This window comes from Scatophagus argus, chromosome 7 (assembly GCF_020382885.2).
Source record: "Scatophagus argus isolate fScaArg1 chromosome 7, fScaArg1.pri, whole genome shotgun sequence".
Classification (NCBI taxonomy): Eukaryota; Metazoa; Chordata; class Actinopteri; family Scatophagidae; genus Scatophagus; species Scatophagus argus.
In genome coordinates, this window is record NC_058499.1 from 26,652,081 (window position 1) to 26,796,259 (window position 144,179).

Here is a 144,179-nt window from a genome sequence, read left to right on the forward strand (position 1 = left end):
CACTCGGACACGTCCAAGACATTTGATGCTCTGCAAAGTCTCTTCAATATGTGCTATCTCTGTGTTTTCAGGTACGATGGTTAGCAGGGCTTGACTCTCGTCAAGTGCCTCTCCACGACACCACTTCTTCAACTTGTCAACTAGTGTATTTGCCATGTTTGGTGCCAATCTTTAAATGTGCAATGAAGCTCTAAATGTGGTTAACTATGACTACTCAGACAAAAATAATACAGTAAGCAAATGAAATCTATCCCAGCCCACTTAAACCCAATGAAATAAGGTAAGGGCCCCCGAGTTCTTTCTAACTCATGAACTACAGTGAACTAAATTTATAGAAATCAAATACTCACTGGCTAAACTCCAAATATCACTCTTTACACTTTTTTTTTAAACACCAGTAAACATTTTATACACTCAAAATAATTGGAAATGATCAGACCTGTAAGAACAATAAATTTACCGTATTAATAAATTCAATTGAACAGTTCACAAATGCAATTGTCTATCATTTCAAATAATTGAAATAATAATCAACATTCAAGTGGCCACAGTCACCAACCACTCACACACGCAGACAACATAAGAGCTCTACCGTAAATATTAGTCTTATGTTGCAGGCCTGAGCAATGCTTGGGAGCGGTGAGGCCTAAAACCAAATGGCCGTTTCACTCTACGAGCCAAATACAAGAATATCAAAGTGTACCTTTTTTCCTGAAGGTCGAATATTTAGTAGTTACTCCACAGGGAAACACAAGAAGGCCCTGGCGTGCTCCAAGATAGCTGCCGGCGGCACGGTCCCGTCTCCTGATCCTCTCTGTTCACCAACATGTACATGTACATGTCCCTGTCCAGCGAAACATCCATAGCTCTCTTCCCACAGATGTACAGCTCCTCTCCTCGCAACCTCTCATGCTTCACACACGAGAAAGTCTTTTTTTTTTAATCAAGCTGGGTTAGCTTAATTAAAGTCCAAAGATACGCTTAGCCAGCGCATGCTAATGACTGAAGCTAACAGCAATACTTCGCATCAAAATACTTAGCTGCCAGTCGGTTTTCAGGCTGAAAACTGTCCGTGTACACTTCAAAAGGTATAAAACAAATCTCTAGATCGGACTCTCGAGTAAACAGTCCTGAAATTAGTTTCTACCATCTGCAACTAGACACGTTCTCTTCTCCTCTCATCTGCTCACTTCTCTAGGTCAAGCTCAACAGCAAGTCTCATCACATCATCCGGGTCAACATGAGTCAAGCTAATACAAAGACAGGCCAGAAACAGTAACACACACACACATTGCACTTCCGGTAGATTTCCAAAATAAAACAAAATAAAATACATCGACTGCAATATACATCGTACAGCTTTTAACTGTTTTCAAACACATTACTTACTAAATGAAATATATTTTAACTGTATTAATGTAACTTATAATTTATTTATGCTTTTAATCCTTTTTAACTGTACCTTATATTATGAACTTGTATCACTCTTTTCTTAGTATATGTACATTTCTATCCAGGTTACACAATGTTTAATTAAATTCTGAACACAATTAAATTTCCAGTACAAACATCTTTGAAATGTACCCAGACCCAATTAGGGCAACTAGGCAATTTTGTAAGTCAGTGTGTCATGGAGAAGGTTGGAGAAGGGCATCAAGTGAAGACAGACGGTGTTGTTGGGTAAGAGTTTCATGTTTCAGTGAACTGTCATTCACTGCAATGACAGTAATAAATCTATGCTGAAAATTGACAACACATCACCACACAGTAGCGGGTTTAGGCACGGGTGAACCGGCATTTTTTCATGGCACGAGGGGGGCAGCACGAGCGCTTGAAAAAAAAATTGCGCCGTAACATGGTTTTCTATTATCTATGATATCGCCGTGTGGAGAATCGGCAAATTGGTGCCCCCTGCAGCTGCAGGCGCACCTGCTTGCTGAGAACGTGCCGTGCACTGAAGCTGTGTGTGAGAAAGGGAAAGGGGACAGTTCACCTCTGGGTCTTTCCCAAATTGAACGGGCAGGGGGGAATCCACTGTATAAAATGGCTAAAGTCAGTCACACCTTGACTTTCTTCCATATAACGCACATTTCATTCATAATATTATAAATACAGGCCTATAATTCCTGCACGTTTTTGTTTTTCTGAATTGTGTGAAATGGTCAAATAAAACTAGGTAATACAAAACGATTATGTGGTCACCAAGGGTGGTGAATTGGTTTAGTCAACTCCTGGTCCTGAGTGACAGCGTTGGGAAATTTGTTGACTCGAGTGCCGAGTAAACGCGAAGATGGACAGAATAAGGTCAAAGCCAACAGGCGCCCAATTTAGGAAAAGAAGGAGAGGTGAAACAAGGAAAAGATGAAGGTTTGCTATGTTCTCTCTGCATGATTACAGTATTCATGTCATGAATGAAGGGCCAATGTTTATTGGTGGTATATGTTTGTTAGCCTTCTTGCTATGATGCTTGCTGTGCTTATACAACAGTAATTCATCTTAACAAACAGCAGATCTAATTTCACCATAAGGTTGTGCTTTGCAACCAAACTGTTACAGGTTCAGTTATTATTTATTTCCATCATGTTGGGTCCTGTAATTAGCCAACAGAATTTTCATATTTGTGGGTAGTTTCAAAGATGAACATTTGCCATTTGCTACAGCTCTATTTTGTGACAAAACATACTTTAATCAGTTACTAAAAGTAACTAAAGTAACTAAAAGTGTGCCAAGCATAGAATTGGAGGATTGGAGAATTGGATTTTGCATCAAGGAAGGCCAGAAAGGTCAGGTTTTAGTTTTAGTTTGTGTGTTCTGTTCTTAGTGCAATAGTGTAATGATTAGATTTTCTTTAGTGTGTTATTTGTGTTATGAAGGATTTGTGTTATTTAGAATATTTATTCTATATTTTATTTGTATATTATTTTTAATATTTTATATCATTGTTTTATAGCGATTGGCTCCAGCTCCCCCTCGACAAGCGGTATAGAAAATGGATGGATGGATGTTTGTTTTATATATCTGATTGTATATATTTTTGCCACATTTATGTATATAGGGTATTTTTTTTTAGTTCTGATAACTTATACTGTTTTGTGCAGAATAGTGTTAATTGTGTTTTTTTTCTTTTTTTCTGTAATTGCAGTAGTTTTTTGGGGGAGGGGCTCAGAGGGGGTCTTGCCCGGGGAGTAATTCGATCTAGAACCGCCACTGTCACCAATACCTTCTCTTCCTGTCTCACCTTCCTCACCATCTCTCTTTCTCTTTGCCTTACTCCCCTCAGCTTCTCCTGTGTCTCTTCTCTTACCAAAGCTGAGCTTAAGATGATATAGTCTTTTCTGTTTGTCTGTCAGATAAGGAAACACAGTTTTAACTGATGTACTTAATGTAAATATCATACTGACAGACAATGCTCAGCTAGCACATTAGGATAACAATAAGCAATAAGAAAATTGGGCTTCCTCATTTTACCATGTATTTTAACTCTTAAAACTACCTGACTGCAAGTTAAATATTTGTACTTTAGTTAGTAGTTACTTTAGTTTAGTTAATCAACCTAACATTAATAGATGGAATTATGTTGGCAAAAAAGCTAACTAGTTAATTAAAATGAAACTAACAAGCCAGTACACCGGCATCATGATTGAGGGGCATTATAAAAACACACCTCCACTTTTTCAACCCCACCCAGACTCTGAACTACAAGCAATCCAGCAATAAAGCCCCATCTGTAGGCGAACTGCAGACTGTCCAGGCCAACGGGGATGGGATACATCAAGGACGCCATCCCCGTTGGCCTGGACAGTCTGCAGTTCGCCTACAGGGAGAACCGTTCTACGGAGGATGCCGTCTCGCTAGCACTTCACACGGCCCTGACCCACCTGCAGCATCCTAACACCTATGTTAGGATGCTATTTGTGGACTTCAGCTCGGCTTTTAACACCGTCCCCTGGCCCTGAAACTCCACAACCTGGGTTTGTCAGACTCACTCTGCTCCTGGATCAGGGAATTCCTCACCAACAGGCCCCAGGTGGTGAGGATAGGGGAGTCAGCCCCACTGATCCTCAACACTGGCACGCCGCAGGGATGTGTACTCAGCCCAGCCTTATTCACACTCTACACACACGACTGCTCTGCTATCCACCCCACAAACATGGTCATTAAGTTTGCAGACAACACCACTGTGGTGGGTCTCATATCTAACAATGATGAGACCCACTACAGAGACGAGGTCCAGAACTTGACACAGTGGTGTACCAGGAACAACCTCATCCTGAACATCAGCAAAACCAAGGAGGTCATAGTGGACTACAGAAGGTACAGGAAGACCGATCACGCTCCCGTCTGTATACTTGGGGAGGCGGTTGAGCGGGTGGACAGCATTAAGTTCCTGGGCATCCACATCTCCTCTGACCTCTCCTGGTCAGTGAACACCTCACACCTGGTGAAAAAGGCCCAACAACGGCTTTTCTTTCTCAGGAAGTTGAAACGGAATGGACTGTCTACTCAGCTGCTCATGAACTTTTACAGAGCCACAATCGAAAGCATCCTGTGTCTCAGTGTGACTGTGTGGTATGGCAGTTGCACAGCACAGGACAGAAAGGACTTATCCCGGGTGGTGAGGACAGCACAGGGGATTGTGGGCTGCAGTCTACCAGATCTGGACTCAGTTTACACTGCCCGAGTCCAGAAGAAGGCAAGACGTATTGCCACAGACCCCACCCACCCGGGCAATGAACTGTTTGTACCGCTTCCATCAGGAAAGCGGTACAGGAACATTAAAACCAGCACCAACAGACTCAGGGACAGCTTCTTCCCCAGAGCTGTTAAAGCAATAACCCCCCTACAGTGAAACACTCACGTCCCACCCCCATACAGGACTTCACACATACACCCTCCCCCGTCTATCTGCATACACACACAGCATACACATAGTCCGGCACTTTGTTTTTATCTACCTCATTTTGTATTTTGTATTTTATATTTTTATATTTTTTTCTTAAGTGTGCAATTTTAATTTTCTATGACTATTTATAAGTGTGTTTTTAAGCTGAGAATCTGCACAAAATTTCGTTATGCTTGCATAATGACAATAAAGACTCTTGAATCTTGAATCTCTCTCAGCTGGCATGGCCCAAAAACTTCCGCGTTGATCAAAGATCTTATATTAATTTTAAGAGCTCTCACTCCTCTGCTCGTTCACTCTACTACACGCATACACAAACGAGCACTGATGCAAGCAATCAGGAGAAAGCGGGACATCGTCGTTATTCAAGATATTTACAGCACCAATGGAGGGTGCATGACTTTTATTATATACACCTCAGAAAGAATATCGTGGTCCGGACCTCGGGGACATCAATGGTATCTGCGGCCATGATGACAGCAACTGCAGAAACAACTGCACATCGGAAGAGCGAATGTTGAGAAAATGGAATTAGCCCAACATATACTGTTATTAATAGACACAAGTCACTGTAGACGCTATTCTAGGCAAACTGACATCTCAACAATCGCTGTTGGTGTATCTAACTGACAAAAATTAATGCAAAAAGAAAAATTACAAATGTTTCCAAAGTTTTGCTAAAAGATTATCAAATTGGTAAGGAAAAATGAATAGGTTGAATGTAAAGCACACTTTCAAAGTGTTGTAATGAAGTATATGATATGTTGTAAAGTGCATGGTGGAGTAAACAGTGTAGGCTACCAAACCAGTCAAATTTCCAAATTACAGAGGCAGGGTTTGCAAACTTGCTCTTTATACGACAGCCAATATGATTTGTTGTAAACATACAAATCCACTTACATGGTCCTTTAAAGGCTTGCTATAAAAATGCCCAGGGGGTATCAAACTGACCATTTTAATAAATTGTAGAAATTTTAGCACGTCGTTGCAGTGAGACGGTCTCTTTAATTTTGGACTGGTTCACCCCGGTGAAAGGACGGCAGCAGGCAGCGATTCGGCAGAGGCGGTGCTCTCCTCTCTTTTAATTACGTTACGGACCTGTCAACACACAGTGGAAGTGGCGTGACCACCTCGATAATTTCTTTGTCGTCCACTGGCATCGAAGCTAAGACTCAGTCCGTGAAGGAATCCATGACGGAAGAGAGAAGGGGTAGACGAAGGACAAACAGTCAGGTCGGCTGGACACTGGGGCGGCCGCACAGCTGCCCCTGTTGCCGCAAAACCCGCTTTTGCTGCAGACGCATTCACTCTTACAAATACTTAAGTTAACGAAGGTCGACCACTTTTTCCAGCTGGATCTTTGTCTTTCCTATAGACGTCAGCATGAAATAACGAAGGAGGACTGACACTTAGGGAGCTGTGACGAAAATCTCGTTCTGGAAAAGTAGCATCTGAAAACGTTTTAAAGGCAGGAGCCAGGGAGAGTGTGAACATCAGCAAAATGTCTGTCCCTGTAAGTATGTCAGCCCTGAGGCACACACAAGATTTGCTGTCCGTCATTGTTTTCCAGAAGCTGTTAGAGACAATTTCTAATGCATGATAGAGCAAGGCTTGATACGTTTAACAAAAGCAGACAGCACACACCCAGTTACACACCAAGCAGGACTGTGATGATAAAATCTCATTTTTCACAACTGTTTTTAATCTGTTTGTCACTAAAGTAGATAGGCTAGCGACTGTGACTCAAGTCTGAGCATATTATATATCTGTGCTGGTTAGTTTGTCATAAGTAAGCCGAATTAGCTTTTTGAATCACTTGACTGATAGGGTTCAGTGAAACACTAGCTAGCTGCTGTATAGCTTTGCTTATTAATGAAGGGGCACTGATGTGCTAGTGTTGTGATGGCTTTTGGTTCAAGGCCGCATAATAGGTCTGTGTGAGCTATTTTTTGGCAGGCCTGACCTGTCAGCACATTCAGACATGCAATTTTACAGGACTGTGTTCTAGGGATGGGTTTATACACACTCACAAATGTTTCAGTTTAGGCTGCTGTGTTGATCTTGATCGATCTTGTGGTGTTGTTCTTTATCACATTTACGAAGAATCTGTATCACAAACTGCCTCGAGGTTCTAGTGGTGAGCTGTGTGTGTATGTGTATGTGCATGCCATTCCTTGCCAGTCTGTGTACTCAGCTACATCAGTATTGGAGTACATTATTGTCCCTCAAATAATAACTGCTTATTGCCTTTCTCTGTGTGGTTGATAACAATTCTCAATACATATTATCAACAGACGTCATAAGTCTGGTTTACCTGCTGTAACTGTGATGCTATATGCACAATCAGATGTGCACTCCATGAAACGCTGCTTTATTGTGTACTGATTCATTGCAATTACTACAGTTTATCTAATGGGATTTCACAGTGAATTCACAAGTGTCTGCCCATGTTTGTTTTAGTAGCCTGTTATTAGCTATTATCATATTACTATTGCACATACTTGTAAATTACAAGTAAGTTATCCATGTATGAAGTATGTGCTATATTTTGATATCTAGTCACCATTCTGAAACAAATTTTAAGCATTTTTTGCCCTACACTGATAAGCTGATCAAAACATTGTCCAGTATTAATAATTAACCTAATATAATTGTACCATTCATGTAGTTGGCCTACTAAGCACCAGACTAAGCAGTGATGCCAGGATTCAAGTTGAGGTTTCTGGCCCTAAGAAAACAGCAAATGTACTGAAAACTTAAATTATTTAAGCAGAACATTTTTTCACCCTGCCTTTTCATTTCTTTCATGTTCATGTCTCACTCCCTAATTCCACTTCTTCTCATGTGTCTTGGTTATGATTTAGACAGGCTGAACAGGTTGAACTTTAAAAGTCCAAATCACAGTTACTGTTCTGTAAATTCAAAAAGATATGGTTTAAAATAACCATACTGTAATGTCTGTTATCATATTTGATTGTATTCTCCTTTATTATGGAACTTCCATCAAAAACAATAGAAAACACACACAAGACAACATTTGAGTTAAAAACCTGGGTGTGGACACTAAAATGATAGCAATATTTGTTACACACACTTCATCAATCAATACCAGTAAGATAGAGTAATAGCAGTAATAGCAATAAGTAGAGTAATAGCAATAAGTGATACTGACGAACATAATGCATGTGCCCTAGCTCATCAACAGCATCAGAATCAGAATCAGAATTCCTTTATTTATCCCCGAAGGGAAATTCTTTTTCGTACAGACATTGCACTTGCAGTTTTCCCGACCAAGAAAGAAAAGCATATCATATCTCCTTATCTGTGATCTAATTCAAAGGCTAATTAATCGAAATAATGAATGAATGATGTTGAATATTTTAAAATATTTGAACGTTTCTTGAAACGCTTGTGCTAGACTGAATTGGTGGCTTTAAAAGCTGTAACGTATCATGATGTTGAATGATGCTGAATGTTTTATGTACTGTATATTGTCAAGCTGAGGCTAACCTTTGTTTGTATGTGGGAGCACTTCAGTGCACTTTCAGTTTTCAGAGTTTCAGAGGGCACTAAACAGATGTCTTTGAGAGACAGACAAAAGACAGATTTAAGGAAGAGAGAAGACAGGTAGTGTCATAGTAGGAGAGAGAGGGGGAGAAAGAAAGAGAGAGAGACAGACAACAGACAGATTGACAGAGTGAGATGTAAAAAGATAGAAATTTGCATGGTTTTGGGACTTTGGAAGGAAGCCTGAGTGCTTGGGGAAAACCCACACAGGCATAGGGAGAACATGCAAACTCGGGGGCAGCCGTGGTCTAGAGGTTGGAGAAGCGCCTTGTGATCGGAGGACGGACCCCCACTGGACGGACGGGAAAAATTCGGGTGTGGTGGAGTGATTAATGGGGAAAAAAAATGCCCCCCCCCATTATCCGGCTGATGTGCCCTTGAGCAAGGTACTTAACCCCCCAATATGCTCCCTGGGCGCTTGACGCTGCCCACTGCTCCTGTGTGTGTTTCACTGCATGTAATTTGCCGGGTGTTGCATGTGTGTTCAACTAAGGGTGGGTCAAATGCAGAAGTCAAATTCAGTATGTGTATGTAAAAATATATATACTGCCAATAAAGTTGATTCTTCTTCTTCTGTGCAGAAAGACACAGGACTCAAACCTAGAATGCTATTTTTGTGAGGTGACAGCGCTCATTTCTTTAACACTCAACAACAATGATCATCATAATAATAACAGTAAGAATAATTATGAAGAATTCTGCACATAGAAAAATATATGCCTGTAAGTATGGAAAATAATAGACGGTGTTCTCATGTGTTTTGCACATTAACCACACAGAATAGAGACATAACAAATTTGGAAGTCCATACTTCAGTTTTTTTCTTGCTTCAGTTCAAGAATAAAAGTAGCCTTTTAATTAATTAGGTTCAATAATTATTTTTATTGACAAAAATAAACATTTTACAGTGATACATTTTTCACCTATATCGCCCAGTCATCAAGTGAGAATGTGGTAAGCAGTAAAATACCTTGTGAAGCAGCTTGATTTACAGGATTACAGCAGGATCTAGCCCTGATTTGGCTACACAGTCTGCCCTGAATATAGCAGACACATTAAGGGATAGTTCCTGCAGCAGAATTGCCGCATTTCTACTGTTACATGGTATATACTGGTATCACCCACACCTAGTTTGGTTGACTCTCAGCTGTCTCAGCCTGTGTTGCTTGCTGCTCTATCACCAAAACCTTTGTGAGAATTCCCACATAATTTGTCTGAACTGAAATGAACACACTATAGCAGAGTTGAATGGCCACATGATGGCACAAACCTTGTGCCTCCTAAACAGCCGTCTGACTTATTATGGGTGCTATTGCGGCTGACTGGCGTAACTTACAAGCAGTACCCACGGCAGGCTCAACAAGAGAGAAAGCTGGTGACGCGCTTTACATTTATTTTCACCACAAAGTTTTACAAGATTGCTTCTACTGGAACGATTATATAAAGAAAAATTCTGTGAATATGATCTTAGTCAAAATAAACAAATGAATATAACTTAATGAAACAAGGTACCGTGCAATGCAGTGCAGTCGCGTGGTCAAACAATTGAGTGTACATGAGCTTGCATGCAACAAAAAATTCCCCTTCCCCTGCTGAAATACAACCACCGCACAAGCCATACAGAACCACAAAAAAGTTGAGTTTGGCTCCTACTGGTGCACTGGAGATTCACATCTATGCATGTGTGTCAAGCATGTGTGTTCCTGCTGCAGAGGGGGGAATTGTGAAACACAAATTTAGTGTACATGTATGTGTGTCTCTGTGTGAAGATGTCAGTGAAACAGAGACAGACAATGGATTATTAAGTCAGTATCTCTGACAGACATTCTAACTTTGTTACAATAAGTTATGTCTATGCTGGTAAGCAGTCTGATGTCTTTTTTGGATGGAACACAGTTCAGCAAGTTTTTTTTATTTGATTGTTTTCTCTTTGTCTCAACAAATAATGAATAGATTTACATGAAATTTGGCCTAAACATTCATCTCCCCTGGAGGATAAAATAAAATGACTTTGGTGTTTATAGGAAGAAAATATTCACTGTAGTTAGATTTCAAGGTATTTATGTATAATTATTTATATTCTTTTATACAATCTGTGGAGGACCAAAATTACATAAGTATGAATAAATAAATACATTCAAGGATTCAAGGAACTTTATTGTCATTTCACACATGTAGAAACATGAGGTGGAACGAAATTAGTTTCCCCGGTCCCAGTATAAGCCCAAAACCTTACAAAATACCTAATGCTATAAATATAAAAGAACACTATATAAAATATAAAAAGCAATCAGAATAAAGATATAGATGATCTCATAGATAATGAGAAGATATGTAAACAGTGATACAGTGGAGCAACAGTATTTACAGCAGTGCTGCGGTATTGTGCAAATAGTGGAGTAGTGCAGTGACAGTAGTGCAAATGAGATGAGTAGTGCAGAGTTCTGTGCAAATGGCTGCATTGTGTAATTTTCCATGAATGGTTGTCGGGAAGGGGGGGGGGGGGGTTGATGTGTGTGTGGGGAGGGTGTAAGGTATGGGGTAGCAGCAGGGGCTACAGAGGACCTCCAGAGTTCAACAGTCTCACAGGCAATAATACCAGAAGTATTGGAACTGTAGATTAGGATAACGAAGTATACATAAAGTTACTGTGGGGATTATGATAACAATAGTAGTAACAATAATAATGGTAGTACCTGTACAGAGTAATAAGAGACTTCTAATAAATTATGACTAAGCAGTAGTAATCACAGTAGGTTTCAAGCAGGACCGCATAAGGAGGCCCAACCACAATCCATGTGAACCTGCGAGACGAGAAAGCACAAGGACTCCAGGGAAGAAGTTGAGTCAGTAACATGCATTAATTGGACATAAATGTGTGCAGAAGGAGCAGCATAACTAGAGGCTAGCCTAGGCCAGCCCTAACTATAAGCTTTATCAAAAAGGAAAGTTTTAAGTCTACTCTTAAACGTAGTGAGGGTATCCACCTCCCAGAACGAAACCGGAAAATGGTTCAACAGTAGACGAGCTTGATAACTGAAGACTCTGGTTCCCAATCTACATTTGAAAACTCTAGGACCAACAAGTAACCCTGCATCTTGGGAATGTAAAGCTCTAGTGGGATAATAGGGTACTATCAACTCTTTAAGATATGATGGTGCCTGGCCGTTCAGGGCTTTAAATGTGAGGAGAAGAATTTTAAACTCTGTCCTGGGTTTTACATGCAGCCAATGTAGAGAAGCCAGTACAGGATAAATATGTTCTCTACTGATGGTTCTTGTGAGTAATCGTGCAGCAGCGTTCTGGATTAGCTGGAGAGTCGTTAGAGACTTTTTGAGGCAACCTGATAAAAGGGAGTTACAATTATCCAGCCTAGAAGTAATAAATGCATAGACTAACTTTTCTGCATGTTTCTGACTCAGGATGTGCCTAGTTTTTGCAATACTGTGGAGGTGAAAGAATACAGTCTTTGAAATATGTGTTTTGTGTGAGTTAAAGGATCAAAAATAACAGGACAGTACTGCAAGCTCACTAAGGTTCATGATTATACGGCAGCGGTGGTGCAGCAACGTTGAGCGTACAGAGATGTGAAGCGTGCCCTGAAAGAGAACGGCATCCGCTTTCAGACACCATTCACAAAGTGCGTGAGTTACAGAGACAAGGCTATGAGGTGAACGCAAGGTGATCCCTGAGGCCGCCACAACGGTGCTAATGCAGCAGCTGGGGAATGTGTCAACATGGCAACGCGTCAGTCGGTCTGCATACAAGCTATGCCACGAGCAGGTACCCAAATGCACAATCAGACTGTTTTTTTGGGGGGGGGGGTTAGAAGTAAAACATGTGTCTATTGCATGTTAGTAAGTGATGCAACATCATGAGCTTAAATTGATGTCACTCAATGTGAATGGTTTGGGTAGCCCAATCAAAAGGGCTAAGGTAATGGCGAAATTGAAGAAAGAAAATGTACACGTTATCTTCTTACAGGAGACCCATCTATCCCCACAGGAAAATGAGAAATTGAGGAAGTTTGGGTACAGAAATCTCTATTACAGTTCTCATACTCAAAGCCACAAGAGGGGAGTAACAATATTAATAGCAAATTCAGTAAAATTTGAAATTTATAAGGAAGGTAGATATATATAAAGGGCAAAGCTGAAAATAATATTTTAACACTTGCAAATGTTTATGCACTTCCTAACCTTCTTCAAAACCTTGTTTATTTCAGTGGAAACTGAGGGGATATGTATCTGTGGAGGAGACTTCAATGTGATACTTAACTACAATTTAGACACAACTAGCCAAAACAGAAGAAACATATTTCAAAATTTTTAAACACAGCTTTTTGTCAAGACTGTCGGCGTCGCTGACACAGAAATGAGCTGAACCCCGATGCAGAGTCAGAAAGGGGCAGGCGTGGTGGAGGTCCAAAAACAATTGTCTTTTATTCAAACAAGCAGTCGTGGATCAGCGGTTAGGGTGTCGGACCCGTAACCGGTGGATCGCTGGTTCGATTCCCCGTCCCGGTGTCCATGGCTGAGGTACCCTTGAGCAAGGTACCTAACCCCCACTGCTCCCCGGGCGCTGCACGCGGTCGCCCACTGCCCCGGGTTTGCTGTGTGTGTGTGCACGTCACTTGGGTGGGTTAAATGCAGAGAACAAATTTCGTTGGAGTGAGTTCCCTCCAATGACAAAATATGTCACTTCACTTCACTTCAAAATCAAAAACACACACTTACTGTGGCATAGGATGAACAAAAAGACCGTGGCAAAAACTCCAGGCAAAAACAAGGCATGGCAAGGCAAAACTAAACAATGGTAGGTAATGCAAGGCAAGGCAGATAGCTCCTGACATGAAGTGGGGGGAAAAAAACACAGACGCACTGACAAAGGTGACTGGGAAGACAAGGACTAAATAGACATCACAACGAGACACAGGTGACACACTCCTGTACAACATCCATTGCACGTCTGCCCGTCCTGGGTGAGGGATCCCTCCTCTGTTGCTCACCCTGAAGTTTCTTCCATTTTTTCCTGTTAAAGGTTTTTCTGGGAGTTTTTCCTTAGTCGATGTGAGGGTCGAAGGGCAGAGGATGTTGCTGATGTTATGTCAAGCCCTTTGAGACAAACTGCTTGTAAAAATGGGCTATACAAATAAAGTTGACTTGACTTGACACATCAGGAGAGAGAAAGCAATCAGGAAAACCAAAGCAAAGCTACATGAAAACAGGGCACACAGGGGAAGAGACACTTTCAAAATAAAACAGGACATGACAAAAACCTTTAACATGCCTAAATAACATCATTTTATGTAAAGACAAAATGGGAGCATGAACTTAATATCACAATTACAGAGGAAGAATGGCACCAAACCTGTCACTCCCTTCAAACTTCTACAAACTCTCTGAACACACCACTCCCACATCTTTTGGAGTTGTCTTAAAATCCAGCCATTCTGGACAACAGTTAATACAATATTAAAGTTTTGGGCTACAACGTCGGAAAGAAATGTGTCATATTGTATTTGGGAAATACAGTTATTACAGTACATAAGGAAGATCAATATTTGACCAAAATCCTGTTAACAGCAGCCAGGAAGGCCATTACAAGACACTGGCTTAGGCCTGATCCGCCAGAATACTCAGATTGATCAGAAAAAATTTTTCTAACAGAGAAAATGACATATATTCTAAGACTGTAGGAGTCTGATTTTTATAGAAAATGGAATAAGTGGTCACGTTACCTAAGCCAAAATCCAAACTAACTATTCTCATTGAGAACCTGAAGTACACAACTCCAAAAATAAATAATAGCATGTACAACATCCATTGCACGTCTGCCCGTCCTGGGTGAGGGATCCCTCCTCTGTTGCTCACCCTGAGGTTTCTCCCATTTTTTTCCTGTTAAAGGTTTTTCTGGGAGTTTTTCTTTAGTCGATGTGTGAGTCGAAGGGCATAGGATGTCGCTATGATGTTATGTAAAGCCCTTTGCTTGTAAAAATGGTCTTGTCTTTTACATACTTAGATGTAGATTTGGAATAACACCACTCCAAGGCTGTTACAATTTCGTTGTATTCCTTGTACAGTGACAATAAAGGCTTCTGATTCTGATTCTATATTATATGTATTTGCTTTACACAGCTTTGTGATCTCCTACTCCCACTTAAGGTTCATAGTTTTATAGAAGAAGAATCTTTTTTTTGAAAGTATATATATTTTTTATTTTTATAGTTTCTACATGTAAGTTTTTATACATGTAATTTTCTTTTCCTTTTTTTGTTTTGTCTTTCCTTGAAAACAATAAAGATTTAAATATTAAAAAAAATGAAAAAGAAAAAAAAACGTGGCACTGAGCAGGAGAGTGAGAGGGAGACAGCAGACAACTAGCTAGCGGAGTTTAACAAACGCTAAACGATTATCAGATTAGTGTGGAAAATCGCTAAAGTGAGTAAATAAGTGTTTGAGACGTTCAAATTAACAATGTGAAATTACTAGCTGTAGTGAAGGGTAAAACAACTTAAGCATGGTTAAATTAAGGAGCAGCACGGAGCTGGTAGTAACGCCAGTAATGCACAACAACAGGAAGTGACATAGGACGCTTATCGTAGCACTTAATTTATTTCTACATTTATTTACTTATTTCTTTATTTCTACATTTCTTCATTTATTATTTTTTGTATTTCTGTCATCTGGGTGGCCAGTGGTAACTGCAGTCTAAAGCAGGAATGATTGAAGTGGTGGATTAAAGTGGTCATCTTTTATCAACTGCTTATGCCTTAGCTGGGACACTCTGGTGCTGTTCATTAGGCAGTTGCGCAACAGATTCTGTGTTATTGAGAGCAGTTTTTTTTTTGAAAACTATTGCTAATTACAAATTACAATTACAATCATTAGCAACGGAGATGGAGAATCACACACCCAAAGAATATCTTCTGTTCTGTCTGGAAAGATTAATGGATGGTTTAGTTCAGCATAGTGCTGATATGGAGGTGGACCTTGACGTAGCTGTCCTATTAAATGATTATCATGAAATATTTGTTACGTTTCTGTTTAACTATTTAAATTTTAATTGTAGTTCTTATTCAAAAATAGTATGGTCGTGATGTGTACAAAAATCCACTTTCTCAAATCTAACTAGACTGCAACAAAAAAACTGCTGCAGACTTACAAAGATATGAAATGTTACTTAATCTGACACATTCAAATGACAACTGTAGCCTTCTGACTGTTGTGCCTTATTTTTTATGTGCTCTTTTGCCCAAATACTGACGGTCCTGATTCAGAACCTTTGACATGATAAGCTTCAATAATTGATCTGTTGGTTTTGTTGATAGGTGTTGAATGACGTTGCAGAGTGATGCTCATTGGGTTGTGGTGATGTTTGTCACTTAAACTGTTGTCTTAATGGTAAGATTATCTGAATGTATCCTACACCCCACTAAATTAATAAAGTTCAGAGGGGAAATTTGAATGACTGAATTGAAGACATCTGTTCGCTTCTGAGTCTTCATCAGACTTTATATGATGGATGTGAGGGCCCGCTCAGTGCTCAGAGCTCCTTGCAGCTTTAATTTAATGATTGTTTTCCATTAATTCAGTGGCTGTCACACTTTTTCATGTAGAGGAGAACAAAACTTGCACAAATTAAGATGATTGTCCAGTGGTCCCCTGTCTGATAAGAATGTGCTTTTAGAAGTTATATGTGTATAAAACCCATGACCAAAATACACAGATCAGCCACAACTAGAGATGCACTAATCGACTGGCCAGGGACCAGAATCAGCCAGTTTTCAGTGTGCTCAGTCTGGACTGGAGACCAGCTGGTCAGTCTCTCGTATCTCTGATTCCAAGCTGGTTCGTTGGACCGTTTCTTGACTGTTAGTAAGGAGTCCAATAACTGTAGTGTCATCAGCAAATTTGAGGATGGTGTTGTTCTTGTTAGAGGTGATACAGTCGTGTAAACTGTGACGACCCCTCCACACCTCTAGTTGTGCTGTGGTCGCTCTTTATGTTCTGTTTTGCAGGGGACATCTTTAGCTGATGAGCTGCACCTGGGCCCAGTGCAGTGCCTTTAAAAGGCCTCTGGTCTTCAGTCTGGCGCGCTCCTCCCTCCTTGGTCCACACGCGCCATGTGATTGCTGCGGTGTTGCAGGCTTTTTGGTTTATCTTTTTGTTTATTTGGGTTTTTGCATCCATACATCTACCCATCACCATGCATGCCTACACTACTGATACTGATACTGATGACGGTTGTTATGATTTGGTGTTTTGTGATATTTTGTAATAAATTTAGCTTATTTGGAGTTATCCTCGTCTCTGCTCCCGTTTTTGGTTGCAGCCTTTGAGCCGGGTTGTAACAGGTGGGGGCTCGTCCTATGTAGGTAATTTTTGTGAATGGATCGCTAATAGTGACGTCATCACACAGCTGATGCTTGTAGCAGCTGATTGTGCAGCGTGTACAGCTGAGTGTCGGGAGTAGTGTAAACGAGGGTAAGTGCTCTTAGTGTGTGTTTTTCAGTATGTCCGCTGGTTGTTTGAGGAGCAGTGGTTATAGCTCGTGGTAGTCGACTCAGAGGTTCGATGCAGGCGCCGGAAGTTACCGTTGTGCCCGTCCCTGTTAGGCTTTAGTGCGGAGTCCATTTGGAGTTCGTATGGGGGGTTGTGGTGTGAAAGTGGTTGGAGCAATAAGCTCGGGAGCACGGCCGAGACTGCAGGTGGGGTCGCCGAGTGTCGGTTGCTTTGCCGGGTCTGTGGTATTTGGTGCATAAGTACCCGCCGCAATTAGCGCCTGAAGACTAGGGGGGAGTTTAGCTAGTCTTCTGGTTAGGCAGTTAGGGGGACGGGGCCTCGGTGACGTCAAGGCTGTGTGTGTGGAGGATCGTTTGCGCTGAGCGGATTAGACGCATCAGGTGAGTGAATGTGTTAGGGGATGCGTTGTAGTTATGGCAAGTGTGGAGGAGTTTTTGAGAGCGCCGTCAGAGGAGCTGTTGGAGAGCTGCTCGCGTGAACAGTTAGTTCGTATTGCCGACTATTTTAGTTTAGAGGTTGGTGATAAACGTATGAAGGATAATATTAAAAGCATTATAAAGGCTAATCTCGTTGATCGAGGTATGCTTGGATCTAAGAAACAGGCTGTTGATCCTGAGGTGAGTCAGGTGGATATGTCTGGCTGTGGCGAGGCAAGTTTCACTTTTGAGCAGAGGAGAGAGTTGTTGCTTTTGCAGACAGAGATGGAGAAGTTGGCACTTTTAAGGAAAGAGGCAGAAATTAAAAAAATGGAGATGGAGGAGCGCAGGTTAAGTTTTCCTGCTGGAACAGCTAGTGCAGTTTCAGGCTTGGGTAGATCAACCACTTCTTTTGATGTTGTTAGTAATTTGCGTCTACTTCCTCAGTTCAATGAGCGTGATCCAGATACATTTTTCTCGCTGTTTGAAAGAGTAGCGGAGAGTAAGGAGTGGTCGGATCCAGAGTGTACATTGTTGTTGCAATGTGTGCTGACGGGTAGAGCGCAGGAGGCCTACTCTGCTTTGACAGTGGCAGAAAGTAAGGCGTATTCAACAGTTAAAGCTGCTGTGTTAAAGGCTTATGAGTTAGTTCCAGAGGCCTACCGTAGGAAGTTTAGAGCTTGGGAGAAATCCACCAGTCAGAGTCATATGGAATTTGCCAGAGATTTAGTTACCTTTTTTAACCGGTGGTGCAATTCATTAAAAATAGATAGTTATGTTGCTCTGTGTGACCTGATTGTTTTGGAACAATTTAAAAATTCTGTCCCCAGCCACATCGCTGTATACATAAGTGAGCACAAGGTGAAGACTGCCACTGAGGCTGCTGCTTTGGCTGACGAGTATGTGCTGACACACAGGGGTGACCGAGTCTCCAGGATTTCAGAGGGGGGTGGTATGCGTCGTAATCCAGGTAGATGGGAGGAGAGGCCTCCACAACGCCCCGGTAAGTTTGAACATGCCCCACGAGGTCAGATGTGTTTTGATTCTTCAAAGATATGTAACTTCTGTAGGGGAAGAGGGCACTGGAAAGCTGATTGCCCAAAAGTTAATGCTAAAAGGGGAGTTGTTGGTCAGGCAAATTCAGCTGCTTGTGCAGTTTCTGTGGAACCTGTTTTTGCTTCACAGGCCAACCAGATGGATGTTGGAGAACCCAGTAATTTGGAAAAAACTGACTTTTCTGCCTTTGTGTCTGATGGCTGGGTCTCTCTGGGTAAAGGTAATGTCAGGGTCCCTGTTAAAATTTTGAGGGACACTGCAGCATGTGATTCATACATTTTGGACTCAGTGCTGCCATTTTCTGATAATTCCAATACTGGAGACTTTGTTTTAATGCGGGGGATGGGGATGAATGTTGTTCCTGTTCCTTTGCATTCTGTGGTTCTTAACTGTGGTTTGGTCCAGGGTGAGGTTGCTCTTGGTGTTCGACCTGCACTGCCTATTGAAGGAGTGGATGTTATCCTTGGTAACGGCCTGGCGGGTAGTCGAGTGTGGCCTGATAGGCCACCTCCTCCAATCGTGTCTTCGACACCTACTGTGTCTGTTGACCAGGATGAGAATGCTCAGTGTTTTCCGGAAGTGTTTGCAGCTTGTGCCGTGACACGAACTGGGAGTCGTGCCAAAGAAGAATTTAAGTTGAATGACGGAGAGGTGAGTGAGGCGGATATGGTTGTTGTCCCTGACTCACTGTTGTCTGTATCTCGCAGTGATCTGGTGGTGGAGCAGAGAGCTGATCCCTCCCTCAGACCATTGTTTGAGTTGGTCCTTGCCACTGAGGATGTGAACAGTGTTGCTGGTGGTTACCTGTTGCAGGGTGAACTATTGGTGAGGAAATGGTTGCCACATGGGGAAGACTTTGTAGGTAAGCCAGTGTTTCAGACTGTGGTGCCTGCAAAATTTCGTGACGACATTCTTAAGACGGCGCATAATCAATTGGGACATTTAGGGGTGCGTAAAACTTACAATTACATCTTGCACTACTTTTTTTGGCCTCGTTTGAAGAAAGATGTGTCTCGTTACATAAGATTGTGTCACACATGTCAAATGACAGGGAAGCCTAATCAAAACATTAAATCTGCTCCATTGTGCCCCATTCCTGCCATTGGGCAACCTTTTGAGCACTTGATCATTGATTGCGTAGGACCTTTACCTCGTTCCAAAGCAGGAAGTAATTATTTGCTCACTGTAATGTGCCAAAGTACGCGATACCCGGCTGCATATCCATTACGTTCCATTACAACAAAATCAATAGTCAAAGCTCTGACGCAGTTTATTTCTATTTTTGGGATTCCAAAGGTGATCCAGAGTGATCAAGGATCAAACTTTTCATCCAAACTTTTTGCTCAGGTGTTGAAGCAATTAAAAATCCAACATAATTGGGCGTCTGCCTATCATCCACAGAGTCAGGGAGCTTTAGAGAGGTTTCACCAAACTCTGAAGTCATTGTTGCGGAGTTTTTGTGTTGAGTTAAACCAAGATTGGGAGGAAGGGTTGCCATGGTTGCTACTAGCTGCTAGGGAAGTATCACAGGAAAGTACGGGCTTTAGCCCCAATGAGCTTGTTTTTGGTCACACAGTGCGTGGGCCACTTACATTGGCTCATGATGGCGTTGCATTGTCTGAGCCACCGAGTAATCTTATAGATTATGTAAATGGTTTCCGTCATCGTTTATATTCTGCTGGGGAGATGGCTAAGGAGAAGTTGTTGAACGCCCAAAAGAAAATGAAGCGGCTATATGATCGAAAAACTGAACAGCGTGAGTTTAGTCCAGGGGATCAGGTCCTGGCTTTGTTACCAGTGGTTCATTCTCCCTTCCAGGCTAGATTTACTGGTCCCTTTACTGTGTTGCGTCAGGTGTCTGAACAAAATTATCTGTTGTCTACACCAAAGAGCAGGAAATCCACCAGACTCTGTCATGTTAATTTGTTAAAGCCTTACTATTTTTCAGAGAACAAGTCTCCCTCCTCGATAGCAGCAGTGAGGAGCCAGTTTCCCACTGACGGTGATGACGGAGTGTTGGTGCCAGATGAAAGTTTGCTGCATGGCAAACTGAAAAATTCTGAGACACTAGGCAAACTTGAATCCCTACTGAGTCATCTATCTGGAGAGAGATGTGCTGAGTTGTGTGCTTTAATTCATAGCTATTCCTGTTTATTTGGGGATACGCCTACTCATTCACATGTTATAGAGCATGATATAGATGTTGGCGATGCACAGCCCATTCGCCAGCGTTTTTATCGCGTATCTGAAGAGAAGCACAAACTAATGGAAGCAGAAATTAAATACATGCTTGAAAATGGCATTGCCCAGCATTCATCCTCAAGTTGGGCTTCACCTTGCTTACTTGTTGAAAAGTCTGACAAGAGTCCTAGGTTTTGTACAGATTTTCGGAAAGTAAATGCAGTTACCAAACCAGATGCATATCCCTTGCCACGGGTAGAGGACTGTATTGACCAGGTTGGATCTGCGCAATTTGTCAGTAAATTTGATCTGTTGAAGGGCTATTGGCAAGTCCCCCTATCTGAAAGAGCGAAAGAAATTTCTGCATTTATTACTCCATCTGGTTTGTTTTCTTATACAGTTATGAGTTTTGGTCTTCGAAATGCTCCTGCGACATTCCAGCGCCTTATGAATATAGTGCTTTCAGGTTTGGAAGGATGTGCTGTGTATCTTGATGATGTTGTGATTTATAGCAACACCTGGGAGGAACACCTGGCCCGTATTAAGGAGTTATTTGACCGTCTGAGGGAGGCACGACTCACAGTGAACCTGGCTAAGTGTGAGTTTGCCAAGGCTACAGTCACCTACCTTGGCAAAGTTGTAGGGCAGGGAAAGGTGTGTGCAGTTCAAGCTAAAGTCAGGGCAATTGAGGACTTTCCAGTGCCCACCACTAAGAAAGAGCTACAACGTTTCCTTGGTTTAGTTGGGTACTATCGCAATTTTTGCAGAAATTTCTCAACTGTGATAGCTCCCCTGACTGATTTGTTAAAGGGTAAAGTCCGTTTCATCTGGTCTGAATCTTGTCAACTGGCTTTTGATAATGTAAAGGCTATTCTGTGCTCGCCTCCTGTTCTTGCAGCCCCTCGCATGGGACTACCTTTTACTTTACAGGTGGATGCCAGTGATGTGGGGGCTGGCGCAGTGTTGTTGCAGGCTGGGGATGATGGAATGGATCGTCCCGTGAGTTTTTATTCCAAAAAGTTCAATGCCTATCAGTTAAACTATTCTGTGATTGAGAAAGAGACTCTCGCTCTCATTTGGGCTTTGCAGCACTTTGATGTTTATGTTGGCTCCAGTATTCCTTTGACTGTTTACACGGATCATAACCCTATCACATTTCTGAATTCAGTACGCTGCCCAAATCGCAGGTTGATGCGGTGGATGTTGTACTTGCAAGCCTACTGCCTGGATATCTGTCACATCAGAGGCTCAGAGAATATTGTGGCTGATGCTTTGTCCAGAGCACCCCTTCCTTAGAGTGTTTGACTGTTTATCTCTTCGCTCTACTGTGTCTTGTTCTGTTCCTCTTGACTGCTTCAGGCGCCGGAGCTGCTGAGGGATCTGGACATGGCTAGTTGTTTGACTGGAGAACAACTTACCAGTGGTATGAAGTACTTCAGATATTCATGAAAGCAAATTATGAATGTAAAATTTGTAATTTTCTTTAGTTGATTTACATATAGAGCTGTAGGTGTTCCTACTGGAACCCCTTTCTTATGGGGGAGGGTGTGACGACCCTTCCACACCTCTAGTTGTGCTGTGGTCGCTCTTTATGTTCTGTTTTGCAGGGGACATCTTTAGCTGATGAGCTGCACCTGGGCCCAGTGCAGTGCCTTTAAAAGGCCTCTGGTCTTCAGTCTGGCGCGCTCCTCCCTCCTTGGTCCACACGCGCCATGTGATTGCTGCGGTGTTGCAGGCTTTTTGGTTTATCTTTTTGTTTATTTGGGTTTTTGCATCCATACATCTACCCATCACCATGCATGCCTACACTACTGATACTGATACTGATGACGGTTGTTATGATTTGGTGTTTTGTGATATTTTGTAATAAATTTAGCTTATTTGGAGTTATCCTCGTCTCTGCTCCCGTTTTTGGTTGCAGCCTTTGAGCCGGGTTGTAACAAAACAGTATGTAGAGAGGACGCATACCAGTGTTCATCAAGATGCCGCTGGATGTTATGTTTCAAATTCTGACAGACTGCGAGGAGGACTGAGGAAGTTCAGCAGCCAATCACAGACTGTGGGATTGAGTCTGAAGTTTTATTTGTGAAAATGTAGGGGCTGACTGTATTAAAAGCAAAGCTGTAGTCTGTGAAGCATCCTGATGTAGGCGTCTTTGTTTTCCAGATGGGAGGGGGCTTAAAGAGCTGCAGAGATGGTGTCTGAGGTAGATCTGTTGGGGCCAGCGTCTCTGGTATACTATTCTAAATTTGGGTCAGAACTAGGGCTGGGTATCAATAAAAAATTTCGATACCAGTCCCAATACAGATACCTTCACTTTGATACTGGTTCCTGAACGATACTTTTTTCGATATCAATTTTATAATATCAATTCTAACGAAAAGAAAATTACATTACACATTGCAGTACAAATCTTGAGTTTTATTTTTCAGCTTTGGTATTTTCCACTCCAAGCAGTTTTCTTACAGAAAAAATAAACAATGAATAATTTCCAACGCAAAAGCACAGTTGCAAACAAGTAACAGGTCAATGTCTAATAATCCCACACACCGCGCCATCCTCGATACTCTCAGATGAAGCGGAGTCCAGTGGTGGAGATTTTGAATCAGGCCGCTTGGGCTTTGTGACGTCCACAGGCGGACTTGAATACTGAGAGCAGGAAGGCTGCAGTCCGCTCTTCTTGCAGTCAAACATGGAGCAACTTTCTGCTCTGAAATTGATTCCGTGCACGGTCAGGTGCTTCATCAAATTAGTCGTGTTGCTGGCCTTAGCAAAGATGACTTAAATCGGTTCGACGACACACACACAACTACAGTTTTCAACACAGATACACATGAACCCTGTCTGCATGCCGCAATCACATGTAATGTTACAGCCAGTCGCCGGCAGCATAATCAGGTCTTGGTCACCGGTGCCATAAAAGTACCAAAGTTCAGTACCCAGCCCTAGTCAGAACCACTCGCTCATAACACTCCATTATGATTAAAGTGAGTGCAACCGACCTGAGGTCAGATGAAGCTTTTCACTTTTTTTATCAGTGCATCAGAACAGACACTGTTTAAGGCCATCTGTTACTTTTGAAGCCAATAGTGATATTTATTTTATTTTAAAGAATCTGATAATGACATATCAGCAGATTGTAACCAAGATATACTGAGCACACACTGAGCAAGACTTTTGACTGTGTAAAGAAATTAACTTGTCAGTGCTCTCTCATGGACAGACTATCCTGATGCTGCCTCCAAATGATCTCAAACTGTATTTAGCATTTCAGTACTGCAGTTTCCGACTCTGGCCCTATCTGTAAACAGTGTCCATGTTTTTGCACCAGTCAAGTCTGTGATCCAAGTACACCCTCAGGTATTTGTGATTTTCTACCACCTCCGCAGTGGCCTCTTTGATGTTGATAGGAGTCACTGGATCCTTAGTCCTCCTCAGGTCCACCACCAGTTCTTTGGTCTTTGCCACATGGAGCGGGAAAAACAAAGTTGTCCACTACATTCCTGTACTCTCTCTCGACCGCCCCCCAGGAATACACCCAACCACTGCAGAGTTATCAGAAAATTTCTGAAGATTGCAGGTCTCTGTGCAGTGCTTGAAGTCTGTGATGTAAATGGTGAAGAGGAAAGGAGTTCACCTGGTTTACCTGGTTGTCTCCCGCAAGCACGTAAAAAGCCTCCGGGTGCTAGTTCTGGAGTGAGCTGATGTTGTGTAGCCCCCGTAGCCCTTCGCTAGCATTAGCGCCCAGCGCGATGTAAACAGTCATAACAGACACTGCTGTAAACTCCTGAGGCAGATAGTGTGGCCGGTATTTCACAGTCATATACTCTATCGCCTCGGAGCAGTGGCTGTTAACCTTAATAAAATTTGTTCAGCCACCTTTATTAACGCAGACGCATAGTTCACCCCCACGGGCTTTCCCTGACAGCTGGTTACGGTCCGCTCAGAAGAGAAGCCGGCCGTCGATCTGGAAGGCTGGGTCCGGCATGTTCTCGTTCAGCCGTGTTTCCGTCAGATAAAGCACTGCACAGTTCCTCATCTTACGTGAAACCTCCAGCGTCAGTTGAAGTAGGTCCATCTTGTTGTCCAAAGAATGAACATTGGACAGGAACAGGGACGGGATCAGTGGTCTCCCGACGTTAGCCTTTAGTTTAGCTAAGAGACCGCCCCGTTTGCCCCTCTTCTGCTTCCACGCACACTGCTTCCTTTTGCCCTCTGTCCGGTGTGCCCTGCTATGCCAGTCCGGTGTTCTCAGGAGCTGCAGTCTGCCCAGCGAAGCTCTGAGCTGGAGTGAGGCCATTGTCGATATTATTGTTGTCGAACCGTCCCTTATTTTAAAAAGTTGGGCTCGACTGTAACTTATACGCTTGTTCACACAAATGAGACCAAAAGTACCAAAAAGGGGGCTTAAACCCGGGAGTGCGAGAAGCTGCTGCACTGCTGCGCGCCGCCATCTTGCTAAATCTGTACTTGGCCTCTTTGTAGCTGTCTCTATCCCCACTCCTGAATGCAGCCTCCTTCTCTAACCTTAGCTGCTCAGCTGAGTTTAGCTGTGAACCAGGATTTGTCATTGTTATATCTTACCCTGGTGCGTGTTGGCACCATGCTGTCTTCACAGTACTGAATATATGAGGTTACAGTATCTGTATACTCATCAAGACTATCCGTATCCCTAAACACATCCGAGTCCATTGAATCCAAACAGAAACGAAGCTCTTCCACAGCCTGGCTGGTCCAATTTTTAGATGTACTCACCACAAGTTTGGCGAGCTTCAGCCTCTGTTTGTATGTGGGAATCAGATGACCAAGAGCAGCGCGGGGCACTGCACAATATGCTCTGCTTATTGTGGTGTAACAGTGATCCAGTGTGTTCTGCTCTCTGGTCGGGTATTTGATTAGCTGATTATATTTGGGTAGATCTTGGCTCAGATTTCCTTTGTTAAAGTCGCCAAGGACAATAACTAAGGAGCCCGGATATGTTTGCTCCACACACAGTACCTGATCCACAAGTACGTGCTGAGCCTTGTGCACGTCCGTGCTCAGCAGGATGTAAACAGCAGCCAGAATGAATGAAGCAAACTCACGTGGAGAGTAAAAAGGCTTACAGTGTATGAATAAGTACTTCAGAGCAGGAGAACAGTGCTGGGAAATCACAGTCACATCGGAACACTGGCCACTGTTAATGTAGAAACAGACACCACCACCTAGTTTTGCAGGAAAGGTCCTTGTGAGGATCCGCTAGGAGAAGTTGGAATTCCTCCAGCTGTGGCACGCAGTCCGGTATCTGTCCACAAAGCCACGTCTCTGTGAAGCACAAATCACCAGATGAAGACAAGTCCCTATTATTTCTCATCAGCAGTGTCAACTCATCTATTTTGTTGTAGAGTGAGAGTGCGTTAGAGAGAAAGATCCCAGGTAACTGTGTGCATGTTCCGCATCTGTGGAGGCGCACAAGTGCACCAGTTCACTTTCCTCTACGTCAGCGCCTCACTTTTTTGACTAAAGTAAGGAGTAAATCCACAGCAGATGCTAAAAAAACTGGAGATAAGTCAACGGGTGTGGAATATCTGATGCTCATGATCTCTTCTCTGGTGTAAGAGCATGCAGACACACAATATTTACACAAAAACAGACAAAACAGAGCACACCAAAACACCAGGGCATCCGTCCTCGGCACCATCCTGGATTAATAGTTAGCATGAGACACTTCATTAGCACAGGAGTGTAGTTACTGAGATGTTGTACTGTAGTAAATGCAGATGATCACGTCCTTAAATTTTGCCACAGTCATATAAAAGGATTTTGTGGGTATGGTGGTATGGGGTGTGGAACAAGGTCAAGAGTGTGATTAAAATAATATATTTATATATTGTATAAAAGATAAATGCACTGTTTTCCAGGTTGGGTCTGAAAGGCTGGGAATAAGGCTCTCAAATGAATTATGATTGAGTTTAAGCTTTCAGTAGCAGATTTCAGTTCAATAAAACAAATCTATTTCATGATCTGAAATTAAGTAATTTACTAATACAGCTTTATATGACAGAGATTTAATGTTTAAAATTCCACATTTAATTCTCCTATTTGTATGAAGTGTGATTTTGTTGGTGTTAATCTTAATTAGGTTTTATGTAGAACTTTTTGTATTTGGTGTTATTAATTTAGGTGGTCAGAGTACAGACACAGATAATTATTGTCATGGAACTGCAGAGGTGTATCGGACAACGACTCTGCCTCCTGGTCTCAGAAACACCAGTGTTTATAAATTACTGTGTCCTCATGACAGGCAGAATGGAAAAAAAACATTAGGCAAACACCTGGCACAGGAGGCAGAGCTGAAATGAATAGACTGGCCACAATGACACCAGTTCCTGACCCAGCTATCTGAGTCAGCACTGAAAAGGTATATCCCTACTCTGAAATACATCTTGATCATTACTCCTACCAATAAAACAAGTAAGTGCAATAAATAGTGGAATGTTACTTTATTAGCCTTTAAAATTATCTTACATTATGCTGTGAAATAGGGTTGGCTGATTTGATAATGATTTTATATCAGATGACCTTCACTTGTGCTAGTTTATTGTTATTGTCAATGAGCAGCGCTGTTTCATTATTAATTTCTTTTTAATAAACAGTTGTTTTTTTATAAAAGATATGATACCATGATTTAGATCCATATTGTGGAATAAAGTGACATATACTATGCAAGATCATTTAATCCATATATACACAACTCAAGAAACAAGCTTCAATAAAACTCAGTCTTTAATTTGTGGGCAAAGGTTCAGTACACAGGTAGGCAAGCATTGAAGGCAAACAAGTCCAAAGGGTGAGGCGCAGGCAATGTCAATGAAGCAAGCTAAAGTCACTCAAACAACTGACATAGAGATCCCTAACAAACTGGTACAGGAATAACACAGAGCAGGGCTTATACACTAGAGAACAAGACAGGTGAAATTAATGAGGGCGGAGCAAACAACCAATACACTATGAGACTGAGCCCATCAGGTATAGTACAAACAGAACAGCATGAACCCATTTTTTGGACTATATCCAGTGCTCTTGATGACTGGTATTACATTCTGTATCTGGCTAGTATCCAGAGTTCCACAGCACATTTATTGTTTTTAACTTGATTGCAGTTAGTTGTGTTGCAGTGAGTGATTTTGATTTGATGTTTAGAATATGTTAAGGTTGGATGGGGGGTGCAGAACAATACAGAGCTTGTATTGCTCTGTCTCAATATTCAGTAGCCTGCACAGACGGAAATATGTTACTAGGCACCCACAAAGCATTGCTAACAAAGAGTTAAAGACCTGCCTGTCTTTTGCAGTGTGGTTCATTGAAACTCTCTTTCATCTGCTTTATTTGCTATTATGCTTACTAATAAAACCCAACCCCTTGCTATTTTTACAGCATTATATCCTCTCTCTGTTCTTTTAAGTACAAATGCAACTCCCATGAGACATATTTTATTTGTTGGAGATGTGAAAGAACTGGAATAAATAAAAATCTAACTATAAGGAAATAACAGTATGAATGACTTCCTTGACATTACAAACTCAGGCAAGCATTTACCTTGAAACAGCATTAAATATCTCCAAATTTTCACAGTTAATATTGCATATTGCACATAGGACAATTCAACCTAGAGCCCCATGTTCCGAAATGGCTGAAGAGTTGTCCTTTACTCCCGTTTTTTGCATGTCTGTTTTGTCACAATTCATCATGAGGTAAATCTCAGTGGTGTGGGTACAGTTATTATAACTATATATATATATTATATACTATAATACTATATAGTCATAATTATAACTTTAATTTAGCGGTGCAAAATAGTGTGTTAATATGTTACTAAAGCACTCAGTTACTGGACTTTCTGGAAAATGCTGAGAAATGCCTTATTGTGTAAACGTGAATTGAATGTAAATTTGAATGGGAAACGGTGTAGTGGCATCAGTAGCTGTTGTATCTACAACCAGATAAGGCCATTTCCTTGTCAAGGTACTGCTATCTGCAATCCCACTCAGAAGCAGTCAGTGTGCACTGATCACAACACACAGGAAACTGCATTCCTTTGGTCAGACAGGGAAGTGGGACATAAGCCAGTCTGTATTATGTGTGTATGAAGAAAAAGAAGTGAAGAGAATGGAATGAGACAGACTATATACAGTAGCATACTGGCTCTAAAAAAATTGCAACAGACAACCTAGCCGTGATAAGGCACACGCAAAGCATAAAACAGTGCTAACCAATGCAGACTTATTATTTTTTATACATACAAACTCAGTGTATTTAAAGCTACCACCATGGTGTACACTTAAAGCTCTATTATCAGTTTGTTACAAGGCATGCTAACAGTAAAAGTAGCTTCAGTATTGTTCTTGTGGTCTTGAAATGAAATATAATTATAATACAGAAGACAGTCTTTAGTCTTTATTTACAGTTAACTCAGAAGATAGGACTCCTAGCTGGTCCAAACATTTCTTCAAACAATCCAGGAGGAGGTAAAGAGATTTCAGGGGGGTTGTGTGTTGGTATGGCAGGTGAGAATGGTGTGGTTGACGGAAACCAGAGTCCAGGGGTTTGGGTGAAATCCAGACAACTTTTGATCCAGGAGTGAATCTATTCAGTTTTCAATTCAATTCAGTTTATTTATATAGCGCCAATTCACAACAAAAGTTATCTCATGACACTTTCCAATTTGAGCAGGTCTAGACCAAACTCTTTAATTAAATTGTAAATAAACAAGAACAATCTAGAAAGTAGGAGGTAGAGATAACCCACGGAAGCAGAGATGGGCAAGGCAGACTGAATCAAAGCTTAACCTGGAGCACAAGAGAAGGGAAATAGCAGTTGTTTCAAAAAGGGAAGCAAGAACAAAAAGAGTTGACTGGCCTTAAGCATATAGCAGTAGGATTACTGGATTACTGTATGATGTGACAAAGTGTAGATGAATGAGCCGGTCTTTTATACAGCGTGCTTGGTGTGGCGTTAATTGCTGGCAGGTGTGCAGGTGAGTTGAAGTTGAAGTAGGTCAACTCCACCCAGTTCTCCTCCAAGACACACACACACATCTCACAGACACACACATACGCACGCACGTATACACACACATAGAAATATACAGAGAAAACATATGGGGACATAACAAACACACAGGTGAAGGAGAAAACACCAGGGAACACAAGAAAATACAGGGAAAACACTGCCAAACACTGATACTGAATGTAACAATTGTTAACAAAAGCACACATTGACTGCAAATGTAGTTACAATTTTGAGATTGTGACAAATATTAACTGAAGTGGTAGGGGCACAGGGCAGCATTGTGGTGCAGTGGTTTTCACTGTCACCTCACAGCATGAAGGTACTTGGCTTGAGCCCCAGATATGTGTGGAGTTCTCCTTGCATTTGTGCAGCTTCCTCCAACACTCCAGAGACATTAGGTTAATTGGTGACACTGGGATAGATTCCCTCCCACACCCCTGCATGGAATAAGCGGTGAGACATAATGGATGGATAGATAATACTATTAATACTAATAAATACTATTTGCTTCAGCATTCATTTGATGGTTGGTTGTACTGAGCTACTCATTTTGCCACAGAGACTCAGATGAACTCTGGCACATAGTTTAACTTGAAGTGATTTTATTTCTGCCCTTACCAACAAAAATAAACTGTGCAAGACATTGGTACTGCATTAAGTGCTGAAGAATGAACACTGCAGACTAGACAATCATATTATGCCTGTAGACACTGTCTGCATATAAAGAACTAACATGCAATAGCAGTCAGGTCTAGTGGTCATCAAGCAAACTCTTTCAATTTAAATGAAATATATCTCAATCAAATCTAGCGGGATATCTCCTTTGTGTCTCTTTTTGAGGTTTCTGTCATTTTGTTCTCCGTTAAAAGAGGACGTTAAAAGTGTTAAACACTTTATACACTGTGATTTTGCACCATAAGGAAGGAAGAACAGTGCTTGAACAATGCTTGTCTTGAGGTTGATATTATATGTTTAGAATTCATATAAACAAATACTTTTCCATGATTATAGTGCATAATCAGAAATGATAAAAGATAACGCATCATTGTTTTCCATGGTGCGGATTTAAATGTAAAGAAATATAGGCTAAGAATTACCATGACTAAGCAAACCGTGCACATTGTCTCCAGAGCAACATTCTACATCCTGTTTAGATCATCCAAAGCGGGAACTAGGGCTGCATGATATATTGAAAATGTATCTACATCGCGATACTAACATGTGCGATAATGATATCGCAAAAGAGTCCCTGAACTTAAATGTGTTATCGCATAGCGCAGATTTCCTGATATCGTGCAGCCCTAATGGGAACCCTGCTGCACAATTTCAGAATATATCCATTAGAAAATGAAAAATAGTGCAAGTAACAAAATTAGACTTTCTTGGCGGGTTTTACATATCAGTCCATTTTTGATAGAACTAAGGCTAAGAATGTCCCATCAACATGTAATATTAATTTTTACCTCCATGTAGACATATACGAGTCCTGAGTCAGTTGCTTAATTCACTTGGCTCCTAAAAATAATTGAGATTCTGTTCAGTTTTAGTTCCTTGTTAAAAACTACTTAGAATGAATGGAGCAGGTTTCAAAGGACAATGAACGGCACAAGTTAAAGTTTGAATTTGAATATCTGAATCAAAGTGTTTGTCCGCTGTTTGTAGATAATGTGATAACAAAAATGAACACCTCAGAGAGAATATGTAGGAATCCTGATGGTGAAACTATAATTCTGTAATTCATGTTAGTCTTTTCTAACACCCATATTGTGTGCAGTGATCAGGCTCCTGTGGGGGCAAAATGCCATTGCTGAAGCTTGATGTTTCAAACCCCATTTGCTAGTTATCAGGTATAAAACTAAGAGGCAGTCAGCCTGAGGAGTCTAAACTGAGGCTGAAGTGCTTTTTTTTTTTTATATATCATTTTGTGAACATTTTTGGTATTCCAGCAACATGCAGAAGGCAGTGCAGACCCAACCTGAGTGTTCTGCTGGTCTATATCAAGGCTGAATGCTAATTAACCTACTTTACTTTGATGGCCTATAAAAAGATAGTAAAGTCTCTGGAGAACCTTGGGGACTCTGTCCGTCTGTTTTTGCACTCCTCTGCAATGTGAAGATTTAAATGGATCTGTCTATTTACTAGAGTTAGATTTCAAACACAGCACATAGGCCTGATGTTGGCTTCATGTTGCAGAAAATGCTGTGCAAATGCAAGCCATAAGTTTGTCTACATGTATAGGAACAAGTTATAGATGGAAAGATTTTCGAAAAAGTTGCTGTCAGCTTGTTTTTGTCACATACAATCATACACATGGTACAATGGAATGATTTTTGTTCTAGGAGGATCCTAAGGAGCAGTGGACTGACCCTGTGCAGTGTTAGGGGCCACTTCTAATTCCAAGTCTGTGTCTTGGTCAAGGGCACTGACAGGAGAATTAATACGCTTCTTTTTTCTTCTTTTTTTTTTCTTTTTGAAATTGGAGGAAACTGGATCCTCTTGAAGAAGCCCACACATGCACAGGACAAACATGCAAATTCAACATAAAAATTGTGCTTTAGGAATCCAAATGCTGTTTTGGAGATAACTGGCCACCATGAAAGCTTTGATTATCAGAATCAGAATCAGAATCAGAATTCCTTTATTAATCCCTGGAGGGAAATTCTTGTTTTTACAGACATTGCACATGCAGTATTCCCGACCAAGAAAGGAGAAAAGTGCAGAGTATAAAAATAGGATAAACAAAAAACTAAAATCTCAAGTACAAGTATTTACAAAAAACTGTATTCAAATTTTTTAAGAAAATTTAAAAATACAGGTATGTACATGTGTAAAAAAGCCAATATGTACATTGTATATACAAGTGAGTGTGTCCGTCACAGTGCTGAGTTTAACAGTTTGATGGCGACAGGCAGGAATGATTTCCTGTGTCGCTCTGTGGTGCATCGTGGCAGTATGAGTCTGTTGCTGAACGAGCTCCTGTAGCCGATCAGCACATCGTGGAGAGGGTGAGAGGGAAAGTCCAGTATAGTTCTTATTTTGGACAACATCCTCCTCTCAGACACCACTGTCAGAGAGTCCAGTTCCTCTCCCACAACATGGCTGGCCTTCTTGATGATTCTATTGAGTCTGTTAGTGTCCCTCACCCTCAGGCAGCTGCCCCAGCAGGCAACGGCATATGTGATGGCACTGGACACCACCGACTCGTAGAACATCCTCAGCATCGTCCTGCAGATGTTGAAGGACCTCAGCCGCCTCAGAAAGTAGAGGCGGCTCTGGCCCTTTCTGTAGACCATGTCCACGTTCTTGCACCAGTCCAGTTTGTGGTCTAAGTACACCCCCAGGTATTTGTACTCCTCCACCACCTCCACAGTGTCCCCTTTGATGTTGATAGGGGTCACTGGAGCCTTAGTCCTCCTCAGGTCCACCACCAGTTCCTTGGTCTTTGTCACATTGAGCTGTAGGTGGTTTTTCCCACTCCATGAGACAAAGTTGTCCACTACCGTCCTGTACTCTCTCTCATCCCCCCCAGTAATACACCCAACCACTGCAGAGTCATCAGAAAATTTCTGAAAATGGCAGGACTCTGTGCAGTGCGTAAAGTCTGTGGTGTAGATCGTGAAGAGGAAGGGAGAGAGGACAGTCCCCTGTGGAGCCCCGGTGTTGCTGATCACTTCATCTGACAGGCAGCACTTCAGGCGTACATACATCTGCCCGTCAGATAGTCTGCGATCCAGGACACCAGTGGGGCATCCACCTGCATCGTTGTCAGCTTCTCAGCCAGCAGAGTTGGCCTGATGGTGTCAAACGCACTCGAGAAATCGAAGAACGTGATTCTCACAGTGCTTGCCGGCTTGTCTAGGTGAGTGTAGATTCTGTTCAGCAGGTAGATGATGGCATCGTCCACTCCAAGGCGGGGCTGGTAGGCGAACTGAAGGGGATCCTGAAGTGGTTGGACCATGGGCCGGAGCTGTTCCAGGACGAGTCTTTCCAGGGTCTTCATGATGTGTGACGTCAGGGCCACAGACCTGTAGTCCTTGGGGTCACTGGGACGCGGCGTCTTCGGGACAGGAACGAGGCATGACGTCTTCCACACCACGGGGACCCTCTTAAGAGTCAGACTCAGGTTGAAGACATGATGGAGTACTCCGCTTAGCTGGGGGGCACAGGCTTTCAGGACCCTGGGGCTCACACCATCTGGGCCTGCAGCTTTGCCTGCACGGAGTCTCTGCAGCTGTCTTCTCACCTGGTCAGCTGTGAAGGTCATCGTTGGGGTGATGGGTGGGGGAGGAGTGCTTGTGGTACCCAGGTGAGAGTGGTCCACCCAGGCTTCTGGGGACGAGGTGTGAGCGAGGCCATTCAGATGGAATGTGGGTGGAGGGAGAGAGGCTGGAGTGGCTGGTTGCTGCAACCGTACTGCTGAGGAGTCGTTTGAAGTGTGAATTGGGATCCCTGTGTCGAATCTGTTAAAAAACTGATTCAACTCGTTCGCCCGTTCCACACTGCCATCAACTCCTCCGCTGTTTGGCCCGTAACCTGTGATGGTCCTCATGCCACTCCACACCTCTCTCGTGTTGTTCTGCTGGAGTTTCCACTCCAGCTTCCTCCGGTACCTCTCCTTTGCCTCCCTGATCTTTATTCTCAGGGTGCGCTGAATAGCTCTCACCTCCTCCCTATTGCCTGCTCTGAAAGCCCTCTTCTTGTTGTTGAGGATGGCTTTGATGTCCTTGGTTACCCACGGCTTGTTGTTGGGGTAACACTTTACCGTTGTGGTTGGGACAATGGTGTCCACACAGAAGTTTATGTAGGCAGTGATGCACTCAGTGAGCCCATCAATGTCCTGGTCGTGGGGCTCACAGAGTGCCTGCCAGTCTGTCACCTCAAAACAGCCCTGGAGTGTCTCATTGGCCTCGTCTGTCCATCTCCTCACAGTCCTTGAAGTTGCAGGCAGACGCTTTATGAGAGGCACATAGCAGGGGGAGAGGTGGATCAGGTTGTGATCTGACCTGCCTAGTGGGGGGAGGGGGGAAGAGCTGTAACAATCCTTTGCATTAGCATACAGCAGATCAATTGTTCTTCCCTCTGTGGTAGGACAGTTCACAAACTGAGTGAAAGTGGGGAGTGTTTTGTCCAGGTTAGTATGGTTGAAATCACCCAAGATTGCAATGAATGCACTCGGGTGCTGAGTCTGTATCCGGGCTATTGCAGAGTGAATAGTGTCACATGTCCTGCTGAGGTTTGCAGAGGGGGGAAACATAAACAGTTACCATGACAACATGTGAAAACTCCCTGGGCAAGTAATATGGACGTAGTCCAACGGCACACAGTTCCACATCTGGGCTGCAGATGCGCTCCTTCACCATGATGTGAGCTGGATTACACCACCAGTTGTTGACGAGCACGGCAAGCCCCCCCCCCTTTGTGCTTACCGCTGGTAGCGCAGTCTCTGTCCGCACGGACCGTATGGAAGCCCGTTACTGTCACATTGTCATTGGGTATGTCCTGGTGCAGCCATGTCTCTGTAAAGCACATCAAACTGCACTCCCGGTATTCCCTCTGACTCTGCGACAGTGCCGTCAGTTCGTCCATCTTATTCCCGAGTGACCTCACATTTCCCATGACGATAGAGGGGAGACACGGCTTAAACTTCCTAGTCATAAGCCTCCGCTGTTTCAAAGCTTCCCTCTTCCTCCGTAACTTTTTATTTCCCCTGCATCCCCTGTGAGTTTTAATCCAGCATTCAGCAGGGATTTCTCTCGGTGTTTTCCCTGGAGCGGTGGCCGGCTTCAGGTCCATCAGCTGATCCCGAGTGTAAACAATGCGGGCAGCGAGGAGCTGCATCGCCGCTCCTAAAAGTGTAGTTCAGCGACGAACAAAAACACCAAAAAGACCCACAACTTTCCTGGTGTGTGGTAGATAGAAGACAGTGTAGTCCAGAGTAAAAAAGAAAGTAAAGGAGTCGCGAATAGTAATAAAATAGTAGAAAAACAGTGAGAAAGACCGGGAGCGTCTGTAACAGGCTGCACACGTATCGACGCATGCGCACTAATGAAGAAACCTGTAACTAATTTGAAATTTCTTTCAAAAACACTGTTAAATGTTTAGTTATTGAGCATCCACATAATATTGGCTATCACTGCAAAAATGTCATAATGGTGCCCTCAGAATATATATGCCCTTCGTCTAATAATCTCTAGTCATAATTAATCCACTGAAACACTAGCCAGTAGCTAGCACTAGCATTAGTAGGCTTGCTAGAAATCTGTAGGAAACACACATATGGCACTTTGTGATGAATAAAATAATGTAAAAGGTAAAAGATTAAATCCCCACTAGTAACACTCAAGACTGTAGAGTTCATTAAAGCCCAGGAGTATGTGAAAGTGATGTTATGACCAACATACTTTTGCTATTCTTAAAGCTTTCAAAATGGGATGAAAAAATTTGTTCCTAGCATGGCACTACAGAACTCAGCTAATTTTATGGAAGTACACAATATTGCTTGCCATTTTTCAGCTGAGATTGATGACAGAAGAAAAATCTTCACATTCAGGATAGTAGCAGAATTACACACAAATTCCATAGCAATGTCAGAACCTAACATATCTGTGAAGATTCTCAGTCATCCAGGTCATATTCACTCAAAGAGTTAAAGCGTCTGGACTTGTGAAGATTTGGCTTGAAGACGTTTCGCTGCTAATCCAAGCAGCGAAACGTCTTCAAGCCTAATAATAATAATAATAATAATAATAATAACAACAATAAGGCCTAATAATGGCCATTAATGGCTTGCGAGTGTGTGCCTGTACATGTGTTACCAGCAAATCTAGATCAGTCTAGATGATTCACTGGGCATTCAGGCTTAGTTGCCTTACCAACTTGCTTATGCGTGTTAGAGAGGTATGTCCAAATTTCCAATCATATATGATGTAAAGGTAAGACTAAAATCGTAAATTGTAAAATCTGACAGTGTCACTGTCAAAAGATGTGTTTTCAAAAAATATTTTAGAATATTAAAAAAAAAAATTGTCTGCCACACACAGTTTAGATTTTTTGTGTTTTTTGTGTTCCATGTGCTGTATATTCTAGTCTCATCCAGTAATCTTCCTGCCCTCCAGGTTTTGTGTAAAATGTTTCTCTGAATACAATGTTGCTTAATATGAATTAAAATTATATATTAAAATAAATTACAATAATAATCTATAGAGATTAAAAATAAGGCCGTACAGTCATGTCACAAGTACAGGATATTAAAATTGGGGCAGCTGCTTAGTCACTAGTATTTGACACAGCTTTAGACTCATTTAAAGCCATGATTGATATAAATATCAAGTAATCAGTTGCTGCAGTTTTAGTCATATACTGACATAAAGCAACAGTGTAACATTTTTAAAAGTGCACTTGTTTTCACTTTTTAGCTAAAGCCAGATGATAGATGTCAATTTAATTTTTCTCTGTCCTGCATATGTGAAGCTGCATGGAGTAGAACTCAACTTTGCCTAACACACTCACGTGTGCAGTCTCGCATGTGATTTGAAATGTTGATGATGTGTAGTGGCTCTAAATCCAAAATATTTTCAGAAACAATAAAACATGTCATGTAAACATAATAAACAATAAGACTTTCAAACATTCATTATAATTAAACATAGTATATGCATGCATAATTATGATGTATGAATAAAAGTCACCATAATACAGTCTCTCAACCAAACACATGCTGGTGGAGACGCATGTTCCACCTTGAGACAGAAAGGGCACATAACAAATGGTTCTTTGGTGTGCCCCCTTGTGATTAAAATGTACTGCCTGCTGGAATAGACAATAGAGAGAATGGAGATGGTGTGTGTGACATGAAAATGAATAAGTCTATCTCAGGCTATGTATGTGTGATGTTATGTACAGTAGCCGTCATTTTACTTGACTGTCAAAGAGCTTATTGTCTGATACAATAGAACAGTGTTGCCTCTGTCATGACTCATTCTCCACAGTCTGTGAGAATGTAGAATATGTTTTTCTATTAAACATGTCTGTGGAAATTTTATACAATTGTAGAACATTCTGTACTGTAACTTCACAGTACTTGACTTGAAATTTTTAACAGCACAACAGCACAATCTCTGCAACACCCACATACAACTGAGTTGTAAAATCAAGCTCAAATCGCTAACCTAGATACTGAGATATTTAGCTTCAGTTTCACATCTGAATTACAAATATCTAGTTCTGTATCTAACAAACTGCATCCTATCAGAGTTGGGCTCTCTGAAACATCATGAAAACTGTGTTAATTCACTGCGTATCTCTCTCCAATAGGTGTTGTTGTGCACAGGTAGGAGCAGATTTGGTTATTAGCAGGTTATTAGTGATTATTACAGATAATCATGACTAGTAATAAATTTATTAACAAATACTGTTAAATACTGTGCACCATTCTGTTGCCGCGGACCAATAACCAAATTGGAAAGGCAGTCTCAATCTGGGTGTTCACTGAGAAGTGTTAATATCTGAGAGATATTAACACTAATCAAGTGAACAGTGAAGGGTTGAATTCGAACACTAGTCATCAGAAATCAGTAGTTATCACACCATTATGCAAATAATCACAAACAATGACCAACTTAACTATAACAGAATATTATATATACATATAATATTACAGTAATATTAATTTACAACTGACACTACTTTTCATCAATTAAAGCTGTTATAAGCTGTTAATAAAAAATAAGCATGATCTAACTATCTCTACAGCAAAGCAAAAGCACATGTGGTGTGTGTGTGTGTGTTTGTGTATGTAGAGAGGGCAAAGATGGATCAAATGATTTGAAATGTGAGAGCAAAAAAAAAAAAAAAAAAAACTCAGTCCTTTTTGCATTGGTTCGCTTTTTGGTACAATTTAAAAAGGGACTGACTTTGGTTCATTTAAAAAAATACTATATGTGCAAACACGCTCAGATGGTTGCTGATGTCTAAAGTGTGTGTAAATGGGTTAGTGCAGGAAAGGAGAGAGAGGAGAATAAGAAGCAGTTAGAGCAAGGAGGATCCTAATTCTATGGGATCCTAAAAAGGCACAATAAACCATGCTATTTTGCCGCATGATAACAAGGCTGGCAAGCTTATGTCCGACGCTGGCCCTTCAATTGGTAAAATATCGCTGGCAGCTCATATGCCAAAGCACAGACTGTAAATGAAACAATGATGAATCCAGGTAAACAGACTTGTTCCTCCACCAGCGCGTTAAAGTCTTGTGGCCTAGGTCTTAAAATGAAAGAAAGTGAAATAACCAAGTTTGGACTGGATGTTCTCTTTTAGCAACTGAGTCACAGGGGAAAGCCTGGAGTAGCTTCCGAGCACCTAAAGGTGACATGAAAACACTGCAGACCACTTGAGACAGTGAGAGAGACAGAGAGAGTGCTAACAACAGAGTGAATCTAAGAAGAACAGAACAGAGGAAAAAGTTAGCAGTGAATTGTAGCCATACATTTACAGTGTAAGTTATAAGTTGCTGCAGATTATATGAAGATATATAAAATAAGATGAACTTTATTGATCCCACAGTGGGGAAATTCACTTGTCGTGGTAGCTCACAAGAACAGAAAAAGAGTGCAAAAAAAGTGTGCAAAAACAGTTACAAAAAATATACAGATAATAAATTAACAAATTACAAGTAAACACAGTACAGTATACAGCTATGTACAAGTCCCCATAAGGGAGGAAAGGAGGACTAGACTGTTGAGTTGTATAGTCTAACAGCAGTGGGAATGAAGGACCTGCCGTAGCTCCTTCCTACACTGAGGGTGTAGCAGTCTGCTGCTGAAGGAGATGCTCAGAGCCTCCACTGTCTGATCCAGAGGAGTCCAGTGGGCAGCCCAGAACTGGCCCGCCTGACCAGCTTGTTTAGTCTCTTTCTGTCCCAGTCCGTCCTGCCCAGTCCCCAGCAGACCACAGTGTAGTGTCCATCATCTCAATGTCCAAGCCTTGGATGTTCACCGGTGGTAAGTGTCAGTCACCATCTCCCTAATTTTACTGGTGTTTAAGCACAGGTGGTTGCGCTCACACCAGTCCACAAAGTCCACAATGACTGACCTGTACTCCGTCTCATTCCCCTCAGACACATAGCCAACAATGGCTGAGACGTCAGAACTTCTGGAGGTGACATCTGCTGGTGTTGTAGGTGAAGTCCAAAGTGTAGAGGGTGAAGAGGAAATTTGACAGCATTGTTCCCTGCCCTCCCTGCAGACCACCACCTCAGACACACAGTTACGCAGACTCACATACTGTTGCCTGTTGGTGAGGTAGTCGATGATCCAAGCAACCAAATGTCTATCCACTCCTGCTCTCTCCAGTTTCCCCCTCAGCAGCACTGGTTGAATTGTATTGAATGCACTTGAAAAGTCAAAAAACATGATTCTCACAGCGCTCCCAGCACTCTCCAGGTGAGTCAGCACCCAGTGCAGCAGGTAGATTACAGCATCATCCACCCTGATCTTTGACCTGTAGGCAAACTGCAGCATGTCCATCGCAGTGCTCACCACAGAGCAAAGGTGGCTGAGGTGAGCCTCTCCATGGGTCTTCATCAGGTGGGAGGTCAAGGCGACAGGCCTGTAGTGGTTTGGCTCCTTGGCGTGTGCAGTCTTAAGAAACTGGAATCACACAGGAGGTTTTCCACAGGACAGGGACCCTCTCCAGACTAAGGCTCAGGTTGAAGGTGTACATGACCACCTCACAGGGCTGGTCAGCACAGTCCCTAAGCAGTCTGGGGCTGATCCCGTCTGGTCCTGCAGCTTTCCTGCTCTTCAGCTGTCTCAGTTCTCTCCTCACCTGGTCCGATGTTAAGGGTGGGGGGGGTGTGATAGTGGTGGAGGGGGCTGATGTGAAGTGGTGGAAGTGGTGTGAAGACAGGGGGATGATGGGAGGTGAAGGTGAAGTTAACAGGAATGTGAATGTGTCGCTTCGATGTACTTGACTGGCCAAGACAGGGTCTTGTCAGAGTTGAGTAAGGTTTCACTTTTTTGGCAGATGATTAGACCTTTTGATTCCTGAAGAACCGTTAACTGTTAATTCTTTCTGTTTCAGACTTCTAGACTACTCCTGAATACTACTACTAATAATAGAAATAATTTATATTTTCACAAGGTAACATTTAATTATCTGAGATAAGATTACATGGGTATTTTACGTATGGGGTATGGGGATTTGGGGCGGCACGGTGGTGTAGTGGTTAGCACTGTCGCCTCATAGCAAGAGGGTTCCAGGTTCAAATCCCGGTCTGGGCCCTTCTATGTGGAGTTTGCATGTTCTCCCTGCCTGCGTGGGTTTTCTCCGGGTACTCCGGCTTCCTCCCACAATACCAAAAACATGCACATTAGGTTAGTTGGCTACTCTAAATTGCCCCTAGGTGTGAGTGTGAGTGTGAGAGTGTGTGGTTGTCTGTCTTTGTGTATTGGCCCTGTGATTGACTGGCGACCAGTCCAGGGTGAACCCCGCCTCTCGCCCGTAGTCAGCTGGGATAGGCTCCAGCTCCCCCGCGACCCTGACGGATAAGCGGTATAGAAAATGGATGGATGGATGGGTATGGGTATTTTACGTTTGCATGCTAATATGTAAAAAAACACATCGAAACTTGCTTAAGTATATACATAACCAAGAAATTAGGAGGATGGGGAATTTAGCTGGACAAACCAGAAGCCAGGTTTGGTGATTACATTGTGATTTAAATCAGATTAATGCAGAAAACCAATACTGAGGAAACATTAAGTTTAACCAAAATTATTACTTCACAAAAACTATTTACACTATTTACAAAATGCAGGATATCCAAAGTAGGTTTCATAAAGAAAACTACTTTCCAGCAGGAGAGGACAGAGAAGCTTCAAGGGTAACTGGGCAGGTGAAACAAAGGCAGGATAGTGAACATGAAGACAAAAGCACACAAAGCCAAAAACAGAGATCAAGCCTGATGTGAACACCACTACGAGTGACTTACACACTTGCAAAGGTGGCAAGTGAAGATCAGTCTTAAATAGCTGCAGAAGGTAATTGAGTTGAGTTGGGGTAATGCAGAACAGGTGTGCAGGAATGAAGGCGGCTAGAAGATTGACAGGACCCGTCCAACTCTGCTCCGGATTGGCTCAGATTGGTAGACTACCAAAACTGCAGAAAGGGGTAGGGGAGAAGGAAGGAGAGGAGCAACACACAACCCCCCCCCCACAAACCAAGCTATACAGTCCTAACAAACACTGTGTAACTAACAGCTTCAACTTTAAAGCTGTGCTTATCTATGAGAAGGCCTGTCTCAGGTGTTATGCCTTTACACTGAAACCTTTGCTCTGATGATGACAATGGAATAATTCAGATTCCTCGCATTTTATGAGGCCACTACAAAGAGCCTAGTGCACAGGGCCAGTCCACCTTAAATGTATTTCACATGATGCTTCTTCAGTAATTCACCCAGTTTATTGTTGATTTTCCATCTTTGTTTTTGTCCGGAAAAAAAGACATCCAGATTTTTAGTTCACTGGGCAATACAAGAAGAGTTTTCAAGTATCATGGACTTCTCTTTAAAAACATAGGAAGTTTATTAAAAGATAGCAATGTTGAGCCAAAGCTCCAGCACAGATGACCTTAACCTAAAGTGTGTCAGAGTTAAGATAGTGTTCATGAAGGTCTTCCACAGCATTCAGCAAGACCATCATCATATTCACATTTACTCTACCTGACAACTTTTCTTGCTCAGTGACTGCTTTCTGTTCTGTCTCTCTCCTTCTCTGTGTGTATGTGTGTGTGTGTGTGTGTGTGAGATGCAATTACCATTTGTAGGTCAGTGTGACAGAGGCTGTTGTTGGGTGTGTAGCACTCAGTACCTAGGTCATAGAGATTGACGTGTATGTGTAGGTGTGTAGAATTTTGTGCTGGATCGTTGGCACTGGTGCTGATCAGCATCAGACACAATATATTATCTATCTATTTCCTATTGTTTGCTTATTAAACACATAATAACCTTTTTGCTGCTTTTTTTTAGTACAGTAGATTTTCATGGGAGCAGCATATTATCAATACATAAACTTAAATGTTCAAAAATGTTCATTTCTTTTTCTCCTAATTTAGTATCAGTGCAGTCATTTAAATTTAAGTTAGATTTAAATAAGGATTAATTATTATGATATATCAAATTTAACATGTTGTATGTAAAATATTGTGAAACTTGGGTATTCATCAATTAAAAAATCCATAAGCCACACGCCTGTTTGAAGAGGCCAGAACCAAGATGGCAGCATCAGAGACACATCTCATAATACGGATGTGACATTTATACTGTATATTTAGAAGGCATAAAGTTGAGCTTTTCTAATTTTTCCCCCCTGTGGTGTCAGTGAGTGCCATTAAAATCTCTGTGGCTGAGTGGCAGAACTTGTTACATCCAGTCATGTTTAGATTTTCTTTTTTTGGTTTATTTTGGTATTTCCTTAGCCTGTCTTGTTTTTTACTCCCACTTCCTCTTTTTGTTTATTTTCCAGTCACTTTTGACTTTTGACACTTTGTGTAACAATCAAAAGTGTACCTACAACATCCACTGAGGTTCTTTTCAAAGAGGAGTAGAGCAAACAGAGGATAGACAGTACTGAGCTGGACCACTATGTAAACTATGTAAACAAACTACTTGTATTGACTTTTTGTGTGGTGCTGTTTAGCATCTGGTCCCTGGAGGAACATTGTCTCATTTCACAGTGTACTGTACTAACTACATATAGCTGAAATGACAATCTCTCTAGCATTCCTGACTGCTACCTCAACCTTAAGGAGGTGTTTAATAAGGTTCAGGCTACCTCCCTGCCTCCTTATTGGACGCATGACTGTGGAATTTGCCTCCACCCTGGGGTCAACTTTAGTCCCTGTCTGCTCCTGAGAGGGAATCGATGCATGAATATACTGATGACTCTTGTGTCGCTGGTATCACTCACCTCTCCTCATCTCCAGCAGGTGCTGGGTTCTTCTTTGTTGCCAAGACTTCTTGCCTATGCATTGTTTACATGGGTTTGAATGATATCCCTATCAAGAACAGGTGCCTCTCCCTCCTATTTCGTGGGCTTTTAAACTTTTGAAAGATACTCTGATTTTTATGAAACAGGGTCTCAGAAATGCATGCCACTTGCAGAGCAGGTCAGGGAGGGGGTGAGTGGAAAACTGCATTAATAACACCAGTGGACACTATTGGAGTAAAGTTGATGCCATTTGGGCTTTGGGATATGTTCATTTTTGTCATGGGATAATAATTCTCATGGTCAGCAATGGAGAAGGAGTTGGGGAAATATGCAGTGGTCTGTGCACTGTGTGCTCACAACAAGGTGTCTTGTTGTCCTCCTCCGAACATCTCAACCAGGAATAGGACACTGGATTACACTGTCTGGTGGCCCAAGATGCTGCCAACTGAAGTAAGCACATCTGGGTTGAATATGTTCACAATACCTTGCCTTGCTCTGCTTCTGGTCTCTTCCCTTTCCAGTGCACCTATGGCTACCAACTGCTATTGTTTGATGTAGTGGAACAGGCCCTCATATGTTGCTATCATCAGGTTTGGAATAGAGCACAACAGCTACTCATAAATTACAAGAGGAAGGCAGATTGTTACTGGTCAGCTGCTCCCTCATATCAATTTGGACAGAGGGTCTTTTGGATTAGATAACATTGTCAGTTTTATCTGTTTGTGACAGAGGTGTATTTTAATTTTTTAATTTAATGCATGATCAGATTGAGGTTAACCTGCATGTCTGACATGGGTTTTAATTAGAATATTGTATAATACTCTTAATACAATTAAAATGACATTTAATTGTAATGTTAAAACTAAATATTTTCATTGATTCTCCATTTAAACTTGCCTATTCCTGTTGAAATTTGGGTTTCAACAGTATATAGTGGTATGACAGTTGACAGTTATCATACCATGCTCATTAGGTTATATATAGGATTGCACTGTAGCATATTGGTGTTATTAAAAAATATAGGATATAATATTTTGTGACATTTGTTCATTATAGTTTATTAGAACTTATTTTCATACTTTTATCTGTCCTCCCTATCAGTAATAATATAAGAGCTGTCTCATTAAACATAATGAGACAACATAATAATAACATAATAATGAAAATCTTAGACCTGTATAGAATCTTACAGGAAGTAAAGGTAAATGTGGACAGTAGCAAAAAGGAATGGGAAACAGAATAGGCAGTAACACATTTGGAAGAAGACTGGGAAACGTGAAAGAATTTTCAGGACAACACAATCAAAATATTGGAAGGAAATTGTTTAGAAAGTTATCAGTTCTTCTTCTTACACCAAAAATCTTAAAATGTGAAGACGTTACCAAGCAGTTACAACTGGCCAATATTAATTAACATGCCATTAGAAATAAAAGGAAACAGAGAAATATTTTTTCTTTTCTTTTCTCTTTTATTTCTTTGTCACTGTCCATAAATAATGTATTGTGGCAGGAGGAATGCAACTGCAAGTGAAAAATCTGACAACTTGCAATGTAAAAATCTGCAATAAAGTATTAAAAACAAATAGGAGCAGTCAAAGAGATTAGAAAGAAACATCCAGGTTTGTCAAACTAACTAGATTACTAGAGTACTTAGGTTAATTGGCTGCTCTACATTGCCCCTAGATGTAAATGTGAGTGTGTGGTTGTCTGTTCTTGTGTGTCAGCCCTGCGATTAACTGGCGACCAGTCCAGGGTGTACACCGCCTCTTGCCCGTAGTCAGCTGGGATAGACTCCAAATAAGACTCTCCAAAATAACCTATGTGGGATGGTTTTTACATTCTAAAAATCGATAATCAAATGAGTAGATTCTTGAAAGAAAATCTTGTTCTCATATGAAGTTTTGTGTGAGATATCCAAAAAGTAATTTCATGTCTTTCTGAGTAACACCCTCAAGAAGATCATGCGCTATATTGAATAAATAGCTACTGTATACATGAAAATATTTTAGTCTATTAAGTGTAGATTTTTTTTTTTACTTTATTTTATTATTTATTTACCATACTGTGACTTCAATTTTGGGTTTTCCTGGAGAGATTGACAATGCATTTCAAAGATTTATTTTCCACAAAGGATCACTTTAGCATCATCCTCACTGTATACTGTTTGAGAATCAATCCTTTCAATCCTGAATGATTCATTAAAACCAAGAATTGTTTGCAATTGAGGTTGTGTGAGATTCTCTGCAGTGACCTGTGCAGTGGCGGTCAAGTCTAAATGGCGCCCTGGGCTAAAACCTGACCCTTCTGGTGACAACATCTCTCATTCCGAGGAAAAAAGGAAATCTGATGCCACCTAACTTGGCCCTCTGCGTACCAACTCTGTCCTTATGCTCTCTGTCAGAGGTGATGGCCAGTCTGCAGGGTCTGTTGAAAGAGGCTCTTCCCCAGTGGCAGTTGAACTTTGTTGTTGTTGTGGGGCAGTCGTGGATCAGTGGTTAGGGTATCGGACCCGTAACGGGTGGGTCGCTGGTTCGATTCCCCGTACCGGTGTCCATGGCTGAGGTACCCTTGAGCAAGGTACCTAATCCCCACTGCTCCCCGGGCACTGCACGCGATCGCCCACTGCCCTGGGTTTGTTGTGTGTGTGTGCACGTCACTTGGGTGGGTTAAATGCAGAGCACGAATTTCATTGGAGTGAGTTCCCTCCAACAACAAACAAAATATGTCACTTTCTTTCTTTCCTTCTTTCTTGTTGGAGTTCAGGCATTTCTGTAGAACAGCACATTTGATTTGGCACATTATTCAAAGCACACAGCAGTGGAACAAAACATGGTTTTAAGAAATAGCAAAACTGGATTAATCACAACTAACAGGAAAAAACGTGTACAGGCACGTAAAATTCACAGATAAAACACACTGCTACTTCTGTCTTCACACACAAACACACACACAAATGAGAGCAAAATACCGCCCTCCTATAGGCTCCTGCTGGGAAGAAGCAGCAGCAAACTCCTCGTGGCCTTCCTGAGACATGGCAGGAGATGCCATAGAAGCCATAGCAGCCAGGTGGATGGGATCTCCTGATCCTCTGCTGCTGGAGACTCATCCTGGGCAGGAGGCGCTCCGAAATATTTTAGCGGTGCCCCTGGAAAAGTGCATCAATGTAAACATGCATGAACGGCACACTTAAAAACATTAGCTATCACTTAATGTTATTACGGCTATTACATGCTATTAACCTCCAGATTAACCAACGGGGAGAAATGCTTTATTGACTAAATACTATTAACGTTATACTGAGACAGAAAATAATGGGCGAAATGTGGGCAATGTCTGTCTGTCTAGCGACGGCCAAATACAGTACGCAGCGATAACCAAATGGTCACAAAGCAGTGACAGCAAAGGTGCTGATGGCTTAAGTGTAGACACAGTTATTGGTATGTATGTATGTATGTTAACTCAGATAATGTTCAGGTAAACTATAACTAGCACACAAAACAGCAAACAAGCTAATGACCGCTAAACGATTAACGTTAGCCCCTTTTCATAACGTAATTACAGTTGTACGCAACAGAGGGAACATTATCTACATACCCGTCTGTGGACCGTTTCTCCTCTTCTTCTTTCCTTTTCTTTCTGAAATAAGCAACTGATAGCTTTGACCTTTTTCTATCTAATATGTTTATTACCTGAATCGGAGTCGCCTCGCCTCAGGTTACGCTAATGCCAATGATCTCTGACGTGACGGACAGCAGGGGTCAAGACTAAACCAATACATTGGTGGTGTACAGATAGTCTCGTTTTTGAATAGTAAGGCTGTATTATTGGCCTTCGCACAACCCACAGACGAAAAACAAGAGTGTATGGAATTTGAAATAGATCTACAGTAGGCAACTATCTAGTGTTATGAATGAAATTTACTTTGAGTGCTTTTTGATTCCATAACTGTGGAACAATTAGGAGGATCCCCGTTCTCCCTCCTCCTTAATCCAGTGGTTTGACCTCGGTGTTGCAGTAGCTGCAGCGGCGCTCTCGCAGGGGCGTAATTACAACGCCAGGGGGCGCCAATTATTAATTAATTATTTATGGGGGTTTTTTTCGGTGGGTGGGGCGGAGGTCCTCACATGCCGCCCCTGGCAAGGTGCCGCCCTGGGCGGCCGCCCAATTCACCCATATGAGAAACCGCTACTGGACCTGTGCAATAGTGCCATATATCTGCTCATCACAAAATGGAAGACTTGTTGTCCTTAGCTTTTCAGGTTTTTTTTAAATATCATTTATTGATGAATCAGAATATTTTGTTGATCCCTGGGGAAAATTGGGTTTGTTATAGTCGCTACAATCAAGATTAGAAATCTACAGGCCAAAGAATTATAATAAAATATATAGAGAGTAAAAAAATAAACATAAATAAATATAAAAGTATGTTTGCAAAACAGTGCAGCAAATACAGTGAATAGAATAACCTCCTGTGGCACTCTGTGGACCAACATGGTGAAATCAGGTCTGTGACTGAAGGAGCTCCTGTTCTTAAGCAGGACACTGTGGAATGGGTGGGAGACATTGTCTAAGATAGCATGTAACTTAGATAGCGCACTCCTTTCTCCTTTCTTGAAACATCACTGAATCAGAAGAACTGGGTGTTTGTGAGCTGAGCTAACACCATTGTCATCAACTCTGTCAAATAACTACAACACTCAACATTTGACTCTGAATAAGTAAGAAGAAGTAAGTAGCTCTTTGGGAGTCAAAACTTTTTTTAAATTTCAAAACTTCAGTTTTTGTTGTGTAAGTTATAACAGCAATATTTGTTTAAGTGTACCAATTAAACATAGGTCACATTTTACTTTTCTTATGAGGTCATGTTGCTTCAGTGTGGTATGAGACTGTGTCAGCAGCACTCCAAAGCACTGACAGTTTCTGACAGCAAGGGGGAGTGAGAGGAGAGGGGGCAGGGTGGCCAGAATAGGAATATCAGGATCCAACAGGAAGTGACGTGTCAGGTTACAAAGGCCTCCCTCTTTTCCTGAGGCAACAGAGAGAGGGAGATGAAAAGGGAGTAAGGGGGGTAGAAGTAAATGGGCCAAGCAGCAGTCTCATTCTTGCTGTGTGAGATCACAAAGTGGCAGAATGTGTTGGGATCTGCTTGTGTACTGAAAACAAGACTGAACAAGACAGAAGGAAAGACAAGGGAGGAAGAACAGAAGAACACAAGACAGAAGGAAGAAAGGAGAGTGGAGGAGGAGCTCTGGAGGAGTTTTAGGATCTTTGGAATCTACTCTCCGCAAAGGATCTAGTTGGCAAAGTGTGTCACAGGGGCTGAGCTACAGCCCTGCCCTGGAATTAGCAAAGCCACCTCACCAAAGCAGGGACAAAATGAACTATCTGGTGAGTGCATGTGTGTGTCTGAGAGAGAGTGATTTGATTGTGTGCATGCAAAATCACTTACGTTTCTCTTTTTTAAAATTTTGTGCCTGTATTTTTGGTGTTTCTTTAATCGCTCACCCCCTTTGATTCTGTATGTGTTTTATCAGGACCTGCGACACTGTTTTGTTTTTTTGTTTTTTGGTGGGGGGGTAAAAAGGAAAAAACATGAAGGGGAGGAGAGGGAAACTGTAGTTAGCTCAGTTCACTGCAAATTCCTACCTTTTGTTGGTTCACAGCAGGGCCTATGTGTGTGAGTGTTTGGGTTTAAAATAAGTGTGTGTAAAGCACGCACTGGTTGATGAGACGCCGTACTGTAAAGGAATGTGCAATGACATAGTTGCCATTTTTCTTACAGTGTAAAAACATAAAAATACTGGTTATCTGTTGTCTTGTTTTGTATAGGAAAAGTTTGAAAGTGTGACAAGAACAGAATGGGATGGAATCTGGATGCTATAAGAAATAAGTACAATCAAAAATAAGTTGTAAGAAGACAAAATGAAGCAGATTTGTGACATTTCTAGGTTACATATCTAAACAGTTTAATGAGAATGTAGTCAGTTGATGCCTGTAATCCTCTTCAGAATTTTCTCGCTCAATCCGGGAGATACTGCACATTTTCTTGTTTGAATGCAGTGCTACACTGAATCAGAAATGCTTTACCCATTTTATCTCACAAAGAATGAAATAAGAATGAAGTAAAGACAGCTGTAGTGTGTGTTTGTGATGACAGAGAAGAAATTATGGAAAAATGGAAAGTTTATGGCCAGAAGAGAAAAAGGCCATCGATGAGCTGAAAGACAAGAATTCAGTTCAGTTCAATTCAACTACAGCCGAGCAAGAAGGAAAGCCAAGATTTTATGTGCACATTCTGAATATGACATTTATTTAGTAAACCAGAGAGAGACAGAGGGGCCTGGTTTACTGGGGAAGAGAATAATGGTTTTCTGAGAAGAGAAAAGTAGTTAGAAGGAAGAAATGGAATGAGGAAACAAGGAAAGATATAAACAGACAAACTGGCAGCAACAATCTTTCCTCTATTGTCTGAAATGTTTTCCTGTGCCAGTGTTGGCTCATGTGTGCGTGTGTTTTAAAAACACAGTCAGGAATCAGACAGACAGTAAAATACTTGTCATCATAAGTGTTACTATTTGTGTAACCAGTAGTTACACATCACTAATTAGAACTAATATGAAATAACATTCCACTGTTTTGAAACTCAGAGGCAGCCATGCTGTGTCTGCATGCTGTGTCAGGTTATTGTCAGTCTTTATTTCAATATAATATGCATTTATGACTTTTGGTGGATAATATGGTGTATATATATCATGATTATTACTATACAAGAAAGCAAACAAAAAATTATCTTTTTCAACACATGTATATGACTTCTCATTAATTAAGGAACCAGAAGGCCAGAAATCTGTTTACCTCTTTTTATTTATTACATTAAACAATCAACTGCAACACATTTTAAAACTAGAGATGGTGAATATGATTTGACTGGGTCTTTTTATGACAGATTGAACTGATGTTGCCAGCCAGCAAATAAAATCATATAGTTTGTGATATGTGACATGTCAAGACTGAAGTCTTCAGATCCACTCACTCCCAGTTGTTCTCAATGCATATTTATGAATGACATCTGTGACCTATCATGTCACTTGTGTGTCACCTTAAAGGAGACAGGCTGCGAAATATACAACTTTATTTGGAGCTTTCTTTGTTTTATAAAGATCAATCATTTCCAGTTCACCGTGTTGGCTCTACAGTCATACATGCTTCTCCATCCAGGGTCTTACCCAAAAATTTTTCCCTCTTTTTTTTCTCTTTTTCAACACAAATGTCACTATAAATAGTGCAAACTGCTTGTTGGTGTCTATGTTTGTTTTGGTACAAGTATATGGCATAACTGGTGTTCTCACTGAATTTGCTGAGTTGTCTCCTGCCACAACTCCTGTTGTTCCTGACCAGCGGGTCAGTGTGTTCTCTGTGCAGTTACTCAGTTGTCAGGTTTATGCTCCTTCCTGACTGTTAAATACTGACTGACTGTCAAAAATCTGAAGGTATGAAGGTAGGTGGAAACAGTGTTTATATATCCTATAACCTGAGCTATTTTGTTTAGTCTTTTTAGGCTCCAAGTATATCCCAAGCTTTGAAGAGGGCCAGGAAAGTTGATTTTAAATAGATGAAGCGGATTCCCTCTGGAGCATGGAGAAGTGTGTGTCAGAGAGAGAATATCAGGTTCACTCATTCATCAAAAGAATCAAAGAAATCAAATTTCCCTGGCTCTAACTTGATCCTAGCTAATTAAAATACATCACTGGTCTGTTTGATTAAATGTTACAAATAGAGCAGTCAAATGACTGCTAACACCTAACTGTGTTGTGAGATGCAACAGGACAATGATGTATCAGTGCAGTACACTCAGAAATACCAGCATACTAACTAAACATGTCTGATGAACCCTCAGTTTGGAAGTGTAAAGGTGGTGCTGTAGTAACGTATGATGATGCAAAGATGAGAAATCTTGCTCTGCGTATGTTACAGAACTACACATAGGGCTGAATATTAATTTGAAGTTTGTTTGAAGAAATACCAGTTCCAAACACTACATTTTCTCTCACACCCCACCCCCTCTGCCTCTCTCCCTTGCTCTCTCTCTCTCTCTCTCTCTCTCTCTCTCTCTCTCTCTCTCTCTCTCTCAACCCAACCGGTCAAGGCAGATGGCCGCCCATCTTGAGCCGGGGTCTGCTCCGAGGTTTCTGCCTTCTAAAAGGCAGTTTTTCCTCGCCACTGTCGCCAAGTGCTTGCTCAAGGGGGAATGTTGGGCTCTCTCTATTTCACAATTTAATTAAAGAGTTTGGTCTAGACCTGCTCTAATTGGAAAGTGTCATGAGATAACTTTTGTTGTGAATTGGCGCTATATAAATAAACTGAATTGAATTGAATTGAATACATTAATACCTTTTTTGAGGAATATACTTTAAAGTTTCTACAATTTTTTTCATTTCATTGTCAGTTGTCAGGATAAGCGGTATAGAAAATGGATGGATGGATGTCAGTTGTCACAGTCTGTCTCTTATCAAACAGAAGGAAGCAGTACATTTGTTGGGAACTATTTTCTGCCGCAGATTAATTCAAAGATTAATTCACATTTGGCACTCTAGTTAGTATTAGTGGCAGCAGGATGGTGTACATATGATAGTTAGTCATATGGTTAAGCATTTACAATCACATCACAAATCCCATATACCGAGCTGACCTTTTGCACCTGTGGTTTTTGTATTTACATACAGATTCTTGTCATATACAGCAGTGTAAAAATAAAGACATGAAGAATAATTTTAGTACTGGAGTAAGAACAGTCAGTGGTCCTCATTGTGTCAGTGCATACCAATGTATTTCTCCAGACTTACTGATTGAGTCATGAAGGCCTCGCTAACAGCAGGAAATCCCCTCTGTCTCCTGCACCAACAATCCCCCTCCACCACCACTTCCACAAAGTGTTCTGCTTCATTACTGTGTCCCGTCTTACAAAGCATATTAAAGGCTGATTGGCAGATGTCAATTTTTTCCTGTCTAGATTCAAATATGAGCTAATTTTTTCTAGTATATTTTTGAAAAGTTCTCACAAGTGTAAATGGTGGAGAAGCATCTGCTTTTTTAAAGAGTTGTTTTCCATTAATATGGACAAACAGGAAGAGCATTCATTTACACTTTTAATTAATTGGTTAATTGGTTTATTTTAAGTGTCCTGCCACCACATGATGCTCACTCCAATTAGCTCACAAGACACTAAGCAGGAACAACCAAAACTGTCACACAACAATTCATGATGTACTGTATACATCCACCCGCCCATCACCCACGCATATCTAGGGGCAAGGTAGAGTTGCCAGTTAATCTAATGTGCTCCAGAGTACATGGAGAAAACATATACAAAGTCGTGCAAATTCCAAACAAGAAGGGCCCAGACCCGGGCTTGAACATGCCACCATGCTGCCCCTTATACAAATTTATTTTATATAAAATATTGTAGCCATGTTTTACTTTATTAAATAGTATACACACTCGGTTCATTGCACCTTACATTCTACTGGCACCTTACATTCTGCTTTATTTTGCACAACATTACACTGTTTATTGTTGTATATACACTTTTTTATATTGCCTTGTATGTTGCATTTTTAACATTTTGTATAGCTTATTTTGTGTATTGCTGCTGCTGCACTGTAATTTCCTAGGCTGGGATCAATAAAGTATATCTATCTATCTATCTATACATTAAAAAATATTGATAGGAAAGCAGATTACAGACACAGAGCAGGGAAATATGCTACAGAGCTTGGTCAGCTCTTAAGTCTCTAGGCCACCAAGATGGCCAACATTTTTTGTTTTTCAGTTGTGAACAGACTCAGAACACTGGTCATTTGAGCTGCAAATCAACTTTCTCTTTAATCAGTAGTGATCCACAGAGCACGGATAAACTGGAGCAAATTAAATGTCTTCACTCATTAACAGGTGATGTTTGATTGTGCTGTCTGTCTGCAATTAGCATGAATACTGTGAGTACACCTTTCAGCTACTGATTTGTGTAAAGTTGGACAAGATTGTCTGGTCTTAGCAAGAGAGCTTCCTGGCTTGAATACGTGCTGGTGTCTTGTGCACATGGGTATATTTCTGCAGTCATAGTTTTTAATTCTTAGAAGTGGGAACATTTTTTTGGTGTGCAACAAAATGGTGTTTGCTGATCTGCGAACTGTTGAAATCTCAAAGGTTTAAGTAAATTATCAAATTAACTTTTTAATTATTTAACATATTCTGCACTAAAAAGTCAAAAACTTACTTCCATGCTAACCTTCTGTATTTTGACAGATTAATAAGGTTGATTTTACCAGAAAAACTTATGACTTAGGTAAGAAATACCAGGGTTTATGTTTTGATTTGTACTTTTTGAAAATTAGCAAAGTGAAATCACAAACGGCAGGTTCAGCAGAGTAATTTTGCTACTGTGTAGGATGAGTCTGGAGAGATATACATGCACTACATGAGAATCATTTCTCAGATACCATGAAACTACTTTCATTTTGTTCATGCAGACACAAATACATGTATATTCAAGGTTTCTTAAATTGTTCAGTTTATGGATGTATTTTCACATTTTTTTCCATGCTTTGGGAACAGACTGCATATCTTAAATTGTGTTTGAACTTGTAAAACATGAATGAAAGGTCAGACTGAAGAGTACACCACTTGTATTTATGTGAGTGATCACAATGTCACAGTTCACCTGTGTGGAGATTTATGGCCCTGTGGTTGTGAAACCATTCAAAATCAGACACCTTTGCTTTGCTTTTTTTTGCAACATTTCTGCACAGATGTAGAATTACAAAATATTGATGCATTTCTTCTTTTTGTGCCACAGTGGTTTTGTGTTTTGAACATTGTATTGCAGTGTAAGGATGAAGGCTTCAGCTCTTCATCATAAGTATGTTTTCATCAAAGAAATAAAGATTGTAATCTCAACTGCTCTCACACATAGTGATCAGAGGGTGTGACAGCAGGTTGTGTAAGTGCAGGTGAGTAAAGCCCTTAAACACAGGTGTGGGCAGCTCATGCATTCACATCATATGTATTGTATTTCACATACTAATGTCTCAAAATGTTGGGTCATCCTTGATTTTCAAAATTGCTAAACCTTTCTCTTGTGAATGGAGACTGATTGAATTGCTGGCTAGCTAAGCAGCAAGAAGCTGAGAAAACAACAATCTAACATTGTAAAAAGCACCCACTTCTTTACAACACTATGAACCAAAGCTAAACTGGTTGATTTTGTTACAGTGCTTATTAATTCTAATCTGGTTCCATACCTCAAATTATTGCACGTCTCAAATAGGTCTGCTGTTGTAGTTGAACACGTCAGTTTATTTATATAGTACCAAATCACAACAACAATTATCTCACGATAGTTTCCTAATAGGTCTAGACCATACTCTTTAGTTTAGTCTTTAATGCAGAGAGACCCAATATTCCCGTATGAACAGGCACTTGGTGACAGTGGCGAGGAAAAACAACCTTTTGGGAGACAGAAATGTCGGAGCAGACCTCAACTCTAAGTGGGCAGCCATCTATCTTGATCAGTTTGGGAATAGCAGGCCAAGGTAATGCCATCCAGGGTAGCTATATCATTATATAATATGTTTCCCAGAGGGCCCAGCACAAGCAGTTGACATCAGAGCTTTGTAGGCAGGCTCAAGATTGGGTAATTCACCTTTATACAAAGACACCTAGCTAGCTACCGAGCTATATCCTTGAAAAATAGTGCTACTAATAAAACAAGCTTCAATGAAATGGTGGCAGCTAGACTTGCTCTGGTCCACTGCTAACAAATGTTAAATCAACATATTTAATTGATAATTGTCAAAAACATTAAATGCATTTTGAAACTCCTACCCCATCTTTCATGTCAAATCAGAAAATGACATCAGCTAGATGGATACATCAGTCACTATTGATTGGTTAGGGAAAAACAACTCCAGCATTCTGTCTCACATTATCATGATTTCAGGCTAAATGAATGATCTGAAACAAACTGATAATTCAGTCAGTATTTAAGGGGCATGTGAATGTTTTTAAGAACTGTAAGCTTTCTTTCATTTTTAAACAAAATGGGGGGAAACAGATAGTATTTAAGTCACATTTACAATGAAGAGCTTTGGACATGGACACAAAAAGAAAGTTACTGGTGTCAGAGGAGTTTCAGTCAAGTCTCATCAGTTTTTTTTCTTTCACTCCTCATTTCTCACAGTTGTTTGCAAGGAGAAGCTGATTTGAACGAGCCAACTGTGTGTGTTGTATGTGTGTGTCTGTTGGCTGTTTATAAGAGCCTAGCAGGGTTGTCTGTCAACAGGTTAAGCAACGCTCAGACCACACCTCTGTGAGTCTATTCTGTGCTTCAGGCTACACAATCCCTGTTGTTGTTTCTTTTGTTAGTCATAACCTGAAGACAGCATTTCTTTAGCTTCGATCGTCACTTGTTAAAGCAGCAGCACTTAGCTGCCGCTGTTTGGAAAATCCACTTTTTTAATACCAACAATATTTAATTATAATTCACAGCACTCCAGTATTTTCCTTGAAATATGAGAATCTGAATTGGGTGCCTGATTGCTTGTGTGTGTGTGTGGGTAGGGTGGGTGCAAGAAGAGTTGTGTGTTTGTATGTAGAGCCTGTGGAATGCTGTAGTAAGTGTGTGTGTGTATAAAAGAGAGAAAGAGGCAGGCCTAGGCATGCTTTAGCAGAAACAGGCACACCTCACCTCTGCTATGATACAGCAGGTTATCCACGGGTCTTAGAGTCCTAGAAAATTCTGGAAAATCAATTACAACCAGTTAAGTTGCTTTATAGAGGATCCGCATCTTCACATGGCATGTCCTTGGAGTTAGTTGAGTTCTAAACATAGGGGGACTTGATGACCCTGACTCCTTTTTTCTTTAATTTTTCTAATGGCTTCCATAATCCAGCACTTTAGACAAATTACACTCTTATGGCTTTTTCCTGTTCCTCTTTAAAAGTGTCTTGAATGTATTAACAAGTACAGATAACCTGTGATGAAACATTTTACTGAAGAGAATAAGGTCAGATTGAAAATTATTTTTAGCTTTGGATTGAAAAATTTGATTAATAATTCTGAGTCCTCTTACGTCCTATCAGTAAGACAGAATTTAAAATGCGAAGAAACAAAACCAGAACATGCAATAAAGTCTGCACACACATGCCCATGCTCCTCTGATGTGGAGTCTTGTTTAGCGTGTCATGTCAAGTCCCACTAGAGGGATCTTGTGCACTTTGCTGTCCTCTGTCTTGTGTGTTTTTACCTTGTACTTTATTGCTAATATGTGTGATTGGTGTCATCTATTACAGTAACGACACAGGTTATGTTTTGCTCACATTGCATTTTACAAAGGAATATCAGAATAGGTTTTTTGCTGCATGAGAATTAATCTGTTGAGTTGCTCTTGATCACACATACAGTATACAAATGTGTTTACAGTGTGGTACAGTCGTGCTGAAAAGTCATTGAATGGCTAACATTTCGGTTACGACATGACTTCAGTATCTGAACATGAATGATTTGAGGCTGAGTGATGCTTTTAGCAGTTCTTGTTCTTGCTGGGGCAACAATGTCAAAGATGATCCACAACAAAAGATGACCCACTACCATCTATATCTGTACATACAACATGAAATGTTTTCCCCTCCCTGTTTCCTAAGTGGTCATGGCCAACTCTCACCCCATCCTTATTGAACATGTTTAACATCAACACATTATTATTACTTGTCCATGTAAAAACAGTACTACACTAGATACAGTAACAATGTATTCAACCAAGATTGCGGAGCTTCTGTAGCACGTAGCGGCCTCTCCGGATCTACTGTAGTGCTATTTCAAAAACCTTAGCTGGCCGGCTCTCCCATCTCATGAACAGACGAGCCCTGGAAAATAAACTGCACTACATCTGACTTCAAAGAGCCACCAGAATGCTGAGACTTTTGTGTTTTCATTTTCACCAAGACGTGGATCAGCGACAGAGTTCTGGATAGCCCTGGAGCTAGCCCTGTTCCATGCTGACAGAGACACAACTCTGAGCAGTAAGACTTATGGCGGTGGTGTGTGTATCTACATCAACACAGAAGGGTGCAGGAACTCTGTCTTAGTTTCCACACATTGTTCTTTGACAGTACAATTCTTAATTGTCAGATGTAGGCCATTTTATTTGCTACAGGAATTCACCACTGTGCTCATTGACACATTGTATATTCCTCCTGGCACTAATGCTAAAGAAGCACTAACTGGGTTGTTGTGGTAAAAAGGGTCATTTGAATGAGACTGGGCTGTGAATCTCCTGGGCAGAGATGCCAGGAGGGTCCTGTAAGTGGGGGACAGGTTGTGGCGGAGCCCATCTCCTCTGTTGGGTGAAGGCTCTTCCAGGTAAACAAAAATGGCTTCTTTTACTCCTCTTTCAAACCATCTGTCTTCCCTGGCTAAAGGTGCTTTGAGGTGGAGGAGTCCTATCCGGAAGTGTTGGCTCTCCTGTGTTGTGCCATACATCTGTGGAGTGGTTGTTTGGTTTCCCCAATGTATAAGTCAGTGCATTCCTCACTGCACTGAACTGCATATACCACATTATCTAGTTTTTGTCTGGGAGTTTTGTCCTTAGGGTGAACCAGTTTCTGTCTTAAAGTGTTGCTGGTTTTGTAATGTACCAGGATCTGGTGTTTATTAAAAATCCTCCTGAGTTTCTCTAATACTCCTGCATTGCAGGGCTGGTTCTAGACAGGCATATATGAGGGGGCAGTCCGAAATGTGAAGGGGGCATCATGCGTACACATCAAGCTCCAGCACTTGTTTTTCCTGTGCTGATAATAACAGTGTTTACTTCATTGAATTGGGTTAGGTAGCTGAGCAGGCTGCTTTGGGCCAGCACTTGTTGGGGAAGGTACAGGAGAAGCAGTGCTTGCTGATGCTAAAGTAGTAGTTATGCTAGCTGCTGTCTCTCATGTACTAGCAGCAGCATCATTGCTACTAATACAGGCAGGAGCAGCACTGCACTTATTAAAAGCTCTGCAAAACGGATGCATTACACAGCATAAACTTTCTCTTTGTGAGCTGCTGGAAGCTGGAGTGGAAAAAAAGTAAGCTGGCTTTGTAAAAACCGCTGTGATTATTTGAAACAAAACAAAACAAAACAATCTGGGTAGAAAATTCTGATGTCCGAGGTGAATGTGTTTCATTGCACAACCTGGGAAAACGTAAGTTGATGTTTGTTTGGATGTCTTTCAAGCATTTAAAAATACTTCTGGGGAAGTACATCAGCGATAGAGGAAAAGAGAAACGTCATATTCTGAGTGTAACTGAACACAGCAAGTTTGTCTGCTCATAATTTTGTCAACTTGTAATATATTAATTTTGTGAGTATATTAAAATGTGATTTTTTCATCTTCTAAAATTTTGATTTGAGGGGGCAAGACATTTATTTATCTCTTGCCCCTGCATAGGGCTGGCCTCGCTGCAATGTATGAAATAGTGATGTACTTCCTCCTTGTTCTCCTTCTGTGTGTCCTTCTCTGTTGTCCTCTTTCTGTGAAGGAAATGCCTTTCATGAAGGCCCAGTTCAGTTAGCCACATGTAAGTGCTTTCTTGATGTAGTTCTGTTCCTTCAGGATCCCAAGGATTACAGCCCTTTTGTTTAGGCATTCAGTTTCCACAGAGGTTAAATACTCTGCACTCCTCACTAAAATTTAGAACTGAAGAAGCTTCTTGGATGAGAGGCAAAATGTCTTCAAGAGCCCTAACAAGTCCAGATGCCCTAAGAATATACTAGACACAACAAGGAATCCAGGAATACAATAGGAAGATGCCCCCAGAGATGAACTGCTAAATACATACCTCAGGCAGCAAAAAACCCAGCAATGATCAGGAGTAAGAGAATGAACTATCGTGAAGGGACAAGCCTTTGCATGGCATGTACCACTGACAGATAGAAGAAGATAGATAGAAGACAGAAGACAAGACAGGACAACTTTATTTGTATAGCCCATTTTTACAAGCAGTTTGTCTGAAAGGGCTTTACATAACATCATAGCAACATCCTCTGCCCTTTGAGCCTCACACTAAGGAAAAACTCCCAGAAAAAACCTTTAAGGTTTTTTTAAGGAAAAAATGGGAGAAACCTCAGGGTGAGCAACAGAGGAGGGATCCCTCACCCAGGATGGGCAGACGCGCAATGGATGTTGTGCAGGCAAGAAAGCAGTTAACAACATGCAATATGGGAAAGATGGGAAATGTTCAGTTGTGAGAGTTGATGGAGGCAGGGAAGGAGGTGATGCAAGTGGAGGTTGGTGCTGGTGGATGAAGCTCTGGAGAAATCTGTAAAGACACAGAGAGAGTGAAAGACACCAAGGCCAGACTACACAGTATAACAGATAAAGACGGAACAGCAAATGTGTAGAAGGAGAGGTATCCTGATGAGTCCCTCAGCAGTCTAGGCCTATGGCAGCATAGCTATAAAATGGTTCAGTTACCTGAGCCAGCCCTACCTATAAGCTCTATCATGGAGGAATGTTTTTAGCCTAGGCTCAAAAGTGGAGTGCCTCTCTGACCTATGGAAAGAGTTGGTTCCACAGTTGTGGAGCACGGTAGCTGAAAATTCTACCTCTCAATCTGTTTTTAGATATAGTGGCTGATAACAAGAAATCCTACCAATGACTAGAGAAAGGCTGGATTGAAGGACAGCATTGACACACTAATCATGGCAGCACAAAAAACGTCAGACTTTATTTTGTCAGTATATATTTTTTACATACACTAAAATTCTTTCTCTGCATTTAACCCATCACTGATTGAAACACACACACATGCAACATGCAGTGAATCGCACACACAGGAGCAGTGTGCTGCCATGTAAGGCTCCTGGGGAGCAACTGGGGGGACAAGGGCCTAAGGGGACATCAGCTGACTAATAGAGGAGGGGAGTATTGATCAATCACTCCACCACATCCAAATTTTTCCTGCCAGTCCGGGGTGGAACTGAACCAGCAACCCTCCGGTCACAAGCCGCTTCTCAAATCTCCAGACCACGGCTGCCCCACAAGAACAGGTACTCAGCACAAGATCAATACAGGCTGGGGAACACGCCTCCCAAGGTGGGTGAAAATGACCAAGAAAAGATCCTGTGGAACTTCCAGATCCAGACTGACAAAATGGATATAGCAGACCGTGACCACCGTGGTGATCGACAAACAACAGAAGAAGGCAGTGGTGATAGATGTAGTGATCCCAAGCAACGGCAACATCAAGCTGGTTAAACTGAAGTCGACTTGCCCCAGGAGCTTAAGCTCTAGTCTAATTCTGTCCTCCCAGGGAGGAGTTGAAAAGCTGTATGGAATGAAAGAAGATGTGTAAAAAGATGTGTAAAGCTGAAAATAGAGAAATCAATTCAAGTTATCTGAGTATTATACAGGGCATTTCAAAACTGAGAAAATAGATTGCAATTTAGGTCTCGGACTGTGATTACAATTAAACAGACAGTGAAATTATTTTCTGGCCAGGTCACTCACTCCTAATCCAAACCCAGTTTTCATAAATTAAGAAAATCTTTGTGACAGTAAGTAAGTTACAAAGTAAATGCAGGATAATACTAAAACAAAAGTCAGTTTGTAAGTCACAGTAAAAGCCTAATTCAAATAAGAATTAATAAATAAAGATGAACCACAGTGCACTATAATTCTCCAAAAATGAAAACTGAATGACTTTGGATCACATATATTGCGTAGAATAAAAGTACAATTACCACCTCATGGTTTTATGCCTCCATGCACTAGTTTCAATTTTTCAATTCAATTCAGTTTATTTATATAGCGCCAATTCACAACAAAAGTTATCTCATGACACTTTCCAATTAGAGCAGGTCTAGACCAAACTCTTTAATTAAATTGTGAAATAGAGAGAGCCCAACATTCCCCCTTGAGCAAGCACTTGGCGACAGTGGCGTGGAAAAACTGCCTTTTAGAAGGCAGAAACCTCGGAGCAGACCCCGGCTCAAGATGGGCGGCCATCTGCCTTGACCGGTTGGGTTGAGAGAGAGAGAGAGAGAGAGCAAGGGAGAGAGGCAGAGGGGGTGGGGTGTTAGAGAAGGAGCACACAAGCAGAGATGCATAGCAGCAGTAATAATACCAGAAGTATCGAAATGTAGATAATGATAATGACAATGAAGTATACAGAAGGTATTATGGTGATTTTGATAACAATGGTTGTAACAATAATGGTAGTAGCTGTACTGAGTCTTAACAGATTTAAATCAGATTAGGACTAAACAGTAGTGAGGTTGTAGTTTGCATCGTTGTCTGTCCAGACTTTCCAGACACCAATTAACCATGACATTAAGACCACTGACAGAGGAAGTGGATAATATTGATTATCTTGTCATTGTGTCACCTGGCAATTGGAGGGATATTGGGTGATGTGTTAGAAGCAGAAAAAATGTGCAAGCTTAAGGATTTGAGCGACTTTGTCAAGGGCCAAAATGTGGTGCCTAAACGACTGGAACAGAGCATTTCCAAAACTGCGGCACTTGTGTTACCAGTCACTAGCACTGGTCAGGACCTACCAAAATTGAGCTAAGGAAGGAAAACCGCCGAACCAGTGTCAGGTTCATTTGTGACCAAGGCTCAGGAATGCACAAGAAAAAGTCAATGCTGGTTCCAACAGAAACAATTTTGTTATTATGCTTTAACAAAGTTCCTGTTGTTTAATTCATTATAGATTACCAGAGCATGCCTGGAGTTCAATTTATGATTTATTAGTAGTTGAAGTTGCAGTTAAAAAGTTAGACAAAAATCTATTTCCAGAAATCATTCAGCCCAATTCAGTACCTACTACTCGAAGATACTGCAAAAAATCAGTGAGAGAAAGAAAGATCATATGTGTTATTCTCATTTTTAAACTGAACAATATCAATCCAAAACTTTCAAAGTAGATTAGACAAGTGGGATTCACAAAGAGATCGAAACTGGGGGAGAGAAGTTAGTCAGGCGGATTCTAAGACATCAGGATTGCATTGACTCATAGTCCAAGCAGGAGGTTGTGTGAATCATCCTCATTCCACTTCCTGTTTATCTGGACACTGTTACTAACGAAGGGGATTTCTGTTTGAGTGTGTGTGTGTGAAAACAATATTATTTTTGAGCCAGACTGATTCATGCCCAGGTGTCCAGAATAGAATAGAATAGAATCTTTATTAGTCTGACGCCAAAAGGTAACTGATCACAGAGCACTCATACAGATGGGACAGTGGAATTTGTGGTGAACCAATTATTTTTCTAGCTTGATCTGTGATCCGTGAGAGTTTTGTTTTCTGTTTGCTGGTGAGGAAGTTGTACCAGGATGTGATATTAAAGGTGAAAATGGATTATATAAGTGATCGGTAGACCAAGATTCCTGACATTAAAATTCTTTAGCTTCCTGAAAAGATGGAGGCGCTGGAGTGCTTTATTGTAGATTGAGTCTGAGTGCATTTGGAAGGACAGGCGGTGTCCATCTGTGTCCCCAGATACTTAAGACACTCCACCTGTTCAACCTGCTCTCCCTGAATAGATAAGGGCTTAAAAAGCTGACATGTAGTTGCTGCCCTTTCTCTACCCACATAGCACAACTCCTTTGTCTTTGAAATATTCAGTTCAAGTGATTTCTCACTGAAAGTTAGGACCAGGTCATCCACCGCTAGTTGGTACTGGTTGAGAGCCTCCATACTGTCCATGTGGGCCACCAGGGCCATGTCATCAGCATATTTTAAAAGACTCATTCTTTTCCTGCTACAAGTGATGTTATTGGTGTAGACAGAGAACAGAAATGGGGATAAAAGACAGCCTTGTGGAAGCCCTGTGTTTAAAACCAGTTTACTGGACACCATTTAAAAACACCTGTTGTGGTCTGTCCGTTAAAAAGTCTCTTATCCATGAGATCAAAATTGGGTGGATCTGTAAGTTCAGGAGGAAGTGCAGCAGTGTCAGGGTTTACGGTGTTAAAAGCAGAGGAAAAATCCATAAATAAAATCCAAGTGTGTGGTCATGCAGAGCCCATGTTTGTTGCAACAGTGTTTAAAAGAGTCAAACTTGCATCCTCTACACCTCGTTTTGCCATATAGGCAAAGTGGAGAGGATCCAGTTTTTCAGATAGCATAGCACACCTCTGAGTGTGTCGGTTGCTTGATTATTCCAAACTGTAATCATTTTTGTTATTTTCTCCCCTGTTTATAGTTGTGATCTGTATTTTGGTAGCAGCAGGATGACATTTTGATCTGACCGGCTGAGAGCGGGGCGTGGCTTTGATACATATGCATTTGGGATACTTCCATAGCATAGGTCCAATATATTATTCATTCTGTTGGGAGTGGAACATACTGTTCCAGATTGGGCAGATGTGACGTGATGTCACAGCAGTTGAAATCCCCCAGGTCCTAGGGGTGTCAAACTCAATTGCACAGGGAGCCAAAACTCAAAGCACACTTTACATTGTGGGCCGAACAAGATAAACATTTATTGAACACAATTTTTTGAACACTTTGAACACATTTTTAAACATGCGGGATAAAAACAGACAGGAATATCATTCCAACATAAAAAAATATATTAACATTAATGAAACAATTACATTTTCTTTGCTCTTATGCCATTCTATATGGTGCGCATGCGTCGATACGTGTGCAGCCTGTTACAGACGCTCCCGACTTTCTTCACTATTTTCTACTGTTTTTTAGTATATTACGCTTCTCTTACTCTCTGTTACTTTGGCCTACACTCTTTTTCTACCTACCGCACACCAGGAAAGTTGCGGGTCTTTTCGGTGTTTCTGTTCAACACTGAACTACTCTTTTCGGTGCGACGATGCAACTCCTCGCTGCCCGCATTGTTTACACTAGGGATCAGCTGATGGACCTGAAGCTGGCCACCACTCCAGGGAAAACACAGAGTAATCCCTGCTGAATGTTGGATCAAGACTGACAGAGGAAGCAGGGGAAATAAAAAGCTACGGAGGAGGAGAGAGGCTTTGAAACAACAGAGGCTTATGACTAGGAAGTTTAAGCCATGTCTCCCCTCTATTGTCATGGGAAATGTGACAATACGACAGTTACGGGCTTCCATACGGTCCATGCAGACAGAGACTGCGCTGCTAGCGGTAAGCACAAAGCGGGAGGGCTTGCCTTGCTTGTTAACAACCGGTGGTGTAATCCAGCTCACATAACATTGAAGAAGCGCATCTGCAGCCTGGTTGTGGAACTGTGTGCCATTGGACTACGTCCATATTACTTGCCCAGGGAGTTTTCACATGTTGTCATGGTGACTGTTTATGTTCCCCCCTCTGCAAACCCCAGCACGGCATGTGAAACTATTCACTCTGCAATAGCCCGGATACAGACTGAGCAGCTGTGCATTCATTGCAGTCTTGGGTGATTTCAACCATACTAACCTGGACAAAACACTCCCCACTTTCACTCAGTTTGTGAACTGTCCTACCACAGAGGGAAGAACAATAGACCTGCGGTATGCTAATGTAAGAGATTCTTACAGCTATTCCCCTCTCCCCCAATAGGCAGGTCAGATCACAACCTGATCCACCTCTCCTCCTGCTATGTGCCTCTCGTAAAGCGTCTGCCCGTAATGTCAAGGACTGTGAGGAGATGGACAGATGAGGCCAATGAGGCACTGCAGGGCTGTTTCGAGGTGACAGACTGACAGGCACTCTGTGAACCCCACGTCCAGGACATTGATGGGCTCACTGAGTGCATCACTGCCTACATAAACTTCTGTGTGGACACCATTGTCCCAACCACGACTGTAAACTGTTACCCCAACAACAAGCCATGGGTAACCAAGGACATCAAAGCCATCCTCAACGATAAGAAGAGGGCTTTTAGAGCAGGCAATAGAGAGGGCCAAACAGTGGAGGAGGAGTTGATGGCAGTGTGGAATGGGCGAATGAGCTGAATCAGTTCTTTAACAGATTTGACATAGGGACCCCAACTCACGCTTCAAACGACTCCTCAGCAGTACGGCAGCAACTAGCCACTCCAGCCCCCCCCCCCCCGTTCCATCTGGATGGCCTCACTCACACCTCATCCCCAGACACCTGGGTGGACCGCTCTCACCTGGATACCACGTGCACCCCTCCCCCATCCATCACCTCAACGATGACCTTCACAACTGAGCAGGTGAAAAGACAGCTGCAGAGACTCCACGCAGGCAAAGCTGCAGGCCCAGATGGTGTGAGCCCCAGTGTCCTGAGAGCCTGCCCCCCCCCAGTTAAGCAGAGTACTTCATCATGTCTTCAACCTGAGTCTGAGTCTTCAGAGGGTCCACGTGGTGTGGAAGACATCATACCTCGTTCCTGTCCCGAAGACGCGACGTCCCAGCGACCCCATGGACTACAGGCCTATGGGCTATACGGCCATTTCAGGATCCCCTTCAGCTCACCTACCAGCCCCGCCTTGGAGTGGACGATGCCATCATCTACCTGCTGAACAGAATCTACACCCACCTGGACAAGCTGGCAAGCACAATGAGAATCATGTTCTTTGATTTCTCAAGTGCGTTTGCGTTGACTGAGAAGCTGATAGCGATGCAGGTGGATGGCCATCTGGTGTCCTGGATTGCAGACTATCTGACTGGCAGACCACAGTATGTACGTCTAAAGTACTGCTTGTCAGACAACACCGGGGCTCCACAGGGGACCGTCCTCTCTCCCTTCCTCTTCACCATTTACACCACAGACTTTAATCACTGCAAATTTTCTGATCACTCTGCAGTGGTTGGGTGTATTATTGGGGGGATGAGAGAAAGCACAGGACTGTAGTGGACAACTTTGTCTCATGGAGCGGGAAAAACCATCCACAGCTCAATGTAACAAAGACCAAGGAACTGGTGATGGACCTGAGGAGGACTAAGGCTCCAGTGACCCCTGTCAACATCAAAGGGGCCACTGTGGAGGTGGTGGAAGAGTACAAATACTTGCGGGTGTACTTGGATCACACACTGGACTGGTGCAAGAACGTGGATACTGTTTACAAAAAGGGTAGAGGTCCTTCAACATCTGCAGGACGATGCTGAGGATGTTCTATGAGTGGGTGGTGTCCAGTGCCATCACATATGCTGTTGCTTGCTGGGGCAGCTGCCTGAGGGTGAGGGACACTAACAGACTCAATAGAATCATTATGAAGGCCAGCCATGTTGTGGGAGAGGAACTGGACTCTCTGACAGTGATGTCTGAGAGGAGGATGTTGTCCAAAATAAGGACTATACTGGACTTTCCCTCTCACCCTCTCCACAATGTGTTGATCAGCTACAGGAGCTTGTTCAGCAACAGACTCATTACTCCCACGATGCACTACAGAGCGACACAGGAAATCATTCCTGCCTGTCGCCATCACACTGTTAAACTCTGCACTGTGATGGACACACATACTTTTATATATATAATGTATATATGTTACACACATGTAAATACCTGTATTTTTTAGATTTATACTCATCTTGTTGTTTATCCTATTTTTATATCTTTCACTTTCTTTCTTGGTGTGGAAAACTGCAAGTGCAATGTCTGTACAAAAAAGAATTTCCCCTCAGGGATAAATAAAGGAATTTTGATTCTGATTCTGATATAAAAATAAACTTAAATATCTTTAAATATTTTGTTCTCTAAAAAAATCACCTGTCAAAATTATACAAATTCAAAATATGAACATGTTGAAGAAAAAAACCCTGGAAATCTAAATAAATATAATAACAACATAAAACAAAATAACAAATGAAAACATTTAATTTCCTTTGCTCTTATGCCAAAGTGAGGCAAGTTGCACTGGTGCATTTGTGTCTCCCATGAGTGCAGCTTCACCTCAAATGCCTTAACTGCATCATACATTCAAGATTCAATAGTCTTTATTGTCATTATGCAAGCATAACGAAATTTTGTCCAGATTCTTGTCTTAAAAGCACACCTATAAATAGCAGCAGAAAATTAAAATTGTACACTTAAGAGAAAAAAATATATAAAAATATAAAATACAAAATGAGGTAGATATATACAAAATGAGGTAGATATACAAAATGAGGTAGATAAAAGTGCACTTAGTGTCGGTCTGTGGTATGCTGTTTGTGTGTATGCGGCTAGACGGGGGAGGGTGTATGTATGTGTGAAGTCCTGTAGGGGGGTGGGACGTGAGTGTTTCACTGTAGGGGGGTTATTGCTTTTACAGCTCTGGGGAAGAAGCTGTCCCTGAGTCTGTTTGTGCTGGTTTTAATGTTCCTGTACCGCTTTCCTGATGGAAGCGGTACAAACAGTTCATTGCCCCGGGTGGGTGGAGTCTGTGGCAATGCGTCTTGCCTTCTTCTGGACTCGGGCAGTGTAAACTGAGTCCAGATCTGGTAGACTGCAGCCCACAATCCCCTGTGCTGTCCTCACCACCCGAGCTAAGTCCTTTCTGTCCTGTGCTGTGCAACTGCCATACCACACAGTCACACTGAGACACAGGATACTTTCAATTGTGGCCCTGTAAAAGTTCACAAGCAGCTTAGTAGACAGTCCAGTCCGTTTCAACTTCCTGAGAAAGAAGAGCCACTGTTGGGCCTTTTTCACCAGGTGTGAGGAGTTCACTGACCAGGAGAGGTCAGAGGAAATGTGGATGCCCAGGAACTTGATGCTCCCCAAGTATACAGACAGGAGCGTGATCTGTCTTCCTGGACCTCCTGTAGTCCACTATGACCTCCTTGGTCTTGCTGATGTTCAGGATGACGTTGTTCCTGGAACACCACTGTGTCACGCTCTGGACCTCATCTCTGTAGTGGGTCTCATCATTGTTAGATATGAGACCCACCACAGTGGTGTCGTCTGCAAACTTAACGACCATGTTTGTGGGGTGGATAGCAGAGCAGTCGTGTGTGTGGAGGGTGAATAAGGCAGGGCTGAGTACACAGCCCTGCGGCGTGCCAGTGTTGAGGATCAGTGGGGCAGATGTCTCCCCTATCCTCACCACCTGGGGCCTGTTGGTGAGGAAGTCCCTGATCCAGGAGCAGAGTGAAGCTGACGGACCCTGGTTGTGGAGCTTCAGGGCCAGCATATCCAGGGGGATGGTGTTGAAAGCTGAGCTGAAGCCTACAAATAGCATCCTAACATATGTGTTAGAATGCTGCAGGTGAGTCAGGGCCGTGTGAAGTGCTAATGAGACAGCATCCTCCATGGAACGGTTCTCCCTGTAGGTAAACTTCAGACTGTCCAGGCCAACAGGGATGGCATCCTTGATGTATCTCAGGAGGATCCTCTCGAAGCACTTCATAATAACCGGGGTCAGAGCGACAGGTCGGTAGTCGTTGAGACAGGTGATGGTTGCCTTCCTGGGCACAGGCACAATGATGGAGGACTTCAGGGACCGTGGACAGCTGCATGGACAGGTTGAAGATGTCCAGAAAGACTTCTGCCAGTTGGTCAGCGCATGACTTCAGTGTGCGTCCTGACACCTTATCTGGACCTGCAGCCTTGTTCTCAAAGCGGAGGTCACTTGGTGCGGCTGCAGGACAAGAGGCTCCTGCTGCACCTCTTGCTGAGGAAGGTGTGCAGTTCTTCTGCTGCTCGGAGAGTCGAAGCGTGCGAAGAAGCTGTTCAAGGTGTCAGGTAGGGTCGGGTCACGGCTGACCCGCTGGTCGTTGCGCTTGTAGTCCGTGATGGTCCTTATGCCTTTCCACATGTTACGTGGATCATTGTCATTGAAGTGCTCCTCAATGCACTGCTTGTACCTGTGTTTAGCCAGCTGGATGCCCTTTTTCAGTTCTTTCCGGGCCCTGCTGTAAGCCAGCCTATCTCCTGACCTATAGGTTGCATCCCGGGCTTTTAGCAGGGGCCACACTGTGCCGTCCACCCATGGTTTTTGATTAGGAAAAACCGTGATTGCCTTTGTGGGTAGGACAGCATCAGTACAGAAGTGAACATAGGACAACACAGCTGACGTGTATTCCTCCAGGTCAGCGTCTGCTTTGAACACTCCCCAGTCTGTGTGCTCGAAGCAGTCCTGTAGGGCTGAGGAAGCCTCCTCAGTCCAAACCTGAATGGTTCTGGTGGTGGGTTTGGTCCAATCAGAGGTCTGTAGGAAGGGATCAGCTCCACGGAGATGTGGTCAGACATGCCCAAGTGAGGAGCTGCTACAGCCTTGTATGCCCCAGGGATATTGCAGTAGACCTGATCCAGTATATTGCAGTCTCTGGTTGGAAAGTTGATGAATTTGTGGAATTTGGGGAGAACAGCCTTTAATTCCACATGGTTAAAGTCCCCAGCCATGATCACAGCCGCCTCTGGATTAGCGTCCATTTGGCTGCTAATCAGGCAGTATAGCTCCTCTAGCGCTAGCTTAGCGTTAGCCCTCTGTGGTATATAGGTCGCTATGATCATGACCGAGCTGAGTTCTCTAACCAGTTTAAACGGTCTGCACTTCACTGCAAGATATTCCAAATCGGGGGAGCAGAAAGTTCCTATTATGTTCGTTGCTGTACACCACGAGTTGTGAATGTACAGCGCCAAACCTCCGCCTTTGGTCTTGCCTGAAGCTGCAGTCCTGTTGGCACGGAACAGCGAGCGTCCCGCTAGCTCCACCGCTGCATTGGGGATGTTTTTATCCAGCCAGGTCTCGTGAAGATCGCCACACAGCTGTCCATCTTACGTGAGACGATCCTCATTCGAATCTCGTCCAGTTTGTTGACGAGTGACCTGGCGCTGGCAAGGAGGAGACTGGGCAGAGCCGGTCTGTGTGGGTTAGAATGTAGCCTAGCACGCAGCCCGCTCCGCTTACCCTGCTTTTGTTTATGTTGTCTCCTCCATCTCTGGGGCCACAGAGGGGGGATGGCAAGAGCCTCTGTGGTCCGCTGCAGCTCTGGTGGGATAAAATCCAGCTTTGGCGGTGCAAACAGTCCGTAATTTTTCCCCAATTCCCACAATTCAGCCCTTCCATACTGAATTAAGGCTTTGAGTGGTAAAAACAGTTTTGAAAACACAAACAAAAACATGAATAAATACATAAAAAGCCTCGAGCCGCTGCGTGCACCCGCGCCGCCATCTTGTGCATGTCAGTGATCATGCGGTCACGTCCGTGGAGTTGAAGGTTTAAGACATTGAGATGATTTGTGATGTCAGTCAGAAACGCCAACTCACATTTTCACCTTTCATCCCACAAAACTGTGCAGTCTTTACCTTTACTGTCCATGAACTGACAGATTTCAGATTTAAATAGGACCCCTGAGAGTGTGTGCTCATACAGTACAAGTTCACAGACTGTACTGAAATCTGAAATAGCAGTAACACAAAGAAAGAGATATGACACATACAGTGTATCGCAACAGGTATAGGAGTACAGTGATTGTACTCTGACAGAGCAACCCAGCTATTGTAGTAACTGTTTGATGAAGCAAACAGAAACCCCGTTTACACCTGGTATTGTTATGGGATCTGGACCCACATACTATCCTGATAATAAACATCTCATCTTACCTTCGTGTTTCCATCAGGTATTTTTAATGCATTCTCAATATTATAATTGAAATTGGATTGCTTGTCCAAAGCAAAACCTGCAAGTGAGTATTTTGAGGTGGCAGTAAATCAGTCCCCTAAAAATCACAGTTTTGTGAGCACTTAATTAAATGCTACTTGTGTATGTATATGTGCATGTGGGCTACTCAGTGACTGGATAAATTATATGCCTTCTTTACAGTACATCAGCTGCACAGTGTTAGTTCCTACAGTATTGCATTCATTTCCCACCTGTATTACTTTAACTTGTCATGTGTTGAACATCATCTAACATTTCACAGCATGGAATATATGTACAGTCAGTGATCAGGCAGGTTTCATTCAGCCTTCTTGCTTGCTGACTCTCCAAAATGTATTTTTTTTCTATTGTATCTTTAAGTTAGACTGATACCTTTAACTTAGCAGTCAAAATAGCTTCGTACCAAGTAGTTTCAGAACTATGCCTTTCAAAGAATACCTACATTCAATCCTTTTTTCTCAGATCTAGGAAAAAATGGGAATGTGAATATATATTAAAACATCTCATCAAGATTGGAAGGAAGGAGTATTAAATCAGGTTTTCTATTTCTGTTGGTATCACTTTTATTAGTATTTGTACTGGTACTGAATTTTTTTAATATCCCTAGTAACAACAACCAGAAACTATCTAAACTTTGAACAGACAGCTATAATCCACACAGTAAGCTGTACACTGTTGTACACTGTGTTGCTTTCTCTGCAACATTTGTTCTACACAGTCAAAATCCACTGATACCTATCTTACAAGGAGGGTTGACATGATTCACTGCTGCCCTGTTGTGTTTAAAGCTACATGCAGATGGGAACATAAGCCAACTGGACCTCGTACAGTATATTTCTTCTTAAATATTTTTCTTTGTTCTTCTACAGAATGTGTTGGCCAAGGCATTGTATGACAACGTGGCAGAGTCTCCAGACGAGCTGTCCTTCCGCAAGGGGGACATCATGACAGTATTGGAGCGTGACACACAGGGATTGGATGGCTGGTGGCTCTGCTCCCTCCATGGTCGCCAAGGCATTGTCCCTGGAAACCGCCTCAAGATCTTGGTTGGCATGTATGACAACAAGCAGCAGCAACAGGTCACACCTTCCTTGCCAGATGCAGCTGCTCCCTGTCCTGCTTCCCTGGTGCAGCGACCCCTCCCCCTTCAGAGTGCTTACGCCAAACCAACACCTGCTGCATCATCTGCTGCCATCCCTACTTCCTCCTCTGGGTTCACCAAGAAGCACCTCCCTTCAACTCAGTACACATCTATGCACCAAGCCTTTTCAACCCCCAACCCTGCGCAGCCCAACCCTGACACTGTCTACATGATGCCCCCCTCCCATGGGCCCAAACCAAGTCTGTACCAAGTTCCCTCTGGCCCAAGTGGATCCCCTCCACATATCCAGCCAGGACCCCTTAGCAAAGCCCCAGCTCTAGCCCAGAGACAGTACCAGTTGTCTGGGCAGGACATCTACCAGGTGCCACCCTCTGTAGGGCCTGGACCAGGCCAGGGAGCAGCCCCACCCGGAGGTACAGGACCTGGGCAGGATGTGTACCAGGTGCCCCCCTCCATAGATAGGAGAAACTGGGAGAGCAGCAAAAAGCCACTGGGCAAGGTAAGGAAGAAAGGATGAGATTGATTCATAAAAGAAACATTACCAGATGGTAATATATGCTGTTCATGACCATACATGAATACATGTACAGAAGGAGTGTTAGAGGAGCTGAGAAGAGCTCACTACATCATGGGAGATCCCTGGTAGTCTAAGCCTATAGCAGCATAACTACAGGTGAGCCTAGGCCTGCCCCAACTATTTATCAAAAAGGAAAATCTAAGTTTAAGTCTGCTCTTAAACATAGACAGGGTGTCTACCTCCCTGACCAAAACTGGAAGTTGGTTCCACAGGAGGAAATTTTGATAACTGAAGGCTCTTGTTCCTATTCTACTTTTGGAGACTCAAGGGACCACAAGCAATCCTGTATCCTGGGAGCACAGAATTCTAGTTTGATAATAGGGTACCATGAGTTCTTTAAGTTATGATGGTACCTGACCATCAAGGGCTATTATACTATATATATATATACTATTATACTATTCTGTTTTTTAGAGACAGCCAGTGTAGAGAAGCCAAAACAGGAGAAATATGATCTCTAATTCAAATTCTTGTGAGCATGCATGCAGCAGCATTTTGGGTTAGCTGTAGAGTCCTTAGAGACTTACTCGGGCAGCCTGATTGTCAAGTTTGTTTACAGCGCCATGGCTTCCCACATTTGAAAAAGGAAGGACTTGACCAGACTTCAGGATTTCACTCGTTATTTTCCTTTATTTGAACCAGTACACAGGAAGTAGGGAAGGTGAAAAACCTATAGTCACAAATAAATAATTTAGATACATAAATAAATGTAAAAAATATCAAATAAAATTCAGCATTTTCAATCAACCAAGGTATTTGATTAAGCATTAGAAAATAAAGTTCAGCACTCTAGAAACTTAATCTTAATCAAATCTTTTATCTTGTACATTAGTTTGATTTATTTTATACAGATTTATAGTCATGCATTTATCACGATTTTAACTAAATCCGTGAAACTCAACCAGCTTTCATGAAACTGAATTACATGAAACAAGTATTTTAGTTGATTTTAATATAGGTTTTAACCTTACTACTTTTAAGCAGTACTTAAATATTTTAATGTGCATTTTACTAAAGCAAAATTTGCTGTATTTTAACAAATAATATTTATACAATTTATCTACTTAGCCCAAATAACTCCAACACGAACTTTTTAGCAAACTAATTTCAAAAAGAGCAAGGTAAGTAACCCGAAGAAATGAAACATAAGCGCAATTTACACTTTCAATAACTGTCAGTACTACTGGTGTTCACACTTTCGGCACAGAGTCCAATGACGAGCACGCTTGCTGGTAGCCCCTCTTTGATCAAGTCCTTTTCTCATGTGCTCAGATCTGTTTGTGTGACAGCGTGAGGAGATTCTTTTGCGTCTGCTTCTGCTGTCTCAGCTCTGTCACACCTCCAGGCAGCCAGACGCAACACCTCCCACTCGATCTTTCTGCAGTACTACGTGGAAAGATAGCACCGGTCAGGCGAGCTGGTCTCCAAATTGAACTTCCACTGGGATGAGGACAACGAGGCGCCGAACGTCCTGATGCAGTATGGTGCCCTGGAAATCCTTCTTCATCAACCCGGTTTCTTTAGCAGCAGATTTTGGAGTCTTCACCAGAACGCATCCAGTCGAAGAGACTTTCACATGAACATGACGATGCCTCTGGAATCTGGATTCGCAGCAACAACTCTTACTAACTAGAATTGCCCCCTCAGTGCATTTTGCTCGCAGAGTCAAACTATATCTCCAATGCCAACGTTTCCTCTAGCAGTATGCCACTTGCTGCGGACAAACAGGACAAACAGGACAAACCTGCAAGTTGACTCCAGGACTTCCAAAAATAGTTAACTTGTGTTTGTATTTCTTAAAGCCTTTTGAAGGGGTACGTGGTGTAATTAAATGTCTTGAAATCTCCGCTCTGTGTGGCTTGACCAAACAACAGAGTGTTTGGAGGGATGTACTCAATGTGGTCTTCATGGCTCTGGACTCTGATGTCGATAGGTCTCTCATTGGCTAGGTTGGCAGTTAGCTTGAGCACCGTCAGGAATTCGCTGAAGGTAAAGCTTTCTCCTCTACCAAGAATCTGGAGAGGTCTTTTGGTGATTTTGACAGCAGCTTTGACTGCACCATTTCGGTGAGGTGAATCGGCTGAAAGGATTCTCCAAGTCCGATAGGTCCCATTTCTGGCAGCGTATTCTTCAAGTGGCACTTTGCTCTGTTGACTCAGATAGGTGTGCATATCTTCCAGTACAGGTTTTGCCCCACTAAAATTCGTACCTGGATACTATCCAGGTACGAATTGTGACGTGCGGTGAGGTTAATGGCTGGTGAGGAACTGACGTAATCGGTCAGATTTACAAACATGAACCATACTGAGTAACTTATTCACCATTTGATTGACAACAGTTAACGTGTTTTGTTTAAAATGTCATTTCAACATGTTTTTTTTTCATATCCAAACTGCAGCATAGAAAAAAGCAAAAAAGTTATTATCGTCTTACATTTACTTATAAATAAAGTCCATACGCCGCTCCTTCTGAAGAAAAGAATCAATAACTTGTTGGTAGAAGTGTTCCTTGTCTTTCTTCAGTTTTGAAAGTCTCTCTGTCTCAATGGATATCACTGCCAGGGAAGAAAGTCGTGCTTGATCAGTCCTGTTTCGACTGTATGTTTTCAGTCTTTTCAGCGCAGAGAAGGACCGCTCCACGGACGCTGTAGTAGCAGGAACAGTGAGCACGAGCTGGAGCAACTTTGCTGCTTCAGGAACAGTTGGGATGAGATCCTTCTGGGCCACAAAGCTGAGAAGCTGTCCAGCAACTTTGCATTCCTCCCTCACTGTTTGTGAGCCATACAGTCCAACGAGATCCGCCTTTAGTTTCACAAAGTCAAAGAATTTGGCATATTTTGACAGGCTCTGCAGCTTCGTGTCATCAAAATGTTGTGACATTTCACTGAATTTTGCGCAGTCCACCAAAGCAAGGAAAGCCAGCTCACCGAAATGATTAAAGCGTGCCTTCATTTGACAGCTGACATCATCCAGAATGTTACAAAATAGTCGTTTTCGTTCACATCTGACCGACTGTCTGTCTCCACTCTCTGTCAAGCCCAGCGCGCTGCATTTCTGCTCAAATTGGTCACAAAAACTGTCAAACATCAGTCTCATGCGCTCGAGAGCTGCAACGGTGTCGCAGATGCGTGCACGACAGTATTCAATGTCCATGACTTTGTTTTGCAGCATTCTAAAAAGTGCGTCAGTTTCATTGAAAATGTCCTCATACATTGTGAGGAGAAAGCAGGTTGATGCTTTTGAGAGCCACCTGTCGTATCCTGCTGCCATCATCAGTGTGTGTTATCCCAGTTGTCGGCATTTTCCATAATTACATGGAATAAGGTGCGCAGATCATTTTGATGCATGCTTATTGTCTGGAGCAGCCGAGAGTTAGAGCTCCATCGCGTAGGTGCTGCTGTGGGTAAACGGCGCTTGACAACCTCATCCAGTAAATGGATGCGCTTTGTGGACTTGCTGAAAAATGATGCTAGTCCCTCAGCTGTTTTAAAAAACGTGCGACATTCCGGCATGCACTTTGCTGAATGCATGAGCACCAAGTTCAGCTTGTGTGCGTAACAGTGTGTAAACATTGCTTCCGGGACTTTTTCTTTAACTTTAGCTTGCACACCATTAAGCTCCGAGGCCATTACAGCAGCACCATCGTGCGTCTGAGCGACAAGCTTGTCAGTACAGTCATATTTCTCCAACACTCCCAGGACGTACTCGACAATGGCAGGAGCGCGTCTGTCCTCACTCACGTCATCAAAGCCCAAAAAAGCCTCCTTCACCTCACAGCCTTCTTCAGATGTAGCCACATAGCGTAATATGACGGAAATCTGAGCGTGGTTTGTGACATCTGTGGTCTCGTCTACTTCCACAGCAACAAATGGGGCTGCACCGATCTCCTTTTTAATGTCATTCCTTATGACATCACCAACTGCTTCTATTAAATCGTTCTGTATTCTGTTTGACAAGCCAGAAAATACAGTAGATGTCTCCAGATGTCGAGCAAGCCTGTCATCTTTCTCAGCAAAAGCATGCAATAGCTCGACATAGTTCCCACGATTAGCTGAGGCTGCACTTTCATCGTTTCCACGAAATGCTAACTGTTGTTTAGCGAGGAAGCAGGTGGCATTTATGAGATCTTTTAAAATATCCCTGTTCTCCCTCACCTTAGCATTGTGGATGCTGATGTTGAGTCGTCGCTGTTCATTCAAAGCCAAGTCGATCCTGGACATCCCAAATGTTTTAAGCGCGATCTGACTCTGGATGTGCGTAGTGGACCGCTCATGTTTAATCAGGCTTCTTTGCAAGTTCTTCAGGTCGCTGTATCCGATCTCAGTCCAGACGTTGTTAGAGGTGGAAAACAGAAGACAGGAAAAGCAGAAAAGGCGGTTTCTTGCTGGACATCCACAAAGCCAGTCTTTTCGTCTGTACCACTCTGTCTGAAATGACCGATTCTTCTGTCCTGTTGTTTGTAGCATCTGTAAATCCGGCGTTGGTCTTCCTTTCAAAATAATCTCCTGCTTTGACTGAAAGTCCAATTTGGAAAAATTCCTGAGTTGAGAGACGTAATCCTCCATGTTGAAAATGACTGGAAGGCAGTAATTGATTTGCCGCTTGATATCACTTATTCTATTATTTTTTAGCTGACGCGTCATAATCTCGGGGATCACCGGCGCCCCCTAACATGAGGCAGGAGAACTGCGTGCCTCACTCAGTGCCTTTTCACCGGCGTTTTACGATCGCTCAGTACAAGAAAAGCGTCACTCACACAGTTGTTTATAAAAACAAACACGGTACATCATATACATCTGCTAAATTATGTAAACTCAGCTCATATAGTACAGGTGATCGAACATTTTTATATCGACATACAGAGAGACAGCAGTACCGTCTGATTGCATAGGCATTGCGCAATCCAAGGTGAGGCTCAACTTGCTGCTGCCTCACCGCACGTCACTTCTTTGTATCTGAACGGCAAATGTGGAAATTCAACGATTTTGAAAAAAACACCCAAAAATGGTAAATTTAAATGGAAAATGACTGCAAAACACAAATTACTGATTAAATATAATCATTTAATTTTTTTTCGTTTTTTCTTCCCATAATGACAGGTGAGGCACAGCCTCACCTGCCTCCCCTGACTGCACGTCACTGCTGGATAGGACCAGACTTTCTGGTTATGGCCTCGGATAGAAGTGAACCTCTGATAAGCAAGTAGAAAGCTCTCTATCGATAGTGTGTTTGCCAGTTCGACATGGATGGCTCGGCTTGTCTACTACTTGACTCTTTCCTCCCACTTTGATTTGAGTAGACCCAGGACTTCATGAAGAATCCTCCGGCTTTAAGGATCTGCTCAAGGTTGGAGGTGAGGAGTTTCAGGTGGTCGAAGTTGTTGTGTGAGGTCAGGATGTCAAGATGTTGTATTTCTCTGGGTCTTGTGAGGTCTTTGAGGGGAACATCCAGGAAAAACTTCTGTAACTTAGTGGCTGGAACATATCTGCGATCTTTTGCTATTTCATCAAGTCCATAGCAGATCAGTTGATGCAACTTGAGAGTCCCTCTTGGAGTGTTGACATGTATCTTGAGGAGGTAGCTTTTAGTTGCTACAGACACCTTTATCCCTCCAACGCCGTGAACCACCAGCGTCACGTCTTTACTTCTAAGGTTCAGTTTGCTTGCAGCTCTATGTGTGATGTAGTTTGTGTCTGATGCCAGATCAGTGAGGGTCCCGATCCTTTGTCCATCATTGGCTGTGAGGTCAAGGAGCATCAAGATGACTGCATACTTGTTTAAGCCATTCTCCTTGAGAAGGTCTCTTCCAGCTGCGGTGGAGATGTATGCCCTGGACAAGATGTTGCAGAAGGCGTTTCGACACTGCTGTGCCAGCTCAGGTGGAAGTTTGGAGAGCAACTCTTCTTGGGCTTCAGTGTATCTTTTTCCCTCAGCTTTCACTGAACTAGATTCGGGTGTTGTTTGGGACTGGGGTCTGGCAGCTAGACAGAGAAGATAGTGGTGTTGGTCACTGCATTCTGGATTCCTACACAGGTAAGAGGTCTTTCTGCAGTAGCCGGACTTTGAGGCACCTCTTGCAGGCACCGAGTTGTTGAGCTGCGGTCCTCTTCTCCGATGGCTTTAGGTTGGTCCAAAACCTTCTGCAGAAATACAGTCTCTTAATCAAACCTTTTACCTTGTGCATTAGTTTGATTTATTTTATACAGATTTGTATTCATGCATTTATCACGATTTTAACTAAATCTGTGAAACTCAACCAGCTTTCATGAAACTGAATTACACGAAACAAGTATTTTAGTTGATTTTAATATAGGTTTTAACCTTACTACTTTTAAACAGAACTACTTAAATATTTTAATGTGCATTTTACTAAAGCAAAATTCGCTGTATTTTAACGAAAAATATTTATACAATTTATCTACTTAACCCAAATGACTCCAACACGAACTTTTTAGCAAACTAATTTCAAAAAGAGCAAGGTAAGTAACCCGAAGAAATGAAACATAAGCGCAATTTACGCTTTCAATAACAGTCAGTACTACCAGCGTTCACACTTTCGGCATGGAGTCCAATGACGAGCACACTTACCGGTAGCCCCTCTTTGATCAAATCCTTTTCCCATGCGCTCAGATCTGTTAGTGTGTCAGTGTGAGGAAATTCTTTTGCGTCTGCTTCTGCCGTCTCAGCTCTTTTTTATTTCCTCTCCAGAGTGGCCGGTGCGGAACTTTTATTGATGGATGTTGACTTCCTCAGATTCCTGTGGTGGCCAGACGGCGACACCAACCGTTAGCAGAGTGCCAGATGATGGTGCATCTCTTTAGAGCAGTCTCATCCCCGACCTGTGCCAGTTTCGCACTGAAGCAGACAGCCGATGATAATGAAGGAAAGTGTAGCACTGAAGTTCTCAACACCTTTCGACACAACTTTTATGTAAACGACTGTCTGAAATCTGTCCCAAATGAGAGCCAAGCAAAGAGCTCAGATCAGTATGCGCCACAGGTGGATTTAAGCTCACTAAATGGACCAGTAACAGTCGTGCAGACCTTGCCTCAGTTCCAACTAAAGAGAGAGCAAAAGAGGTCAAAGATCTAGACCTCGACAAAGATAAACTACCCATAAAAAGAGCTTTTGGCAATGGGACATTGAGTCAGACATGTTCTTCTTCTTGATCACCCCAAAACAACCATCAGTCACCCGCAAAAATATTTTGTCTGTGTTAAACTCAGTATACGATCCTCTTGGGATCCTAGCACCAGTCATGCTGACCAGGAAAGGAATACTGCAGGACCTGTGCAAGCTAAATTGTGGATGGGAAGAATCAATACTAACCGCTTACACAGATAAACGGAAGGAGTGGGCAGAAGAAAAGATCTTAACCTGATCTCCAGCCTAAGAATCAGGAGATGCCTTAGGCCACCAGATTTTAAAGCTACTGGAGCACAGATGCACCACTTCTGCAATGCAAGTGAGCGAAGTTATGGGACAGTCAGGTATCTGAAACTGACTAGTGATGTTGGACTACCTCACACTGTGTTTTTGATTGGGAAGGCAAGAGTTGCACCTTTAAAGACGGTGACAAAGGTGGTGAAATTGCCAGCGCAGTCCTTGCTGCTAGGATGGACAGGATGCTGAGGAGAGAGCTCGAGTTAACCCGCGGAGACTCTCTTCTTTTTTTGGACTGACAGCACTGCAGTCTTAAAATGCATTCAAAAGTGATTTCCAATCTACATAACTAACAGAGTATCCACTATTCGGGATCTGACATACAAATCCCAATGGCGCCACATAAAGACTGGACAGTTGAACTTAAAAAAGAAAATTAGTGACTCGGACCCACAGTTGCCTGTGGAGGATCTAGCCAAGGCTGAGCAATCACTCGTGTCTTATGTCCAACAACAATCCTTCCAAGATGAGGTAACTTCTCTACAAAATGACTTTCCTTTAAAGAGAAACAGTAGGATCTATAAACTAGATCCCATCCTCCAGAATGGAATCCTGAGAGTTGGAGGCAGACTAAGTAAGCTGGTAATGCCAGAGGAAACCAAACATCCTGCCATTCTGCCCAAGGCAACCACCTGTCAAAGATACTCCTACACCATATCCACGCCTTGGTGGGTCATTGTAGAAGAAATCCAATGATCGCAAAACTCAGAACAAAATACTGGATCATTAGAGCAAACTCTGCTGTGAGAAAGATAACACAGAACTGTGTACTCTGCAGGAGATGGCATGGCACAGTAATGTTCACAAAAAATGTCCGACCTACCTCTACACAGGATAACGCCTGACGTGCCACCCTTTACTCATATACTCATACTGGACTGGACTACTTTGGTCCCATAGAAGTCAAGCATGGCACAGTAGAGAGTTATGGAGCCTTGTTTACATGGCTCGCAAGCAGAGCTGTACACCTAGAGATGGTGTACTCAATGGATACAGACTCCTGCATTTCTGCACTCCAACGATTTATCTGCAGACAAGGCCAAGTGAAGGAGATTGTTTCTGACAATGATACTAATTTCGTTGAAACAGAACGGGAGCTTCGAGAAGCACTTACTCACCTTAACCTCAGTAAAATTCAGCATTTGATTCGTGCTGAATGTATCAAATGAACATTCAATCCTCCCTACGGTCCTCATCATGGAGGTGTATGGGAAAAGATTCTCTACAGCTTTATGTAAGGTAGAGGCGATCATGAATGACCGGCCCATCTTATCTCAGGATGTGAAAGATCCAGAACCCTTCACACCCAACCATCTGCTTCAAATGAAGCAAATGCCTACTCCACCTGGACTCTTGGTGATACCTATTTCAGAAGAAGATGGAAACAGACCCAATACATAGCTTATCTCTTTTGGAAATGCTGGACACGAGAGTACGTCCCATTGCTACAAGAGAGACAGAAATGGAATAAGGTTTAAAAGAATCTAAAACATGGAGACATAGTGCTGATCATTGATGAAAGCTCACCAAGCAACTCCTGGCCCATGGGCAAAATTACAGAAATCTTCCCTGACAAAAGAGGACATATACATCAGGTCAAGATCAGGACACAAAATGGCACCTTGGAAAGGCCCATCACAAAGCTGTGCCTTCTACAAGACATGACTGATGAGACAGGTCTGACCTATGCCCTTTTTTTTATTTCTTGACGCCTGAAAGGACTTTAGTTTAACCTTTTTTCTCTCCTTTTCTTGTTTTCTCAAACGAGGATCTGCTTTGAACTTTTCTTGAACTTTTATGAACTTGTTTCACAAAGTGGACTATTGGAATTAACTAGATTATTTTTGACTTATTTTTGAAATTCTATGGACAATCTTGAATATTGTTATAAAGGACTGTAAGGACTATAAAGGAGTGTGTGCTTCACTGTATGAATGTATCAATTGCCCTATACCGGTCAATTAGGGACCACCTGAAGCCATTGATTTGTTTTATCCAAACCATATCATATTTATTATAATAATGTGAGTAATTTATAATCATGCTGCCACTTACATATCAAATCATGATGATATACTCTTGATTATGCTGACGTGATATGACTGAAATAAAATGATGATGTCAGAGGAGCGTAACCTCTATAGAAATCAACTGAGGACAGGTGGTGTTGTGTTTGGCTAGAGAGCGAAAGGGCAAACAATTTTCAACTGCACTTCAAAATGAAGCAAGTTTTCTGTTTAATATGATTTTTTATTTGTTTTGCTGTTGATTATTTTGCTGTACTGAGAAGAAATAAAAGATCATATTGCGACATTACAAAAAGAGTGAATGTATGTTGATTGACTGACTGCTCCTACAGTCATAGTCAAAGCAAATTCCACAATATGCCACATATCCACAATATACCTAATGTGTTTTGTAACTGTAACAAATGCATGATATGATAACACCCTAACAAATAAATACTTTTTTAACAAAGTCCTCCTGAGGTAAAGATGACCATCTGGATTTTGCCAAAGTTGCCAGACAGCCAGTCTAAGCACACACACCAGCCATGCCATTTGGTTTTGGAATTCAGTTCAATTGAGGATAGAGTGTGTTTGTGCTGTCTTGGAGACGCAATTTGTTAAGGCCTCTGCACTGCTTCTTCGTTCCTTTTTGAGTGTTTGTGTTGCTATGTGCTCCACATAGCTGGTATGATATTCACAGGCTGTGAATCCAGCTCTCACTCATTCATTCTTTTCCCATTAAGCTGCTGTCCTTGTTTTACTTCTTTGTCTTGCTGGTTTGTGAGAAACATCTCTTTCCAGAAACACGTCCAGTTTATTCAGAATAGTCTACCTCGCTGCTTTTTTGGAGCTACTTTGCACAAACAATCATAGCTGTAATGTATATAAACTGTCCCACATACATACTTACAGAAACCTCATTTATAACAGTGGCACTGGCACAAAGAGGACCTTCAGATGGGCATTTGCAACTTTCTAATCATAAATTAGGATTTATGAAAACAAAAAACAAGAGAAGGAAATGGTTGTAAATTTACAGGAACGCTGACCATTTGTGGTTGAATTAGGGCATATAGAGGGTGCATTATAAGGCTAATCCACATGTAATGACCATAGGTGAGGGTTGGAACATAGATTGACGGGTAAATTGAGAGCGAGACCCCGAGATACTTAAACTCCTCCACTTGGGGCAGCAACTCTCCTCCAACCCAGAGTGGGCAATCTTTTCTGGTTGAGAAACATGGCCTCAGATTTAAAATCTGTAAACCGCCCCAGTACGAACTGGATACCACTGCCAATAGGACCACATCATCCTCAAAAAGAAGAGATGGAATCCTAAGGCCACTGAAGCTGACACCCTCTGCCACTCCCATGACCCCTCTAGTACCCTTGCAAGGCCGTAGAACTGATCCAGTATCCCACAACCGCCAAGACAACCGCATTGTTCCTCTAAGTTTTGACTAACGGACGGACTCTCCTTTCTAGCACCCTGGCATAGACTTTCCAGGTGTTGCCAATGCAATCCAGAGATCTCATCCAACCCTGTGGGCACTGCCGCTGCAGAGCTGTTTAACTGCCTCAGCGACTTCCACCCAAGTGATACCTTTCCCCGAGTCCCCCGGCTCTGTTTCCTCCAAGGAATGTGTGGGTCTAACTAAGGAGATCCTCGAAGTCTTCCTTCCACTGCCCAACTATCTACCTCAGTTTACTTCCATGACTGCCCAAGCCATGCATCGTCTGGCCTGCTGGTAGCTGTCAGCTGCCTACATGCCAGCCATGCCCTGTAGGACTCCTTCTTCTGCTTGAGGATTGCTGCCACTATTAGCACCCGAGACCTTCTGACCGCAGCTGCGAACAGCCGCCTCTGCAAAGACAATGCGGAACATGGCCCACTTGGACTCCACGTCCCCCACCACCCCCGGGATGCAGTCAAAGCAGTCAAAGAACATTCGGCCGCAGATCCGCTGATACGACTACAAAGTTGATCATCGATCTTGTGGACACCCTTGTGTTCGAACATGTTGTTAGTTATGGACAAACTGTGACTAGCACAGAAGTCCAATAACTGAACTGTTACGACTGGAACTCCAAAAGCACGACTCAATAGCACGACTCGAAAAACAGTTTGGGTTTCAAACAAACACGGTTTACTGCAAAAAGGGGTTCAGTAAACGATAGTAAGTTCTCATGGCAAACAAATCCAAAGGGGGAGGCAGAGGCAGAAGAAACAAACAGGCAAATAGTCCTTTAACCCCTTCCCCGGTAACCGGGCTGGGTACACTTACACCTTGATTTTACCTTTCATTAAGGTCTCCGGTCTCTCTATTCTGCCATTGTGTGGCAAAGAAGAATATACAATATTACAAGGCCGATGCGTTAAAGGCCGAAGGACAGTGAGGAGGCCGAGGCAAATCAGTACAGACTCTCAAATGGTTGGTTTTATCATTGTCGCTGTCCGTCTCACACACAACAAACCTCTGACAGTGGGGAAGCTTAACAGATATCTGGTTTCCATCCCCTCCATAGCACTGAAACAGCACTTCTCCAGGGCTCTGTCCTGCCCCTCAGGGGCTGTCCTGCCCTTGCTGTTCATAATTTACCTTCTCCCCCTCCGTTACATTTTCCACAAACATCAAATCCACTTTCACTACTACATGGATGACACCCAACTCTACCTTTCAACCACACCCAACTCCACACTCCCACCTTCCTCCCTCCCTTACCAATTGCCTCCTGGTTCACTTCCTCAGATTAAACAGCAATAAAACAGAACTTCTCCTGACAGGCACAAAATCCACATTAAACAAAGTCCCTAACTTCTCTATTCCCATCAATAACTTCTCGGTCTCCCCCTCCCCTCAGGTAATGAGTCTGGGGATCATCCTCGACAGCACTCTCCTTCATCTCCCACATCAATAGTGTCACCCGGTCCTCCTCCTTCCATTGCAAATTCCGGCTACATCAACCATCTCCATCCTTCCCTCACTCTTCACTCCACTGCCATTCTTGTTCACATACTACTCACCTCCCATTTAGACTATTGCAACTCCCTTCTGTTTGGCCTCCCACAAAAAAATCCTCATAAACTACAACTGGTCCAAAATTCAGCCACCCGTATCATCATACGTACTTCCTCCACCCATGACATCACACCCATTTTACAACAGCTCCACCAGCTCCCCATCATACACTGCATCAACTATAAAATACTTCTCCTCACCTTTAAAGCCATCCACAACCTCACCCCTCCATATCTCTCTGACCTCCTCCATATTTCCTCACCCTACCACACCCTCAGATTCTCCCTCTCTCTCCATTTCACTGCACCCCCCCCCCCCCCCCCCCCCCCCCCCCGCCCATCTTGCTGCCAGCTGCAAACAGCTCTGGAACTCCACCTGACCTCCGGAACACTGACTCACTCCCACATTTCAAATCCAAACTCAAAACCCATCTGTTTAGACTAGCCTACTCCCTCTGACCACAACTGCATTGTCTCTTATTGTTGCTAATATTGTGTCTGTTTTTATGATTAATGATGTAAGGTGAACTTGAGTGTCTACAAATAACATGTAAATAACATGCATTATCATTATTATTATTATTATCATAATCAGAGAGCTTACATTCATCACAGGTGGAGCTGAGCATGACTCCACAATAATTTGACAAACAGATATGGGATACTAGGTCTAAAACTGATGTAGAGTGTTTGGAATCAATTTAGACATCAATTACATTTGCAAGAAAATAGTATATTACAGTATTTTATAATCCATAATTCTATGATATTTTTGGGGCTCATTTGATGAAATTTATTCAAGATTTTGTACCTTGCAAAATTTTTCTTTTCAGGAAAGTTATCTTGCTTATATATTAGCTTATATGTTGACTTAAAAAAAGAGCATCTCTGTAAAAGAGAAAATAACACAAGTTTATGCAAACATGCTATTGAAGTTTGAGGAGCAGATAGCTTTAAATCAGTCACTCCATGTAACATTACACATTTGGCATTTTTTGATGCAGGCTGTTGAATTGTTTCTGCAGTGACTCCCTTTTTGCTACTATTGCACTTTGCATTTACTGTCCTTCTACATCATTGTGAAAATTGTGCATCAATAGTTAACCCACAAAGAAAAAAACAGCTTAGTCTCAATAGCATTTACAATCCAAAAATCCTACAACTATTACTAATGAATCAAAATAAGTGTCTTAATTCAAGTTAATGTTCACTACTACTAAACTACTGAGGGCTTATAACGCAAAGAATATAGATTTTAAATGCAATGTTGGTGATGAGCCACTAGCTATTAAGATACAGTTTTGCCTGGTTACACCATCTTGTGGTGGTAATAACAATGCACTACATAGACAAAAATATTGCATACTAAACACATCCACAGCTTTGCAGCTGTCACAGCCACTCTTCTGGGAAGGTTTTCCACAAGATTGCAGAGTGTTTCTGTGGGATTCTTTTGCTGATACATGCAGCAGAGCATTTGTAAGGTCAGGCACTGTTGGCTCGCTATTCCTGTTCATCCTATAGGTGTTGGATGGAATTGAGGCCAGGGCTCTGTGTGGGCCACAACGTTATCACAAAGTTGGAAGCATAGCATTGTCCAAAATGTCTTCACATGCTGAAGCATTACAATTTCCCTTCACTGGATGTAAGGGGCCAAGTCTAACTCCTGAAAAACAGCCCCATAGCACACCTGTATTCAACAATTAAGAGGTGTATCCAAATACTTTTGTATATGTGGCATGACAGACATATTATGGAGTCAACAGGACAGAGAGAGAAGATGGAATGATGAAAAAGGGTACTAAGAGAGCTAGCTGTGCTACTTTTGTTCTGTGTGTGTGTGTGCATGCTTGTTCGTCTGTGTTTGTGTTTGTGTGTTGTATGCCACATCAGTTTTTCCAGTGGCTGGTTAACCCTACAATACAACCGTATAATACCGAACAGGCACCCAATAGGGCAGCCTGGTTCCCACGACAACTACGACAAGAGCTGTTATACATGCAGTTCCTGCTCATTCAGTGTGAAGAAGTAAGAAGTGCTTAGTCAAAGGTCGCTTTTTTCTTTTTATAGAAGGTGATTTAAAATTTAAGATTAACAGTTTAATCTTAGTTGTGATGTTTTTCTGTTAATAAATGTTTGCTTTTCTGTCTGCAAATACGATTAGTAAGTTTTTAACAAAAAAATCTGTATATATAGATTTATATATAAATATAGATGTTTTTAGTATGACAATTTATGAGTGTGTTATCCTTGACTCTCACCTGCCTCTGTATGTTACTGTGCACAGGTGGTTGTTCCTACTCGAGTTGGACAGGTGTATGTGTATGACACAGTGAAACCAGAGCAGGACGAGTATGACATCCCACCCAGACATCAGCCTCCAACCCAACAGGACATATACGATGTGCCGCCTACTCGTCAGCAGCACAATACACAGGTCTGACTGCTGGGTGTCTGATTAATCACATATTTATCAGTACTACATGAAGACCCACCAAATTCTGATGAGACTGATTGATTGGTTTGCATAGCTTTGGGTATGCTGCTTTTACAAAAGTGTATCCATATGCAAATGTGTTCATAAAAAATAATCAACATTCCCATTTAAATTCTTTAAATACTGTGCACAGATACATTGTACAAAACATTAGATAAAATGCTAGTAATACAGGGAAGCAGTCAGCATCATTATTTTGATTTGTTGTGATTGTGGTGGTTTAATATTTTCAATTCCACATAAATACTATATACTTATAAGTATACTATATACTATACTATAAGTACTCTACATCACGTCAAATGAATATGTCTAAGTTAAGCATTTTTTAATATGTGTTTGGATGTGTTTCTTGATTCTTTGTATATACTATTTTGATTAGAATATCTTTAAAGCATTATTTTATGATACCATATAATTACAAATTATCATTATCTACAGTTCCAATATTTCTGACTGAATTCAGACATGAACATTTCCTCACCAAGCTCACTGTCTCATGGGCTGGTGCTCACATGACCAAAACCACACTGAATCAAATTCCTGTATGCTCTTTGTCCCCTCTTCATCTCGTTTTTTCGTTTCTTTTTTCTGATGCTTCTTCACCTCACCTTTTTTTGACTTGTCACACACTGATCCTAGTTATTACTGAAAAATAATAGTAAAATAATAAATATATAAATAAAATGGTGGAAATAACAAATGTAAAGTATAAGATTAAAAAGTATATTAAAAAAAAGTGAGAAGTGCGGTAAGATGCAAGTGAAAACAGTCTACAGAATAATAAATCAGAACCAGTAAAGTAAAGTAAAGTAACAGCATTTATACGAAATAACAAAGTAACAGAGATAAAGAGACAGGCAGTATTGCACATGATATTGCAAACTGACAGTGCACATGATATTGGGAAATCGCATTGCATATGATAGTAAGAATTGAGGGGTAACACGATGGTGCAGTGGTCAGCACTGTCGCCTGAAAGTCAGGTGGGTTTGCATGTTCTCCCCATGCCTGCGTGGGTCCTCTCTGGGCACTCCAGAACCAGCTTTCCTGATAAACTTGAGTCAATTGGCATCGGCTGTCATCACCCTGCCACCCCAGCACATTACAGCGTAGAAGATGACGCTGGCTACCACTGAGTGATAAAACATAATTTTCTTTCAAACATTGAAAAACCTCAGTCTCCTGAGAAAGTACAGTTTGGACCAGTCCAGCTTGGTGTCTATGTGGACGCCCAGGTACTTGTAGCTGTTGTAACTGTCCACAATAATCACTCCAGTACCCAATTTTCCAATTTTTGGGGAGGTTAAGTGCCTTGCATCAGCTGGCTAATGGGGGGGGATTGATTAATCACTCCACCACACCCAAATTTTTTCCTGCCAGTCCGGGGGGAATCAATTGGCGAAGCTGTGACCCTCCAACCCCCATTATGTGCTGAAAGCCCACACCCAGCTGAGAAGCCTCATTCAGGTCTCCATCCATCACCTGATCAGTCTTTTTTCCATGGCCAGTGATGGTGCTCATGTCACTCCACATGTCTCTCATGTTGTTCTGAGCAAGTTTACTCTCCAGCTTCCTCCTGTAACTTTCCTTGCCCTCATGGATTTTTTTCCCTCAATTCTGTCTATATCCTCTTCATTTTCTTCTCGTCACCGCTCCTGAAGGCAGCCTTATTCTGTTCAGTGATGCCTTTTACATTTTTATGTTGTCATTTCATTGTGTTTTAACTTGTTTATGTGTCCAGCTGAAGTTGATTGTGTGTAGACTTCTGTCTGTATTACAGATTGGCCCAAGGGTGTAATAAAGACACCCTTGATCCCTGATCCTTGATAATACAGACTATCTGCAATGTGTTAAAAATTCTTAAATTTAATTAACAAAAGTCTTAAATATGTCATAAGAACATTTCCAATGTAGGTGATTCAAATCCTGCAGAAAAACAGATTTACTTCATAATGACCACTGCTTAAACATGAGTCCTATGTGAGGTATAGGCCTTCCCTATATATGCTGTATTTTCTACATTACAATATTTCATTGCACTGATAGATGCATTTTAATGTGTGTTTCCAGTGTGACGTGTATAACAACATGTTTTTTTTTACGTTTTTCTTTTTCTCTGTATTCAGGTCTATGACACCCCTCCTATGGTGGTAAAGGGGCCCTCTAGTGGTCAAGATATATATGATACCCCAGCAAATACAGATAAGAATACACAGCAGATGGTAAGGATATGTGTATGTGTAGTAAATCTTACCACCTTAAATTAATTTTGTTTGTTTTATTTTGAACACATTGTTTAGAACATAATGGACAGCTATAACAGAGTGGTTTGTCCACCATCAGTCAGAAGGTTGGTGGTTTAATACCTGCCCCCTGTGGTCTACATGTTGAATTGTCCTTGGGCAAGAGACTGAACCTCTAATTGCTCCCAATGACTGCACAACTGGTGTATGAGTGTTTGAGTGTGTGGTTATTAGGTGGCACTTTGGAATAGTATTCTCCACCATCAGTGTGTGAATGTTTGTGTGAATGGGCAAATGCTGGCTCGTATTGTAAAGTGCTTTGAGTGGTCAGTCAGGCTAGAAGAGCACTATATAAGTACAGTCCATTTACTATATATCTGTAAAACGAAAACTTTACTTTACTGTGACTTTCAGGGACAGCGTGAAATAGTCCTTGTGTTAAGTTTAACTTGAGGCAAGAGTGGACCCACAAGGTCACACACACAGAGACACAAGGTTTATGATCTTTTAATTAATTATTATTTTTTTTTTTTTTTTCATTTAAGTTACTTTATTAATCCCAAGCTGGGAAATTACTTCTTTGCATTTAACCCATCACTGATTGAAACACACACTGATTGAAACACACACACACACATGCAACATGCAACATGCAGTGAAACACACAGGAGCAGTGGGCTGCATCAAGCGCCCGGGGGGCATATATTGGGGGTTAAGTGCCTTGCTCAAGGGCACATCAGCCAGCTAATGGGGGGTGGGGACATTATCACTCCACCACACTCAAATTTTTCCTGCCCGTCCGGTGGGGGAATTGAACCAGCGACCTTCCAATCACAAGCCGCTTCTCCAGAGGTTGCAATAAAATTAATTAGAATAATAATTAATTAATTATTTACACATACTTTATGTAATATACTACATGCTATTCAATTCAGTTAAATTCAATTCAGTTTTATTTAAAGTGGCAATTCATAAGAGAGTTATCTCAAGATACTTGTGTCAAGTCAAGTCAAGTCAACTTTATTTGTATAGCCCATTTTTACAAGCAGTTTGTCTCAAAGGGCTTAACATAACATCAGCAACATCCTCTGCCCTTCGACCCTCACATCGACTAAGGAAAAACTCCCAGAAAAACCTTTAACAGGAAAAAATGGAAGAAACCTCAGGGTGAGCAACAGAGGAGGGATCCCTCACCCAGGACGGGCAGACGTGCAATGGATGTTGTACAGGCAGGAAAGCAATTAACAACATGAGAAATGACATTACTAAAAAGATAAGCAAAACAAAATCTCAACTGTTTAGTTTCACTTTTGCTACCACCTCAATATGATTTTAACATTTCACAAGTTATAAGAAAATTATAGTAATGAAAATTATAATGAACTGCTGTAACATTCATGTATTCTTTTTTTTTATGTGATGTTGAGAATCACTATCATATCAGTTCGATTTCGGCCCGTAGGGAGAACCACCCCGCCCATAGTCGGTACATAGAGGAATGACAGGCAGATGTCAACAATACACATTGGGTTGGTCATAGAGCCGGCTACAGTTCAACTTGAAGATCTGGATGGAGAGATACCTGCAGAAAGATACAGAGAGAGAGAGAGAGAGAGAGAGAGGGAGGGAGGGAGAGACACAAGACTACGAGGAGCACTGGACACACAGTTAGTGACATAAAATAATGAACTGCATGTTAATCTGACGAGGGGAGAGGATAGAAGAGGAGAAGGAGGAGGGGAAACTGCTTGGTGGATCATGTTTGTGTCCCCCGGCAGCGTAGGCCTATAGCAGCTTAGCTATGATAGAGATTTAAAGATTAACAGTTAGTCAGACCTATTCTACCTGTGGCTATATATCATGAGGTGAGTGAAACTATGCCTACCAGCCCTACACACTTTATTTGGTGCTAACTATATGCTTTACTAAACAGAAAGGTTTTAAGTTTAGTCTTAAAAGTAGAGGTGGTGTCTGCCTGTCGAACCCAGATTGGCAACTGGTTCCACAGCAGGGGTGCCTGATAGCTAAAGGCTCGTCCTCCCGTTCTACTTTTATAAATTCTGGGAACTGTAAGTAAACCTGCACTCTGTGATCTGAGTGATCTATTGGAAGTATATGGGACTATTAGATCCTGCAGGTATGATGGGGCTAGTCCATTTAGGGCCTTATATGTAAGTAGGAGAATTTTAAAGTCTATTCTGAATTTTACCGGAAGCCAGTGAAGAGAAGCTAAGATGGGGGAGATATGATCCCTTTTACTGATTCCTGTTAAAACTCTAGCTGCTGCATTTTGGATCAGCTGCAGGTTATTAATAGAATAATTTGGACATCCTGACAATAGTGAGTTGCAGTAGTCCAGCCTAGAAGTAACAAAAGCATGAACAAGTTTTTCAGCATCACTCTGAGAGAGGACGCTCCTAATCTTAGCGATATTACGGAGGTGAAAGAAGGCGGTCTTAGAGGTCTGTTTAATGTGATGAATAAATGACACGTCTTGATCAAAGATAACGCCGAGGTTCCTTGCAGTCGTACTGGAGGCCAAAGTAATGCCGTCCAGAGAGAGTATATTATCAGCTATTCTATTTCTAAGGTGTTTGGGGCCTAGAATAATGATCTCAGTTTTGTCTGAGTTTAATAATAAAAAATTGGAGGTCATCCAGTCCTTTATGTCCTTAAGACATGCCTGGAGTCTGGCTAACGGCTCTGTTTCTTCAGGCTTTAAGGATAAGTACAGCTGAGTGTCATCAGCATAACAATGAAAGTTTATGTCATGTTTCTGAATAATATTTCCTAGAGGGAGCATGTATAAGGTGAACAGGATCGGCCCAAGCACTGAACCTTGTGGAACACCGAGGCTAACCCTTATATATGAAGAGGAAACATTATTAACTTGAGCAAAGTGAAATCTATCTGTTAAATATGATTTGAACCAGCATAGCGCAGTCCCTGTGATCCTAGTCTCATGTTCTAATCTGTGTAATAAAATGCTGTGATCTACAGTGTCGAAAGCAGCACTGAGATCTAGCAAAACAAGTATGGAGACAAGCCCCCGGTCTGATGCCATGAGGAGGTCATTTGTGACTTTAACCAGTGCTGTTTCTGTGCTGTGATGGGCTCTAAAACCAGACTGAAACATCTCAAAGAGACTGTACCTGTGTAGGTGATCAATCAACTGATTTGCAACCACTCTTTCGAGTATTTTAGATAGGAACGGGAGGTTGGATATCGGCCTATAGTTTGCTAAGATGTCTGGGTCAAGTGAAGGTTTTTTAAGTAAAGGTCTAATAACAGCGGTTTTAAATGCCTGTGGTACATAACCTGTTGTTAAGGATAAGTTTATCTGATCTAAGAGGGAAACGCTAATCAAGGGAAAGACGTCCTTGAGGAGCTTAGTTGGGATGGGGTCTAAGAGACATGTAGTTGGGTTAGATTTGTTAATGCTGGAGGTCAGCTCGGGGAGGTCTATGGGCAGGAACCTGTCCAGGGATGGAGTAGGATTAAAAGAGATTACTGGAGATGGCACTATATTGGCTATTCTGGGAAGATCTTTATTGATTTTTTCTCTAATGTTATTGATTTTATTGGTGAAGAAACTCATGAAGTCTTCACTGCTAAGAGCTGCAGGAATACAAGGTTCAACAGAGCTGTGACTCTTGGTCAGCCTGGCTACAGTGTTAAAGAGAAAACGTGGGTTGTTCTTGTTTTTCTCTATTAATGTTGAATAATAGGCAGTTCTGGCTTCACGAAGGGCCTTTTTGTATGTCAATAGACTATCTTTCCAGGCTCTCTGGGATTCAGCTGATTTGGTGGAGTACCACTTCCTCTCCATCCGTCTTGATGTTTGTTTAAGTTTTCGTAAATTTGAATTATACCAAGGAGCTAGCCTCCTATGATTTCTAACCTTCTTTCTCAGTAGGGCAACCATATCTAAAACTGTGTGCAACGTGGCTGCAGTGTTGTTGACAAAGGAATCAATTACTGCAGGAGTAACGTTTAAATCAGTACGGTCTGTTGTACTGGTACATGGAGCTGAGGGGAGCTGTGATGGGATTGCATCCCTAAATCTGTCTACACTATCTTCAGAGAGGCATCTGGTGTAATAGACCTTTTTGTTGTGTGCTGTAAAGTCTTCTAGAGTTAGTTCAAAAACTACAAGCGAATGGTCTGAAAGGAGAGGGTTTTGAGGGGCAACTGACAGGTTTTTAGTTTCTAGGCCATAGGTGAGAACCAGATCGAGTGTGTGATTGTGGCAGTGTGTTGGTTCATTCACTCTCTGAAGGAAACCTATTGAATCTAAGAGTGAACTAAAGGCTGTCTTAAGACTGTCAGAGTCAACATCCATATGAATGTTGAAGTCACCTGCTATAATGACTTTATCTGTGCTGAGCACTAAACTAGATAAGAAGTCAGAAAACTCAGACAGGAACTCTGAGTAAGCAGCAGCAGGTGGGCGATACACAACAACTAATAAAACTGGCTTTTCTGACTTCCAGTTTTGGTGAGACAGACTGAGAGTGAGACTCTCAAATGAGCTATAGATGGATTTAGGTTTGGGGTTAATCTGAAGACTGGAGTGGTAGATTGCTGCCACTCCTCCTCCTCGGCCTGTGCCTCGAGGAACATGATAGTTAATATAACCAGATGGAGTTGATTCATTTAAACTAACATATTCTTCATCCCGTAACCAAGTCTCAGTGAGGCAGAATATATCAGACTGATGATCAATAATTAGATCACTGACTAGGAGGGATTTAGAGTGGAGGGATCGTATATTTAACAATCCACATCTGACTGTCCTATTTTTTGGCTCTAAATATTTGCTAGTTTGTATTTTTATGAGGTTATTATGATTAACACTTCTTAAATTTTGTGCTGGTTGGACTATGGGAGGACGAGGCACTGACACTATTTCTATGGGATTATTAATCTTAGTATTACTGTGTGAATTTATATTTTTATTTATTCTAATTTTAACGGAGGGCGGCAGTCCTACAGAAGCAGCAGAGAAGTGTGTAAGACAGCGACTCTGCTTCCTGGCCTCGACCCTGGGTTGTCAGGGTGTTGGTTGTCTAATAAACTTGGCCATATTGGTAGAAATAAGAGCCGCACCACCCCAAGTGGGATGAACGCCGTCTCTGCTAATGAGGCCAGGTTTTCCCCAGAAAGTCTCCCAGTTATCTATAAAGGCCACGTTGTTTTCTGGACACCACCGTGACAGCCAGCGACGGAGCGATGACATGCGGCTAAACATATCATCACTGGTCAGATTCGGGAGGGTGTGAGCAACGCATTAAAAAAAAAAATAAGAGATTCAGAGAGAAACAGGTCCCAGGGCAAAATCACACACTGAGAAAGCATTTGGCGACAGTGGCAAGGAAAAACTTCATTTTAACAGACAGAAACCTCGAGCAGAACCAGACTCAGTGTAGACGATCTTCTGCTACGACCGGCTGGGAGAGAGTGGGGAGTAGAAAGACAGGGAGATGGAGAGAGACAAGAGAGGGGAGAGAGGAGAGACAGGGAGATGGAGAGAGAGAGAAGAGGGAGAGGGAGAGAGGAGAGACAGGGAGGATAGAGAGAACAATGCAGAGCAGGAGCAGCAGGATCCAAGCAAAGCCACGTTGAGGGTTCTAGATCCAGCAGCACTATCAGTGCAATAGGCAAGGCCATAGAGGGCTCAGAATCCAGCAGCGGTACCAGGCCTCAGGAGACCGGGTAGGAGATTCTGGATCCAGCAACATGCTCTTGAAGTGCTGAGAAAAGATGGAGCACAAGAGCTCCAGGGGAGAGGGCGAGTTAGTGCTGTACCAGTAATGGGACATGGTGATGAAAGTGACATATTTTGTCATTGGAGGGAACTCACTCCAACGAGTGAGTCCCCTTGTTCTGAAAGCTTGGTGTCTAAGGATCTCCCCCAGCAATCTAAACCTGTAGCAGCATAACAAGGGGTTGGTCCAGGCAGAGCCTGAACAGTCCTAACTGTAGGCTTTGTCAAAAAGGAGGGTTTTAAGTCTTCTCTTTAACATAGAGAGAGTGTCTGCCACCCGAACTGAGGCTGGTAATTGGTTCCACAGAAAAGGAGCTTGATCAGTGAGATCAGTGATATATGATGGTGCCAGACCATGCATGATTTTGTAGGTTAGAAGGAGGATCTTAAATTCTACTCTAAATTTTACTGGAAGCCAATGTAGAAAGGCCAGCACAGGTGAAATGTGGTTACGCCTCTTAGTTTTAGTCAGAACACAAGCTGCGGAGTTCTGAATGAACTGCACAGTCCTGAGTTACTTTTTAGGACATCCTGACAAAAGAGAGTTACGGTAGTCCAGTCTGGAGGTAACAAAAGCATGGATGAGCTGCTTGATTTTTGCAATGTTGCGAAGATGGAAGTACAAAGTCCTCAAGATTTGTTTTATGTGTATGTTGAAAGACAAGTCTTGTTCAAAGCTAACACCCAGGTTCTTTACAATAGTGCTAGAGGCAGGAGCTAGTCCGTTATGAAAGGCTATATCATTAGCCAAAGATTGTCAAAGATGTTTTGTACCAACTACATTAGTAAAACCCTAGTTTTGTCTGAGTTCAATAGAAGAAAGTTGTGGGTCATCCAGGACTTAATATCTGCAACACAGGATTGCAATTGTGTTAGCAATGCGTAGCACAGTGCACAACAACCAGAAATGACGGAGTACGCTCACCTGAACACGTCAGAATTACTACAAATATATTGCTGCTGTATCATTGACTCTGTTATACATACAGTACACATTACACTAGAAAATGAACAATACAATCACACACTTGATGTAATATAGGATGTTTTTCTCCCTCTCTCTCTTCAGGTCTATGACTTCCCTCCCTCTGTCAGCAAAGACATTCCTGATGCTCAGCCAGTGAAAGAGGAGACTTATGATGTACCACCCCACTTTGCCAAACTCATGCCACCAGTCATTGTCCCTGCTGGTCCCTATCTGCACAACAACCTCAACGATGATGATGAGCCGCCGATTCCGGAAGATGTGTACGATATCCCACCCCCCATCTTGACTGATAAACATTACCATGGAGACATGGGCGGAGTTAGTCAGTCCCCACAGGAGATCTATGACATCCCTGCCAGCCTGCGAACTGAAGGTCGCTCCAACCAGGATGTCTACAATTTCCCTCGGGAACGAGAGGAGAAAGGAGGAGAGAGGAGAGAGCACTATGTATATGATGTCCCTCCACAGGTAGGACAAGTAAAGAAGTCTCATATTTTGAGAAAGACGTTTATTAGCTTAAGATGTGAAGGTCACTTTCATCTCTCATCCAGTCTAGAGAACCTGTGAATGAACCTATAGTTCTTTGTTTCAAAGTATTTTGAGGTTAAGCCATCATGAGGTTAGTGGAAAAAGCATTGTTCACCTGTCTATAGCAGACTGTAAAGATTGTCAGACATGGTACTACAACACATCCCTTCTCCATAAGTTGTAATTACAGTGTAAGTACAACTGTAATTAATGCTAATGTGATAATGTTGCAATAAAGTTGTTTCTTATGAATGTCTGCTAAGCAGGCGTGCTTGTTTTCATAGTTTGTCGCTGGGGTTTTAGGAAATTAGAGAGAAAGTTTTTGTATATCCTGCCACGCAGTGTTTTTCAATGATAATGTGTGTGATTTTCAGGTTGTGCGTGATGCCCAGTCCACCAATGAGGATCTGACTATGTCCTTCAAGCGGCTGTCTGCTTCAAGCACAGGAAGCACACGGAGCAACCACTCTGCTTCATCCTTAGACATGGTCCCTGTCCGTGATACCCCCTCTTCCTCCTCACTTCCTGCTCCTTGTTCTATTCCAGGAAAACCGCTCATCTTGGACCTGGAGCAAGCCATGGAACGTCTGTCTCGTCTCCAGCAAGCCGTTGAGTCCAGTGTTTCTCTCATGATGTCTTTCATCACAGGTAACTGGAGAAGCCCTGCTCACCTGGAAGATAATCTCCCAGCCATTCATCAGGCTGCTGATCGGGTGCGTGCCACTGTCCGAGACTTCTTAGAATTTGCCCAAGGTGCTGTGGCAAATGCTGCCCAGGCCACCGACCGCTCTCTGCAGACTAAATTAGGCCGTCAGGTGGGGAAGATGGAGGAGGTCTTCCAGAATTTGATTCAACACAGTCAAAGCTTAGACACCATTTCCTGGTCGCATACAGTGCTCACAGCATCACCACCAGGAGTGGATGATTTAGATCGACTGATCATGACAGCACGAGGCATCCCAGATGACACCAAGCAGCTTGCCTCATTTCTCCACGGCAATGCCTTGCTGCTGTTCAAACGGACCAATCGGCAGCAGCAGCAGCTGCCACTTCCTCCGATCCCAGGGGACATCAGCAGTCATATGATAGGATCGGGAAGTGGCAGCTGTCAAGGAGGGGAGAAGGTGAACATTCAGTCCCGGCCCCTCCCTTCTCCACCAAAATTTACAGCTGCAGAGGAAGAGGAAGGTGTGGACAGGCCTTATGAGACCACAGAGGAAGGCTGGATGGAAGACTATGACTATGTACATTTACAGGTACACACACAGACATGGACACAGACTTAGTTGTGAAGACATTTCATCGACTCACAAGTTAAATAGAACCTCCATTGCTCTGCTGACCATTATCTTAGAAGCTCCTTGAGCCTGACATGCATCATATTTAAACAAACATGATGCTTTGAATGCTTATGCTGGAGGTGGCTGGTAGTTCAGAAGAATTGTGTTGTGAAGGTGTACATGCTGAATAGAGTGGCAGCCCAAGCATATGGACTATGTGGTCATTAAACAGTATGTGAAACATTGACAGTATCAGTATTAATTCATGCTTAGTCTACAGCAACGCTCCAGAACTACAGCAATGCTCCATAACTACAGCAATGCTCCATAACAAGTCTAGGAAAGAGTCACTGCACCATTTATTTACTGATGTTGATACTGCATATGAAAGTGCAATGATTTTTTTTTTCACTGATGTATGATGCCAATCTATATCAAAATCAAGTCTCAAAGCAGCCGTCTGACATTGTGTTCAGTGTGAACACAGTTTTAGAGAACAGTATTTAGAAAAAGCATTGTGTCAATAAAAGTTGTTTTATCCAAAATATAAGAACTGAAGTCAAATCTAGTGGGGCCTTAATTTATCTCACAAATTCACACATATGTGCACCCATCATAGCATGATTGATGAATACATGTGCATGCAAGTCTGCTGATTTTTTTACTACTAGCGGAAGACAGAGGTTATATGTGACTTCTGATCTTCCTACTGATGCACAAACAATTAGATCTGTTTTAAATAAATCATGTTAGTGAGTACAGGTGGTGTAAAAATTATCTGTTAATCTGTCAGGGAAAAGAAGAGTTTGAGAAGAACCAAAGGCAGCTGCTGGAGAAAGGCAACATCATCAGACGCAAGACACACCTGGAACAGCAACAGGTACCTGAGTGTGTGTGTGTGTGTGTGTTAGAACACTCCAGGTAACTCTATTTTCCTTAAATACAGGAAAAAATAAAAATGTATTTTGTGTTTTCCTTTTTTGACTATAAATAGATTTTATAAATTAATACCTACTTTACCTGCCTAATGCAGACTTATTTTACTTGTAATTCTCTGCATTTTTTAATCTTCTCAGTTAATCTGGAGATTATTTTCTGGAAAAGGTGCACATCAAAAGCCTTTTATTTGTGTGATCTATATACAGGAATACAGGAAATAATAAAAATGTATTTTGTGTTTTCCTTTTTTGACTATAAATAGATTTTATAAATTAATACCTACTTTACCTACCTAATGTAGACTTATTTTACTTGTAATTCTCTGCATTTTTTAATGTTCTCAGTTAATCTGGAGATTATTTTCTGGAAAAGGTGCACATCAAAAGCCTTTTATTTGTGTGATCTATAGAATAGTATGAAAAGATATTTCATTTAGAGTCATATAAAACTGCAAAAAATGTCAAATTCTGATGTTTGAGAAACTGGATTCATGGAATGTTTGGCAATTGATAAATGACAAAAAACAATTAATCAGGCAAGATTGTTGCTGATTACTTTGCAATAGACTAATTGATTGTTACAACTCTACAAGTATTGTTATTACAAGTAGTATTAACTATACAAGTCTCTAATTATCACCTTTCTCTTCCTTATCGTCTAGATTAAACAGTTTGAGCGGCTAGAGCAGGAAGTCATTAGACCGATCAACAATGACATGACGGGCTGGGTCCCATCCCCGCATAACTCTCTCACCAGCCAAATGGCTCAGAACGGCTCTGGAGGACTCTCGTCCTCCAAATTGTGCCATGGTGATCGGCAACTAATCCTCTTCTACCAGGAGCAGTGCGAACAGAATGTCACCACAGTGACCAATGCCATTGATGCCTTCTTCACTGCTGTCAATTCCAACCAACCACCCAAGATATTTGTGGCACACAGCAAGTTTGTCATCCTCAGCGCTCACAAGCTGGTGTTTATTGGCGACACACTGTCACGCCAGGCCAGTTCTCCTGAGGTACGGGCCCGGGTGGCCCAGAGCAGCAACAGCCTCTGTGAAAAACTCAAGGACATTGTGATCAGCACAAAGACAGCAGCACTTCAGTATCCTTCCCCTGGAGCTGCCACAGAGATGACTGAGAGGGTGAGGGAACTGGCAGGGTATACACAGCAGTTCAGGATGGTTCTGGGACAGCTTCTGGTGATATAAGGGTCTGATGGGAAGGAAGAAGACAAACCAGTGACACAAAATGAGATGTCTGAAATGAGGCAGTAAATCCTCCTTGTAACAAGGGCTGGATGAGCTTGTAGCATGGAACCACTCTGGAGCATAGAATGCTGCGGGAAACCCTGTACACTCTTCTACTGTGAGGTTAGAGATCCTGCCTGGGTCTCAGACTCCCCAGGGTGTCTGAGATCCTGTCTGGGAGCAGGGACACTGACTTCATATCCACCCCCTGCTCCTCTCCTACCTCGCCTTTCACTAGGACCATTCCTCCATTCTTCTTTGTGCTTTTTAATCTAGACAAGCTAAAAGAAACCTTACCTTCAGTGGACTGGGCCAATGATTGTAAATAAAAATCATTGTAAATATTTAAGTTACCTATTTAGTCAGAAAACCAGACAAAGGAAAGACTTAAGAAGTTCCAGTATATAAATATGAATTTATGATTCTTTTTTCTGAAGAAAAAAATATGAAAAAATAAGTGTAGTTTTTAGACAATATCGATAATTGTTATTATTATTCCTATACCATATAATTATAGCTCTGGCTCTTGATCCTTGTATCATTATTGTTATGGATGTGAAAAGTTCAGATGATTTGTATGTCTGTATGTTGTAGTATGTCTGTTAATTTACATCCCTGACAAAGGCATACTTTCCAAACAAAACAAACCACTGGAGCACACGCATATCTTCAAAGTTGCCCTGATGACAAATAAACAGTTGCACATGTTGCCATGTTGCTGCTGTACGGTGGCCGAAAAGTACAAACGCGCCGCATATACAGACAGGCACTGCAAATACAGAAACGTGCTGCATATGAGAAACAGATGTCCATTGTCTGTCTCTCGGGTCTCTCTCTGTCGCTCAGCACTGCCCCTACAGGCCTGGAGCACTTCTATGTATGACTGGTTGTGCGGCATTTTCTTTTTGTGGCATTTGTTTTCTTATTTGCAGCACATTTCTGCATATGCAATACATTTCTGTATTTGCAGCGTGTTTCTGTATTTGCAGCATATTTCTGTATTTGCAGCATCTTCCTTTTGCATCTGTTTTTCTATATGCAGTGCATTTCTGTATTTGCAGTGCCTGTCTGTATATGCAGTGCATTTGTAATTGTCAGCCACCGTACTGCTGTTTGAGGAGTACATTCTGACTTGTTGCTCAGTAAGTTACCCATCCACCAGTTAATGCAACCCAAAGATGTTCACATAACTGTACAGTGCCAGTAGTGCAGGTATTAACGATGATCTAAGTGCCACCTCAATTGCTTTTTCAGAAAGGTTGTTTTGTAAAGAGGCACGTAAAATGTTAAAATCTACAACTGAAATTAAACTGCTTCTCCTCTTATCTTTGACACTTCAATGTGATGTGTTTTTTTAATATTCAGAAACAATTTGAAATGTCAGTGAGTCATAGAAGAATCATAGGTACTTTAGGTTCTTTAGAGTGCAGGGGGCACTCCTCAGGACCTTTTTCGGTGGTATCAGTCCTATTCTATGGAGTGTTCAGCTGCGGCAACAGCATTTCTACTGCAGACAGGAAGAGACTGGGTAAAATCATAAAGGAGGCCAGCTCCATCCTAGGGAGACCCCTCGACCTAGTACAGGTGGTGGGAGAGAAAGGGATGACAGCCAAGCTAATGGTTAGTTAGCATTTAAAGCATCAGGCACTCTAAACCGCTCATTCTGAAAAGCACTTTTTAGAGAGGGTGAGGGGGGGGAGTGGTGCATTGTTCATCCATGTGGTATTTTGACCAAATCACGTCACAGACATTTCATGAAGACCACAGGGAATTGCAATAACTTGGGAAAAGGGATATAATAAGTCCCCTTGAAAAAAAATTGTAAATATCCCTCTATCTGTACTTTAATTTGCTGTCTTTGTGCTGCTCTGACACTAAGAATTTCCCACTGCAGGACTAATAAAGCTTTATTTTAGCTTATCTTATCTAATCTTATCTTATTCAGAGGTAGACTGTTTAAGATAAAATAAGATGGACTGGTTAGAACGTCCATCAATCTTAATGCTCATTTGCTGCCATCAGTGTAGTTCACCCCAAATATACTGTGGTATAGTTTTATTGATTAGCCTACATGTAAAAAGTCAACTGTACTCTTTTTTGTGCGATGAAATTGTGACTATATAAATTGAAACTATACGTTTATTACTGAAGTTGTAGTTTGCTGAGGTGTTGAACTCCTGTTGATTATACTGAGAGATGTTTTTGATTTGCCCACGCTATTTAAGTCACCTATGTAGGGGGTGCTGCTGTCCAAAATGAATGGGGGAGGGGCTTAAGGAGCTGTAACAATGAGGAAAAAAACTGGGTTGAGAGGCTTAGGGAGAAGAGGAGATATAAGCCGTGTGTCCTCTTGCTTGTCATGGGCAATGTAAGGTCACTGACAAACAAGATGGATGAGCTAGCATTAATAAGCAGGAGTACCAGCAGTGCAGTGTAATGTGAGGTTGTCTGGTAAAACCTCATTAGGTTTTACCAGACAGTAAGCACAAAGGAGGGTGGCTTGCTGTTTGAGTTTAACTTCAAACTTAATTTATCAGTATATTTTTACATATGAAATTCTTCTCTGCATTTAACCCATCGCTAATTGAGCACACGCATGCAACATGCAGTGAAACACACAAGAGTAGTGGGCTGGCATTGTTAGGCAATTGGGGGTTAAGCGCCTTGCTCAAGGGCACACCATTGACCTCCTATCTGATGATGTCCATGGAGAGGCTCATCCTCAGTCACCTTTGTTCTGTGGTGAGTACAGCGATAGACACGCTGCAGTTTGGCTACAGGCCAAACATCGGGATCGATGACGCTGTCATTTCCCTGCTGCACTGGGCGCTGACTCACCTGGAGAGTGCTGGGAGCACTTGAGAATCATGTTTTTTGACTTCTCAAGCGCATTCAACACAATTCAACCGGTGCTGAGAGGGAAGCTGGAGAGAGCAGGAGTGGACGGATATGTGGCTGTATTGGATCACTGACTACATCACCAACAGGCCACAGTATGTGAGACTGAGTAACTGTGTGTCTGAGGTGGTGATCTGCAGCACAGGGGCCCCCCAGGGAACAGTGCTCTCACCTTTCCTCTTCACCCTCTACACTTTGGACTTCGCCTACAACACCAGCAGATTTCACCTCCAGAAGTTCTCTGACGACTCAGCCATTGTTGGGGGAATGAGACGGAGTACAGGTCAGTCATCGTGGACTGGTGTGAGCGCAACCAGTTGTGCTTAAACACCAGTAAAACAAAGGAGATCGTGATTGACTTCCTGAGAAGGACATTACCACCTACACCAGTGAACATCCAAGGCTCGGACATTGAGATGGTGAACAGTTTTAAGTATCTGGGTGTTCACCTCAACCATAAACTGGACTGGTCACATAACACCAATGCCCCTCCACCTTCTAAGGAGACTGAGGTCCTTTGGTGTGTGCAGGCCCCTCCTAAGGACTTTTTACGACTCTGTGGTAGCCTCTGCTATTCACTACACTGTGGTCTGTTGGGGACCGGGCAGCACGGACCAGGACAGGAAGAGACTAAATAAGCTGGTCAGGCGGGCCAGTTCTGGGCTGCCCACTGGACTCCGTGGAGGAGGTGGGTGGGAGGAGGATGTTAGCCAAGCTGACATCCATCATGGACAACACCTCTCACCCTCTGCAACAGACAGTGGAGGCTCTGAGCAGCTCTTTCAGCGGCAGACTGCTACACCCTCAGTGTAGGAAGGAGCTACGGCAGGTCCTTCATTCCCACTGCTGTTAGACTATATAATCCAATGGTCTAGTCCTCTTTTCTCTTCTCTTTTATGAGGACTTGTATATAGCTGTATATTGTACTGTGTTTACTGTACTTTGTAAATTGTTAATTTATTTTACCTCTACTTTTTTGTAACTGTTTTTGCACACTTTTTGCTTTTTCTGTTCTTGAGGGCTGCCACGACAAGAATCAGCTTTATTGACAGTATATATATTTTTACATACACACACTGAATTCGTCTTCTGCATTTGACCCATCCTTAGTTGAACACACACATGCAACACCTGGCAAATTACATGCAGTGAAACACACACAGGAGCAGTGGGCAGCATCAAGCGCCTGGGGAGCATATTAGGGGGTTAAGTGCCTTGCATAAGACCACCACAACAAGGAATCGAACCAGGCGCTGCTCAATCGACTGTCTGCAACTTATGGTTGCATTCTAACCCGTCACGCCACGGCTGCGGAGACAAAATAAGGGCTTACGGCACCTGGTATTCCCAGGCGGTCACCCATCCAAATACTAACCAGGCCCGACCCTGCTTAGCTTCCAAGATCATGACTGTGATGGTACAAATGTTGGGGGGCAGTGTGTTCCACAGTCTGGGGCCAGTGACAAAGAAAGCCAGTTTCAGGGAGTGCCAAGCACTCAGGCTGTCCTCGTGGACTCACCTGATGACCCTGCGAATGAATCACGGTTTCCGAATGAGCTCCTGGTGAGACCAGAGATACAGGCATTCACTGGTGTGATGGCTAAGAAAATCACTGTTCTAGTCAGAAACATGCTGGCACAAGAAATTACCTTACCAGAGGAACACTGATAGCCTATCTTTTTTCCACGTTGTGTCATCACTTCCTGAAAAGAAAGAGTTTGATGTTGAGTCACCTGTAAAGTTGACCCCCTCCTTTTTCAATTTTGGAGACTCATCCGTCCCTAAGGAGTGGAAAGAAAGATTGGTGGCAAAAATGGTGTAACGGAGCGAGTTTTCTCTCTGCATGAGTGTTAGTTTTTGCCAACCCTCAACTATCTTATGTGCTGCATGTAGATGCTAGCCCAGAGGGGCTAGGAGGAGTGTTGTACCAGGATCAGGGTGAAGGATTAAGACCAGTGTATTTTGTTAATCTAAGCTTGACTCCTTCAGAGAAGAATTACCCAGCCCATAAATAAGAATTTTTGGCGCTGAAGTGGGATGTAGTAGATAAGCTGTATGACTATCTGTATGGGACCAAGTTTGAGGTGAGGACTGACAACAACCCGCTGACTTATGTGTTGACGTCTTCTAAGTTGGATACAGATGCTCTCTCTCATAGACTATATCCCAGTAAAATGGAGAAATCTGAGTGGAAAGACATTCCTGCAACAGGTGTGAGAGCCATGTTCCAGATGTCTGTGGTGACAAAAAAGAGAAACCCACAGTATGAAAGAGCCAATGACCTCTTGGGGATTTCTCCACAAGTTATTCCACAAGCCTATTGCAGTCTGTCTTCTTTGGGTGTCAACAGTATGCCTGTTTTGAGCCTCACTGAGTTGGCAAGTGTGATAAGCTCTGAGAAATGGCAATATCACCAAAGTTGACAAGACAAAAAGATCGAGTCTGTTCTTTGCAGCTGAGAGAGTGGGATAGGTTGAAGATGCAAAAGGGAGTAATGTATCGCATTACAAGTCCACCAGGAAAATCAAAGCAAAGTACAAAGTACAGAAACATAGTAATGAAATCACTGCATGATGACTCGGGTCATCTAGGCCTTGACAAAACATATGGCTCAGATGTAGTCAGAGATTAAAGAGTATTGTAAGTCTTGTGAGAGGTGTATAAAAAGAAAAAGAAACTTGCACCATTGTCTCATTTACAAAGTGATGGGCCATTGGACCTTGTTTGTATGGACTTTCTTTCATCGAACCAGATTCAAGCAACCTCTACAGTGGCAAAAGTGTTGCTGGAGAAGTATTTTCCATTATGGATTGCCCAAGAGGATACACAGTGATCAGGGGAGAGACTTTGAAAGTCGTCTTGTCCATGAAGTCTTGAGTTCACTTGGAGTTGAAAAATCAGCTAGAAGAATCCATTGCTGCCAGGCAAAATGATGATAATAAGCAGAGATATGACAAGAGGATCAGTTGCTGCCTGGAGACAGAGTTCTGCTGCGGACGGAGAAGACGGATAGGACGCACAGACAAGCCTGAAAAGGAAAAGACATCACAGAAAACACCAGATGAAGACTCTGAAAGAAGAGAGGTTAGACTCAGTGATTTTGTTGAAAAAGAGTACACAGACCCAGAGAATGAGGACCATGGACTGTGGTACGATTTGTTGAACCTCTCAGGAATAACATGGATGATGAAACGTTGGAACCATTCAGTCTGGATTTGGATCTTTCCTTAAGTGACCTGACTGGACAACTAAAAACTGTTCAACCAGCAGTAACACGGGAATCTGTGGAGGAATCTGAAATGGATAGTGCAAATGAACCAGAGTCTGCTGAGACAACAGAGATTGAACTACTTGAGACATGTGAGAATGAAGAGACTGAAAGAGACAAAACGTTGAATGAAGACATTCCCTTGCAACATGAAGACACTGACCCTGACTTTGACACTAAGACCAGACCTCAGAGACTAAAGAGGGTTCTTTTAAGGTTAACTTATGATATACCAGGTCATGTAAGTGTCATAGCAGCCCCTACAGTGAAATATGTTTATTGTGTTTATAAGTGGATAGGTACACCTGTTATTGCTTGAGTGTGTGTTTCACTGTTTCATTCACCAGATGTGCCATGATTGTTTATGTTTCAGTGGTACACCGTCATGAGGGCATGTCTTTATTTGGTGGGGGGAGAGTGTAATACCCTGATAAATATCAGTTGTATTTATTATTTTTTTTCTGCTGGGATTAAGTTAAAAATGAAACAACAGTGGTTATGTTGAAGTTAAAATTTACATAACTAATATTTAAATGTATTTAAATAATTTCTGTTTAAAATGTGTGACTTTAAAAATGTTATTTTATGGGTTTCGAAAGGGTTTAAAGAGTTAAAAGAGAAAAAATGATTTTATTTATGTTACGATATGAAGATTCATGAGTTTTTTTGGTAGTGCCGGGGAGACCGAGAGAGAGAGGAGAAGAAAAAGGAGCGGAGAATGAATGGCGCGGAGCTAAGCTAGCGGCACGGACAGTGATTGGGAAGAGATGCCATGTACATCCACGGGAGAGACTTCGTTGCGTTGCCAACGGGTCGGTGGCGGAGGACGCTACGCTGCTGCCGAGGTTGACGGGGAAGTTTGACGCGGAGAGCTGCTGTGGCCTGGTCCGGATGATTCCGTTTAAAATTCCTGTTTAAAAACATCAGGAACAATACCAGAGTTCAAACTGTTGTTAATTAAAACCAAGATAGAAGGTCAAACAGTAGGGAAAACCTCTTTTAGCAATTTAGTTGGAACAAGATCCAAGGGGCAGCTCTTATATTTCTGACCACATCAGTGATCACTGACAGTGAGACAGGTTCAAAATGAAGTAGTGCAGAATTTGTGGCTGTGACAGATGTGACAGGTCGTCTCTCTCCCTATATGGCTCTCTCCCTATGTCACTATATGGCACTGTGTCGACGCACCGAGCGCCGTGATTGAGGGGCGGCACAATGCGCCCCTATATCTAGAGGTGAAGATACACCTTCCTCTTCCTCTCAACAGTTCAACTTGAAGATCTGGATGGAGAGATACCTGCAGAAAGATATATATATAGAGAGAGAGAAAGGGAGGGAGAGACACAAGACTACGAGGAGAACTGGACACATAGTTAGTGACATAAAATAATGAACTGTATGTTAGTCTGACGAGGGGAGAGGATAGAAGAGGAAAAGGAGGAGGGGAAACTGCTTGGTGGATCATGTTTGTGTCCCCCGGCAGCATAGGCCTATAGCAGCTTAGCTATGATAGAGATTTAAAGATTAACAGTTAGTCAGACCTATTCTACCTGTGGCTATATATCATGAGGTGAGTGTAACTATGCCTACCAGCCCTACACACTTTATTTGAGGCTAACTATATGCTTTACTAAACCGAAAGGTTTTAAGTTTAGTCTTAAAAGTGGAGGTGGTATCTGCCTGTCGAATTTTACCGGAAGCCAGTGGAGAGAAGCTAAGATGGGGGAGATATGATCCCTTTTGCTGATTCCTGTTAAAACTCTAGCTGCTGCATTCTGGATCAGCTGCAGGCTATTAACAGAGTAATTTGGACATCCTGACAATAGTGAGTTGCAGTAGTCCAGCCTAGAAGTAACGAAAGCATGGACAAGTTTTCCAGCATCACTCTGAAAGAGGACGCTCCTAATCTTAGCAATATTACGCAGGTGAAATCAGGCAGTCTTAGAGGTCTGTTTAATGTGATGGATAAATGACATGTCCTGATCGAAGATAACACCGAGGTTCCTCGCAGTCGTACTGGAGGCCAACGTAATGTCGTCCAGAGAGACAATATTATCAGCTATTCTAGTTCTAAGGTGTTTGGGGCCTAGAGCCATGATCTCAGTTTTGTCTGAGTTTAATGATAAAAAATTGGAGGTCATCCAGTCCTTTATGTCCTTAAGACATGCCTGGAGTCTGGCTAACGGCTCTGTTTCTTCAGGCTTTAAGGATAAATACAGCTGAGTGTCATCAGCATAACAATGAAAGTTTATGCCATGTTTCTGAATAATATTTCCTAGAGGGAGCATGTATAAAGTGAACAGGATCGGCCCAAGCACTGAACCTTGTGGAACACCGAGGCTAACCCTTATATATGAAGAGGAAACATTATTAACTTGAGCAAAGTGAAATCTATTTGTTAAATATGATTTGAACCAGCGTAGCGCAGTCCCTGTGATCCTAGTCTCATGTTCTAATCTGTGTAATAAAATGCTGTGATCTACAGTGTCGAAAGCAGCACTGAGATCTAGTAAAACAAGTATGGAGACAAGCCCGCGGTCTGATGCCATGAGGAGGTCGTTTGTGACTTTAACCAGTGCTGTTACTGTGCTGTGATGGGCTCTGAAACCAGACTGAAACATTTCAAAGAGACTGTTCCTGTGTAGGTGATCAATTAACTGATTTGCAACCACTCTTTCAAGTATTTTAGATAAAAACAGGAGGTTGGATATCGGCCTATAGTTTGCTAAGATGTCTGGGTCAAGTGCAGGTTTTTTAAGTAAAGGTCTAACGACAGCGGTTTTAAACGCCTGTGGTACATAACCTGTTGTTAAGGATAAGTTGATCTGATCTAAGAAGGAAACGCCAATCAAGGGAAAGACGTCCTTGAGGAGCTTAGTTGGGATGGGGTCTAAGAGACATGTAGTTGGATTAGAATTGTTAATGCTGGAGGTCAGCTCGGGGAGGTCTATGGGCTGGAACCTGTCCAGAGATGGAGTAGGATTAAAACAGATTCCTAGAGATGGCACTATATTGGCTATTCTGGGGGGATCTTTATTGATTTTTTCTCTAATGTTATTGATTTTATTGGTGAAGAAACTCATGAAGTCTTCACTACTAAGAGCTGCAGGAATACAAGGCTCAACAGAGCTGTGACTCTTGGTCAGCCTGGCTACAGTGTTAAAGAGAAAACGTGGGTTGTTCTTGTTTTTCTCTATTAATGTTGAATAATAGGCAGTTCTGGCTTCATGAAGGGCCTTTTTGTATGCCAATAGACTGTCTTTCCAGGCTCTCTGGGATTCAGCTGATTTGGAGGAGTACCACTTCCTCTCCATCCGTCTTGATGTTTGTTTAAGTGTTCGTATATTTGAATTATACCAAGGAGCTAGCCTCCTATGATTTGTAACCTTTTTTTTCAGTGGAGCAACCATATCTAAAACTGTGTGCAACGTGGCTGCAGTGTTATTAACAAAAGAATCAATTTCTGCAGGAGTAACGTTTAAATCAGTACGGTCTGTTGTACTGGTACATGGTGCTGAGGGGAGCTGTGATGGGATTGCATCCCTAAATCTGTCTACACTATCTTCAGAGAGGCATCTGGTATAATAGACCTTTCTGTTGTGTGCTGTAAAGTCTTCTAGAGTTAGTTGAAAAACTACAAGTGAATGGTCTGAAAGGAGAGGGTTTTGAGGGACAACTAACAGGTTCTTAGTTTCTAGACCGTAGGTGAGAACCAGATCGAGTGTGTGATTGTGTTGGTTCATTTACTGTCTGAAGGAAACCTGTTGAATCTAAGAGTGAACTAAAGGCTGTCTTAAGACTGTCAGAGTCAACATCCATATGAATGTTAAAGTCACCCACGATAATGACTTTATCTGTACTGAGCACTAAACTAGATAAGAAGTCAGAAAACTCAGACAGGAACTCTGAGTAAGCAGCAGCAGGTGGGCGATACACAACAACTAATAAAACTGGCTTTTCTGACTTCCAGTTTTGGTGAGACAGGCTGAGAGTGAGACTCTCAAATGAGCTATAGATAGATTTAGGTTTGGGGTTAATCTGAAGACTGGAATGGTAGATTGCTGAAACTCCTCCTCCTTGGCCTGTGCCTCGAGGAACATGATAGTTAATATAACCAGATGGAGTTGATTCATTTAAACCAGGGGTGTCCAAACTTTTTTCACTGAGGGCCACATGCATAAAAATATAGAAGGGGCTGGGCCACATACTAGAAATTAGGTATATAGCCTTAACTTTAGTGTATTAAAGTTAGAAAAATCAATTAAAAGTGGGCAAATATGTTAAATTGTTGAATATAATTAAAAACAAAACTGCCTTCATCACAGCTTTCTTAACTGATTTATTCAGAAAAAGCTCATTCTCAGAACAGCAGCCTCAGATTTAGACAGAAGATTTACAGTACAGAGAAAAAACAATGAAGTGGAAAATGGAACGGCTAAATTTCAAGCTTGTTATTTAAGTTATTAGGCTTAGCAACACACCTATTAACGTTCGTTTGAAACGGTTATCAAGATTAACAGACTGAACTGGACTTAATAACAGGAGTGCATATAATTTTAGTAAATTATTCTGGTGAATATCAGCTACGCTGGGTATGTAAATTGGACCATCCAGCTGCGGTGCTGATCCGACGCCACTCGTGCCAAAAATCCGGACAAATTCACTTGATCAAGGAGCAAATCTTCATCAGATGAGATCAGCTGACTTTGCGTGTGCAGTGTGTGCGCTGTGCACAGCGGTGTGTACTCTGTGTGTTAACAAGAAAAACGCATATAATAAAGTGGTAGCTCAAAGCTCAAAGCGCAAAAGCAGGGTAGCGACAGAATTGATGCGCATTATTGATATTTGTTGCACATGCATGCTAACACACGGGTACTGTGGAATACATTTTACTCACCTAAAGTGGGAACGGCATTGCACTCAGTGGGAGCAGTGATGCTGCGCTTTGGATCGAAGGATGGCTGGCAGGTCTGGAGTAAACTTAGTGGTTGAGATGCGGCGCTGCGGCTTAGCCAGCGCACATCTGAGTGGTAGAGTAGATCCCCATACTCAGCATCCACATCAGAGATGAAAGCCTGAAATTCTCTGTGGTACAGTCCTCTTGCACGAATTATATTGACAGTTTTCACAACTGTGTTCATTACATCTCCGAGATTGACTGTCTTGGCACAAAGAACTTCTTGGTGAACAATACAGTGCATTTTAACCGCCTCTCCTCCAGTCTCTTTCACCTTGGCGCACATCATAGACGTCATTCCTTTGTGTGCACCTGCCATAGCTGGAGCCCCGTCTGTGGTAACTCCATACAGCTTGTCCCATTGAAGTCCCATTTTGTCTATTGAGTCTGACACAGCTTCAAAAATATCCATACCCGTTGTTGTGCCTTTTAGACTTTTAAGATCGAGCAGCAAAAAAATTAGCAGCTGTGCGGTGTCTGTGGCATCAGTGCTCTCATCGCATGCGATGGAGTAAAAATCAAAAGCACAAGCTTTATCAGACAGTTGCAGTTTAATGTTGGCTGACAAGTCTTCAATGCGTCGCACAATTGTATTTCTGGACATGCTAACGTTGTTGAACTCTTGCACTTTTTCCGGGCACATAGCTTCGGCGACTTAAACGAGACAGTGTTTTATTAAGTCTCCATCTGAAAAAGGCTTGCCATGTCTTGCGATGAGTTGGGCGACCTCATAGCTGGCTATTGTAGCCTTTTCCTGGACTTTTTGAGCACGAAAAAAATACTGTTGCTGACCCTGCAGGTTAGCTACCATTTGCTTTACTTTCTGCTCTCGCTCAGCACCAGTGTAGGATGCATAGGCCCGATGTTTTGTCTCATAATGACGTACGTTATACTCTTTCATAACTGCCACAGTTTCAGTGCAGATCAAACAGACACACTTCCCCTGAAATTCTTTGAAGAAATACTCACTCTCCCACCGTGTCTGAAATTTTCTGCACTCACTCTCTACCTTTCGGTTCTTTGGTTCTGCCATGTTGAGTAATTTGGGATAAATTTCTTCTCTGATTCTTTTTTGCTGGAGCAACTGCCTTGAAGGCCCTTGATCAACAGTAGCTCCCCCTGGTGTTAAAATGGAGAAGTGCAATACACTCAGGCAAAAGTTGAAGTGTGGGCCATATTCTATTCTATTTAGAAGAATTCTTGCGGGCCAATTAAAAAGCAGTTGGCCCGCGGGCCGTAGTTTGGACACCCCTGCCCTAGGATGTTCCTGCCGAGTTGTGTATTCTGTTAAAAAGGTTTGGACTTTAAAGACAGAGGTGAGAGTTCCCGTCTCACTCTAGCACTTGTGTTGCAGGGTTTATGTATTCGGTCTAGATGTTAAAACAAAGACACATGGACAAATGGTATCTGGGTGAGAAGACAGTGAGTTGGGTGTTAATTCAGAGAGGAAGTCATGACAGTTTCAAAGAGATTAAAATTGGCACTACACTGTCCCATAGCCATTCTCACTGGTATTGCAGAAGTGATGCAGCTGGGCTGTGGTGACTTCAAAGTTTGCTGGCTTGAAGCATCGTTGAATTCTGAAGTCAGAGACTATGCTCATCCAGCCACTCCTTCCATTTTAATGCAAGAACAGTTGGAGTTTTTTCGTGCTTAATTTATTTTGCACAGTTCCTGCAGAATCTTTTTGCCTGTCAATATAACTGAAGATAAGAATCCCAGGAGATCATAGACAGAATTAAGTACTGGCAGAATGCTTCTTCTACTAACAGGGTGCTCTTGTAGAGTAATATTAAAGAAGAATGTGTCCAATTCAACATCCCACCGCATGCCAACAGGGAGCTTGTACTTCTCAAGGTCGGTATTCTTCACTTCTTTGGCTCTTTCCTCCAGAAGCAGGGTAGCAAGGACAAAATGGCTGTACCTGGTCCATTTGGTGAACTTCAATCCATGAGTCACAAAACATCTTTCAAATTCTGAACCAGACTGATGGCTTGATCTTCATTTGGAAGTGATTTCAAACAATCATCCACATAGAAATTGCGTCGGATGGTGTTGATTAATGTGGTGTCAGATTTCCACTCATTATCCTTGGCTGTCTATCTGAGGGCAAAATTTGCACAGCTCGGGGATGAAACTGCACCAAACAGATGCACCATCATTCTGAACTCTGAAGTGGTTGGTTAGTGTCACTATCTAGCCGCCATAAGAACCTCAGAAAGTCCACATCCTCCTCAGGAATCTTTACTTGGTGGAACATTCCTTCAATGTCTCCCGTCACTGCCATCAACTCCTGTCTAAATCTGAGGAGCACACCTAACAAGGTGGTCGTAAGATTTGGGCCTCTGAGTTACTACTCAGAGTTCAAAGATGAGCCTTGATAGGCTGAAGTGCAGTTGAAAACAACCCAGATCGACCCTTTCTGTTTGTGATAGACCCCATGGTGAGGGATGTACCAGGGTCTTCCATCACTCTCACTCTCTCACTATTAGGCAGACAGATGTTTCTCTGCAGAAAGGCAAGGTATTTCGTAGTGTCCTTTTCTTTTCCTTGTGGAATCCTTCATTATTCCAAGAAATCTTTTGTCTTCCATTTATTATGATTAGCATATTGTATGGACCATTATGTTTGTTGGTAATCCCCTCCATAATGGTTTGGACCGTTTGGGCTCAACCAGCAGCCCTATTTAAAGGAGCCTCATTTTGCTCTTGTTGTTCCTAGAGAGAACTACTGTGTACTGCTGTGAGTTTTTGCCATTGGTGTTTCGTTCCTGCATTGTTCCTGTCTGTGAAAACCTTGTGTTCCGGGAGAATAAAAGGGCTTTTCCTGGCATCTGACGCTTTGCTGCGTCCTATTTTCAACCTCTTCCGCCTGAATCCGATCTTGCCTAGATCCCGTTATTCAGGGAGACCGCTCACATGCCCCATGTGTTTCTCTGTACAGAAAGTTGCAGAACTCCCCGGGTCCAGGAAGACATACGTCTCTATGGTGTGACTGCATTTGGCAAATTTAACCTTCACAGGTACAGTTGCCAGTTTGTAATCAGCTCTGCCGGCCCCTGTTTATTCCATAGACACCATACTGAGGAGGACAGTTCATATCTGTGCTACTGCTGCCATCTTTCTTGGCTACAGACGTAGTATTCCCTGTGGCACCCTCTAGGGGATTATTTGCAATGTGTGGTGCGATGTGATAGTTGGGTGTTCCGGCATGTCAGACATTTCTTGCATGTCTCACTTAGATGTCCTTTAATCAAACAAGCAAAACAAAATCCATGTTTCCCAAACTCAACTTTCTGTTCATAAGGATTTTTAGGGATTTAGCGATTTTTGACAATGCTTGGCAAGATTCCATCTGATGATTTCCTTTGCAGTAAACACATGGTTTAACAAAAGCATATCTATCAAAAGTGGTGGTGTTTTTAGTTGGATCTTCCATTTTTTTTGTACAGCCAGTTTGGTTGGCATAACCACTAGTGACTGGAGAAACTGTTGTCACAAAACTTTTCTTACTGCCAGATTTCATGTTAGGCAAGCTTGTTGTATATGGTCTTACTTTTGTGTTCTTGGTGGCATAATTTTAATAATTTTGGCCTGCTTTTCAACAAATTTGTCCAAATTAATAAACTTTCTCGAAGTTTATAAGGAAGCTTGGAAATTATTTGGAAATTATTTGTTGGATGGCAGATCGAGCTCTGACATGTCTTGAAAGGTTTGGGCTGCATTATCACAGCTTCTTAAATATAATGCATAGCTGTGAAGTGCCATTCCATCCTCTGGTATGATTGTGGTTCAGTTCAAAGCTTTCTCTATGTAGGCTGTTGCAATTCTGAACTCACTGCCAAAGTAGTATTTAAGGATGCGCTTTGCTTCAGCACAACCATTTATAGCATCCATATGACAGCTTCTGACAAGTTCTTTTGCTTGTCCAGCTGTAAACTGTTCCAGAAAATACAGCCAGTTTTCATTACTGTCAGTTTTGTCCTTTATCTTGTGCTTGAACAGTTCAAAGTCCAGAGGGTCACCATTGAATATGGGAACCTCTTTCTTAGTGAGAGATGTCTGTGGGACAATAGATACAAGCACAGTAGTTAAGTCTGGTTGGCTTCACGTTGTAATGTCGAGCTGTGCCGATTGCTCCCTTCCAGGAGTGGATTGTTTTCTTTTTCATTAGAAACAGCAATTCTAGATACATTCTGTTTCGTCATATTTGTTGGTGGTCTTGCAGCTGCTGTTTGTGGTGGTGCTGCTGATGTTCTATGTGCATGCATAACTGTCTGTAATGGTGTTTTCGGTACTGTTCCTAACTCCACAAAGTGAGGCGGAGAAAAGACAGCATTAACTACAGTTTTCAACTGATTTAGCTTCAACAGCTTCCACTGTTGTATGCATTCCTTTATGCAAATACTCCTCCAAGTATGCATTCATGCCATCACCATCTGATCTCTAAGTTCTTCTTAATGCCAGGCTCCACTCAGTTTCATCCAGGGCCTGTAATTTGGCATTTGTAACAGCTAGATCCTCTTTCAACTGCAGAGCTTCCATCTTTCCTTGCAGCTTGACTCTCTCTAACTCTACCTGATGTTATTCTTTTAGAGTCTTAGTTTGAGCTTATAAACCAGCTTTATCCACAGCTATTTGCACACATGCTGCAGAGGCAGATGATGCTCTTGAGCTTGAGATATCCTTGATTCACTGTCAGCCATGTCAACTAATGTCTGTGAGTCTGGCCTATGTTTTAACCATGCATCAACCTCAGCAAGAAAGTCATTAAATTTTGTTATCTAAGGTTCATACCAGTCAACACTACTGCGGCCCTGCTGTCGTCCTGCTCGAAACCATACTGTTTAGTCATAATCTGATTTAATTCTGTTCCTGTTACAGCTACTACCATTAATATTGTTACTACTATTGTTATCAAAATCACCATAATACCTTCTGTATACTTCATTGTCATTATCATTATCTATCTGAAGGAAATTCAATCAAATGCAACTGGAAATGGATCAAATCATGTTTTCTGTTTAAATCAGTCACATTTGACTACATCTGAGCCAAGACCTTGATTGTGCACAGTTCTGTGAGGAAAGTGCACTCAAAATGCTAAGAATCAAGTTTACTCACTGAAAACAGGTTTCAGCGAGTGCATCCTGTGAGATCTGCTGGAATACGAGAGGAACAGGGATCAAACCATGTTTTCTGTCTAAATCAGTCACATTTGACTACATCTGAGCCAAAACCTCGAATGTGCACAGTTCTGTGAGGAAAGTGCACTCAAAATTCTAAGAATCAAGTTTACTCACTGAAAACAGGTTTCAGTGAGTGCATCCTGTGAGATCTGCTGGAATATGAGATAAACAGGGATCAAACCATGTTTTCTGTCTAAATCAGTCACATTTGACTACATCTGAGCCAAAACCTCGAATGTGCACAGTTCTGTGAGGAAAGTGCACTCAAAATTCTAAGAATCAAGTTTACTCACTGAAAACAGGTTTCAGCGAGTGCATCCTGTGAGATCTGCTGGAATACGAGAGGAACAGGGATCAAACCATGTTTTCTGTCTAAATCAGTCACATTTGAGTACATCTGAGCCAAAACCTTGATTGTGCACAGTTCTGTGAGGAAAGTGCACTCAAAATTCTAAGAATCAAGTTTACTCACTGAAAACAGGTTTCAGTGAGTGCATCCTGTGAGATCTGCTGGAATGGGAGACATTTGACTAATACTAAGCCAAAAACTTCATTGTTTACAGCCCTCTGAGAAAAGTCCACTCCAAATGTTGAAACCAGTCAAATTTAATGATTTCTGAGCAAATAACTTGATTGTGCACAGTTCTGAGGAAAATGTACTTAAAATGCTGAAAATCATGTTTACTTAGTATAAACAGGCCATAAAACACTTCCTCTGTGATGAGGTGGAATATCAGAGAAACAGGGATCAAACCATGTTTTCTGTCGAATTCAGTTACATTTGACGACATGCAAGCCAAAACCTCAATAATGCACAGTTCTGTGAGGACAGTGCACTCAAAATGCAAAGAATCAAGTTTACTCACTGAAAACAGGTTTCAGTGAGTGCAATCTGCTGGAATATGAGAGAAACAGGGATCAAATCATGTTTTCTGTTTAAATCAGTCACATTTGACTACATCGGAGCCAAAACCTCAATAATGCACAGTTCTGTGAGGAAAGTACACTCAAAACGCAAAGAATCAAGTTTACTCACTGAAAACAGGTTTCAGTGAGTGCATCCTGTGAGATCTGCTGGAATATGAGAGAAACAGGGATCAAACCATGTTTTCTGTCTAAATCAGTCACATTTGACTACATCTGAGCCAAAACCTTGATAATGCACAGTTCTGTGAGGAAAGCACACTCAAAATGCTGAGAATCAAGTTTACTCACTGAAAACAGGTTTCAGCAAGTGCATCCTGTGAGATCTGCTGGAATACGAGAGAAACGGGGATCAAACCAGGTTTTCAAATTCACTCACATTTGACTAATACTAAGCCAAAAACTTCATTGTTTACAGCCCTCTGAGAAAGGTCCACTAGAAATGGCGAAACCCAGTCAAATTTAATGATTTCTGAACCAAAAAACTTGATTGTGCACAGTTCTGTGAGGAAAATGTACTTAAAATGCTGAAAATCATGTTTACATACTCAAAACAGGCCATAAAACACTTGCTTTGTGATGAGGTGGAATATCAGAGAAACAGGGATCAAACCATGTTTTCTGTCGAATTCAGTCACATTTGACTACATGGAAGCCAAAACCTCAATAATGCATAGTTCTGTGAGGACAGTGCACTCAAAATGCTAAGAATCAAATTTACTCACTGAAAACAGGTTTCAGCGAGTGCATCCTGTGAGATCTGCTGGAATATGAGAGAAACAGGGATCAAACCATGCTTTCTGTCTAAATCAGTCACATTTGACTACATCTAAGTCAAAACCTCAATAATGCACAGTTCTGTGAGGAAAGCGCACTCAAAATGCTGAGAATCAAGTTTACTCACTGAAAACAGGTTTCAGCGAGTGCTTCTTCTGAGATCAGCTGGAATGGGAGAGAAACAGGGATCAAACCAGGTTTTCAAATTCACTCACATTTGACTAATACTAAGCCAAAAACTTCATTGTTTACAGCCCTCTGAGAAAGGTCCACTCCAAATGGCGAAACCCAGTCAAATTTCATGATTTCTGAGCAAAGAACTTGATTGTGCACAGTTCTGTGAGGAAAATGTACTTAAAATGCTGAAAATCATGTTTACATACTCAAAACAGGCCATAAAACACTTGCTCTGTGATGAGGTGGAATATCAGAGAAACAGGGATCAAACCATGTTTTCCGTCGAATTCAGTGACATTTGACTACATCTAAGCCAAAACCTCAATAATGCACAGTTCTGTGAGGAAAGTACACTCAAAACGCAAAGAATCAAGTTTATTCACTGAAAACAGGTTTCAGCGAGTGCATCCTGTGAGATCTGCTGGAACATGAGAGAAACAGGGATCAAACCGTTTTCTGTCTAAATCAGTCACATTTGAGTACATCTGAGCCAAAACCTTGATTGTGCACAGTTCTGTGAGGAAAGTGCATTCAAAATGCAAAGAATCAAGTTTACTCACTGAAAACAGGTTTCAGCGAGTGCATCCTGTGAGATCTGCTGGAATACGAGAGAAACAGGGATCAAACCATGTTTTCTGTCTAATTCAGTTACATTTGACGACATGCAAGCCAAAACCTCAATAATGCACAGTTCTGTGAGGACAGTGCACTCAAAATGCAAAGAATCAAGTTTACTCACTGAAAACAGGTTTCAGTGAGTGCAGTCTGCTGGAATATGAGAGAAACAGGGATCAAATCATGTTTTCTGTCTAAATCAGTCACATTTGACTACATCGGAGCCAAAACCTCAATAATGCACAGTTCTGTGAGGAAAGTACACTCAAAACGCAAAGAATCAAGTTTACTCACTGAAAACAGGTTTCAGCGAGTGCATCCTGTGAGATCTGCTGGAACATGAGAGAAACAGGGATCAAACCATGTTTTCTGTCTAAATCAGTCACATTTGAGTACATCTGAGCCAAAACCTTGATTGTGCACAGTTCTGTGAGGAAAGTGCATTCAAAATGATGAGAATCAAGTTTACTTACTGAAAACAGGTTTCAGCGAGTGCATCCCGTGAGATCTGCTGGAACAAGAGAGAAACAGGGATCAAACCATGTTTTCTGTCTAAATAAGTCACATTTGACTACATGGAAGCCAAAACCTCAATAATGCATAGTTCTGTGAGGACAGTGCACTAAAAATGATAAGAATCAAATTTACTCACTGAAAACAGGTTTCAGCGAGTGCATCCTGTGAGATCTGCTGGAATATGAGAGAAACAGGGATCAAACCATGCTTTCTGTCTAAATCAGTCACATTTGACTACATCTAAGTCAAAACCTCAATAATGCACAGTTCTGTGAGGAAAGCGCACTCAAAATGCTGAGAATCAAGTTTACTCACTGAAAACAGGTTTCAGCGAGTGCTTCTTCTGAGATCAGCTGGAATGGGAGAGAAACAGGGATCAAACCAGGTTTTCAAATTCACTCACATTTGACTAATACTAAGCCAAAAACTTCATTGTTTACAGCCCTCTGAGAAAGGTCCACTCCAAATGGCGAAACCCAGTCAAATTTCATGATTTCTGAGCAAAGAACTTGATTGTGCACAGTTCTGTGAGGAAAATGTACTTAAAATGCTGAAAATCATGTTTACATACTCAAAACAGGCCATAAAACACTTGCTTTGTGATGAGGTGGAATATCAGAGAAACAGGGATCAAACCATGTTTTCCGTCGAATTCAGTGACATTTGACTACATCTAAGCCAAAACCTCAATAATGCACAGTTCTGTGAGGAAAGTACACTCAAAACGCAAAGAATCAAGTTTACTCACTGAAAACAGGTTTCAGCGAGTGCATCCTGTGAGATCTGCTGGAACATGAGAGAAACAGGGATCAAACCGTTTTCTGTCTAAATCAGTCACATTTGAGTACATCTGAGCCAAAACCTTGATTGTGCACAGTTCTGTGAGGAAAGTGCATTCAAACTGCAAAGAATCAAGTTTACTCACTGAAAACAGGTTTCAGCGAGTGCATCCTGTGAGATCTGCTGGAATACGAGAGAAACAGGGATCAAACCATGTTTTCTGTCTAATTCAGTTACATTTGACGACATGCAAGCCAAAACCTCAATAATGCACAGTTCTGTGAGGACAGTGCACTCAAAATGCAAAGAATCAAGTTTACTCACTGAAAACAGGTTTCAGTGAGTGCAATCTGCTGGAATATGAGAGAAACAGGGATCAAATCATGTTTTCTGTTTAAATCAGTCACATTTGACTACATCGGAGCCAAAACCTCAATAATGCACAGTTCTGTGAGGAAAGTACACTCAAAACGCAAAGAATCAACTTTACTCACTGAAAACAGGTTTCAGTGAGTGCATCCTGTGAGATCTGCTAGAACAAGAGAGAAACAGGGATCAAACCATGTTTTCTGTCTAAATCAGTCACATTTGACAACTTGGAAGTCAAAACCTCAATAATGCACAGTTCTGTGAGGAAAGTACACTCAAAACGCAAAGAATCAAGTTTACTCACTGAAAGCTGTTTTCAGTGAGTGCATCCTGTGAGATCTGCTGGAATATGAGAGAAACAGGGATCAAACCATGTTTTCTGTCTAAATCAGTCACATTTGACTACATCTGAGCCAAAACCTTGATAATGCACAGTTCTGTGAGGAAAGCGCACTCAAAATGCTGAGAATCAAGTTTACTCACTGAAAACAGTTTTCAGCAAGTGCATCCTGTGAGATCTGCTGGAATACGAGAGAAATAGGGATCAAACCAGGTTTTCAAATTCACTCACATTTGACTAATACTAAGCCAAAAACTTCATTGTTTACAGCCCTCTGAGAAAGGTCCACTAGAAATGGCGAAACCCAGTCAAATTTCATGATTTCTGAACCAAAAAACTTGATTGTGCACAGTTCTGTGAGGAAAATGTACTTAAAATGCTGAAAATCATGTTTACATACTCAAAACAGGCCATAAAACACTTGCTTTGTGATGAGGTGGAATATCAGAGAAACAGGGATCAAACCATGTTTTCTGTCGAATTCAGTCACATTTGACTACATGCAAGCCAAAACCTCAATAATGCATAGTTCTGTGAGGACAGTGCACTCAAAATGCTAAGAATCAAATTTACTCACTGAAAACAGGTTTCAGCGAGTGCATCCTGTGAGATCTGCTGGAATATGAGAGAAACAGGGATCAAACCATGCTTTCTGTCTAAATCAGTCACATTTGACTACATCTAAGTCAAAACCTCAATAATGCACAGTTCTGTGAGGAAAGCGCACTCAAAATGCTGAGAATCAAGTTTACTCACTGAAAACAGGTTTCAGCGAGTGCTTCTTCTGAGATCAGCTGGAATGGGAGAGAAACGGGGATCAAACCAGGTTTTCAAATTCACTCACATTTGACTAATACTAAGCCAAAAACTTCATTGTTTACAGCCCTCTGAGAAAGGTCCACTCCAAATGGCGAAACCCAGTCAAATTTCATGATTTCTGAGCAAAGAACTTGATTGTGCACAGTTCTGTGAGGAAAATGTACTTAAAATGCTGAAAATCATGTTTACATACTCAAAACAGGCCATAAAACACTTGCTCTGTGATGAGGTGGAATATCAGAGAAACAGGGATCAAACCATGTTTTCCGTCGAATTCAGTGACATTTGACTACATCTAAGCCAAAACCTCAATAATGCACAGTTCTGTGAGGAAAGTACACTCAAAACGCAAAGAATCAAGTTTACTCACTGAAAACAGGTTTCAGCGAGTGCATCCTGTGAGATCTGCTGGAACATGAGAGGAACAGGGATCAAACCGTTTTCTGTGTAAATCAGTCACATTTGAGTACATCTGAGCCAAAACCTTGATTGTGCACAGTTCTGTGAGGAAAGTGCATTCAAAATGCAAAGAATCAAGTTTACTCACTGAAAACAGGTTTCAGCGAGTGCATCCTGTGAGATCTGCTGGAATACGAGAGAAACAGGGATCAAATCATGTTTTCTGTCGAATTCAGTGACATTTGACTACATCTAAGCCAAAATCTCAATAACGGACAGTTCTGTGAGGAAAGTACACTCAAAACGCAAAGAATCAAGTTTACTCACTGAAAACAGGTTTCAGTGAGTGCATCCTGTGAGATCTGCTGGAACAAGAGAGAAACAGGGATCAAACCATGTTTTATGTCTAAATAAGTCACATTTGACTACATGGAAGCCAAAACCTCAATAATGCATAGTTCTGTGAGGACAGTGCACTCAAAATGCTAAGAATCAAGTTTACTCACTGAAAACAGGTTTCAGCGAGTGCATCCTGTGAGATCTGCTGGAATATGAGAGAAACAGGGATCAAACCATGCTTTCTGTCTAAATCAGTCACATTTGACTACATCTGAGCAAAAACCTTGATAATGCACAGTTCTTTGAGGAAAGTGCATTCAAAATGCTAAGAATCAAGTTTACTCACTGAAAACAGGTTTCAGCGAGTGCATCCTGTGAGATCTGCTGGAATACGAGAGAAACGGGGATCAAACCAGGTTTTCAAATTCACTCACATTTGACTAATACTCAGCCAAAAACTTCATTGTTTACAGCCCTCTGAGAAAGGTCCACTCCAAATGGTGAAACCCAGTCAAATTTAATGATTTCTGAACCAAAAAACTTGATTGTGCACAGTTCTGTGAGGAAAATGTACTTAAAATGCTGAAAATCATGTTTACATACTCAAAACAGGCCATAAAACACTTGCTTTGTGATGAGGTGGAATATCAGAGAAACAGGGATCAAACCATGTTTTCTGTCGAATTCAGTTACATTTGACGACATGCAAGCCAAAACCTCAATAAAACACTCAAAATGCAAAGAATCAAGTTTACTCACTGAAAACAGGTTTCAGCGAGTGCATCCTATGAGATCTGCTGGAACATGAGAGAAACAGGGATCAAACCGTTTTCTGTTTAAATCAGTCACATTTGAGTACATCTGAGCCAAAACCTTGATTGTGCACAGTTCTGTGAGGAAAGTGCATTCAAAATGCTAAGAATCAAGTTTACTCACTGAAAACAGGTTTCAGCGAGTGCATCCAGTGAGATCTGCTGGAATACGAGAGAAACAGGGATCAAACCATGTTTTCTGTCGAATTCAGTTACATTTGACGACATGCAAGCCAAAACCTCAATAATGCATAGTTCTGTGAGGACAGTGCACTCAAAATGCAAAGAATCAAGTTTACTCACTGAAAACAGATTTCAGTGAGTGCAATCTGCTGGAATATGAGAGAAACAGGGATCAAATCATGTTTTCTGTCTAAATCAGTCACATTTGACTACATCGGAGCCAAAACCTCAATAATGCACAGTTCTGTGAGGAAATGCTAAGAATCAAGTTTACTCACTGAAAACAGGTTTCAGCGAGTGCATCCTGTGAGATCTGCTGGAACATGAGAGAAACAGGGATCAAACCATGTTTTCTGTCTAAATCAGTCACATTTGAGTACATCTGAGCCAAAACCTTGATTGTGCACAGTTCTGTGAGGAAAGTGCATTCAAAATGCTAAGAATCAAATTTACTCACTGAAAACAGGTTTCAGCGAGTACATCCTGTGAGATCTGCTGGAACAAGAGAGAAACAGGGATCAAACCATGTTTTCTGTCTAAATAAGTCACATTTGACTACATGGAAGCCAAAACCTCAATAATGCATAGTTCTGTGAGGACAGTGCACTCAAAATGCTAAGAATCAAGTTTACTCACTGAAAACAGGTTTCAGCGAGTGCATCCTGTGAGATCTGCTGGAATATGAGAGAAACAGGGATCAAACCATGCTTTCTGTCTAAATCAGTCACATTTGACTACATCTGAGCAAAAACCTTGATAATGCACAGTTCTTTGAGGAAAGTGCATTCAAAATGCTAAGAATCAAGTTTACTCACTGAAAACAGGTTTCAGCGAGTGCATCCTGTGAGATCTGCTGGAATACGAGAGAAACGGGGATCAAACCAGGTTTTCAAATTCACTCACATTTGACTAATACTCAGCCAAAAACTTCATTGTTTACAGCCCTCTGAGAAAGGTCCACTCCAAATGGTGAAACCCAGTCAAATTTAATGATTTCTGAACCAAAAAACTTGATTGTGCACAGTTCTGTGAGGAAAATGTACTTAAAATGCTGAAAATCATGTTTACATACTCAAAACAGGCCATAAAACACTTGCTTTGTGATGAGGTGGAATATCAGAGAAACAGGGATCAAACCATGTTTTCTGTCGAATTCAGTTACATTTGACGACATGCAAGCCAAAACCTCAATAAAACACTCAAAATGCAAAGAATCAAGTTTACTCACTGAAAACAGGTTTCAGCGAGTGCATCCTATGAGATCTGCTGGAACATGAGAGAAACAGGGATCAAACCGTTTTCTGTTTAAATCAGTCACATTTGAGTACATCTGAGCCAAAACCTTGATTGTGCACAGTTCTGTGAGGAAAGTGCATTCAAAATGCTAAGAATCAAGTTTACTCACTGAAAACAGGTTTCAGCGAGTGCATCCAGTGAGATCTGCTGGAATACGAGAGAAACAGGGATCAAACCATGTTTTCTGTCGAATTCAGTTACATTTGACGACATGCAAGCCAAAACCTCAATAATGCATAGTTCTGTGAGGACAGTGCACTCAAAATGCAAAGAATCAAGTTTACTCACTGAAAACAGATTTCAGTGAGTGCAATCTGCTGGAATATGAGAGAAACAGGGATCAAATCATGTTTTCTGTCTAAATCAGTCACATTTGACTACATCGGAGCCAAAACCTCAATAATGCACAGTTCTGTGAGGAAATGCTAAGAATCAAGTTTACTCACTGAAAACAGGTTTCAGCGAGTGCATCCTGTGAGATCTGCTGGAACATGAGAGAAACAGGGATCAAACCATGTTTTCTGTCTAAATCAGTCACATTTGAGTACATCTGAGCCAAAACCTTGATTGTGCACAGTTCTGTGAGGAAAGTGCATTCAAAATGCTAAGAATCAAATTTACTCACTGAAAACAGGTTTCAGCGAGTGCATCCTGTGAGATCTGCTGGAATACGAGAGAAACAGGGATCAAACCAGGTTTTCAAATTCACTCACATTTGACTAATACTCAGCCAAAAACTTCATTGTTTACAGCCCTCTGAGAAAGGTCCACTAGAAATGGCGAAACCCAGTCAAATTTAATGATTTCTGAACCAAAAAACTTGATTGTGCACAGTTCTGTGAGGAAAATGTACTTAAAATGCTGAAAATCATGTTTACATACTCAAAACAGGCCATAAAACACTTGCTTTGTGATGAGGTGGAATATCAGAGAAACAGGGATCAAACCATGTTTTCTGTCGAATTCACTCACATTTGACTAATACTTAGCCAAAAACTTCATTGTTTACAGCCCTCTGAGAAAGGTCCACTCCAAATGGCGAAACCCAGTCAAATTTCATGATTTCTGAGCAAAGAACTAGATTGTGCACAGTTCTGTGAGGAAAATGTACTTAAAATGCTGAAAATCATGTTTACATACTCAAAACAGGCCATAAAACACTTGCTCTGTGATGAGGTGGAATATCAGAGAAACAGGGATCAAACCATGTTTTCCGTCGAATTCAGTGACATTTGACTACATCTAAGCCAAAACCTCAATAATGCACAGTTCTGTGAGGAAAGTACACTCAAAACGCAAAGAATCAAGTTTACTCACTGAAAACAGGTTTCAGCGAGTGCATCCTGTGAGATCTGCTGGAACATGAGAGAAACAGGGATCAAACCATGTTTTCTGTCTAAATCAGTCACATTTGAGTACATCTGAGCCAAAACCTTGATTGTGCACAGTTCTGTGAGGAAAGTGCATTCAAAATGCTAAGAATCAAATTTACTCACTGAAAACAGGTTTCAGCGAGTGCATCCTGTGAGATCTGCTGGAATACGAGAGAAACAGGGATCAAACCAGGTTTTCAAATTCACTCACATTTGACTAATACTCAGCCAAAAACTTCATTGTTTACAGCCCTCTGAGAAAGGTCCACTAGAAATGGCGAAACCCAGTCAAATTTAATGATTTCTGAACCAAAAAACTTGATTGTGCACAGTTCTGTGAGGAAAATGTACTTAAAATGCTGAAAATCATGTTTACATACTCAAAACAGGCCATAAAACACTTGCTTTGTGATGAGGTGGAATATCAGAGAAACAGGGATCAAACCATGTTTTCTGTCGAATTCACTCACATTTGACTAATACTAAGCCAAAAACTTCATTGTTTACAGCCCTCTGAGAAAGGTCCACTCCAAATGGCGAAACCCAGTCAAATTTCATGATTTCTGAGCAAAGAACTAGATTGTGCACAGTTCTGTGAGGAAAATGTACTTAAAATGCTGAAAATCATGTTTACATACTCAAAACAGGCCATAAAACACTTGCTCTGTGATGAGGTGGAATATCAGAGAAACAGGGATCAAACCATGTTTTCCGTCGAATTCAGTGACATTTGACTACATCTAAGCCAAAACCTCAATAATGCACAGTTCTGTGAGGAAAGTACACTCAAAACGCAAAGAATCAAGTTTACTCACTGAAAACAGGTTTCAGTGAGTGCATCCTGTGAGATCTGCTGGAATATGAGAGAAACAGGGATCAAACCATGTTTTCTGTCTAAATCAGTCACATTTGACTACATCTGAGCCAAAACCTTGATAATGCACAGTTCTGTGAGGAAAGCACACTCAAAATGCTGAGAATCAAGTTTACTCACTGAAAACAGGTTTCAGCAAGTGCATCCTGTGAGATCTGCTGGAATACGAGAGAAACGGGGATCAAACCAGGTTTTCAAATTCACTCACATTTGACTAATACTAAGCCAAAAACTTCATTGTTTACAGCCCTCTGAGAAAGGTCCACTAGAAATGGCGAAACCCAGTCAAATTTAATGATTTCTGAACCAAAAAACTTGATTGTGCACAGTTCTGTGAGGAAAATGTACTTAAAATGCTGAAAATCATGTTTACATACTCAAAACAGGCCATAAAACACTTGCTTTGTGATGAGGTGGAATATCAGAGAAACAGGGATCAAACCATGTTTTCTGTCGAATTCAGTCACATTTGACTACATGCAAGCCAAAACCTCAATAATGCATAGTTCTGTGAGGACAGTGCACTCAAAATGCTAAGAATCAAATTTACTCACTGAAAACAGGTTTCAGCGAGTGCATCCTGTGAGATCTGCTGGAATATGAGAGAAACAGGGATCAAACCATGCTTTCTGTCTAAATCAGTCACATTTGACTACATCTAAGTCAAAACCTCAATAATGCACAGTTCTGTGAGGAAAGCGCACTCAAAATGCTGAGAATCAAGTTTACTCACTGAAAACAGGTTTCAGCGAGTGCTTCTTCTGAGATCAGCTGGAATGGGAGAGAAACAGGGATCAAACCAGGTTTTCAAATTCACTCACATTTGACTAATACTAAGCCAAAAACTTCATTGTTTACAGCCCTCTGAGAAAGGTCCACTCCAAATGGCGAAACCCAGTCAAATTTCATGATTTCTGAGCAAAGAACTTGATTGTGCACAGTTCTGTGAGGAAAATGTACTTAAAATGCTGAAAATCATGTTTACATACTCAAAACAGGCCATAAAACACTTGCTCTGTGATGAGGTGGAATATCAGAGAAACAGGGATCAAACCATGTTTTCCGTCGAATTCAGTGACATTTGACTACATCTAAGCCAAAACCTCAATAATGCACAGTTCTGTGAGGAAAGTACACTCAAAACGCAAAGAATCAAGTTTATTCACTGAAAACAGGTTTCAGCGAGTGCATCCTGTGAGATCTGCTGGAACATGAGAGAAACAGGGATCAAACCGTTTTCTGTCTAAATCAGTCACATTTGAGTACATCTGAGCCAAAACCTTGATTGTGCACAGTTCTGTGAGGAAAGTGCATTCAAAATGCAAAGAATCAAGTTTACTCACTGAAAACAGGTTTCAGCGAGTGCATCCTGTGAGATCTGCTGGAATACGAGAGAAACAGGGATCAAACCATGTTTTCTGTCTAATTCAGTTACATTTGACGACATGCAAGCCAAAACCTCAATAATGCACAGTTCTGTGAGGACAGTGCACTCAAAATGCAAAGAATCAAGTTTACTCACTGAAAACAGGTTTCAGTGAGTGCAGTCTGCTGGAATATGAGAGAAACAGGGATCAAATCATGTTTTCTGTCTAAATCAGTCACATTTGACTACATCGGAGCCAAAACCTCAATAATGCACAGTTCTGTGAGGAAAGTACACTCAAAACGCAAAGAATCAAGTTTACTCACTGAAAACAGGTTTCAGCGAGTGCATCCTGTGAGATCTGCTGGAACATGAGAGAAACAGGGATCAAACCATGTTTTCTGTCTAAATCAGTCACATTTGAGTACATCTGAGCCAAAACCTTGATTGTGCACAGTTCTGTGAGGAAAGTGCATTCAAAATGATGAGAATCAAGTTTACTTACTGAAAACAGGTTTCAGCGAGTGCATCCCGTGAGATCTGCTGGAACAAGAGAGAAACAGGGATCAAACCATGTTTTCTGTCTAAATAAGTCACATTTGACTACATGGAAGCCAAAACCTCAATAATGCATAGTTCTGTGAGGACAGTGCACTAAAAATGATAAGAATCAAATTTACTCACTGAAAACAGGTTTCAGCGAGTGCATCCTGTGAGATCTGCTGGAATATGAGAGAAACAGGGATCAAACCATGCTTTCTGTCTAAATCAGTCACATTTGACTACATCTAAGTCAAAACCTCAATAATGCACAGTTCTGTGAGGAAAGCGCACTCAAAATGCTGAGAATCAAGTTTACTCACTGAAAACAGGTTTCAGCGAGTGCTTCTTCTGAGATCAGCTGGAATGGGAGAGAAACAGGGATCAAACCAGGTTTTCAAATTCACTCACATTTGACTAATACTAAGCCAAAAACTTCATTGTTTACAGCCCTCTGAGAAAGGTCCACTCCAAATGGCGAAACCCAGTCAAATTTCATGATTTCTGAGCAAAGAACTTGATTGTGCACAGTTCTGTGAGGAAAATGTACTTAAAATGCTGAAAATCATGTTTACATACTCAAAACAGGCCATAAAACACTTGCTTTGTGATGAGGTGGAATATCAGAGAAACAGGGATCAAACCATGTTTTCCGTCGAATTCAGTGACATTTGACTACATCTAAGCCAAAACCTCAATAATGCACAGTTCTGTGAGGAAAGTACACTCAAAACGCAAAGAATCAAGTTTACTCACTGAAAACAGGTTTCAGCGAGTGCATCCTGTGAGATCTGCTGGAACATGAGAGAAACAGGGATCAAACCGTTTTCTGTCTAAATCAGTCACATTTGAGTACATCTGAGCCAAAACCTTGATTGTGCACAGTTCTGTGAGGAAAGTGCATTCAAACTGCAAAGAATCAAGTTTACTCACTGAAAACAGGTTTCAGCGAGTGCATCCTGTGAGATCTGCTGGAATACGAGAGAAACAGGGATCAAACCATGTTTTCTGTCTAATTCAGTTACATTTGACGACATGCAAGCCAAAACCTCAATAATGCACAGTTCTGTGAGGACAGTGCACTCAAAATGCAAAGAATCAAGTTTACTCACTGAAAACAGGTTTCAGTGAGTGCAATCTGCTGGAATATGAGAGAAACAGGGATCAAATCATGTTTTCTGTTTAAATCAGTCACATTTGACTACATCGGAGCCAAAACCTCAATAATGCACAGTTCTGTGAGGAAAGTACACTCAAAACGCAAAGAATCAAGTTTACTCACTGAAAACAGGTTTCAGTGAGTGCATCCTGTGAGATCTGCTAGAACAAGAGAGAAACAGGGATCAAACCATGTTTTCTGTCTAAATCAGTCACATTTGACAACTTGGAAGTCAAAACCTCAATAATGCACAGTTCTGTGAGGAAAGTACACTCAAAACGCAAAGAATCAAGTTTACTCACTGAAAACAGCTTTCAGTGAGTGCATCCTGTGAGATCTGCTGGAATATGAGAGAAACAGGGATCAAACCATGTTTTCTGTCTAAATCAGTCACATTTGACTACATCTGAGCAAAAACCTTGATAATGCACAGTTCTGTGAGGAAAGCGCACTCAAAATGCTGAGAATCAAGTTTACTCACTGAAAACAGTTTTCAGCAAGTGCATCCTGTGAGATCTGCTGGAATACGAGAGAAATAGGGATCAAACCAGGTTTTCAAATTCACTCACATTTGACTAATACTAAGCCAAAAACTTCATTGTTTACAGCCCTCTGAGAAAGGTCCACTAGAAATGGCGAAACCCAGTCAAATTTCATGATTTCTGAACCAAAAAACTTGATTGTGCACAGTTCTGTGAGGAAAATGTACTTAAAATGCTGAAAATCATGTTTACATACTCAAAACAGGCCATAAAACACTTGCTTTGTGATGAGGTGGAATATCAGAGAAACAGGGATCAAACCATGTTTTCTGTCGAATTCAGTCACATTTGACTACATGCAAGCCAAAACCTCAATAATGCATAGTTCTGTGAGGACAGTGCACTCAAAATGCTAAGAATCAAATTTACTCACTGAAAACAGGTTTCAGCGAGTGCATCCTGTGAGATCTGCTGGAATATGAGAGAAACAGGGATCAAACCATGCTTTCTGTCTAAATCAGTCACATTTGACTACATCTAAGTCAAAACCTCAATAATGCACAGTTCTGTGAGGAAAGCGCACTCAAAATGCTGAGAATCAAGTTTACTCACTGAAAACAGGTTTCAGCGAGTGCTTCTTCTGAGATCAGCTGGAATGGGAGAGAAACGGGGATCAAACCAGGTTTTCAAATTCACTCACATTTGACTAATACTAAGCCAAAAACTTCATTGTTTACAGCCCTCTGAGAAAGGTCCACTCCAAATGGCGAAACCCAGTCAAATTTCATGATTTCTGAGCAAAGAACTTGATTGTGCACAGTTCTGTGAGGAAAATGTACTTAAAATGCTGAAAATCATGTTTACATACTCAAAACAGGCCATAAAACACTTGCTCTGTGATGAGGTGGAATATCAGAGAAACAGGGATCAAACCATGTTTTCCGTCGAATTCAGTGACATTTGACTACATCTAAGCCAAAACCTCAATAATGCACAGTTCTGTGAGGAAAGTACACTCAAAACGCAAAGAATCAAGTTTACTCACTGAAAACAGGTTTCAGCGAGTGCATCCTATGAGATCTGCTGGAACATGAGAGAAACAGGGATCAAACCGTTTTCTGTTTAAATCAGTCACATTTGAGTACATCTGAGCCAAAACCTTGATTGTGCACAGTTCTGTGAGGAAAGTGCATTCAAAATGCTAAGAATCAAGTTTACTCACTGAAAACAGGTTTCAGCGAGTGCATCCAGTGAGATCTGCTGGAATACGAGAGAAACAGGGATCAAACCATGTTTTCTGTCGAATTCAGTTACATTTGACGACATGCAAGCCAAAACCTCAATAATGCATAGTTCTGTGAGGACAGTGCACTCAAAATGCAAAGAATCAAGTTTACTCACTGAAAACAGATTTCAGTGAGTGCAATCTGCTGGAATATGAGAGAAACAGGGATCAAATCATGTTTTCTGTCTAAATCAGTCACATTTGACTACATCGGAGCCAAAACCTCAATAATGCACAGTTCTGTGAGGAAATGCTAAGAATCAAGTTTACTCACTGAAAACAGGTTTCAGCGAGTGCATCCTGTGAGATCTGCTGGAACATGAGAGAAACAGGGATCAAACCATGTTTTCTGTCTAAATCAGTCACATTTGAGTACATCTGAGCCAAAACCTTGATTGTGCACAGTTCTGTGAGGAAAGTGCATTCAAAATGCTAAGAATCAAATTTACTCACTGAAAACAGGTTTCAGCGAGTACATCCTGTGAGATCTGCTGGAACAAGAGAGAAACAGGGATCAAACCATGTTTTCTGTCTAAATAAGTCACATTTGACTACATGGAAGCCAAAACCTCAATAATGCATAGTTCTGTGAGGACAGTGCACTCAAAATGCTAAGAATCAAGTTTACTCACTGAAAACAGGTTTCAGCGAGTGCATCCTGTGAGATCTGCTGGAATATGAGAGAAACAGGGATCAAACCATGCTTTCTGTCTAAATCAGTCACATTTGACTACATCTGAGCAAAAACCTTGATAATGCACAGTTCTTTGAGGAAAGTGCATTCAAAATGCTAAGAATCAAGTTTACTCACTGAAAACAGGTTTCAGCGAGTGCATCCTGTGAGATCTGCTGGAATACGAGAGAAACGGGGATCAAACCAGGTTTTCAAATTCACTCACATTTGACTAATACTCAGCCAAAAACTTCATTGTTTACAGCCCTCTGAGAAAGGTCCACTCCAAATGGTGAAACCCAGTCAAATTTAATGATTTCTGAACCAAAAAACTTGATTGTGCACAGTTCTGTGAGGAAAATGTACTTAAAATGCTGAAAATCATGTTTACATACTCAAAACAGGCCATAAAACACTTGCTTTGTGATGAGGTGGAATATCAGAGAAACAGGGATCAAACCATGTTTTCTGTCGAATTCAGTTACATTTGACGACATGCAAGCCAAAACCTCAATAAAACACTCAAAATGCAAAGAATCAAGTTTACTCACTGAAAACAGGTTTCAGCGAGTGCATCCTATGAGATCTGCTGGAACATGAGAGAAACAGGGATCAAACCGTTTTCTGTTTAAATCAGTCACATTTGAGTACATCTGAGCCAAAACCTTGATTGTGCACAGTTCTGTGAGGAAAGTGCATTCAAAATGCTAAGAATCAAGTTTACTCACTGAAAACAGGTTTCAGCGAGTGCATCCAGTGAGATCTGCTGGAATACGAGAGAAACAGGGATCAAACCATGTTTTCTGTCGAATTCAGTTACATTTGACGACATGCAAGCCAAAACCTCAATAATGCATAGTTCTGTGAGGACAGTGCACTCAAAATGCAAAGAATCAAGTTTACTCACTGAAAACAGATTTCAGTGAGTGCAATCTGCTGGAATATGAGAGAAACAGGGATCAAATCATGTTTTCTGTCTAAATCAGTCACATTTGACTACATCGGAGCCAAAACCTCAATAATGCACAGTTCTGTGAGGAAATGCTAAGAATCAAGTTTACTCACTGAAAACAGGTTTCAGCGAGTGCATCCTGTGAGATCTGCTGGAACATGAGAGAAACAGGGATCAAACCATGTTTTCTGTCTAAATCAGTCACATTTGAGTACATCTGAGCCAAAACCTTGATTGTGCACAGTTCTGTGAGGAAAGTGCATTCAAAATGCTAAGAATCAAATTTACTCACTGAAAACAGGTTTCAGCGAGTGCATCCTGTGAGATCTGCTGGAATACGAGAGAAACAGGGATCAAACCAGGTTTTCAAATTCACTCACATTTGACTAATACTCAGCCAAAAACTTCATTGTTTACAGCCCTCTGAGAAAGGTCCACTAGAAATGGCGAAACCCAGTCAAATTTAATGATTTCTGAACCAAAAAACTTGATTGTGCACAGTTCTGTGAGGAAAATGTACTTAAAATGCTGAAAATCATGTTTACATACTCAAAACAGGCCATAAAACACTTGCTTTGTGATGAGGTGGAATATCAGAGAAACAGGGATCAAACCATGTTTTCTGTCGAATTCACTCACATTTGACTAATACTTAGCCAAAAACTTCATTGTTCACAGCCCTCTGAGAAAGGTCCACTCCAAATGGCGAAACCCAGTCAAATTTCATGATTTCTGAGCAAAGAACTAGATTGTGCACAGTTCTGTGAGGAAAATGTACTTAAAATGCTGAAAATCATGTTTACATACTCAAAACAGGCCATAAAACACTTGCTCTGTGATGAGGTGGAATATCAGAGAAACAGGGATCAAACCATGTTTTCCGTCGAATTCAGTGACATTTGACTACATCTAAGCCAAAACCTCAATAATGCACAGTTCTGTGAGGAAAGTACACTCAAAACGCAAAGAATCAAGTTTACTCACTGAAAACAGGTTTCAGCGAGTGCATCCTGTGAGATCTGCTGGAACATGAGAGAAACAGGGATCAAACCATGTTTTCTGTCTAAATCAGTCACATTTGAGTACATCTGAGCCAAAACCTTGATTGTACACAGTTCTGTGAGGAAAGTGCATTCAAAATGCTAAGAATCAAATTTACTCACTGAAAACAGGTTTCAGCGAGTGCATCCTGTGAGATCTGCTGGAATACGAGAGAAACAGGGATCAAACCAGGTTTTCAAATTCACTCACATTTGACTAATACTCAGCCAAAAACTTCATTGTTTACAGCCCTCTGAGAAAGGTCCACTAGAAATGGCGAAACCCAGTCAAATTTAATGATTTCTGAACCAAAAAACTTGATTGTGCACAGTTCTGTGAGGAAAATGTACTTAAAATGCTGAAAATCATGTTTACATACTCAAAACAGGCCATAAAACACTTGCTTTGTGATGAGGTGGAATATCAGAGAAACAGGGATCAAACCATGTTTTCTGTCGAATTCACTCACATTTGACTAATACTAAGCCAAAAACTTCATTGTTTACAGCCCTCTGAGAAAGGTCCACTCCAAATGGCGAAACCCAGTCAAATTTCATGATTTCTGAGCAAAGAACTAGATTGTGCACAGTTCTGTGAGGAAAATGTACTTAAAATGCTGAAAATCATGTTTACATACTCAAAACAGGCCATAAAACACTTGCTCTGTGATGAGGTGGAATATCAGAGAAACAGGGATCAAACCATGTTTTCCGTCGAATTCAGTGACATTTGACTACATCTAAGCCAAAACCTCAATAATGCACAGTTCTGTGAGGAAAGTACACTCAAAACGCAAAGAATCAAGTTTACTCACTGAAAACAGGTTTCAGCGAGTGCATCCTGTGAGATCTGCTGGAACATGAGAGAAACAGGGATCAAACCATGTTTTCTGTCTAAATCAGTCACATTTGAGTACATCTGAGCCAAAACCTTGATTGTGCACAGTTCTGTGAGGAAAGTGCATTCAAAATGCTAAGAATCAAATTTACTCACTGAAAACAGGTTTCAGCGAGTACATCCTGTGAGATCTGCTGGAACAAGAGAGAAACAGGGATCAAACCATGTTTTCTGTCTAAATAAGTCACATTTGACTACATGGAAGCCAAAACCTCAATAATGCATAGTTCTGTGAGGACAGTGCACTCAAAATGCTAAGAATCAAGTTTACTCACTGAAAACAGGTTTCAGCGAGTGCATCCTGTGAGATCTGCTGGAATATGAGAGAAACAGGGATCAAACCATGCTTTCTGTCTAAATCAGTCACATTTGACTACATCTGAGCAAAAACCTTGATAATGCACAGTTCTTTGAGGAAAGTGCATTCAAAATGCTGAGAATCAAGTTTACTCACTGAAAACAGGTTTCAGCGAGTGCATCCTGTGAGATCTGCTGGAATACGAGAGAAACGGGGATCAAACCAGGTTTTCAAATTCACTCACATTTGACTAATACTCAGCCAAAAACTTCATTGTTTACAGCCCTCTGAGAAAGGTCCACTCCAAATGGTGAAACCCAGTCAAATTTAATGATTTCTGAACCAAAAAACTTGATTGTGCACAGTTCTGTGAGGAAAATGTACTTAAAATGCTGAAAATCATGTTTACATACTCAAAACAGGCCATAAAACACTTGCTTTGTGATGAGGTGGAATATCAGAGAAACAGGGATCAAACCATGTTTTCTGTCGAATTCAGTTACATTTGACGACATGCAAGCCAAAACCTCAATAAAACACTCAAAATGCAAAGAATCAAGTTTACTCACTGAAAACAGGTTTCAGCGAGTGCATCCTATGAGATCTGCTGGAACATGAGAGAAACAGGGATCAAACCGTTTTCTGTTTAAATCAGTCACATTTGAGTACATCTGAGCCAAAACCTTGATTGTGCACAGTTCTGTGAGGAAAGTGCATTCAAAATGCTAAGAATCAAGTTTACTCACTGAAAACAGGTTTCAGCGAGTGCATCCAGTGAGATCTGCTGGAATACGAGAGAAACAGGGATCAAACCATGTTTTCTGTCGAATTCAGTTACATTTGACGACATGCAAGCCAAAACCTCAATAATGCATAGTTCTGTGAGGACAGTGCACTCAAAATGCAAAGAATCAAGTTTACTCACTGAAAACAGATTTCAGTGAGTGCAATCTGCTGGAATATGAGAGAAACAGGGATCAAATCATGTTTTCTGTCTAAATCAGTCACATTTGACTACATCGGAGCCAAAACCTCAATAATGCACAGTTCTGTGAGGAAATGCTAAGAATCAAGTTTACTCACTGAAAACAGGTTTCAGCGAGTGCATCCTGTGAGATCTGCTGGAACATGAGAGAAACAGGGATCAAACCATGTTTTCTGTCTAAATCAGTCACATTTGAGTACATCTGAGCCAAAACCTTGATTGTGCACAGTTCTGTGAGGAAAGTGCATTCAAAATGCTAAGAATCAAATTTACTCACTGAAAACAGGTTTCAGCGAGTGCATCCTGTGAGATCTGCTGGAATACGAGAGAAACAGGGATCAAACCAGGTTTTCAAATTCACTCACATTTGACTAATACTCAGCCAAAAACTTCATTGTTTACAGCCCTCTGAGAAAGGTCCACTAGAAATGGCGAAACCCAGTCAAATTTAATGATTTCTGAACCAAAAAACTTGATTGTGCACAGTTCTGTGAGGAAAATGTACTTAAAATGCTGAAAATCATGTTTACATACTCAAAACAGGCCATAAAACACTTGCTTTGTGATGAGGTGGAATATCAGAGAAACAGGGATCAAACCATGTTTTCTGTCGAATTCACTCACATTTGACTAATACTTAGCCAAAAACTTCATTGTTTACAGCCCTCTGAGAAAGGTCCACTCCAAATGGCGAAACCCAGTCAAATTTCATGATTTCTGAGCAAAGAACTAGATTGTGCACAGTTCTGTGAGGAAAATGTACTTAAAATGCTGAAAATCATGTTTACATACTCAAAACAGGCCATAAAACACTTGCTCTGTGATGAGGTGGAATATCAGAGAAACAGGGATCAAACCATGTTTTCCGTCGAATTCAGTGACATTTGACTACATCTAAGCCAAAACCTCAATAATGCACAGTTCTGTGAGGAAAGTACACTCAAAACGCAAAGAATCAAGTTTACTCACTGAAAACAGGTTTCAGCGAGTGCATCCTGTGAGATCTGCTGGAACATGAGAGAAACAGGGATCAAACCATGTTTTCTGTCTAAATCAGTCACATTTGAGTACATCTGAGCCAAAACCTTGATTGTGCACAGTTCTGTGAGGAAAGTGCATTCAAAATGCTAAGAATCAAATTTACTCACTGAAAACAGGTTTCAGCGAGTGCATCCTGTGAGATCTGCTAGAATACGAGAGAAACAGGGATCAAACCAGGTTTTCAAATTCACTCACATTTGACTAATACTCAGCCAAAAACTTCATTGTTTACAGCCCTCTGAGAAAGGTCCACTAGAAATGGCGAAACCCAGTCAAATTTAATGATTTCTGAACCAAAAAACTTGATTGTGCACAGTTCTGTGAGGAAAATGTACTTAAAATGCTGAAAATCATGTTTACATACTCAAAACAGGCCATAAAACACTTGCTTTGTGATGAGGTGGAATATCAGAGAAACAGGGATCAAACCATGTTTTCTGTCGAATTCACTCACATTTGACTAATACTAAGCCAAAAACTTCATTGTTTACAGCCCTCTGAGAAAGGTCCACTCCAAATGGCGAAACCCAGTCAAATTTCATGATTTCTGAGCAAAGAACTAGATTGTGCACAGTTCTGTGAGGAAAATGTACTTAAAATGCTGAAAATCATGTTTACATACTCAAAACAGGCCATAAAACACTTGCTCTGTGATGAGGTGGAATATCAGAGAAACAGGGATCAAACCATGTTTTCCGTCGAATTCAGTGACATTTGACTACATCTAAGCCAAAACCTCAATAATGCACAGTTCTGTGAGGAAAGTACACTCAAAACGCAAAGAATCAAGTTTACTCACTGAAAACAGGTTTCAGCGAGTGCATCCTGTGAGATCTGCTGGAACATGAGAGAAACAGGGATCAAACCATGTTTTCTGTCTAAATCAGTCACATTTGAGTACATCTGAGCCAAAACCTTGATTGTGCACAGTTCTGTGAGGAAAGTGCATTCAAAATGCTAAGAATCAAATTTACTCACTGAAAACAGGTTTCAGCGAGTACATCCTGTGAGATCTGCTGGAACAAGAGAGAAACAGGGATCAAACCATGTTTTCTGTCTAAATAAGTCACATTTGACTACATGGAAGCCAAAACCTCAATAATGCATAGTTCTGTGAGGACAGTGCACTCAAAATGCTAAGAATCAAGTTTATTCACTGAAAACAGGTTTCAGCGAGTGCATCCTGTGAGATCTGCTGGAATATGAGAGAAACAGGGATCAAACCATGCTTTCTGTCTAAATCAGTCACATTTGACTACATCTGAGCAAAAACCTTGATAATGCACAGTTCTTTGAGGAAAGTGCATTCAAAATGCTAAGAATCAAGTTTACTCACTGAAAACAGGTTTCAGCGAGTGCATCCTGTGAGATCTGCTGGAATACGAGAGAAACGGGGATCAAACCAGGTTTTCAAATTCACTCACATTTGACTAATACTCAGCCAAAAACTTCATTGTTTACAGCCCTCTGAGAAAGGTCCACTCCAAATGGTGAAACCCAGTCAAATTTAATGATTTCTGAACCAAAAAACTTGATTGTGCACAGTTCTGTGAGGAAAATGTACTTAAAATGCTGAAAATCATGTTTACATACTCAAAACAGGCCATAAAACACTTGCTTTGTGATGAGGTGGAATATCAGAGAAACAGGGATCAAACCATGTTTTCTGTCGAATTCAGTTACATTTGACGACATGCAAGCCAAAACCTCAATAAAACACTCAAAATGCAAAGAATCAAGTTTACTCACTGAAAACAGGTTTCAGCGAGTGCATCCTATGAGATCTGCTGGAACATGAGAGAAACAGGGATCAAACCGTTTTCTGTTTAAATCAGTCACATTTGAGTACATCTGAGCCAAAACCTTGATTGTGCACAGTTCTGTGAGGAAAGTGCATTCAAAATGCTAAGAATCAAGTTTACTCACTGAAAACAGGTTTCAGCGAGTGCATCCAGTGAGATCTGCTGGAATACGAGAGAAACAGGGATCAAACCATGTTTTCTGTCGAATTCAGTTACATTTGACGACATGCAAGCCAAAACCTCAATAATGCATAGTTCTGTGAGGACAGTGCACTCAAAATGCAAAGAATCAAGTTTACTCACTGAAAACAGATTTCAGTGAGTGCAATCTGCTGGAATATGAGAGAAACAGGGATCAAATCATGTTTTCTGTCTAAATCAGTCACATTTGACTACATCGGAGCCAAAACCTCAATAATGCACAGTTCTGTGAGGAAATGCTAAGAATCAAGTTTACTCACTGAAAACAGGTTTCAGCGAGTGCATCCTGTGAGATCTGCTGGAACATGAGAGAAACAGGGATCAAACCATGTTTTCTGTCTAAATCAGTCACATTTGAGTACATCTGAGCCAAAACCTTGATTGTGCACAGTTCTGTGAGGAAAGTGCATTCAAAATGCTAAGAATCAAATTTACTCACTGAAAACAGGTTTCAGCGAGTACATCCTGTGAGATCTGCTGGAACAAGAGAGAAACAGGGATCAAACCATGTTTTCTGTCTAAATAAGTCACATTTGACTACATGGAAGCCAAAACCTCAATAATGCATAGTTCTGTGAGGACAGTGCACTCAAAATGCTAAGAATCAAGTTTACTCACTGAAAACAGGTTTCAGCGAGTGCATCCTGTGAGATCTGCTGGAATATGAGAGAAACAGGGATCAAACCATGCTTTCTGTCTAAATCAGTCACATTTGACTACATCTGAGCAAAAACCTTGATAATGCACAGTTCTTTGAGGAAAGTGCATTCAAAATGCTAAGAATCAAGTTTACTCACTGAAAACAGGTTTCAGCGAGTGCATCCTGTGAGATCTGCTGGAATACGAGAGAAACGGGGATCAAACCAGGTTTTCAAATTCACTCACATTTGACTAATACTCAGCCAAAAACTTCATTGTTTACAGCCCTCTGAGAAAGGTCCACTCCAAATGGTGAAACCCAGTCAAATTTAATGATTTCTGAACCAAAAAACTTGATTGTGCACAGTTCTGTGAGGAAAATGTACTTAAAATGCTGAAAATCATGTTTACATACTCAAAACAGGCCATAAAACACTTGCTTTGTGATGAGGTGGAATATCAGAGAAACAGGGATCAAACCATGTTTTCTGTCGAATTCAGTTACATTTGACGACATGCAAGCCAAAACCTCAATAAAACACTCAAAATGCAAAGAATCAAGTTTACTCACTGAAAACAGGTTTCAGCGAGTGCATCCTATGAGATCTGCTGGAACATGAGAGAAACAGGGATCAAACCGTTTTCTGTTTAAATCAGTCACATTTGAGTACATCTGAGCCAAAACCTTGATTGTGCACAGTTCTGTGAGGAAAGTGCATTCAAAATGCTAAGAATCAAGTTTACTCACTGAAAACAGGTTTCAGCGAGTGCATCCAGTGAGATCTGCTGGAATACGAGAGAAACAGGGATCAAACCATGTTTTCTGTCGAATTCAGTTACATTTGACGACATGCAAGCCAAAACCTCAATAATGCATAGTTCTGTGAGGACAGTGCACTCAAAATGCAAAGAATCAAGTTTACTCACTGAAAACAGATTTCAGTGAGTGCAATCTGCTGGAATATGAGAGAAACAGGGATCAAATCATGTTTTCTGTCTAAATCAGTCACATTTGACTACATCGGAGCCAAAACCTCAATAATGCACAGTTCTGTGAGGAAATGCTAAGAATCAAGTTTACTCACTGAAAACAGGTTTCAGCGAGTGCATCCTGTGAGATCTGCTGGAACATGAGAGAAACAGGGATCAAACCATGTTTTCTGTCTAAATCAGTCACATTTGAGTACATCTGAGCCAAAACCTTGATTGTGCACAGTTCTGTGAGGAAAGTGCATTCAAAATGCTAAGAATCAAATTTACTCACTGAAAACAGGTTTCAGCGAGTGCATCCTGTGAGATCTGCTGGAATACGAGAGAAACAGGGATCAAACCAGGTTTTCAAATTCACTCACATTTGACTAATACTCAGCCAAAAACTTCATTGTTTACAGCCCTCTGAGAAAGGTCCACTAGAAATGGCGAAACCCAGTCAAATTTAATGATTTCTGAACCAAAAAACTTGATTGTGCACAGTTCTGTGAGGAAAATGTACTTAAAATGCTGAAAATCATGTTTACATACTCAAAACAGGCCATAAAACACTTGCTTTGTGATGAGGTGGAATATCAGAGAAACAGGGATCAAACCATGTTTTCTGTCGAATTCACTCACATTTGACTAATACTTAGCCAAAAACTTCATTGTTTACAGCCCTCTGAGAAAGGTCCACTCCAAATGGCGAAACCCAGTCAAATTTCATGATTTCTGAGCAAAGAACTAGATTGTGCACAGTTCTGTGAGGAAAATGTACTTAAAATGCTGAAAATCATGTTTACATACTCAAAACAGGCCATAAAACACTTGCTCTGTGATGAGGTGGAATATCAGAGAAACAGGGATCAAACCATGTTTTCCGTCGAATTCAGTGACATTTGACTACATCTAAGCCAAAACCTCAATAATGCACAGTTCTGTGAGGAAAGTACACTCAAAACGCAAAGAATCAAGTTTACTCACTGAAAACAGGTTTCAGCGAGTGCATCCTGTGAGATCTGCTGGAACATGAGAGAAACAGGGATCAAACCATGTTTTCTGTCTAAATCAGTCACATTTGAGTACATCTGAGCCAAAACCTTGATTGTGCACAGTTCTGTGAGGAAAGTGCATTCAAAATGCTAAGAATCAAATTTACTCACTGAAAACAGGTTTCAGCGAGTGCATCCTGTGAGATCTGCTGGAATACGAGAGAAACAGGGATCAAACCAGGTTTTCAAATTCACTCACATTTGACTAATACTCAGCCAAAAACTTCATTGTTTACAGCCCTCTGAGAAAGGTCCACTAGAAATGGCGAAACCCAGTCAAATTTAATGATTTCTGAACCAAAAAACTTGATTGTGCACAGTTCTGTGAGGAAAATGTACTTAAAATGCTGAAAATCATGTTTACATACTCAAAACAGGCCATAAAACACTTGCTTTGTGATGAGGTGGAATATCAGAGAAACAGGGATCAAACCATGTTTTCTGTCGAATTCACTCACATTTGACTAATACTAAGCCAAAAACTTCATTGTTTACAGCCCTCTGAGAAAGGTCCACTCCAAATGGCGAAACCCAGTCAAATTTCATGATTTCTGAGCAAAGAACTAGATTGTGCACAGTTCTGTGAGGAAAATGTACTTAAAATGCTGAAAATCATGTTTACATACTCAAAACAGGCCATAAAACACTTGCTCTGTGATGAGGTGGAATATCAGAGAAACAGGGATCAAACCATGTTTTCCGTCGAATTCAGTGACATTTGACTACATCTAAGCCAAAACCTCAATAATGCACAGTTCTGTGAGGAAAGTACACTCAAAACGCAAAGAATCAAGTTTACTCACTGAAAACAGGTTTCAGCGAGTGCATCCTGTGAGATCTGCTGGAACATGAGAGAAACAGGGATCAAACCATGTTTTCTGTCTAAATCAGTCACATTTGAGTACATCTGAGCCAAAACCTTGATTGTGCACAGTTCTGTGAGGAAAGTGCATTCAAAATGCTAAGAATCAAATTTACTCACTGAAAACAGGTTTCAGCGAGTA

At 41.6% G+C, this 144,179-nt stretch overlaps 2 protein-coding genes and 1 long non-coding RNA gene across 15 annotated transcripts; 2 read left to right on the forward strand and 1 right to left on the reverse strand.

The window, feature by feature from the left end:
- The first annotated feature begins 5,704 nt into the window (after positions 1-5,704).
- On the forward strand, positions 5,705-102,211 carry bcar1 (BCAR1 scaffold protein, Cas family member). 5 transcript variants are annotated; one of them, XM_046394498.1, is made up of 9 exons: positions 5,710-6,136; positions 6,279-6,416; positions 72,116-72,847; positions 87,683-87,832; positions 90,022-90,117; positions 96,975-97,361; positions 97,796-98,677; positions 99,495-99,581; positions 100,302-102,211. In XM_046394498.1, the coding sequence occupies exons 2-9, from the start codon at positions 6,405-6,407 to the stop codon at positions 100,845-100,847; spliced, it is 2,892 nt and encodes a 963-aa protein (XP_046250454.1). In that variant the 5' UTR covers positions 5,710-6,136; positions 6,279-6,404; the 3' UTR covers positions 100,848-102,211. The 5 variants fall into 5 exon arrangements, with proteins under 5 accessions (XP_046250455.1, XP_046250454.1, XP_046250451.1 ...); XM_046394500.1 differs by lacking the exons at positions 5,710-6,136; positions 6,279-6,416 and adding exons at positions 59,601-59,605; positions 60,924-60,925; XM_046394499.1 differs by having other exon boundaries at positions 5,705-6,416; positions 97,796-98,665.
- LOC124062051 lies at positions 16,686-22,389 on the forward strand. Of its 9 annotated transcripts, none has more exons than XR_006843862.1 (3): positions 16,686-18,414; positions 21,579-21,647; positions 22,008-22,382. XR_006843862.1 is itself a non-coding variant. In XM_046394489.1 (3 exons), exons 1-3 carry the CDS (start codon positions 17,409-17,411, stop codon positions 22,270-22,272), a joined length of 4,320 nt encoding a protein of 1,439 aa, XP_046250445.1. In that variant the 5' UTR covers positions 16,686-17,408; the 3' UTR covers positions 22,273-22,389. The 9 variants fall into 9 exon arrangements, 7 of the variants coding, with proteins under 7 accessions (XP_046250445.1, XP_046250449.1, XP_046250444.1 ...); XM_046394489.1 differs by having other exon boundaries at positions 16,686-21,647; positions 22,008-22,071; positions 22,256-22,389; XM_046394493.1 differs by lacking the exon at positions 21,579-21,647 and having other exon boundaries at positions 22,008-22,071; positions 22,256-22,389.
- A 9,156-nt stretch (positions 102,212-111,367) lies between the features above and the next one.
- Positions 111,368-112,049, reverse strand: LOC124062111. The gene is made up of 2 exons (XR_006843864.1): positions 111,950-112,049; positions 111,368-111,799 (listed from the first exon to the last, which is right to left on the reverse strand). It is a non-coding gene; the product is annotated as an uncharacterized LOC124062111 (long non-coding RNA).
- Between the last annotated feature and the right edge of the window lie 32,130 nt (positions 112,050-144,179).

Coding starts and splice junctions, on each gene's coding strand:
- bcar1 (XM_046394495.1), top strand. Junction 72,848..87,682: donor GCAAAAAGCCACTGGGCAAG/GTAAGGAAGAAA, acceptor TACTGTGCACAG/GTGGTTGTTCCTACTCGAGT. Junction 87,833..90,021: donor GTCAGCAGCACAATACACAG/GTCTGACTGCTG, acceptor CTCTGTATTCAG/GTCTATGACACCCCTCCTAT.
- LOC124062051 (XM_046394488.1), top strand. CDS start 17,409: ATGGCAAGTGTGGAGGAGTTTTTGAGAGCGCCGTCAGAGGAGCTGTTG. Junction 21,648..22,007: donor ATGATGGAATGGATCGTCCC/GTGAGTTTTTAT, acceptor TGACTGCTTCAG/GCGCCGGAGCTGCTGAGGGA.